A 144,179-nucleotide genomic window follows, 5' to 3' on the forward strand; every position below is an offset into this window, starting at 1 on the left:
AGGCTCAGGTAGAGTATAATCTTATTTTTCCCTAGTTACTTTATGGCATTATATACTGCAGATATGCAAATAGGCCCTGACTATCCACCCAGTCTTAACACTGCTAAAATTCCAATTAGACAGAAGTTAAGGAGGGAAAGATGAGGTTAGGTGGGTATAAAAACACAGCTTTATAAGGGAGGTTCTTTTCAGAATTATCCTTGTACATAATTCTAAAATCTAAAATATTCCAAAATGGTTTACATGAGTGGCTGAAATAGTGACACCTTTACTTTCTGATAATTCAATGCACACATATTTGGTTTCATGCACAAATAATAAATACTTCATTAAATTACCTTTGGGCTATGTGTGTAAGGGGTATATGAAACATAAATGAATTTTATGTTTAGATCTGGGTCTGACCTACAACATATATTATTTATGGATATGAAAATATTCCAAAATTTGAATAAAAAATCAAAAATACACTACTTCTGGTCCCAAGCATTTCGGATACTCAGCCTGTGCAGCATTACCAAATACTCAACAAAAGTTATAAGTCACCTCAATGCTAAAATTTGGGGGATTAAAGGCAAATTTCACCACTTTAACTGCCAGGGCTCAATGAGATGGGATCCTGGGAGTTATAGTTTGTTGGGGGGTATGATAACTCTTTGGTAGAGAAAGCTAAAGACCTTCTAAAACCACAGCTTGCAGTAGTTTGAGACCATTATTAACATTAGCATTATATATTGTTTTTATAGGGCTTTATAGTTTTGTGTTTATGTGTGCATTGTTGTGCTATTTTGTTTTATTAATTGATATGTGATTGTTTTCTATGTATATTATTTATTGTATTTGTTCATTTTACTCTAAGCTGCCTCGAGTCCCTCTGGGGAGAGGGGGTTGGGTAAAAACAGGGGCGGCTCAACCATTACGCAAAGTAAGCATTCGCAGTAGAGTTGATTTTGCCCAGAGGTGCTCTTGAGGCGCTCTTGGGGGAAAATAGACCTTGACATATGAGATTGTTTTGAAATGAAATGAATTGTTTAATTATATTTGGAGAAGGATGCCACAGTTGAATCTATGCTGTAGAATGGATGGGGTTTGACACCACTTGAATTGCCCCTAGTTCAATGCTATGACAACCTGGGAATTGTAGTTTTCTCCTGGGATGTATAGGTCACCTGCAATCAAAGAGCATTCTGAACTCCACCAATGATGGAATTGAACCAAATATGGCATACAGAACTCCCACGACGAACAGAAAATATAGATCAGTGATTGGTTGGGGGGGGGGGGTGGTGCCAAAATACTGTTTGCTTACCGTTGAAAATTACCTAGGGCCGCCTCTGGGTATAAATAAAGCTTATTATTATCATTTGATGCATAACAAGATTAGTCCACATTAAACAAGATCGCTTGCTGGCTATTGTATTGGATCTCACGTCGGACACTTCCCAGGTATCTAGGACTATGTGATGTATCGGCAAATAATGTGTGCAGATCCGAGTAGGATGGCCTTTTGCAGCTGACAGATGGTAATTTTTTCGGTGCCAATTGTTTTTAAGTGCTGGCCAATGTCTTTAGGCACTGCACCCAGTGTGCAGATCACCACTGGGACCACCTTTACTGGCTTGTGCCAGAGTCTTTGCAGATCTTTCTTTAAATCTTCATATTGTGTCCGCTTTTCCAGTTTCTTCTCATCAATTCTGTAGTCACCTGGGATTGCAACATCAATGGTCCATACTTTGTTTTTCCCCCATGATCGTGAGGTCAGGAGTATTGTGCTTCAAAACTGTCAGTCTGAATTTGGAAGTCCCAGAGGAGTTATGGAATCAAACCATATTCATTCTGCCTTTCTCCATTATCCAGCACATACTGGTCTCCCATTCCTCTGCTTGAAATACAATTTCAGAAATGTATTATATATTGAATAGCTGTGTAGGACCATATTCTTTTTTTCTTGTCAGAAGCAACTTGAGAAACTGCAAGTCACTTCTGGTGTGAGAGAATTGGCTCTCTGTAAAGACGTTCCCCAGGGGACGCCCAGATGTTTTATCATCCTTGTGGGAGGCCTCTCTCGTGTCCCCGCATGAGGAGCTGGAGCTGACAGAGGGAGCTCATCTGCCCTCTCCCCGGATTCGAACCTGCGACCTGTCGGTCTTCAGTCCTGCCGGCACAGGGGCACAGGGGTTTAACCCACTGCGCCACCGGGGGCTCCTACAAGGATGGCAACACATCAAAACATCCGGGCGTCCCCTGGGGAACGTCCTCGCAGACGGCCAATTCTCTCATACCAGTTTTTTCAAATTGGACTTCATCTCCCAGAAGCCCCAGCCATGTTGTCAAACAGTGAGGGATTCTGGGATTTGAAGTCCACAAGCAAAACTGGAGGCCCAAAGCTTTGGCGTGAGAAGCAGCTATTCATTGGGTCCAGTGAGTGGAGCGCTCTTGCAACTCAAGGCGCTGCCTGCCTATAAGAGCAAACGAGGAGGAGGGAGCTGGTGCGCATGCGTGCGCTGCGCCTCCCTCCGGCCCCTCCCTCTCCGTGTGGGCGGAGCCAAGGAGCCGAAGGGGCGGGAGCGGAGCAAAGGCATCGCATTGAGCCATGGCTCCTGGCGGGCAGGAAGTCCTCGCTTGGCCGGGCAGCCACTGAACCCGAGTCCGCCTCCGCTCCATTCTGCCTCTCAAGGTCGGAGCAGAAAAAGAAGCAGCACCAGCCAGCGGCAAAGCGGGATCGCCCCCATTGCAGGTCTAGATGGGCTTTTTATTGTCTCTCTGGCTCCTGGGGGTGATGAATGCAGTTGGGCAGCCCTTGAACTGCCATGGCTTATTAGCAGGGAAGCCTGGGAGCTGGGCTTTGGGCAATACCACACATCCCAGGATTCCATAGCATTGAGAGTGGTGTCAAACTGGGTTAATTCCGCAGTGTAGATGGTGAGGTCAGGGATTGGGAGGAGGAGGCCACGTGGGCCAAAAGAAGAATTGAGATTGTATTGTTTTGAAAAGAATTGTTTAATGATATTATACTGTAGAATGGATGGGGTTTGACACCACTTGAACTGCCCCTGGCTCAATGCTGTGGCAACCTGGGAATTGTAGTTTTCTAAGGCACCAGCATTCTTTGGCAGAGAAGGCTCACAATTGGAGTACCATGACTCTATAGCAGGCATGGACCAATTTGAGTCCTCCAGGTGTTTTGGACTTCAACTCCCAGCATTCCTGACAGCCTCAGGCCCCTTCCTTTTACCCCTCAGACGCTTAAGCGGCTGAGGGGTAAAAGGAAAGGGCCCGAGGCTGTCAGGACTGCTGGGAGTTGAAGTCCAAAACACCTGGAGGGCCCAAGTTGGCCCATGCCTGCTCTATAGTATTGAACTATGCCAGCTAAAGTGGAATCAAACCATATTCATTCTACAAGTATGGGCCAAATTGGGCCCTCCAGGTGTTTTGGACTTCAACTCCCACCATTCCTAACAGCTGGGACTTATGCAAGTTGAAGTCCAAAACAACTGGAGGGACCAAGTTTGCCCAGGCCTGGTGTAGATTAACTCTTGGATGCTTCCATGTCTGGCAATAATAATAATAATAATAACTGTCCGACGTGTGATCCAATATAACAGCCAGCAGAGTGATCTTGTCTGCTGTGGACTCATCTTGTTGTGTTTCACATAATAATAATAATAATAATAATAATAATAATAATAATAAACAAAAACAAACAAACAGTAATAATAATAATAATAATAATAATAATAAACAAAAACAAACTTCAATTGTCGTCTGTAAGGGAGGAAAGGTAAATTTGCTTTCCATCTCTCCATTGTTGTTGTTGTTGTTTTTCTATACTCTCGCCTCTATTCATCTCTCAAAGCAGTGGTTCCCAAATTTTGGTCCTCCAGGTGTTTTGGACTTTGACTCCCAGAAATCCCAGCCAGTTTACCTGCTGTTAGGAATTGTGGGAGCTGAAGTCCAAAAACCTGGAGGACCAAAGGTTGAGAACCACTGCCGTAAAGGAAGGAATGGGCCTCTCTATACATCAGTGGTTCCCAATGTTTGGTCCTCCAGGTGGTTTGGACTTCAACTCCCAGAAATCCCAGCCAGCTTTCCAGCTGTTAGGAACTGGGAGCTGAAGTCCAAAACACCTGGAAGACCAAAGGTTGGGAGCCACTGCCTTAAAGGAAGGAATGGAGCTCTCTATCAGTCGTTCCCAACTTTTGGTCCTCCAGGTGTTTTGGACTCCAACTCCCAGAAATCCCAGCCAGTTTACCAGGTGTTAGGAATCGCGGGAGCTGAAGTCCAAAACACATGGAGGACCAAACATGGAGGTCCAAAACCCATGGAGTCCAAAACACGTGGAGGACCAAACATGGAGGATCAAACACTGCCTTAAAGGAAGGAACGGACCTCTCTATACATCAGTGGTTCCCAATGTTTGGTCCTCCAAGTGTTTCGGACTTCAACTTCCAGAAATCCCAGCCAATTTACCAGGTGTTAGGAATTGTGGGAGCTGAAGTCCAAAACACCTGGAGGCCCAAAAGTTGGGAACCACTGCTATACATCATATTTAGGTTGGGCTTTTCTAATATATTCTACAAAGGAAAGCTTTTCTTGAGATAACTGTCCTGATTTGGTGGGGACCGTTTCGATGTGCCATCCTATGTTTTCAGCAGCTGTTAAAATGTCCCGGTTTCTCTCCCTTCTTCTCTGGTCCCTTCCACACAGCCATATAACCCAGAATATCAAGGCAGAAAATCCCACAATAAATGCTTTGAACTAGAATATATGGCAGCATGGACTCAGATAACCCAGTTCAAAGCAGATATTGTGGGGTTTTTCTGCCTTGATGTTCTGGGTTATATGGCTTTGTGGAAGGGTCCTCACTTTTCCTCTTTGTCCTCAGCTTCAGAGCCCCTGGTGGTGCAATGAGTTAAACCCTTGTGCTGGCAGGACTAAAGACCAACAGGTCAGAGGTTTGACTGGGGAGAGCACAGATGAGCTCCCTCTGTCAGCTCCAGCTCCACATGTGGGGACATGTGAGAGGCTTCCCACAAGGGTGGTAAAACATCAAAACATCCGGGCATTCCCTGGGCAATGTCCTTGCAGACAGCCAATTTTCTCACACCAGAAGCGACTTGCAGTTTCTCAAGTCACTCCTGACATGAAAAAAAAAGCTTCAGCTGCTGCAAATGGGATCCAAGGGGTTAAATCAAGTTTTGCACTAAAATAGAACCTCTCACCCTTCTATACTACCAGATTATCAAAGCAGATAACCTACATTATCTGCTTTGAACTGGATTATATGAATCCACACTGCCATATAATCCAGTTCAAAGAAGACGATCTTGATTTTATATATCAGTGTAGGGACCCTTCCACAGCCATATAACCCAGAATATCAAGGCAGACAATCCACAGTATCTGCTTTGAACAGGATTATCTGTGTCCACGCTGTCAGATAATCCAGTTCAATGTGGATTTTGTACAGCTGTGTGGAAGGGTCCTAGAAGGGGCCTACGAGAAGAGATACTCTCGGGTCAAACTGCTTTTTCTTTGCTTCTTTGTTCTTTCTCAGTTCTTCTGCCATCTTGACCAAACTCTGATTTTCCTTGGCTACATGTGTGTTGGTTTATAGCTATTGCATCTTGGAAAGGTGTCTTGTTTGGCCTGTTTGAACAAGGGATATTAATGATTCACTGCTCAGTGAATACAGAGCTCAAGTATAGCAAAGGTGAACCTTATAAAAGTGTTGCAGGGAGCTTTGTAAATGGGATATGAAAAGACTTTTAGAGAATCAGGAAGAGCTTCATGCACTAAACTGTATCTTCAGTGTTTGCAGATGAGAGGATGCGGCTAGGAATATCTATCAATCTATCAATCAGTCTATCTAATCTATATAAAATGTAATGTTCATTTGTGGGATTAACATAACCCAAAAACCACTGGATGAATTGACACAAATTTGGACACAATACACCTGTCAGGCCAACAAGTGACCATCACTCATAAAAACACTGAAAAAGCAGAATAAACTTTAGAACCCCCCCCCCCCAAAAAAACCAAAAACTACATTACAACGCATGTGCAAAGCCACATATATACACATATGCACAAAGACACACACATACACACACAAAACACAAATACACAGACTGGGTCACAGCAACACGTGGAAGGGGTCGGCTAGTGCATGTACGTGTGTGTGTGTATATATATATATATATGTATGAATGATTGGAGTATTTACAAAATGTATATTGCATCAAAGAAAATACTGGTTTCAGTTGGAGCTTTAGGTAATAAAATATAGATTCAGCTATATTCAAAGCAGAATTCAAAACGATCTTAACTGATTAGAGAGATGAACCAAAACTAACAAAATTAAATTCAGCTGAATCAAATGCAAGATAGTCCACTTAGGCAGAAAAAAATGAAGTGCAAAGATACAGAATGGGGGATACCTGGCTCGATAGTAGTACGTGTGAAAAGGATGTTGGGGGTCCTTGTGAACAACAAGTTAAACATGAGCCAACAATGTCATGGGGCAGCTAAAAAAGCCAATGGGATTTTGGCCTGCATAAACAGGAGTATAGTGTCTAGATCCAGGGAAGTCATGCTACCCCTCTATTCTGCCTTACTCAGACCACACTGTGTCTGATTCCGGGCACTACAATTTAAGGGAGATATTGACTCTAAGCTGGAATGTGTCCAGAGGAGGGCGACTAAAAGGATCAAGGGTCAGGAGAACAAGCCCTATTAGGAGCAGCTGAAAGAACTGGGCATGTTTAGCCTGCAGAAGAGAAGACTGAGGAAACATGATGAGGGCTATGTATAAATATGTGAGGGGAAAGTCATAGGGAGGAGGGAGCAAGCTTTCCTTGGAGACTAGGGCGCGGAACAATAGCTTCAAACTATAGGAAAGGGGATTCCACCTGAACGTTAGGAAGAACTTCCTAACTGGTAGAGCGGTTCAGCAGTGGAACTCTCTGCCCCGGAGTGTGGTGGAGGCTCCTTCTTTGGAGGTTTTTAAACAGAGGATGGATGGCCTTCTGTCGGGGGTTCTTTGAATGTGATTTTCCTGCATCTTGGCAGGGGATTGGACTGGATGGTCCACGGGGTTTCTTCCAACTCTATGAAATGTATCTTCTGTATTCATAGGTGAGAGCATGTTGCTAGAAATATATTATTGGAGTGCTAGCAAAATGTATATCAGGTCTCATCTACACTGCCCTATAAAATCCAGATTATCTGCTTTGAAGTGGATTATATGGCAGTGCAGACTCATATAATCCAGTTCAAATTAGATAATGGGGATTATCCACTTTGAAAATCAGGATTATGTGGCAGTGTAGATCCAGCCTCAGTAGTAGAGAAGAAAGTCTTGGTTGCAGTGCATCACGCACAGCTAATGTTAATCATCTTTCTGTGTTTCTGTGTGTTTGGGAGAAGCATAACAAAAATAATTCTTGGTGTCTTGGTTTTTAGGCCAAACATACAAAGAAAAAGGACTAATATTTGAGGCACCTAAATGTGTGTTGGCCAGTGTAATAATTTAATAGTGAATGGAAGCAGCTGTAATGTATTCAGAGTACAAGAAACAGGCTGAGATGCCTGCATTAAGATTCAGCATGGATGCTGGGAGAAAAAAAAAATCCCAATTTCCTTTGAAATGTAGGCAGCTTTTCTTTCTCCCTTTTTCATTTGCTCTCCCAGATGCACGCCACTGGTGTACTTAACTAACCTTGTGTGAAAGCACTTGCCGTCCTCCAGCCAACTTGGCTTAGGTGGGTGCCGTTCCCCTGGCGACTACATAACTTGAGCGAAATCCCTTTGGTGATAACATGCTGCCGTTCAGGGATACTCAACACCTGATACGAATGCCTGGCTGATGAACTTTTATTTATAGCAGAACTTTTGAGCCGGTTGTGTATATTGACGTTGCGATGCTTTAAATTAAAGTGCTTTCGCTGCATGTAATCCATAATTTGCATAAAGTGGGTCCTAAAATAGGAATCTGATTCTATTCTCCCTGACGTCTTGGAAAAGTTTGTGGCTCTCTGTCCACCTTATCACACTGAGAAATTTCCTAGTCATAGGACACTTCAGCCTCTTCTCAAGCATAGGGAGCCACTGAGCTCATCACATGAGTTAAACTACTTCTGGCTGTCATGCATGGCCTCGGTTGTTGAAAAGAGGCAGAAGTGTCCTGAAAAGAGGGAACTCCAGCAATCTGACATCATCACATTGAGAAATATTCCCCTTGTAGGACACTTCAGCCTCTTTTCAAGCATGCAGAGGCAGGGACCTTATCACATGTTCCAAGGTTGAAAAGAGGCTGAAATCTTCTGAAAGGAGGAACCTCAGAACACAGACCAGCAATCACGTTCAGAGATCCTACTTTTTATCGCACTTTACTCCCATGTTTACAACTGAAAAATAGGTGGGATGAGAACCTTCAAAAGTTTTCCATCCTGTTTCATTGGCCAGCCGTCAATAGTCTCTTGTATTCTATGGGGTTTGATGCAGAACAATAGGCTCCCATGGAAAGAAATGGTTTTAACCTGGAGCACTGTCTCTTGTATTCTACGAGGTTCGATGCACAACCATAGGATCCCATGGAAAGAAGTAGTTTTAAACTGGTGCTTTGAGCAAGGCAAGGGATGGCTTGGTTTTTAGATATTGTTGTTTCTCCTGATTTTTTAAAAAAAGTAATACTGACCTTGTGATGAATATAGAAGAGTGTATTGCCAGCTCTTAAGATTCCATATGTGAGTGTGATGGGGAGGCAAAACTTAAAAAGGGACTGCTGACTATATAAGAGGGGTGATTCTCTACTTTTAAAGGGATGGTCACCCATGCTTTCCCCTCTCAATGTGATTAGGTGGTACTTGTCCTGAGTATCCAATGGTCAAGGATGATGTTCTTCCATCATCCTTGACCATTGGATACTCAGATGAAAGATCTGACAATATCTGAAAAACTACATTATCTTTCTCTGAACATTATACATTGACTATTCTTTAGTAATATGCAGACAAATCCTCATTTTGGAAACATGCTCTGTTAGCTCAGGGTTTATCTACACTGTAGAATTCATGTAGCTTCATGCCACTTTAACTGTCATGGCTCAATGCTATGGAGTTCTGGGATTTGCAGTTTGGTGAGGCACTAATACTCTAGTTAGGGCTACTATACATCCCAGGATTCCATGGCTTTGAGCCATGGCAGATAAAGTGGTGTCAAACTGTATTCTTCTGTGTAGCTGAACCCTCAGTGAAATGTATTCCCAGGCAAATCTCATTCATTAGGTTGCAACTTTAGATATGCTTGTTTTCAATGACACATAGTATCGACTTTTAAAAACAGCATGATTTTTGAGCCCCAGAGTTGTTTTGCAGTGGTTATAAACTTAATATTAATGATCCACTGATAAGTTATCCTTAGGGTTTTCAGAAGCTGGAAACAACTTGAAGGCAAACAACAACCATCTGAGCAGTGAGAGGGAAATAGGGTTTTGGAAGCAAGAAAGGGGAGGGGGAAACGATCTGGATGGCAAGGAAGGCGGGGAAAGGTTTTTGAGGATAAGGAAGACAGGGAAGAGGAAGTAAAGCTTTTGGAGGAAAGAACCACTGAGCCCCCCATAATGCTTTGTGGAGTCCCAAGGGCTCCATGGAGCACACTTTGAGAACCGCTGGTATAGACTCGTAAAGGGATTCCACTGTACTTTGTATGTTGATCTGTGAAATAAATATTTTGGTTTTGTTGTTGTTGGTTCCATTGGCCACTGATGGCAGTTCTTTTGCACACTCTTTGGTGTATTCAGATTTTGTAAAACAAAACAAAACAAAAAACAAAAATAAAACAGATGTATTGTTATTTTATCCGTTTACATCACTAATTTCTCCCAGTAATGGGAATCAAGGCACCTGACAATATGTTTAAAGCAGTGTAGATGAAAAACAATAGAATTAAGAAAAGTATAAATATCAGATTGGAAAAAAAAAACAATTTCTGAAGGTGAAGCATTCAGTACGAAAAAGATAAAATGCACCAGAAGACTATATATGAAACTTGAAAATAGAGCGCCACAGCATTAAAAGTGCAATCCTAGTTGATTTGAAAAAGCCTAATGGCAAAAAATTGGAAAGAGATCAAGGAGTTTCAAAGTCCAGACCAGTGGTTCTCAACCTGTGGGTCCCCAGGTGTTTTGGCCTACAGCTTCCAATAACCCCAGCCAGTTTACCTGCTGTTAGGATTTCTGGGAGTTGAAGACCAAAACATCTGGGGGACCTACAGATTGAGACCGACCTGGTCTAGACCTAGCCGTCTCCCTCTTTCCCATCAAAGTCACCTAAGAGGCTAGTGGGACAGAGCAAATGATATTTCTGGATGATCATGGAGTTGTAAGAGGCTCATGAAGGATCTCTTAAATAATCTGGACCCAAGCCATATAGGGCTTTGTAGATCCAAAGTAGCAATTTCAACTGTGACCAGAAATGGACTGGCGGCCAATGGAGCTGTTGTAACAAGGGAGTTGTGTGGTCCCGCACCTTCAATTGACAACCTCTTTGCATATTGACATTTGCAAAGGCAATCCCACACAGAGCTCATTGCAGCATATATACATGTGTTTGTGTCTCAGTTTTGTATATAGTCAGCATCTTCAACTGTTTCAAGACTCATGTACTTTTGTAGTAGGAACACTATATTGCCTCTGTATTATGCATTATAATACAGTTGGAACTATTGCATTTATCAACTGTTTTGAATTATAGTTCACTAGTTTACATTTCTCATGGGCATGGCAATTTGAATACTCTTCATTTGTTTTGCAAAGTGAGTATTTGATAAACCAGTCATTAAAAAGAAAGGGTTCTCATTATCAGTGAACTAAAATAGAATCATGCCTTTTAAATTTTATCATGGTCATATGTCCAGAACATTTTCCCCTATCGTTACAGGCAGTCCCCAAGTTACAAACATCCGATTTACAAACGACTCACAGTTAAGAACAGGGCTGAGACAGCAAGGAAGTGATAGAAATCTACTCCTTGGAAAGGAAATTCACTCTTGGAAGCGTTATTAAGTGGAAAAGGGGTCTCCACTGAAACTTTCTCTCCGATCCTTGTTTCCACAATCCAATTTTTTCAAAATCTAATTATCACAGAGATAGAAAGTGAGGTGAAATCTTCTGAACAGGGGCACAGATAGCAAAGGAAACATCATAGGGCTGTTCATGTATCCCTATGCTATCCAAAGATAAATTATATAGTTTTTGGCTGGAGTTACACTTAAAAATACACCTGTTCTGACTTACAGTTCTGACTTCAGGACAAACCTACATAAACTATCTTGTGTGTAGCTTGGGGATTGCCTGAATAGCATGTAAAATATAAAGGAGTTGCTATTTTCTCTCTCCCTTCAGATGCTAGACCTTTTAGATGGCCATCAATTTTTCTGGAAAGCCAGCATCTAAGATTTCATTTGTTTATAGTTGTTTTGCAAAAAGTATAATCTGCTCCGATCTTTTTTCCTTCCATTTTTTGTTCTGCTAAAGAGTCTTTCAATACTTCAGAATCTGTTTGACCACTACAGCTGGAAAAACAGTAGGTTTCATCTTTGGCCATAGAGGTTGGTGCAGATGGGTCTTCAGCATTGTCTCTTGTGCACAACTTCCGCAGAATTAATATATGCAAATAGGGCAGAATGATACCTTCTACTTCTATCTGAATAGGGTATCTTGCACATTGGCAACAAGTAGCACATTGGTTGAACATGTGAAGTACTGGAAAGGAAGTACTGGCAGTTCCTGAGTTGCAAACATCTGACTTACAAATGACTCATAGTTAAGAACAGAGGTGAGACAACAGGAAATGAGAGAAATCTACCCTTTGGAAGGGAAATTCACTTGTGAAAGTTTTATCATGGGAAAAAGGTGTCTCAGCTGAAGCTTTATCACCAATCCTTTTTACCACAACAAGCTAAAAAATTCAAAATTCAAGTATCACAGGTACAGAAAGTAAGCTGAAATCATCTGAACAGTGGTACAGATAGCAAAACAAACACCACAGTGGTGTTAACCCTTCCATATGCTATCCAAAGCCATGTGTGTGTGTGTATATATGTATGTATGTATGTGTGTGTATATGTGTGTGTGTGTGTATACACACACACACATATACATGGAGTATCTGATCCAACTGACATAGAAATTCAACTTAAGAACAAAACTACAGAACTTATCTTGTTCGTAACTTGGTGACTTCCTGTATCCTGGAACAAGAATGGATGCTTGTTAGTTGCGGTAGTTGTTGTTAACTTTATTATATACTGTCAAGTACTGGGACATACATAGCATAACTAAAGAGAGCAAGTTATTGTATTAATATATGGTCTGATCATTAGTGCATTTTGCTGGAAGTAACTCCCAGTGAGCACACATAAGATTGCTCTTCCAAAAAGGCAGCTAAAGCGAATTAACAGAAGCAAACAAGGAATATTCAATAAAAAGCATTGACTGTGTTGCACTTACTAACTATGTGTCATAGGTATTTCTAGAAAACACTCTGATTCTGGGCACACTCTACCCTCTGTATCCACAGGTTCAGCCATTCATTGTTTGGAAATATTCCCCTCCTTCTGTCTCCACTCTCCAATTCTGAAAAGCAAACCTTACCTTAACCTCTCCTACCACTTGTGAAACACTCAATTGCCTATATTTGTGAGCGTTCAAATTATATATGATAGGTCTTCAGCATCCACTTACGTTGGTATCCATTGGGTGTCTGGGAACCGAACTCAAGCAGGTACCAAGGGCTCTCTGTAGTTGTAGAATTGTTTTGTACCACTGACTTAATTTTCCTTTTTCGCCAGCTCATGGTGTTGAATTTAAATTGCATGTCATGGATGACACTGCTTTATCGCTTGGAGCTATAGATGTTTCTTACTCATCGTCTTCATCAGAGTGTACTGTCTCAAGATGCAAGCACGCCAGTGAAGAATGGGTAAGTAAAATGTGCTGAACTATTCATTTCCTTAGGTAGGGAATTGTAGGAAGTCACAAGTGGAGGAAAATCAAAGTTCATGACACTGCTTATTTTGGGGAGAAAATCAGGAATAAAACATAATGTATCCATGAAAGACTCACTCGGGAATATAGTTTCTCTAGAGCAGTGATTCCCAAACTTTGGTCATCCAGATTCTTTGGACGTTGGCTTTCAGAGTTCCTGGCTGCTGGAGATTCTGTAATTGAAATCTAAAATGCCTTGAGGACCAAAGTTTGGGAACCATTGCTTTTGAGCAGCGTTTCTCAAACTCTGCTCCTCCAGATGTTTAGACTTCAACTCCCACAATTCCTAACAGCTGGTAAACTGGCTGGGATTTCTGGGAGCTGAAGTCCAAAAATGCTTGGAGAAGCAGAGTTTGAAAAAGACTGCTCTAGAGAATTTGTAGCAGTGCTTCTCAATCACTGGGTCCCCAGATATCTTGGCCTTCAACATCCAGGAATCCTAACAGCTGGTAAATTGGCTGGGCTTTCTTGGAGTTGTAGGCCAAAACACTCAGAGACCCACTGGTTGAGAACTACTGATCTATGGATTGAGAGTTTTGAAATGTGAAGGATTCTCTATTCACAATATTTTAAATGTCAAATAGGATTAAATTCAAGTTAATCATACCGCAGTAAAAACCTCCATTATTAATGGAGGAACTTGCAAAATATTTTGGGGCAAAATACACATTTGTCACACTAAGCAGGAGAAGATGAAAGCAGGCATGTAAAATAATGAGTAGATCGATGTACCTGGTTTGAAAGTAAAGATAAACATGAAATGAAGGAGACAATGAGGACAGCAGGGTAGGGAAAATTGGATTATGCAGCATTGAAGGGAGGAAGTAGCTTCAACCTATAATTTGTGAAGATTTGGAGATCTGGTCAGAGATGGGAGAAAAGAGGATTATTTTGTCAGCCATGTTTGGCTCTCTTTGAATATGAGGACAGATTACAACAGACAACTCAAAAGCCTTGGAATGAAAACATCTTTTTGAATGGACAGAATATATTTTCTTCAAAGGTATTTCTTAGAGGTTACAAAGTCCTTCATTAGTTTTCTATTAGTTAGATTGGCTGTTTTATTCATATTACATTTCTCATATATAAGAAATTTTTGCCTTTCTCATAACAGCACATTTTTGTAATAATTATTAATAGAAAAGCCTTGTAGCCTGATTTAAATATACCGTATATACTCGAGTATAAGCCGACCCGAATATAAGCCGAGGCACCTAATTTTACCACAAAAAACTGGGAAAATGTATTGACTCGAGTATAAGTCGAGGGTGAGAAATGCAGCAGCTACTGGTAAGTTTCAAAATAGAAATAGATCCAATAAAATTACATTAATTGGGGCATCAGTAGAGTAAATATTCAAAAATATTTAAATAAAATTGTAATTTAAGATAAAGCTGTCCAACTCTGATTAAACCATTATTCTAACCTTCTTCAATGTAAATGTGCTTACATATCCTTCCAATAATAATAAAGGGAGTAAAATAATAAATGTAATAAAATAATAATAGAGTAAAATAATGGAAATGTAATAACAGTAATAAATGTAATAATAATAAATAGAGTAAAATAATAAATGTTATAATAACAATAAAGAGTAAAATAATAAATGTAATAGTAATAGAGTAAAATAATAAATGCAATAAAAATGATACTAATAACAGAGAAAAATAGTAAATAACATTGAATCGAGTACAAGCCGAGGGGAGATTTTTCAGCCTAAAAAAGGGACTGAAAAACTAGGCTTATAATTTTATGTTTGAAAGTTGAATTTTTTAATGTACAGATGATTAGAATAATAAATGTCTACATTATTACATTGTTTAAGCATGGTATCGGACAATCTTAACTCATTACAGGTCACTAACTATTGAATTTGAAGACTTGTATTTTGCAACCATGGGCATGTTTATATACAGAAGTAGGTCTCACTGAATTCATTGGGGTTTCCTTTCTAGCATATGGATGTTGCAATACAATCATTTTTCTAAACTTGGAAAAAGCTTGGAAATGTGGTGTCTTGAAAGCATGAACACATTCTGTTAGTGAATAGAGTTCAAGGATTTGGTCATTGCGGGTGTTTGAACTTTGGTGTGTTTTCAGGTAGTCGGTTGCAGCATTGTGTCATACTTAATTAGGTAATGCCCTTTGGCATTTTAGAGATTAACATGGCTTTTAGAGATTAACAGTGCAGTTCTGTACATGCCTACTCAGAAGTAAGTCCTATCCGGTTCACACAATTTACTGTATAAGTGTGCAAGTTACGTTTATAGGATGGTTCATGATGCACATGGATTTCTTTTGTAATCATTGGGTTTCATTGTGTGTTGCTTCTCATACAGGGAGTATACAAGAGCTGAGGCAGGGGTGTCAAACTTATTTCCACCTTAGGCCACATCAGCCTTATGGTTGCCTTCAAAGGGCTTGTTGTAATTGTAAGACTGTATATATGTAACTATGTTGCCCTGGCATTGAAGGCCTTTCAAGCCACATAAAATTATGTGGCGGGTTGGATTTGACCCGTGGGCCTTGCAGTTGAAACATGTGAGCTAAGATCTTTAATTGCTAAGTGCTATTTTTTGTTGTTTGTTTCTAGGGAGAATGCAATTCTAGACCAACTGTCTTCCGATCAGCCACTTTAAAATGGAAGGAGACCCTACTGGGCAGAAATCGGCCATTTGTGGGACGTTGTTGCTATGCTTGCACTCCCCAAAGCTGGGTAAATTGATACGTTGATAACAAATTGAAACGTAATTGCCATGTCACATTATTAAAATAAGTTTCTCAGTTTCATCGTTAAGGTAATTCATCTTTTGATGTCTGCACTAACAATTTAATTTTCAGAATCTGCATATTAATATAAGTTAGTGCTTTGTGTGCCTATGCTAGATGTATTGTAGTTCTTAATAGTAATAGTGTGTATACACACAGACATACATACACACACACACACACACATATATATATATACATACACACACACACACACACACACACAGTTATTAACTTCTTTGGCTATCATGAATGTATGATTAGAAATGATAATACATCTTTCTCATATATTTCTCTTTTTTATTTCAGGAAAAACTGTTTAATCCTAGTATCCCTTCTTTGGGCCTTCGAAATGTCATATATATTAATGAAACACACACACGGTAAATCATTTTTTGAGGATACAGTTGTTACTGTGATTTATAATGTAGTGCTGTACGGTGTGAAAAGGGACAGAGGGGATTAAAATACTTTAACCTTTTGATCTTTTGATAAGTAGCCTTTGGCTACCAATCCTAATCTGACCTGGAAGTGGCCTCCCCTTAAAGTTCTAAACCATACCAGCAGAAAGGCTCATGAAGAAGGGGCTAATTCTGGTATGCAACTGGGCAGTTTGAGTTGTAATTGTTGTCTTGTGCCGAGTGTGTTTTTGTTTGTTTGATTTTTAATAAATCTAGCTTTGAGTAAATCCAAAGCTAGAATTATAACTAGAATTAAAACATAAAATAGATTAGCTAAAACGTAAAAACAAATGAAGAACATGGAAAATCCATTGATAATTATTGGGGCGGGGCATTACCCCACCCAGTGAAAAGCTATAGTCTTTCCATTGTTGACAGGGCCATAGCCAGAGGGGGTGGTTTAAGGATTCTAACCCCCCCCCCCCCCAAACCCCTGGTTTCCTCAAGAATTTTAACTGGTTAACCAAGTTATGAGTAAACCAGATTTCTTTTTTAACCTGACACATTTCAGGGCAAGGTTGAACTTTTAACCCTCCTCCCACCCCCCCACCCCCCACACACACACCTCTGGCTACGGCCCTGATAGTTGAATACTGTTTAAATGAAAAGGTAACTGCCACCTGGTAGAAGAACAATGGAGGGGTGAGGAACATTCAATCTATTTTTGTTAGGAAGTTGTAGAGCTAGTCAGCGAGCACCATGAAAGTCATTTTTTGTTTCTGTCAAGGAGAGAGAAGAACTTTGCCTGGGTGGTCCTCTTCTAGCTCCATGATTCTATGCTACTATGGGGTGGACAGGATTATCCTTGTGGTCTCTTTGAGCTCTATGACTCAGATAACAAATAGCCTCCTACTACTTGTGCGACACTCAGTTGCCCCCCAGAAATGAACAGTTAATCAGACAGAGCACAGAGTTACCTATGTCTTCCATATGCCCTCCCAAATATGGAACTAAATTGAGTGAGTTACAGCTGGAGGGGAAAGCAGACACAGCTTTGGCCCACTGTGGCCAGATTGCCCCCCGCTTCCACAGGGAGTGTCAGTGGGGAAGTGAAATGAGCTCCTTGGCTGAAATTCCAGTTGCCACTATTTTTACCTGGGATTCTATTATGTCAAGTAGTATGGCCTCACTTGATTGGAAAAGTTGGGGAGGCACCCTTGAGTTGGTGAAACAGCCTTGGACTACAGAGTTGGTAGGACTTGCTTGCTTCTCAATGCAGAGAAGTTGTTTTAGCGAATGAGAATGACCTTATGAAAGTATGAGCCATACTCATTTGGAAATTACAACAAGCACACAGTACTGAAATGGTCAGTCCCCTAAATTCTAAGGCTCTTATTCCACCTGAACATTAGCAAGAACTTCCTGACCATGAGAGCTGTTCAGCAGTGGAACTCTTTGCCCTAGAGTGTAATGGAGACTTCTCCTTTGGAGGCTTTTAAACAGGGGCTGGATGGCTATTTGTTGGGGTGCTTTGAATGTGATTTTCCTGCTTCTTGGCAGGGGGTTGGACTGGATGGCCCATGAGGTCTCTTACAACTTTATGATTCTCTGATTCTTTAAATAGTAAGCATTATATACATGAATAGCTAGGCAAAGTTTGCAGTCAAGTGCACACTGTTCTACAAACAGTGTGATGGCAATTAGTAATTGGTTCCTGCTAGTTTGCTGTGAAGCTTAGTCCTGTCATGTTACAGCAAGAACTGCAGGTGTTCATCAAGGCAGTGGTGGTTTGATGCATGAAAGAAGTCACATGCAAATAACTCAGTCTTATTCTAGATTAAGGAACATGCATTTTAAAAACTTTTAATTTTGGATCTCATTTCCTGTTCACATTTTTAAGATTTACATTTTGAGACCGTTTTTTAAGCAAGCTCTAATGAGTGATCTCTTCTTTCTATGAACTTATTGTTTGTTTGTTTGTTTGTTTGTTTGGAGTGTTACTATTTCAAGTACATCTATATGTCCAGTTGTTTAAATGAAGGTGATCTATGTTTCATTACTCCATTGTTATTTATTTAGTAGCTCACAGGTGGTTCTTCGAAATACTTGTCCTCTTGACGCACCTCGCCTTATCCCTAGTGGGAAATTAAACCCCATAGCATGTCCCTCCTGTACCTCCAACCAGACAAGTCACTCCAGTTTTCCCATCTTGCCCAATGTCCCCTGTTTTTATTCTTGCATCTGGCCCAGCCCACCTTGATTAACTCTTGTCCTTAATTTTATTTTACTTCACACCCGGTGTTATATCCCACTGTGTTATTTTTCTTTTATTGTTTGTTTGTTGTTGTTTTTATTGCTGTATTTTAATTATTTGCTGTATGTATTTCAATTGTTTATTGTATTCGTTGGGCTTGGCCTCATGTTAGCAGCCCTGAGTCCCTGAGGGGAGATGGTGGTGGGGTATAAATAAAGTTTAATAATAATAATAATAATAATAATAATAATAATAATTCGAATTGACCACTATTTTAATGAGGACTTAGCAACTATGTGCCCCTTCTCTGACGTCGGATTTTATCTCCTTTTTGTTCTAACCAGTCGCAAAGTGTTAGGGGAGTTGCAGTCCAAATCACCTAGAGGACTATGGTTTACATTTCAGACTCTTTATTTCCAAGAGAAATCAGGCTCATATCAGATTGGCATTTCCTTGTGCTTGTTTGTAGTCCAGCTCCAATTAGTACACAATAATTAGTTTCACCACTGGATGATCACACAGTGTTTTTTTCCCTAGATTCCTTTATGCCACTGTCTTCTGACTTTGACCTAATTATCCAATCATCCTCATCCTCTTACATTTTCCAGTTCTGGTGTTTAAGGCACATTCAAAAGTTAAAATGATTCAGTTAAAAGTACATATGGAGAAGAAAAAAGTTAAAATATACCTAAATTCTAAGTAGAATTAAAAACAATTAAATGATGCCCATTAAAAAAAGAAAATACAGTGGTTATAGACATGCACCGGATCAGGGACCATCCAATCAGGGATTTATTGTTATCTTTAACATTTATTGCTATATGTTGTATCATTCATGTTATGTAATAAAATATTCATTTTATTAATACATGTGTTATCACTCTGTGATATAAAGTGTTCAAGGAGAGAATGCCTCTAGACCATGGCCATATAGCCCGAAAAAACCTACAACAACCCAAAGTGTTCAATATTTTAAATACTATTAAAATTTAAATGTAATAAATACAGGTTGAGTCTCACTTACCCAAAATGCTTGGAACCAAAAATCTTTTGGATTTTGGGGGCGGGGGGGGGGGGGGGGGTTGAGTTGTCATTCCCCCAATTTCAGAATACTTTTACTTGCATATATGTACATAATGAGAGATCTTGGAGAGGGGATCAGAGTCTTAACATGAAATTCATTTATGTTTCCTATACACCCTGAAGATAATTTTAAACAATAATTTAGTACACGAAACACAGTTTGTATGTTGAATCACCAGAAAACAAAGATGTCACTACCTCCACCACTGATATGGACAGTTTTGGTTTTTGGAATATCAGATAAGAGTCTCAACTGTTGTAACATTATTCAATAAATTAAATAGTAAAAATTTCTAGTAAGTTTAAATGGAAAGTTATATACAATAATAATTAAAATCAGCACAACTGACACATACAGGCATCTTGGTGCTCTTCCATACAGCCATATAACCCAGAATATCAAGGCAGATAATCCACAATATCTGCTTTGAACTGGATTATCTGAGTCCACGCTATTATATAATCCACTTCAATGTGGATTTTATACAGCTGTGTGGAAGGGTCCTTTGTTGCTTATTGCTATTCAGCTATAAATTGTGTCTATTGTTGAAATAATCTCACGTAAGGAAAGCTATTTTTGGCCCACCTGCAAAAAGTAAGTGTAGAAGTTGGTGCATCGAAACACTTTAGAAGTAATTGGAAATGAAACAGTCAACATAAGAGAAGTGAATTTTTTCCCCCAGAATTCAGATGTGTTTGTGGTAAGCTTCACAAATGACAACTGTTCAAATCCTAAACATGGATCCAGCTCATTTTCATTCAGTTTCTTGAAAAAGGAAATAATTTTTGTTGTTCTAACATATATACACAGCCATTATTTCTAATAGCAATACTAGACAGACAATTATTTAAAATCTAGGTAAATAGCAGTCTTGATAGGTGATGGACGGTTTATTGGCATATATATTCCACTAATCTGCACAGAATTCTGAACATAAAATTTAAGTTGCTTCATAAATTTCAGCCTTGTCTTTAAAAACAACAGCAAAAAAGTGTAATTAGCTTCTTTATCCAGACTCTGTGAGGTTGCTTATTTATAACCAATCTTTCTTGGATGTTTGCATTCCTTGTAAATGTCAGTTTGTGCTTGAAAAAGTATATGCTCAGTGTTGTGTTGGAGACGAGCCAACGAGTACTCTGTTTTTTGCAGCAATAAATTTAGCTAGCTCTTAAAGAGTTTTCTTTTTTCAAGTGTAATGCTATTGTTCATTGAGTTTCATTTTTTTTAAAAGTTTTGCAACCTTTTTAGCAGTAGTTTACAGTGCTAGAAAGTCAGTCTAAGAATGCAGTGTGTTTTCACATTATGATTTTATCATGATAGGACTATAAATGCCCTGTTTTGGCAAGATTTTAGCAGTAGTTTACAGTGCAAGGAAATTCTAAGACTGCAGTGTGATTTCACATTATGATTTTATCATGATAAGACTATAAATGCCCTGATTTGGGATTTTTCTGCAGATAGTAGCACTCCTTGAGCAGATGTCCACTCTGAATACTTCTGCTAATGGAAAGTTGTGTAGGATTGGGTTCAAAATTGAATATCATCCTCAACATAGTTCTGGAAGGACTCTCAGTCATCTGGAGCAGATTTTAAGGAGACTGCAGGCAAATATTGACTCTCCAAAAGGCTGCTACAGGTGGAATGAACCCTTTGTCCTAGGCCCCATCTATCTACACTGCCATATAAAATTCAAATTATCTGCTCGAACTTGATTATATGGCAGTGTAGACCCATGTAATCTAGATCAAAGCAGATAATGTGGATTATCTGCTTTGATAATCTGGATTATATGGCAATGTAGATCCAGCCTTAGTCAGCAGGAATCAGGAATGAACTGCAGAGCATGAGGCTGGGAAAGGAAGACCGTGATAGAAGTTTCTCTTTGCTGTTGTTGTGAATCTTGTTAAGTCATTTCTGACCTATAGCGACCTTAAGGAAATCTATTACATGGTTTTCTTGGCAACATTTGTTCAGAAGTGTCTTGCGATTGCCTTCCTCTGAGCCTGCAAACTTTGGCTCATTGGTTGCTCAATGAGTTTCCATGTTTGAGCAGGAATTTGAATACTGGTCTCCAGGGACATAGTCCAACGTCAAACCACTATACTACATTGACTCCTTTCAGAAATTTCTGTAACTGGAAAAATTGAAGTCCAGTAAACTGCTTCTGAGTAGTCCTTGGTGAAAACAACCCTATGAAATTCATAAGGTTTCCATAAGGTGACAGGTAACGTGAAGGCACAGGACACGAGTAACATAATGAACTATGAAAATCTCCACTGTGTGTGATTTTCAACAGGAGATCTTAAGTTTGGTGCTGTCAGTATGCCTAGTAAGGCCTAGTTTTATTTCTCTGTGTTCAATAAATTATTGAAGTGTCGTGATATGGCTGAAGATTTGTATATATTCATGCTATGTCAGCTCTGAGATATTAGACTTTAAGAAATAGTATACTTTAGGACATTAAGCTCAGCAAACAGGGCACAGCAAGGCATATCCTGGAATCATTACCCTGGGTTCTGTGATATTATCAAATGTTGCATCTATGTTTAATATTTGTTTTAATGCTTATGTCATATAGCCAGATGCCGGATAGTGCAATCATAGTGATACAGCATTCCAGATGCCATGTTTGTGATGAGACCAACTATAACCACGCACCTGCCTTAATGATAGCTTTGTAGGACTAGGGGCCCTTCCACGTAGACCTATATCCCAGAATATCAAGGCAGACAATCCCACAATATCTGCTTTTAACTGGGTTATCTGAGTACACACTCAGATAACATGAAATTTCCTGCCTTGATATTCTGAGATATAGGGCTGTGTGGAAGGGCCCTAAGTGCTGGCACATCAGTGTTAAGAGGTGGTTTTCTACCTGTGTTTTTTCTCCACGATGAACTAATTATTTTGACAAATGTTAATCTGTCTCAGAAACTGAACCTATACTTTGGAGTTCAACAGATGTTGATCCTTGTTAGTTCTGTTGCTCCTTCTTTTGGGACTTTGCTAACTTGTGATAACTTTTTTTAGACTGGTATTTTGACTTGCCAGGCTTACAATCTAAATATTTCTAATGCTTTTTCAGAAATATAATTTATACTTGCTATTTCTCATATTGTATGATATAGACTGATTTTATGAAGAATGTTTTGAATATTGAATAATTGAATAATATGTGTACTGGATTCGTTTATTAATGTTACTGCCAAGATTCAAGGATTAGCCAATTAAGCATCTTTTTGGGTTGTTGTGAGTTTTTTGGCCTCTATGGCCATGTTCCAGTAGCATTCTCCTAATGTTTAACCTGAATCTTTGGCTGGCATATTCAAAGGTTCTGCCTTTTTTTTCCCTTTTGACTCATTAAACTCAAATTGTATGTTAACAACATGCCGAAGTTGTCATCTTTGTGAGATATTCTATGAGATAATTTATCAGTTTGAGAAACAAAAGCTTGTGCTTAGTATACAAGGGAAATAACTTTCATGTTTTCTTGACCATCTTCTGTTCTCATTCTAGACTTATTGAGTGAACTCTCCCAATTATAGATCTCATACAGTTATGATTGGCCAATTTTTTTTTTGAATGAAAGGTTCCAATTTGATTTTTGTTAAATAAATATTGTGTCATATTCCAGGCACAGAGGTTGGCTTGCCAGGCGACTTTGTTATGTCCTTTTTGTGCAAGAAAGAGATGTTCATAAGGGAATGTTTGCAAGTAATGTGACTGAAAACGTTCTGAACAGCAGTAGGTAAGTGACTGAACATCATTTTATTTAATGAAACCAAAATGTTCCTGATTTATGTCCAAGCAAAGAGGTCTTGAATTCTTTCCCCTATACTCAAAAATAGCATGCAACCCCATGGAAGCATCACTTTATGCTTTTGTCTTGATGTGAGATGAATAACATTGAATTAAATATTCTATTTTTTTGTAACATCCAGAGTGCAGGATGCTATTATGGAGGAGGCTTCAGAAATGTCAGCCGTGAGTGGCACAGGTCAGGTGGACCCTAGAAACATCAGTAAAGTCAAGAAGAAAGCTAGAAGGATTCTTCAGGAAATGGTAGCAAATGTCTCTCCTGCTTTGATCAGGTAATGAAATTAGCTATGGTGGTCAATATCTCCTAATTCATCGTAGTTTTTAGTGCTAAACTGAAGTCTCTGTATTCAGACAAAACTGTGAGTTGTGTTGTGTCGTTATTTCAAGGTGAATTCAAATGTATTTGTTCTCTTGATATATACATGTGTGTGTGTGTGTGTATCTGTATGGAGGTGTGATTTTGTAAATAACTATGTAACACTAATATTGTTCCTGGGTTATAAATACCATTTTCTAAATGGTTCTAGCATAAAAACATGCAACACGTTTATTAAACTGCAAAAACTTTGGTTTTGCAAGACATCCTGCAGCACATTTTGCTACAGTTTTTCAATGAATATCTCATAAGAGTCTCAACGAATTCAGTGTAGTTTGTGGCAGCCATATAATTTATTATTTATTTATTTATTTACTTTATTTGTATAGCGCTCTTCTCAGCCCTTAGGTATTGGAACCTTTTACTTTCATGTAAAGTTATCATGGCTCTTCTTTGCAACTAGGATTTCTTAAATGTTTATTTTATGCAGGTTTCTTGGTTCTTTAATAGACTTTGTTTATAATCTGTATTTTCAAGGTAGCTGGTATCTGCACTGCACAGAACATGTATGTACAATTCTTGCATGATGATTCAGCTTTTATTGCCCTTTCAGGTTAACAGGATGGGTGTTATTGAAATTATTTAACAGCTTTTTTTGGAATATCCAGATTCATAAAGGCCAACTGGAGATGGTGAAAGCAGCAACGGAGGTAATAAAATAATGGAGCAATTGTACAAGATTGAACTGTTCTTTATATATAACATACTGCAAATATAGTTATCTTAGTCACCAAGACATTTGTAGCAGGATATTTTGAGCTGTACAAGATTTGAATAGGGAACAATAATAGTTCCACTCACTGACTCATTCCTGTGGGAGAAGATATTTAGTCAGAAGATACTTTCAGACATAAAAGATAATTGAGTAGAATGTTTCCTTTATATGGCTTAGTTAAAAAGTGAAGAGCTGATAATAAGTTTATAATTGCCTATCCACATCTCACTAAGGAGTGAATTTGGGAAGGAATCTCTCTGTGTCTCTTCAATCCCTATGTATAGGGGCGCTTCCATACCGCCCATAATATCTGCTTTGAACTGGGGCCTCTTCCACACAGCTGAATAAAATCAAACATCTGCTTTGACCTGGAATATATGGCAGTGTGGACTCAGTTAACCTAGTTCAAAGCAGATACTATGGGATTTTTTTGCCTTGATATTCTGGGTTCCACCTTGTCTCCTGTCCTATGCTAATAATATAATATAATATAATATAATATAATATAATATAATATAATATAATATATTGTATATACATATAATATTTATAACATAATTAATGCAATATAATACTACTACTACTAATAATATATTAATATATATTTATATTACATGTAGTATAACTACTAATATTACAATATAACAGTATAGTACAATATAGTAATATTTAATACTGATATTGTACTATGCTCATAACATAATAAATTGTATGTGTATATATATATATATCTTGTAAGCCGCTTTGAGTCCCCTTCGGGGCGAGAAGGGTGGCATATAAATGTCATAAATAAATAAATATGGCTGTGTGGAAAGGCCCTGGGTTATCTGAGTCCACATTCAGATGTGGGATTTTCTGCCTTGATATTCTGGGGTTATGTGGAAGGGCCCTCAATTTCCATGATCTTGGCTTACAACACAAAGAACAAGTAGGCCTCTTTGTACCTCCTGAATGAAAAACCATCTAATGTTGATTGAAATCAAATTCCACACTTTAGCCTATGTGTCATCGGACATTACTTTGGGGCCCTTCCAGACACATCCTATAACCCAGGATTTGATCCCAGGTTTTCTGTTTATCCCAGATTATCTGGCAGTGCGGACTCGGTTTAAAGCAGAAAACCTGGGATCAGATCCTGGGATGTAGGGCCTGTCTGGAAGGGCCTTGAGATTTAGAAAAGTCCTGAATGTATATCATCAGCTTTTTGTGCAGACTGATGATAACCCAGTTAAGTGTCAAGCAACACATAACAAAGAAAAAATATGCTCACTGCTGATAGTCAACTGGGTCACTACTGTTACATTACTACTCCCTTCTCCTATCTTCTCATCTCAGCTGAAACCAGATAGCAGAACATTTCAGTAAGGCTGGGGTTTTGGTTTCAGCTCTAGTATCTTTTGGGATTCACTGGACCCTTGCAACAACTTTCTCGAATAAACTAATAATATTAAACAAGTCAGTCTGAGAAGGGGTCAGCGCAGGTCAGATTCATTCATACCTAATCACTCATTTGTGATGTTGCCTTGGTATGTTGTATACTTATCATTGTTGTGAAATATTGATTTGAAGGTCTTGTGTATTGTTTCGCTTGTTCTAGCAAAGATTGCTATACTTATCTACATTATATTTTTGCATATAGCTGTGTTAAGTGAAAATTAAAGGGTTTGCATATAATTAAAATTCTTATGATGCTCATCAACATTATATAAGTGCAGGCAGTCCCCGTGTTATGGATATGTTTATTCTTAAGTTGAATTTGTATGTAAGCCAAAACAGGTACAATACACACACACAGAGAGAATTTTTGATAGCATGGGGAAAAGTTTGCTATCTGTGGCCCTGTTCAGAAGATTTTATCTCACTTTCTGTCCCTGTGACAATTGGATTTTGAAAAAATTGTATTGTTGTGGAAACAAGGATTGGTGATAAAACTTCAGCTGAGACACCTTTCCCAAATGGTCACTTTTTCGGGAGTGAATTTCCCTTTCTAGTGGTAAATTTCTTCTAACTTTGTGTTGTTTCATCACCATTTGTGACTAGGAGTCGGATGTTTGTAACTCGGGGACTGCCTGTAAAATATATTTCATTGCTTGTTCATGAGAGGGGAACTCTTGGCGCTGTCATATTGATATGGCTGCCATAATTTGAAGCTGACTTGAAGGCAAATAACACTAACGGTCTGTTATTTGTACTGTGATTTGTTATCTGAAATATGTTGTTTTTCCTGATTCCCATCCCCAATTGTTAAAAGTTAAAATGTTGGAATGTAAAGAGTATCTTAATTGCCAAAAACTAGTAGAAATGTGAGATCAGGATGGGGAAAAAATGAAAAGTAAAAGGTTGGTTGGAATATACCTAATATCTTATTTTCTTTTTCATGCAGCAAAATTTGCCTCTTATCTTTCTACCAGTTCACAAATCTCATATAGATTACCTCCTTCTCACCTTCATCCTTTTCTGCCATAACATCAAAGCACCCTACATTGCTGCAGGCAATAATCTGAGTATCCCCATTTTCAGGTAATATTCGTATTGGTGTATATTGTTGTTATGTCAATATTAGCCATATTAATGGTGTCATCAGTCCTATAGAAATTAAGAGTCTTGGCTAGTCATGATAGATTACATATGTTTTTATATTGCTTATACATAGACAGCAATAGTTTTATGAGTTCTGTAGTGATAGATGAATGCTAATGGGATTAACAATCCAACCTTGCAATCGCAAACAGAAGTGTTTGTTTCATATAGAGCTTTTAGTCCAGTATAATACACTTGGTATCAGTGGTTAGCTAATCTCTCATTATGCAAATTATAAGCAGCCATACTAGTTACACATCTTTCACCAAGTGATTCTATAATACTTCTTCTTTGTTGCACCCACGGTTCAGGCTGTGGAGTACACATTGCAATGAATCATCTATGCTAGTGTGATGTATTATGCTGTAATTGCTGCACATGAAAGTAGAAATATCAATTAAAATATCTGCTAACTTGTAAAATTATAGAGACTTTAGTTAGCTTAGAGGTTTTGGAGTGTAAATAAATCATAACAGACTGTGAGTATTATGCCATAAATTAAGAAGGTGGAAAGAAATAGTAGATTTGTCTGATGGGATTTATGGTTTGCTAGTGGCCTCCATATTTTTATTGATTTATGAAGATGAAATCTTGATCTCATTCTATATTTAGTGCAGTATTAATAACCATCTGAAAGGATACATATATATTTGTCTTGATGAATCAGTAGACATTGCTAACATAAGACAGTTTTAATTGTGAAGTTGCAGTGATTAAACTTTGATTTGGTTGATTATGATGTATGGTTTTCAGGGAATTGGAAGAAAATAAACAATTGGAACCCAGATTATACTACTTTAAATGTGAAGTATGAATGGGCAATGGACATTTCCAGGTTGATTAACTCTCCTTTAACCCTGCAAACAACCACAGATTCTGCATCCATGGATTCTGCTATTGGACTTGAGTATATATATTAGGGCTGGGCAGTTTCGTTCGTTAATTTCGTAATTCATTATTAATTCGTTATTTTTTTTATAACGATGCGACATTGAACCATTCAGGAGCAACTAAAAATCGAAAGAATTTTTAAATTTATTTCGTAATTGTTTCGTAATTGTTTCAAAATTGTTTCGTTATTATTTCGTTATTATTTCCGTATGTCTGGTGCAAGTTTTATAGTTGTTGTTTGTTTTATCAGTGATAAAAAAAAATTATCACACCAACAGTCAACAACAGAGGGAGAGGGAAGCTTCAGAAATTCCCCCTGTCCCATTTGGAGAGTTTTTTTAGCGTATTGTGCAAACGCGTCTGCCATTAACGAATTGATTCGTTATTGTTTCGAAATTGTTTCGTAATTTCCGAAATTTCGTAAATATCGAACTTTTTTAAAGAAAAATTTCGGAATTCTTTTAAAAAACGAAACGCAAAACCCCCCTAAAAACGAATCAAGTTTAGAAACAAATTTTTCCGTGGTTGCCCAGCCCTTATATATATATATATATATATATATATATGGCAAACCTTGATAAGGAAAACTATTTGACTATGCCATTGTCTATAATGGGAATTGAGCATCCATGGATTTTTGTACCCATGGGAGAGTCTAGAACAAAACCCCTGTGCATATCAAAGGTCTATTGTACTTGCCGCATATATACTCAAGTATAAACCAAGTTTTTCAGCCCTTTTTTAGGCTGAAAAAGCCCCCCTCAGTTTATACTCAAGTCAAAGTTATTTATTATTTTACTCGTTGTTGTTATTGATGTTACATTTATTATTTTACTCTTATTATTACATTTATCATTATCTCTATTTTCTATTACATTTATTATTTTACTGTCTTAATTATTGTTATTATTATTACATTTATTTTACTCTTTATTATTATTAATGGAAAGATATTTAAGCCCATTTACATTAAAGAAGGTTAGAATAATCAGAGTTGGACAGTCTTATCTTCAGTTACAGTTTTATGTAAATATTCAAAAACATTTAACCTACTGTTGCCTCAATTAATGTAATTTTATTGGTATCTGTTTTTATATTTGAAATTGACCAGTAGCTGCTGCATTTCCCACCCTCCACTTATACTTGAATCAATACAGTTTTTTTGTGGTAAAACTAGGTGCCTCAGCTTATACTCAAGTATATACGGTATTTCATTATTTAATTTCTAGTTCATTTTTCTTTTTATTGGGGTCTAAGGCAGCTCCCAACATAGGAATATTTCTAAACAATAAGTCTTCCTTTATGCAACCTCTTTGCTCCATTTTACAGGGTAAACAGAAAGGAAGTTTTGTCCTCTCATGTTACCCCACTTTTGCTTACGGTCTTAATGTGGAAACAATGGAATAGATGTAGAAGCAGTCCCCAAGTTACAAACATCTGACTTGAGAATGGAGTGAGATAACAGGAAGTGAGAGAAATCTACCCTGCTGGAGCGGAAATTCTTTTTTGAAAGAGTTATCATGGCAAAAAGGTGTCTCAACTGGAGCTATATCACCAATCCTTGCTTTCATAACAAGCCAAGTTTTTCAAAATCCAATTATCATAGGGACAGAAAGGGAGGTGAAATCTTTTGAACTGGGGAACAAGCAAGAAAAACTCTGCAGGGCTATTAACCCTTCCCTATGCTATCCAAAGTGAATATATACACTTAAAAGTTTACCTGTTCCAATATATAGACAAATTCAGTTTAAGAACAAGTCTACAGAACCTACCTTGTTCGTAACATGGGGACTGCCTGTACAGTGTTCTTGATTGGTGGCACTTCAAGTCATCAGTTTGGAAGCATCTTCAAAGCTTTTAATCTTACTGCCAATGAATATATTTTAAGGTTGCCAGAGATAGAAGTTAACTTTCATCCACAGAGGAAACAATAAGAGAGTAAAATGGTGCTCTGTGCTATACAATATTCATTCAAAATAAAGTAATGTCATATCATTATAATTTTTTTGAGCTTGTAGTGATGTATTGTATATATTTTTCCATAGCACATTGATTCGCAAACTTGGAGGATTTTTTATTCGGAGAAGGCTGGATGAAAGGCCTGATGGACGCAAAGACAATTTGTACAGAGCCTTGCTGTATGTGGTATGTGTTGCTTATCTACACAATGAAGACAGGGCATCTTTTCAGGCTCTGGTGGGGAGTTTAAACTGAATTCAAAGACTAAATTGCAAAAAAAGCAATCCAGAGCCTTGGAGCTTCTCCAAATAATTTCCTTTCCACTGACAGTAAAACAAAAAACGGGGAGAGGGATCAACCTATGCTATTGACTCCCTGACTTTTACCTTATTGATAGGAATTCATCAAGTCTTTGGCAGAGATGCTGAGTTTAAAGTTCTCAGCAATCAATAATGAGATTACTTTTATCTATTGAAATATGCATTTTTCTCCTTAAAAAAGAAAATGTGTTATCTATGCTCCAGTATAGGTCTGCAGGAAAAATAGAGAACAGGAAAATAATTTATAGAAATGTGATGATTTGTTGTGTTGCTGTTTACCACATGCATCCCAAACAGAAATTTGTATACCTTAATTATATAATGAGACTGTTTCTCATATTTTGAATACAGTTAATTTGCGCTGCTGCCCTCAGCAAATGTCAAGGACACCTATGATCTTTTCGTATTAGTTGCCCTTCTGTGCAGCTGCATGTAATCCTCATAAAACTAATGGGATCAAGTGCATGTGGACTAGAATTACCTTACAGAGACCTTGGCTTACTGCCACTGGTGTTGCTAGAAACCGTGTGGGCTCCTTTTTGTGTCAGCTCAAATAAATTGGATTTTAAAGGCTGCGTACCTTGTATTCCTCTGCAACAAGATAGCTTTAATATCAAGTTTTAATGCTGTGATTTATGTCCCCAATAATCTGTAATATCACAGATGTCTGAATTAGAAGAAATGTACAGAACTGAATGTGTATCATAACCCTAAAAATGCTTGTGTCCTTGCTGTATGAGGAGATACTAGAAGAAGGAAGCGGAAAATAACAGCTTCCCCAAACCCACACATCTACTGTCTCTAGCAGGCATGGGCAAACTTTTGCCCTCCAGGTGTTTTGGACTTTAATTTCCACAATTCCTAACAACCTACCTGGAGGTTTGAAGTTTGCTCATGTCTGGTCTATACATACATACGCATTATATAAAAAAACAAAGTGCTTAGATACTGAATCAGCTGCCTTATCTAATACTGAGCCCTTTATCACTATATAGCACAATGAGAAGGATTCAAAGAGTGATAGGAAGAAAAATACTGTATATACTAAAGCATAAGCTGAGTTTTTCAGGCCTTTTTTAGACTGAAAAAGCCCCCCTCGGCTTATACTCAAGTCAAAGTTATTTATTATTTTACTCTGTTATTATTATTTTTAATACATTTATTATTTTACTCTATTTATTATAACATTTATTATTTTTCACTATTATTATTATTACATTTATTACTTTAATCTATTATTACTATTATGTTTACATTATTTTAATCTATTATCATTTTTATTACATTTATTATTTTACTCTATTATTATTACATTTATTATTTTACTACTGTTACTACATTTCCATTATTTTACTCTTCATTATTATTGGAAGGATACGTAAGCACTTTGACATCGAAGAAGGTTCGAATAATGGTTTAAATTACAGTTTTATTTAAATATTCAAAAAAATTAACCTATAAATGCCTCAGTTAATGTTATTTTATTGGTATCTATTTTTATTTTGAAATTTACCAGTGGCATTTCCCACCCTCGGCTTATACCTGAGTCAATACATTTTCTAAGTTTTTGTAGTAAAATTAGGTGCCTCGGCTTATATTTGGGTCAGCTTATATTCGAGTATATATGGTAATCCTTTCATTTGCACCTGTAATGTTTGTGCCAACAGAAGCCTTGTGTTCTAAGTTTGGTGGATTTCTTAGGTTCATGTCAAGAATCTCAGCCTCCCTCCCCCAAACTAAGTACCTGAAACTGTGTAGATAATAGTAAATGGTGTCTGATTTTAGTTTCATCCCTTCTTCTTTTACAGCATGTTCAAGAATTGCTCCGACAGCAACAGTTCTTAGAGATATTCCTGGAGGGCACACGGTCTCGGAGCGGGAAGACATCCTGCGCAAGGGCGGGACTCTTATCAGTGGTGGTGGATGCTCTCTGTGTAAATGCTACACCTGACATATTAATTATACCCGTGGGAATATCCTATGATAGAATCATTGAAGGACACTACAATAGCGAACAGTTGGTAAGAGAGTCTGAAATGTTACTGTTGGTGAGATCTTTTTAAAAAATCGAATGATAACTATTCTTTTGAGACAGGATTATCAACATTGCATTTGTAGCATTTGTAACAAAATGATGTCATAAGATAAAATTAAAATTGACATTTCAATAATTATTTTATTCAGAAAGCATTTAAAATGTTTCATTTGGAGAAAACACCTCTAGATTTGGAAGGTGGTGAATTTTGTTTTTGGGTATGCACTAAAGTAGTTTGAATTTATCTAATATTTAATTAAATCAGTATATATTTTTTAACATTTTTCATATTTTGCAGGGAAAGCCCAAGAAAGATGAAAGCTTGTGGAGTATAGCCAGAGGAGTCTTCCGAATGCTGCGGAAGAATTATGGATGTGTTAGAGTTGATTTTGCACAACCATTTTCTTTAAAGGTGAGTTAATATAAAATGGCATAATTTCGTATTCTAGAGCTACACCTATGATGGAGAGAAATACGTGCTATTTGTGACTTATGTGAAGGACAAGGAGGAGGAAGAGAGGAAAAGAAGGCTGTTTCCTGTCTACAGCATGACAAATTTCTATTGGTTAAGAAAAGGAGTTTGGTACCTCCCTTTTCTGAAGGAAAGATGCTAGATTCTCTTTGGTGAGAGAGGTGCTTGGACATGCTGAAGTAGTAGTAGTGTTCAAGAAAAATAATTGTCACAACATATGCAGATGGGCTGTGGTTTTTATAGTCTACTAGCTAATTCTGTTGAATTCTGTATTAGTCACTCCCAAGTGATTGGTAGCAGTTGCCAGAAGAACCATGTTTCAGAAGAACAATGTGAGAATTGAGTAGGAAGTTTTAAGTGGCTAGCATCACTTTTGCTGCCCAGTTTGTATTAAGCACATGTGGGTGGCAAGAAAGGAACTGAAGATGATCTTGTTCCCTAATCATGATTTGATGCTTCGGGATATCCCATTTCAGATTTTGTTCACTGAAAAAAAGAAAAATACTATTATGGTCCACTATTATTACTGTGGGTTTAGTTTTTTTGTTGATTTAGTGATGTTTGTTCTCTTTCTTTCATTCTGTCTGCATGTGTTAAACATTTAGTTCTTCCTGGACTAGTTTTTAATTTATTTCTTTTTGGTTCATTTTTGCATATTGGGTTATTTGTTGATACGTTCCCTGTAGGAATATCTAGGTCTTCCACCATGACAATATGATTGGTTTTTGCCAGAAGTTGACCGTCGGGTTTCAATGGAAGACCTAGAGATTCATATAGGTTAAAAAAGTGTCATTTTTATTCACAGTTTTCATATTCACATGGGATCCATTGGCTCTCACCCCCGTGAAAGTGGAGGGTTTACTGTATGTCCACAGACCTAACACCATTCTAGGAATCCTGGTGACTTCTGACTTAGATAGCAGTATGGTTGCAAGCATACGCCTGGTTTTAATTACGGTCCGAGAGTAGGCAAGGGACAGACCAAAAAGGTCATCTAGTTCTACCTCCTTTCATGCAGGAAAACACAGCTGGAGGATTCCTGAGAGGTGTCATCTTTCTATTTCTAAAGAGAGTTCACCACTTTCTGAGGCAGAAGTTCTTCCTAATATTTAGATGGAAACTTTTTCTTGTAATTTGACTCCATTGGTTCATGGTTTAATCTCTGAAGCAACAGAAAACAAACTCGTTCCATCTTCTATATGACATCCTTTCAAATATTTATAGAGATGGCCATCATGTTACCTTCTAATCTTCCCTTCTCTAAACTAAACATACCCTAAGGGGGTAGTTTCCAAAGTTTTCTCCACTTTCCTCTGGACACATCCCCACTAGTCTGTATCACTTGCCTGAGCTATGATATTCAGTACTGAGCACTGTATTTCAATTGGTCAAAGCACAGTGGAATAGTACTATCACCTTCCTTGATCTCTACACTGTGCTCCTTTTGATGCACCCTAGAATTGCATTGGCTTTTTGGCCACAACGTATTGTTATCTTAAGTCTCTCTTGCGACCTCATGAGAACTCGGCTGATATACAGTTGTCAAAATAGGCGTCACCCATTCTATATGTGTGCACGTCATTTTTCTTGCCTAACCTAACATGTGTCCCTCTTCAAATTATTTTTATTCATTTTTGCCAGCCCGTCAATCTGCTAACATCATGCTGAATTCTAATTCTGTGCTCTTGGAACATTAAAGAGGTTATCTAAGGGATTTCCTATTAGGCATTGATCTTACTTCATTTCCTTCTTTGTTTTGTGAGTGTCCTGCTCAGAATGCATTCAGAATGTATTGAGTTTAAAGGTAAAGGTTTTCCCCTGACATTAAGTCCAGTAATGTCTGACTCTGGGGTGTGGTGCTCATCTCCATGTCAAAGCTGAAGAGCCGGCGTTGTCCATAGACACCTCCAAGGTCATATGGCCAGCATGACTGCATGCTGGTACCTTCCCGCTGGAAAAGTATCTATTGATCTCACATTTGCATGTTTTCGAACTGCTAGGTTGGCAGAAGCTGGGGCTGACAGCGGATTCGAACCTGCGACCTTTCGGTCAGCAAGCTCAGGAGTTCAGCGCTTTAACCCACTGCGCCACCGGAGGCTCCTATTGTGTTTACAGGGGCCTAATAATAGTTAACTCGCTGCCATATTGTTTGTTTGCCTTTATAAGTGAAAACATTGCGAAGCTAGCCTCCTACTTTTGCTGAAGCATGAGAGAAACTCTTAAGAATGATTTTTTTATGATCTTGGAAAAAAAAAAGGTTGCAACCTAGTAATATCTCAGCTATTTGAGAAATGTAGGACATTTCTAATCAACATGGTTTCATTCTAACTGTGTTACTGGAAAGTGATAAGAAGTTTTGTATGCATAATTTAACCAGCCAGCAGAACATAATCGCCCTTTGAAAATTGAAAAAAGAGATTTGCAATTAAAACCATATATGCTTCTTCATCAGGCTAGAGCGCTAGAATTTTTCTTCTTTGTAAATCAGTAAGTAAGATAATTTTACTGAAACACAAAGGGAGGATAGTCTATAAAAATAGTACCTAGTGACTATCTTTTTCTCTAAACAAAAGAAATTGTAAAATATATAGAACTGGTATTCTGACTGCCATTTTTAAATGTTTCAGAATATTACCCCTCCAACCATTATTTTAAAACTATATATTCTGGATAGTTCTTAATGAATAAGACTTAAGATTCATTCTGCACAAAATATATTCAGCTGTAACAAATATTCAGCTCCACTTAGCCAGTTTATAATAGTTCATTGCCCTTCTGGATAATGAAGGTAACTTGTATACCCACTGAAATATAGACTTATTTAACCTGATCTTGGACATTTTACCCCTGTTCCAGATCTCCTTTTTCCTTCTCAGGCTTACACACCTATCGTTTCCCCAACTAATCTGTCATTCAAAAAATGTTACCCTATAATAGGGCAGGCTACTGCTTTAATTTAATTACAGTACAATTTGTTACCAAGACTAGAGGTGAGGATGTCTCTCTTATTCAGTCTGCACTAGTCAATGGCAAAATTTAACAGCAAAGCTTTTTCCTGACAAAAACTCCCATAATCTCCAAACAGACAATAGTAACAAAGTTCACTGTTCAGAATCACTCATTACTTTTTCTTGCATGGTACAGGAAAGTAGAAGCCTAGACTAGACATTGTTTAACTCTTTTCAAGTTAATATTTCAAATACCTAACCTTTGTAGAAATGCCCAGATTAGATAAAATTCTGGAGAATTGTAAAAAATAAGGTTCTATTCTTTTAAAGAAAAAAGTTCTTTAGAACGAAGCACAAAATACAATAGAAAACAATTCAGCAATAATGCTGGGAGCTTACTAGTTGTTGTTGTGTTAGAAAAACGGTAATCTGCAGTTGGGAAGTATTATCAAAACCAATTAGAGTGTCACAAAAAAGCGTGCAAGTTTTTACATTCCCCAGGATTTCTTATCAGGCAGGATGGTGCTAAGAACAAGTAATATGGGAAAGAAGGAAGACTAGAAACTGGTGGGAAACTCATCAAAAATGAAACTAGATATTTAAGCCATAATACTTAGAGCCAAGGTTGGCGAATAGATAAAGGTCACATAAAGCCCAGTGTGGTCAATAAACAGGGAATAGAGAAGTTGTAGTCCAAACCATCTGCAGGATAATACACAACCTAGAATAAGAATGCCTTTTATTATTATTATTTCCCATATTTGTATCCCGTCACTTCTCAACCCCCAAAGGGGGACTCAGGATGGCTTAAAATGTGCCCCGTTACGAGGCCACTACATGACAATTACAATAATAAAATCACAATTGGACACAAATTATAGTTAATTCATAAGCAATCATTAAAACAGTAAAACAGTCTTGTCAGCTTTTAAAATCCTTTTCCATTTCTGAACCCTCCATTCTAGTCTTCTATAACTTGAAGTCTAATAATAATAATAATAATAATAATAATAATAGCTTTATCTTTATACCCCGCCAACCATCTTCCCTAGGGGACTCGGGGCGGCTTACAAGGGACAAGCCCAAAAATTACAAATAAAAACAAAAACACGTAAAATCAATCAAATAAAATAATAAAGCGAACACAGTGATAACATCAAAACAATATGGCTGAAAAAAGGAACATAGCTGAGATTCAGGCTCAATGAGTGCAATCAATCTTGAAAGGCGCACAAGGAAAGTGCCAAAATTAAATAAACAGGGGCTGGGGAATACTGTTATCAAAAGTGTCGAGGTAGCCGATAAGAGAGCCGAAATAAGTTGCAGAACTTAAAGTAGGGACAGGATCGTTACTGGCGGACTGCTTAATCAAAGGCACAATGGAACATCCAGGTCTTTAATTCCTTCCGAAAGATATTTAGATATTTAGGGATGTAACTCCCAGCATGAGTGACAATCAGTCAAACCTGGAAAGTAGATGTCTGTTACTTCCAGCATGGTGCAGTGGTTTGAGCAATGAACTTCGACTCTAGAGACCAGTGATCAATTCCCTGCTTGGCCATGGAAATCATTGGGTGATCTTGGGTGAGATATATGCTCTCAACCCCAGAAAACCCAGAGATAGGTTCACCTTATGGTTGCTATAAGTCAGAAATGACTCGATGGCATACAGCAACATCAAGTGTCTACAACATCTGAAGGGAATTGGATTAAAGGGGTTGCTCTGCCTGTTCTGTAATGGTTTTTCTCAGTTCTCAGGTCCCCAGATGGTGCTTGGACTACAAATTCTTAGGCAGAATGATTAAATAACAACTGCAAACTCATAGTTAGGCAAAATGGAACCTTATCTTAGGAAAGAGTGGTGTATGCTAGTATAAGACCTCTCCTTTTAGCTGTATACGGATATGTAGTTCTTCAAAGAATATGCTGTAAGTTTTATTGCATGTTCATTGTTCTATGGCAGCTAGTGATTTTTGTATATTTCATATATTTACAGGAATATTTAGATGGCCAAAGCCAGAAACCTATGCCTGTCCCTCCTCCATTGGAGCAAACACTCTTACCAGCTATTCTACCTTCAAAGTAAGACCAAATTGCATTTGTAAAATCAATGAGAATATCTTAACTCTTATACTAAATCTATTAATATTTTATTACAACTCTTCAGAAGCTTTGTTACAGACCACAATGAACCTAAAATGGTCATATTTAATTTAAGCAAATACAATCACACAAGGTCTACAGACCACTTTTATATTATGCTTATTATGTTTTCTTTATTAGAGCATTCTATAGTATGTTTTTAATGGATTTACCTGGTTTAAAACAAGAACATATTATAGTTTTAAAGCCATTTTCATATAGCTGTGAAAATATTACTGAAACAAAAGACTATATACAAACAGTTAAGTTGAGTCCTATCTTGGGAATGAGGCAGGATATAAATAAAATTAATGAATGAATGAAGAAAAAGCTTAATTATACTTCAAAGTCTGTTCCAGGTAGGCAGATGCACTATAAATACATCCTAGGATGAAGATATTTTGTAGGTGGTACAATTTAACTAAGCTCAAACTGTTGCAATGAATGTTTTTTAAGGAGAAACTGAATCGGTCATTAATCTTCAGTGATACATATATTGTTACCTTATAAACAGAACATTTGATTGATAACCATCTACTCAATATGTAGTAAATACTGTATTGCACAATTAAGAGAAAGAAAAGTTTGTGACATATTGGTGAAGTAATAGAAATATGACATAATCAGTTTGATACAAGCTCATTTTCCATATACACGTGTTTGTAAGTCAACCTCATGTATAAGAAGTAGTTTGAGGGCCAGATGTGACAATGGATAGGTTGAGGGTCATTCCACAGAGAGGGGAAAGCACATGCTGCCACATTGGGGGGCGGGGGGGGGGGGGGGCGGAGGGAGTCAGTAATATTTGGTTGTACTTGTGGTCCGCACTTCATTCTGTGAAGGTGTTGGACCACCTGCTTATGTCTATTATAAAATCCAAGTTGTCTTTTGGGTGAAATCTTAGCTCTTCTGGGGAATGATATAGCTACTGATATGGGAGCCCCAAAACTCCCTCAGCCAAAATGCAATGGCTTTATAATGTCATAGGCAAATTGCTATCTCAGTGTGTCCAGAGTCTGATTTGATGGGCATTGTTGATGTTTTCAAGTAGAAAGAGTAAATAGTGATGCTCTGTTTTTCTAAAATATTATGCTATGCCATATATTTTAGAGGATCTCGGAGTAGATATGCGTGGTTCTCATATTGCTTCTTCTTGAGGCAACTTTAAAGGGTAATCTTCAGCACTGAAACTATTGGAAATTGTTGTCTACTGCCACTACTCAAGGGTTGTTTTTTTCTGGTGCTGCTTCAATGGGATATAATCTTTCTTAGAATTGTAAAATTGTTTACATAAACTCTTATTTTTCTTCAGGCCTAATTTTGTAGTACAAGAAGGTAGAGAAGTTGCACTTCCTGATTCCCAGGATACATCCTGTGAACCATTGAGAAGACATTTGATATCTAACTTGGCACAGCACATAATGTACAGTAAGTAGCTGCTATAGTACAGATCTTTCTTAGCATACTATCTGCTACCCTGATCTTCATATATAACAGAACTTTTTTCTTCCGTATTTCTTTTTTTCTTCTGAAATACACACACATGTGCACACACAGGGTGTACATTTTATCTTTTTCTTTTTTATCACAGTGGTAATTTGCACCACAAGGGCCATCCAGTTCAATTTTCTGCCACAAAAGAAGGGGACAACCTCCTAGTTTCTGGTGTAAAGATTCCACATTTATTTCTTGAGAATATATCTAGCAAAGCTTTTTCAGGTTTAACATTATCAAATGACTCATAATGTTCCCATTTCCCTTCATGACCTTGAACTAAAATCAATGTATTGCAGGAGACACTGTTCTAGAGCTGTGTCTTATTTTGCCTTCTGACCTAGTTGTGGTAAACTTCCCTTTGTAAATTACTTTTATTGTCCTTTCCCTTTAAACTACTGAGACAGATTTTATGGGCTTCCTTCATGAAGCTAACATCCAGTTAGCCTCTGGTAAAAAAAAAGGGCTTTATTACCAAATAACATTTAAATCTTGTGTGGTGAATTTTGAAATTGCCATAATTTTTACAGTTTTTATTATACTTCCTTTTGATCCTATGCTATAGTTGCAAATTGCTCAACATAATCAGACAAGTGGATTGTCTTGTTACTTATTGCTTAATATATTATTAAAGAAAATTATAAATTGCCCTTTTTTTAACCCCAGTCCAGGGGCATCTCACAGTAGTTTGTTCATGCATAACCCAGATTATATTCACTGCTGATGCAAAGGCACCTGATGTGACCCATCTGGAACATCATAGTGATGCTACCTTTTCAGCCATCAGCGGACACACATATACAACCTTTTTTTACCATCTATTTTGAACCTTTACTACAATTACACAAACTCAGTAGGAGGATGTGTGCCTGGATTTTGTTTAACCTGTAACGGTAGCCCAGACAGTTTGGAAGTTTAGTTTTTATTTGCTTCTTTCTTAACAGTGTGTTTGGGGAATAAAAGTCTTAATCTAGAAACTTTCATCAAACTCTATCATGCAAGTTAGTTAAGTTTACAAAGATGACAAGATGTTGGATTTGCTACCATGCTTATAAATGGGCAAAGTGAGATGGGGACTAATGATTTAACTGTATTGTCGAAGGCTTTCATGGCTGGAATCACTGGGTTGTTGTAGGTTTTTCGGGCTATATGGCCATGTTCTAGAAGCATTTTCTCCTGATGTTTCGCCTGCATCTATGGCACGCATCCTCAAAGGTTGTGAGGTCTGACTTTTGCCATAGTCGTCCAATCCCTTGGTACTCTACGGTTCGCTTCCCGTAGACTTGCTGTTTCCCAGTTTTTTAAAAAAAAATAATTTAAAATACAAGTACTGAGGGAACACTGTATACACAGATCTATAAACCCCACCAAGGCAGCTTCCTCCAGGGCTTCTTCCTCTGGGGCCGGAGAGGGCTGCCAGGGCTTCTTCCCGGTCACTCTTCCTTGGACGACCAGGTGAGAGCCCTATGCCAGTGGGGAAGCAGGGAGGGAAGGTTGAAGAGTGGCTTCAGCAAGGGGAGGGGGGAGGAAGGAAGGAAGGAAGGGAGGGAGGGAGGGAGGGAGGTGGAAAGAGGAGGGGAAGAGAGAGGAGGGGGAGAGAGGAGTGGGCAGAGCTATACTGTACATATACCATACAGTGTCCCTACATTGCGATTTTGATGGGAGACCATCATTGAAAACCAGGTGCAGTAGGCTATATTCCAGAGGAAGGAATTGACACAACTTAAGCATGTTCCATGCCAAAGGAAACCCAATAAAATTAAGTTACCAGACCAACGAAACACACACACATTGTTTCTGGGTTATTCATGCTTACAAAATATTACACTGGCTCACACATATTTTGGTGTCTTAAATGTTAGCCCTGATTCAATTCTAGTTGCCATCTGCTTGTCTGTAAAAAGCCCAGGTTCTCCATAGCAGGTTTTTAAAAGTTGGTTAGTTTCAATTCTTGTATTAAGACAATGGTTCTTCACCAGTTGGTCACGGACTACCAGTGGGCCCTGAGGACAAAAATCTGGTCCATGAGCTTCCTCCTTCTTTGTCTTCTTTATTCTTCTTCTTCTTTATTTTATTTTATTTCTGCTCCTTTCATGCTGCCTGCCACTCTTTCCCTGTTGCTGACCATTGCATCTGTTCTTTATCAGAAACTAGAGCTGATGTGCTCTATCCAATGCAAGTTTCTGAATCGGCACCCCAAACTGAATCTGTCATTGACCAAATACTTATTCGTAACCCCTTTGGAACTAATGTTGGAGAGTGGTCCCTGGTCAAGTTGTCCTTGGTCAAGTGGTCTCTGGTCAAAGTGGTCCCTGGTCAAAAAAAAAGGTTGGGAGCCACTGTATTAAGACAATAAAAATCTTATGAAAACAAAAAGGAGATTGTAGAAAATTGTGAGAAAAATCAGATTTCAGTCAATTTTTTTTGAAATCATAGTTTTTATCATGACCAGCTAGGATGCAGTTGCTACCATTAGATGACAGGTGAAAGCAGACATGAACTTTCTGAGCATGCTGATGGGATGGAAGGAAAACAGAAGTGCTTGGAATCAGAATCCTAAACCTGGAAGGGCTATCTAGTTTCACCCCTAACATGCAAGAATGCCCTATTGTTCTCATTCAGCATAAGTTGTAGACTGAAACTTCTGCAGAGCCATAGGTACATCATCCTGACACACAGGGACTTCAAAATGATGAAAAACATCAACTCACGTCCATCTATATGTTGCTGCCTATTGTTCAATCCAGTGCAATATACTGTTGAAATACTATATTTACTCGAGTCTAACGCTCATCTTTATTGGCTAGATTACATTGCTGAAATTGAGGCGTGCATTAGATTTGATGGCTTCCCACCAGGCTTTCTGTGGCCATCACCATTCTCCCATTACATTAGACAACAAATCATTTTTTGTAATGCAGACACATTACATTTGATGGCATTATACTCGAGTAAATACAGTATTAAGCCCTCTCAGTCTAAGCCCTAAAATATAACTATTCTTGGTTTACAAGTTGCTAACGTTTTGTTCCTGTTGCCTTGTAAGCATTTCAATTGCATGACAGAGCACCAGCCTAGCTTTTATTTTATTTTGTTTGCTTTTAGCTGCTAACAAGTCATGTGCTGTGATGTCAACACACATTGTTGCGTGTTTGCTGCTCTACCGACACAGGCAGGTAAGGCCGCTCAGCTTTTGCATTCACAAAGTAATACATTTTTATTAGAGCTTGCAGTTTGCCAGTGATGCTGAGAAGGTGTTCTGTGCTTATGTGATCTTATTGTGTCTTCATCATTTCTTGAACTGGATACCCAAATATCACATTCAAACTAACTAGTGAACTAAGTGGTCCAGTTTTGTGGCTAAACAAAGAAATTTGTTCAAAGTTATGAATTGACAGTAAAGTTTGTCTTAGTAGTTAATATATGCCACAACATATATGTATAAATTCATTGATGAAAAGAATTTACATTATTTTAGTCTGGAATATGCATTACCATGCAAATGTTAATGTTTTGTATTACACTGGTATATATATATATATATATATATATATATATATATATATACATACACACACACACACACACACACACACATACATATACATACACATACACATACATATACATACATAGACAGACAGACAGACAGACAGAAAAAAAGGATTGCCTTTGGCCCAGTTATATTAAACTTTTAGATTGTTAAAACATATTCCGTAAATTTGACTATTTATGTGGCATGCATGATCATCCTCATTTTGGGATTAAGAATTATTTTTAAAAATATGGATTGTGTGTGTGTGTAAAATCTAGCTTCCTGTGTAAATTGTGCCATTTGCCGTGGAATTAAGCTTCTCAGGTGGTAATCTAAGCTGCTTGTTCTGCTGTGTTGCACGATCCAATATTCCCGTTTATCTGTTCTTCCAACCATTCCCTTTGAGAAACTGTGAGGGAGTATGTAGTGCATGTTCAGGTACAAATAAACAAGTAACCGCATAAACCCAAACAGAGAAACAATACATATAATTGAGAAATGCTGTTTGTCTCTTTCCAGTTACACAGAAGGTCAGCTTGCCAGCTTTTCTGAGCAGTTTATTGATAACAGCATTATAAGGTCTGAATTTTTGGAGTTGAAACATGTACATGCTCATCCTGTTGAGGCAGTTAACGGATGAATAAGAGATGTTCAGGGACATGGTAGGACAAACGTAACACTTGCCAACACACATTTTGGTGCCTGAAATGTTAACCCTATTTCTGGGAATATTTGACCTGCTAACTCCAAAAATGGCAATAGTATTCCCCTATCAATTCTAGTTTTTGAGATACATAACATATGGCATCTACCAGTCATTATTTGCTCATCGATAGAAAACCATGATAACCATATCTAAAAAACGAGTGAATGCAGTCTACCCAATGCAGTTTTCCAAATCAGTGTCCAAAATAACCCCAGGAACAGTTCTAAAAACCAAGACATCAAGATTTTTTTTGTTAGGCTGTGTAATCTGTTGGTGAGACACAACTGCAGTCTGTCTATTGGCATAGGTAAATTCTATTGATTCAACAAATCTGTCAGAGATTAACATAGTAGAATCCAGGTCCATGTGTCAAGATATTAGATTGTCAAGAGTGAGGACAATTATCAATACAATAATCCTTACGGAGCTCTTACCTGAAGGTCTTTCTCCTGTTTGGAGAAATAGTTCTCAGCAATCTTTGTTATGACCTCTTACACTGTGGTAACTTGGATGGATGGCACTAAAACACAAAGTGTTCATTGGCACTACAGATCTGTGATCAACAGCAGACAAGCAGCATGCTGGTGCTTGCTGCTCAATTGTACCCAATTTCAGATTGATTTGATCATTTGTTTCTAAGGATATGGCACCTGCCCTTCTCTGATTTGTTCCCTGCTCACTACTAGAGAAAAACCAAGAAGAAAACTGAGTTTTGGGTTGGAAAGGGAAAAAAATAGAGAAGGGAAACTGGGATGTCAGGTGGCACAAGTAAAGTGCAAAGCAATGGCCTGTGATCTGGCCACTTTTGTTGTTGAACAGTGTGCACTAGTGCAGGGCTCTTAGCTGATGCCTGGGCTCTTGTGTTATATAATTTCACTCAATTTTATGAAAAAATAATAAATTACCCTTAGAAGATGTGTGCTAGAATTGAGTTCAGATTATACATAGAATCCTGGGATGGGTCTACTTATATCCATTTGGGACTTTACTGTATGAAGTTTTGTTGCATTAAGCTAGTACAATGTCACCAATTTTTTCAAGAATGTTCAAAATTTCTGTACTATTTAATAGTTTCATTATGAGGTAAGCAACATACATAAAATATAGTAATCCCTTTACACCTGTTGGACTCAATGATGAAAGCAGATAATTAGATTTTCACTTTCCATTGAAAAAATTAAAAACGTTTACTATCCTAGATCTTATGATTTTTGCTCCAGGGAACTGATCTTTCCAAACTGGTAGAAGATTTTTTCTCGATGAAGGAAGAAGTCTTGGCTCGCGACTATGACCTGGGGTTTTCAGGAAATTCTGAAGATGTTGTCATGCATGCCATCCATTTGTTGGGAAACTGTGTAACTATCACAAACACCGGTCGGAATAATGATTTCTTCATCGCTCCTAGCACATCGGTCCCTATAGTTTTTGAACTCAATTTCTACAGCAATGGGGTACTACATGTCTTCTTCAAAGAGGCAATAATTGGTATGTTCTAAATCTTGAACTTGATCAAAGACGAGTTATAGACCACCTTTATTGGTCATTATCAATTTACATCTGTCATTGAGTGTGGCCAAAATGATTATTTGCCTGAACATAAGTTGAAATGCTAAATAGTATTTTTATCATAAGCACATAATTCTAATTATTGAATTCATTGCATATTAATTTCACTGTGCAATAATGTTTTGATATTTTTGACACAGCATTGTATATTCATTCAATTAGACTAAATTTGGAAGTTTTATTAAGGCATTTGAAGGCAACTGTTTTTGTTTTCCTTCAGCTTGCAGTCTCCATGCCATCCAGAGTAAAAGGCATAAGAATGGCATCAATGGAATCCCAGCCAACACAATTAGTCAGGAGCAACTAGTCCGTAAAGCTGCTAGTCTGTGTTGTTTACTTTCTAATGAAGGCACCTTTTCCTTGGTATGTGTTCAGGTGTACGTGTGTCATATGTCAAATGTTTCAGTGCTACTGCTACCATGAGTCTTTTATATTATGTTAAGATTTTGAAAAGCAAAGTGCAATTGATGTTTGTAATCATCAAAATCTACAGATAGAATTGAGGACAATCGAAGAGAGAGAAATTCTGTATATATGTTACATAGAAGAATGGGAAGCAAGCAAAATTATGGGGAAAAAAGGAAATTGGGAGACATTTTAAAGTGTGATGAAAGATCTATAGAAACAAATCAGAATATTTTAAAGAAAGCAAAGATAGTGTAGCCAAAAAGGCAATATAAATACTATGAGACTGATTACTTGTCGGTAGTATGTTGATGCTGTTTAAGACAGAAGAGGCATTGTGAAATAAATTTCCATATTTCTATTTCTATACAGAGTGTTTGATAAATAGGGAGCAAATTTCTTCATCGGAGAAAGTAAGAAAGAAAGTATCATATTTCACCACCTAACAGTCGATTTTTTTTGTCTCATTTTTGTTGGAGAAAAGGAGTGTGACCCAAAGGGGGGATAAAGTTCATTATTGTTTGCATGTAGCTAGCATGGGAAGACTCCACAGTTTCTTCATCATATAACTTACTGTAGAAATGACAGCAACCCAGCTCCCCTTGCAGCTATATGGCTCTTCACTGGGCTGAGTCTGAAAGCTGGTATCTTACTGGACCAACTCTGAAAGCACTGTGTTGAAGAGAGTGACAATACCAGCTTTTGCAATCAGCCCAGTGAAGAGCATAGTTGCAAGGAAAGAGGGGGGAAAAACAATTTTGGGACCCCAAAGAGAGTTCGATTTCTACATGGTGATGACTATTATGTGGTGAAATTCAGTTATTTACACACAATCTTCAGTGTAGATAATGTTGTTGTTGTTCATTCGTTCAGTCGTCTCCGATTCTTCGTGACCTCATGGACCAGCCCACGCCAGAGCTCCCTGTTGGCCTTCAACACTCCCAGCTCCTTCAAGGTCAGTCCAGTCACTTCAAGGATGCCATCCATCCATCTTGCTCTTGGTCGGCCCCTCTTCCTTTTTCCTTCTACGTTCCCCAGCATAATTATCTTCTCTAGCTTTCCTGTCTCCTCATTAGTAAAGTATCTCATTTTTACATTTGAGGAGGTGAATAGCCATGAGTATTAAAGGCAATCTGAACTCATGAGGGAATACTTCTAATAAAAATAATAATGTAGCTCTACCTACCTCATCGCTGTTCATTTATCCCATGTGTTACTGAGAGCAATCTTCTGAAGTAGGTTGCCTTTTGTGTTCATGGAGATTTTCTGCAGTGTTCAGACCTTGATTTTCCTGGGATTGTGTGACACATAGGAAGAATTCATGAATAGAAGGAGGTTATGCTTTTGATGTTAACCCCCAGCATGATGAGGGTGATGAAAACAGAGAGGAAGGATTATTGTCTTCCATGCTATCAAGCCATTTTTGGGTGACTTACTGGTTTACACAAGACTATAGTTGATGATACCATAGGATAGATTTGCACATCATTATAAAGGTTTTTATGTTGTGTCAGGTTCATGCTGCATCCTTGAGTAAAACTGAAAATAGATACTGTGAAAATAGATTACAGAAACACCTAGTGCTAGCAGTGCAATACCTCTGGATCTGAATTTTCCTCTCTGTCAGATTAAATGAGATTTTCCGTTTGTCAAAGGGGGTTATATTGTTGTGTTCCTCCAACCTTCCAGAACACTGAATGTTTGGAAAAGGTCTTGATAGAATAGTTGAATCATCTGTCAAATGAAATATTTTCTACAAATGCAAAATCATCATTGGGTACTATGACCCATAATAATTTGTGACACTGTGCTTGTACACAGATATAAGTAAATGTTTCTATGCTTCTTTCCCAAAAGTTCATTCTTAGCCTTGTTAAGCTGTATGGCACCTTAACAACTATGCTTTTTACTCATTCTCCAGTTGCCCTTTGGTTTTCACTTTTAAGTACAAACAAGTGAAATCTTTGGGTTGGCTTGGATTTTATGAAATGTGTAACTATAAAAGAAGGGAAGCTTATCAAGGAACTTTGCAAATACAATCAGTCCTCTGTATCCATGGATTCTGCATCCATGGATCCAAACATCAACAGCTTGAAAATATCCCAACAAACTAAAATGTGAAAGACAAAGTTTCTTTTTGGCATTTTATATAAGTAACACTATTTTATTATACCATTTTGCATTATTGTGTATTATAGGACTTCATCCATGGATTTTAGTGTCTGTGTGGGCTCTCGGAAATAAATCCCAGCATATAACAAAAGCCTGATTGTACGTTCATAGATATGACCCACTCATTTTTACCAGCCTTCTCATAGGCATTTAATAATTATTTGGGGTACACAAAAAAATTGAATTGAAAGAATGAACACTTTTACTTGTTGAAGTTATGTTTTTTAATTACTCCTATCTGCAGGCCTATAAATTTCTTTATAAAAGATGGTAGTTACAGGAGGGCTTATTAGAATCCTGAAGAACATTATGGTAGAAGGTGTGACATAAGTAACTAAGTTGACTTGTTCTTCTATTCAGCCCTGCCAGCTGTTATGTCAGGTGTGCCATGAGACAATTGAACAGTTCATACAATATGGAATTCTGTTGATAGCCGAGGTAAGATGCAATTCCTATGTTTTTGTTGCTTAAGTAACTAAGAGCCTGTTGTGCCTCATAACTATCAGTTGCCAGGTTTAAGCTTTGCAGACACTCTTCTAAGAATTCCAGCAAAGTTGATATTAAAGCTGTAACCCGCAAAGAAGGGCATAAAAATATTTTCAAGTCAAAACCACATTGGTATATTTAAAAGTATAAAATCACTTTGTCATTTCTCATTTTTACATGTACCTATCACAGTGGATCTCAACCTGTGGGTCTCCAGATGTTTTGGCCTTCAACTCCCAGAAATCCTAGCAGCTGGTAAATTGGCTGGGATTTCTGGGAGTGGTAGGCCAAAACACCTGGGGACCCTCAGATTGAGAACCACTGACCTATCGTATGTTACTAGTTCATATTTGCTTTCAGTTTGAAGAATGAACAAGGAAACTATGGTCCTGAACTTGCAAGACCTTAGGACAGGGGTCCCCAAAGTACGGCCCGGGGGCCGGATCCGGCCCGCCGGGGGTATTTATCCGGCCCCTGGTAGGGGCGGCTAAACCAATAGCAGCCTGGCTGCTGCTCCTCTCCCGCTCGGGGGCTGGGAAGGAAGAGGGAGGCGGAGGCGCGGACGGTGTGAGTGCTGGGTCTGAATGGAGGGAGCGAGATGGCAGGCAAGCAGATCAGGGCCTTCCTGCCCCCCTTCCAGCCCCCGGATGCTCCATCTCCGCCTGTAGAGCTCCAGGGTGTATGAGGCGTGGTGCACCATGGCTAGGCTGCAGGGCTGGCAGGCAGCGGGAGGCGCGCCTGTCTCTTTTCTCCATGCTCCTAGCCTTCGGCTACTCTCCTCTTGCTGCTCCTGTTGCCCCCGGACGGGAAACCAGCAGCAGGCCAGTAGCAGGGCAGCAAGAGGAGAGCAGCTGAAGGCTAGGAGTGTGGAGAAGAGAGACAGGCGCGCCTCCCGCTGCCTGCCAGCCCTGCCTCGAACACCCTGGAGTTCTACAGACGGAGATGGGGCATCCGGGGGCTGGGGCTGGGGGCAGGAAGGCCCCGATCTGCCTGCCTGCCTGCCTGCCTGCCTTCCATCCTTCCTTCCCTCCTTTTGCCTTTCTTTCCCCTTTCCTTCCTTCCCTATATCCGTCTTTCCTTCCATCCTTCCTTCCTTCTGCCTTAATCCCTTCCCTCCCTCCCCCTTTCCTGGCTTTTCCACTTCTTCCTTCTTTCCTTCGGCACTTGGCCGCTCCCTCCCTCCATTCAGACTAAGCTCCGCCTCCTCATCCTCGCCCTCTGCAGCCACCCCTAGCAGCAGCAGGAAGGCCAAGGGGACACACCAAGGCCAGTATGCCATTTGCAGCATATCAGGATTTTGTGCCAAATTTGGTAAAGACCCATCATTGTTTGAGTTCACAGTGCTTTCTGAATGTAGGTAAGCCACAACTCCAAAACTAAAGTCCAATGCCCTTCAGTTTACTTCAGGAGACTGTTGTTGTTGTTGTTGTTATTGCTCCTGCAATAATTCTATCTTCCTGCCTGGCAGAAGGAAGGGGCTGGACTAAGTGACCTTTGGGGGTCCCTTCCAATTGTAGGAGTCTAATAATAATAATAATAATAATAATAATAATAATAATAATATACTAATGCTATCTTCCTGCCTGGCAGAAAGAAGGGGCTGGACTAAGTGACCTTTGGGGGTCCCAAAGGGGCTTCTAATTGTAGGAGTCTAATAATAATAATAATAATAATAATAATAATAATAATAATAATAATATACTAATGCTATCTTCCTGCCTGGCAGAAAGAAGGGGCTAGACTAGATGACCTTTGGCTGTTTGGAAGGGCCCTTTCAGACAGGCCCTATATCCCAGGATCTGATCCTAGGTTTTCTGTTTATCCCAGATTATCTGGCAGTGCAGACTCATATAATCCAGTTTAAAGCAGAAAACCTGGGATCAGATCCTGGGATATAGGGCGTCTGGAAGGGCCCACAGTCTCCTTGTGGAGACAAAAAGTGATGTATAAATAAACGTAATATTAAATTGTAGAACAGAAATCTGTTCCTGGTTTGAAAGTGTTATTTTCTGTTTAATTGTGCTGCCCTTACTTTGAAAGTAGTAGTTCTCATCCAGAAACTGTGTGGCTGCCACAAACTATTGGCCAAAAAGTTTGGCCAATAGGCTGATCAATAAACATATTCATGGGTTCCTGCTGTTATAGTAAACCTGTTACCCATGCTACGACATGCTTGAAGTCAAAATTTCATTTATTTGTAATTAGAAATAAATGTAACACAATATATAAAACAAATGTTTCACAATATTCCCGTGTAAACTATAGTCCGGCCCTCCAACAGTCTGAGGGACAGTGAACTGGCCCCCGGTTCAAAAAGTTTGAGGACCCCTGCCTTAGGAGGTCTGTTGATGACTGAGACTCTTGGAGTTTTGTCATCGAAAGGCCTGCCATAAGTTGAAACTGACTTGACAGCAAATAATGACAAATAAATGATTTCAGATCTAAAATGAGCTTACAGTACAAAATAACCTCATCAATATATATTTTGAATACTTTGGGTGAGACTCTCACCATCTAGCGTTTTCTAAAATGATAAACGATGGTTGCTTTAAAAAACATCAAGCTGAGAAATATTTGCCAACCAATGATCCTATTTTTAGACTATTACGTTGCCAGCCTTTTCATTTATGCCCATCGGTAAACTAATTTGTGAAATTAAGATCAGTCCATAACAAGCTTAACTTTGCAACTTGGGTACAGTTACAGACACATACTATTAAATTATGAAAGATTTCATGTGAGCAGGCATTTATAGGATTGTGCTTAAACTGTATTTTTCAAAGTTTGGTGTTAAAATCATACCAAAGCAATTGTCTGCACGTTTTGCTTCAAGCGTAGGAAAATCTCATTGTTTCTGTCCCTTTCTTGAGGTCAAACATGCATGTTCTATCTCTTCCTCAAGTGAAATTTGACATTCTGAGACGGTTTGGAAAAGTATTGATTTTTTTCTGTTTGGAAATGATTTGTTAAGTTGTAAATTATGAAGGTGTTTATTTTATGTATTTGAGCTAAATGCAAGTTTTAAAAATTGCTGCATAATGCTAAGGATTAAATGACATACTGGCTAGTATCCAGTGGGAAAACAAAAAGAGATAGGTGGGAGAGTGAAATAGAGAGTTCTTCTTTCAGTCCAAAATCCTTCTTGGAACAAGGTGAGACCTTGTGCCTGGCAGATAAAGAAATAAGGAGAATTCAGTGACAATTTCCACCTCTTTCTCCCAGCACATTTGCTGCGGGTTGTAATCTTCCAGTTGCATTAGGCAAAGTTTGGACTCATTCCAAATCATTTTAGCATGACCAGATAACACTGTGTAACACGATTTTTGTTCTTGGGTATGAATGTCATTTCCTAATTGGTTCTATCATAAAAACCTGGAAAAAGATTAATTCTTGTGGGACATCTTGCAGTACATTTTGCTATAGTTAGTTTTTCATTGAATATCTCAGAGTCTCAACCAGTTCAACATAATTCGTGGTAGCCACAAAAATGAAGTTCCTGGAGTATAACAACTACACCACACAATTAAACAGGAAATAACACTTTCAAATAACACTTTGAACCCAGGAATAGATTTTTTTTTCAAATTTTGTTACATAGTGTAATGTAACATTTTGTTCCCTTTTTGCAAGACAGGAAATATGTGCAGGCATTGTAGTGCATTTTTAACACAGGGGATATGTTTTTTTTTTATTTGCATGTAACAAAATCATACACAGTTTCTGAAATTCTTCTGTCTAATTTTACCTAAGAAAGCCTTTGTAGAGTGGAGATCTACACTGTTTGACCATAATGTTGGCCAATAAAGCTAATTTTCAATAGCTAGTGAGAAATACAAAAGCATGATATTCCTCCTGGTTATGTTTCCTAGCTGCATGCTTCCCCTAATAATGGGAGTCATGCATATCTGTAATGTCTATTAAAATATTTAATGATAAAATAATGCTGCTGTTTGTATGATTATTTTGATTTGCATTTCTATATTAAGCAGGATGAACAGGAGGATATTAATCCTAACCTTACAGAACAGCACTGGGAGAAGAAGATCCCAGGTCCATTGTCTTGGAGGAGTGATGAGGAAGATGAAGACAGTGACTTTGGTGAAGAACAGCGGGATTGCTACTTGAAGGTACTGCATAAAACTAAAGGAGCACCAGCCAACTTTAGCTCATGTTTGGTCAAGGGTGACTATGTAGGAACTCACTCTAGAAATTATATCCACCATCTCCCTGAAACTGCAGAACTCAGGTTGTACCTAAATGACATTCATACAATGTTATGTGTTGGACCTAACTGGCAAACCCAGCTCTTTTTGTCTATTTCTGCTTTTGCTTTGTGTTTGCTTCTGCCTCAGCTATATCTCTTGCCACCTAGCCCAATTTAATGGTCTTGACATTTGTGTTTAAATATATACATTGAGCCTTCATAAAAACAGTGGATCACTCCTGTTTCTTGCTCCTCATGGTGGTTTCTTTCAAGGGTATTCAATTTTGTCATTTTACCCAGATTTCCAGCTCAATGCTGTGGTAATTTGATAGTTAAGCATGCCGTCTCCATTTGGGATTGTTTGGATTTTGCTTACATTTTTCACTCCTAGATATTCTATTTCTACAGAATAAGGGACTTCTCAAGTTATCTTTTCAAGCGGTTGGCTGTATTAGTATTAGTTGTTGTAGAGGACAAGGCAGTTGGTGTGGCAGGAGGGACCGCTCTTTTTCTATCCCACTGCTGCCCCCAGTAAATATTATGTATTGCACCACACCCGAATGAACTGGGAAATATATGACGATGGGTAGGGTAATTAGATCAGTGTGGATAGCTTAACAGTGGGTGAGCAGGGTTTTTATTTAATTAATTAATTAATTTAGTATGTGTATTTGAGTGAGTGAGGCTTGTAATGCTGATGTGAGGCTTGGCTTTTAAAATGTTTGCCTGGGGCACTTTTAAAATATGTAAACCAATATCGTAAACTGAATGCTTTCTTCCAGTTCTTCAGCCATCTCCCTCTGAGTTAAATTTTCTCTTCAATAACTACAATAACACAAGTCTTTATTATAATAAACTGAACAAGGAAATATTTATTCAAGGATTCTCAGGCATATAAGGCTTAGTTGGTTACACAGTAGTTCTCAAACGTTGTTACAACTGGCTTCTGTTATCACAAACACTTGAAACAGTTTCCAATATAACTCCCAGAATGGCAAGCAGGCCAGTTGTGGGCAGGGGGTAATGTCTCAGTAATGCGAGGGGACCCGAGAAAGCAGGATATAAAATAGATGGGTACTGTGGGAACTGGGACCACTATCAATATGTGGGGTGCAGGTATACAACCTTTGTGTATCTGAACTGGATTAAGGATAAGATTCACCTCATATATGGTTGTGTTGCATCATATTTCTGTTACTTCTGTTACTTTATTTTCCTTTGTAGTGACTAATTTTTTTTTGTTCCTTTATTACTTACGTAGGTCAGCCAGTCACAGGAGCACCAGCAATACATTACCTTCCTCCAGAAGCTGCTAGGACCTTTACTGGAGGCATACAGTGCGGCAGCCATATTTATCCATAATTTCAGTGGTCCTGTCAGAGAATCTGAGTACCTTCAAAAATTACACAAATATTTAATAATGAGAACAGAGAAGAATGTTGCTGTCTATGGTATGTGTAACAGCTTCTTTCTATGGAACAGTTTGTGTTACTGGTATTGTTCAAAGCAGTGTTTTTTTTATTCATCCTGAGATAATACTTTTCTTGTCACCTTCTCCACATTTACAGCCGAAAGTGCCACCTATTACCTTGCAAAAAATGCAGTGAAAGTATTCAAGGACATGGGTGTAAGTATTTCTTCCTTTCATAACCCCTTGCTGTTGTTTATAATTCTTGTGTGTCCTCAAATCATTTTAAGCTACCAGGGAAGATTTTCTTGGCAAGATTTGTTCAGAGGGGGGTTGCCTTTCTCTTTCTCTGAGGTTAAGAGGTTATGACTCACACAAGATCACCTGGTGGGGATTTTCATGGTCAAGCAGGGATTCAAGCCCGTTTCCAGAGTTGTAATTCAATGTTCCAACCACTACACAATATTGACTCTCCTCACAATGCCTTATGTATTTCTAAATATGTATGTCTCTGTTATTGCAGTTAACTTCTGCAAATCACCAACCAAGTCCTTGTTGAAAAGTGTACTTCTTCACCAGCATAAATAATAATAACAACAACAACAACAACAAACACTTTATCTATATTCTATCTTTCTCCCCGTGGGGACTCAGAGTGGATTACAGCATATAAACGACACAGGCAAACATTCAATGCCTTGTTACAATGAAATATAATGAGACACAAATACAGAGGCAAAGGCTTCTCCTTTCATTTCCAGCTCTGGAGGTGGGCTCATCTCTGGCTCTGGGGCTCTTCTCCATTTCCCAGAGAAGGAGCCTGCATTGTTCATAGATACCTCCTGATCGTGAGGCTGGCCTGACTGCTTGAAGCGTCTTTTTCCCTTTTCCCGCCAAAGCAGTACCTATTGAGCTACTTACATTTGCATGTTTTCAAACTGCTAGGTTGGCAGGAAGTAGAGTTAACAGCGGGAAATCACCCCATCCTGTGGATTCGAACTGCCAGCCTTCAGGTCAGAAATTCAGCAGCACAAGGGTTTAACCCATTGTGTCACTGCGGTCCCACTAGGGTGGTGATGTGCTGCTTCTTCCCCAGGTATACCAAGGCAGCCATATAAAACCCAAGCACACCCTTGTGGTCAATATCTCATGGGTATCAGAGCAGAGCTGCACCTGAGTTTCACTGGCTGCCCTTCCTCATCTTTTTCAAAGGTATTACACAAAGAGGTACTAGGAGACCTTGCTTCCAAATCACATTTATAATGTGAGGTGATTTTTGTAATGGCTATAAATCATACATAATTGTTTGTTACAGTTCTTTTTGAGCCAGTGTTATAATTAGGTACTTAGGTATAATTAGGTAATTTCACTGAGGAGGGAGTTCCATAGATGAGGGGCCACCACTGAGAAGGCTCTGTCTCTCGTCCCCACCAGTTGCACTTTTCAGGTGGGTGGGAGGTGGGACCGAGAGCAGAGCCTCCCATGACAATCTTAGCCTCCGATGTGGATCATAGAGGGAGATACGTTTGGACAGGTAAGCTGGGCCGGAACCTTTGATGGCTTTATAAGGCTATAGCCAACACTTTGAATTCTTCTCGGTAGCAGACTGGCAGCCGGTAGGGCTGACACAGCAGGGGAGTTGCATGAGATCCATTTTAGAGCCTTACATTAACCTCCAGATAATGGGCGATGTTTTTGTTGTTGTTTTTTTGTTGTGTCAGGAGTGACTTTAGAAACTGCAAGTTGCTTCTGGTGTGAGAGAATTGGCCGTCTGCAAGGACGTTGCCCAGGGGATGCCCGGATGATTTGATGTTTTTATCATCCTTGTGGGAGGCTTCTCTCATGTCCCCGTATTAGGAGCTGGAGCTGGTAGAGGGAGCTCATCCTTCTCTCCCCGGATTCGAACCTGCAACCTGTCCGTCTTCAGTCCTGCTAGCACAGGGGTTTAACCCAATGCGCCACCGGGGGCTCCATGGGTGATGATGGAAGATGTTGTTAAACACACCCTTTCCTTTGTCCTTCTAGGTGTTTAAGGAGACAAAAGAGAAGAGAGAGAGTGTGTTGGAACTAAGCAACACTTTTCTACCTCATGGCAACAGGCAAAAACTACTAGAATATATACTGGGTTTTGTTATACTGTAGAACAGACTTCTCATCATCTGCCACCAAGAACTTGGGAGACTTTGGAGAATGTGACAGAGAGCTTCAGGGCTTTTTTGCTGCTTCCTTAGTGTTTATAGTGCCATTTTGATAAGGCCTTATCTGACCCAAACCACTGGAAGACAAGTGCCTTCTTAAATATGCATGTCTGGAACTTTACGACTCCATAACCAGTTAAACACTTACAACATACTGGATGCAAGCTATTAAGCCATGTTTGTGCAAAGCAAAATAGAAAAATACCCTATTTTCCACATGAATCACGTGTTACATATTTGCACTGCAAAGTGTTATGTTTATGTCAAGACTATTGACTGTGAGAAATGCACAAACACCATTACCAGCAATCTGCAGTTTTGAGTAACATGAAATAATTCCCTCTCATATGCAAACTCTCCAAAAGCCTTGTCAGCAAGAGCAACTCATTCTTGCAGATTAATGTGTTTAGGAGAATTGATTGTAATTGATGGAAGGGGCATTTCATTCTTTTTCCTCATAGATTATTGTGGGGAGATGCTAAATAAAAATAATAGAGCAACAGCCAGGTTTTCATTAGGGATCAATTGAACATCTCCCAGTGACTCATACCTATGTATTGTGTTTTTAATGGCAGAATAAATTTATTAAAATCTATTGGTTTTTGTCCCCGGTAGGAATGGAGAATAAATACAGTAGTTATTATATTAAAAATTTGGCCCCTTGGTTTTTTACATCCAAAACACTAAGATCCTTTCATTGATGGGCCTTTAAGCCAGAAGGATAATATTGGTTTGCTCCTTTCCAGTATTATGAATATAGTTTTAAGCACTATAAACTTTAGAGATAATGTTGAAATATTGTGTAGGTGAATCTAATCTTGATTCCTTTTGGATGGAAAGTGTTAGGACTAGAATTGTGCCAGTAAAATGGCTCAAGCAAATGTGTAACTCTGGCTTAGGTGTCTATAATTAACGATAAGGTTCAAGGATAATACTGCAAATATTCATTCTTAAAAGTTAATACACACAGTATCAACACTGGGTGGCTGTGAGTTTTCCGGGATGTATGACTATGTTCCAGAAGCATTCTCTCCTGATGTTTCGCCCACATCTATGGCAGGCATCCTCAGAGGTTGTGAGTGTTGGAAACTAGGCAAGTGAGGTCTATATATCTGTGGAATGTCCAGGGTGGGAGAAAGAACTTGGGTCTGCTTGAGGCAGGTGTGAATGTTGCACATCCCACAGATACCTAAACCTCACTTGCTTAGTTTCCAACAGACCTCTCGACCTCTGAGAATGCATACCATAGATGTGGGAGAAACATCAGGAGAGAATGCTTCTGGAACATGGCTATACATCCCAGAAAACTCACAGCAACCCAGTGATTCAAGCCATGAAAGCCTTCAACAACAATATCAACATTATTTGAAGCAAGAAATACATGATTTGTTCTTGAGATACCTTCTCACCTTATTGAATGAAGAATTGTGGCTGCTGCTCCAACATTAATAGAACCCTCTTAGCCCTATTGTCTTGTGATTGAGTTTGGGAAATTGTTTGGTCGTGAAAATCTACTTGAGCTATCATTTATTTGGGGGAGAAAATTGAGTGGTGACAGCATTGCACATTCACTACTGCACAGATATTCTGTGCAGCTTGTGTGTTTACTCTACGTTTGTGAAAGTCTTGCCTTTTACACCTATATTTGTGGGTTAAAGCAATTAATGAATTGCAATATTTTGTCAGTATTCCCACATCACTGCCTGAGATGAGCTGCTGTGCATGATTTCCATCACTAAATAGGTGCTTTAAAACATTTTAAGTTGAATTTTTGAACCAAAGTGACATCATATCATGACAGCATCAGATAGCAAAAAATGAATCAATTTGCTAGTTCCTTTATTGTTTCCAGCAGCCGAAATGATCTCCATTTGTTCTAATAAAGCCTACTAGCTACTTAAAGCAATTGCATCTCATCCTTGCGAACGTGCACAATTTGTTAAACTGAATGTATTCTCTGAATAGCAATTTCTAAATATTACTGATGGCTTCTATTTAAGGTCAGATAAATAGGTGCTTGTAAATAAGTGACTTCTTTTTGTTTTACCACACTTTAATAGATGTTCAGTGTATGCTAGAATTAAGTTTGTGTAATTATTTTCCCTAAAAAAAGAAACAAGCAATATATTGCAGGTAATGCTTGACTAACTTTAATGAAAATGGTCTAATTTAAAAGAAAAATGTGTAGAAATAACCTTGTTCTCTAGGAAGCTAGTTGTCACTAATGAGGATAACGTATTACCTTATTAAACTATTCTTGGTGTATTGCAGTGTGTATCTTGAGTTGATGATACAGTGCAGTGTATTCTGCTTGCTGAATGTGAAGGGATGCTTTTGAACGTAGACCATACATGGCAGAGAGACATTGCATGTGCTGAAATGCCAAGCTGTGAATGTTGTGCGGGTATAGGGAAGGGTATATTTTACACAGCATGGATATGGATCTACACATAGTTGCACATGTGCTGGTTTGGCTTTTCCATGGAAGTAAAGCACAGAGTTCTTTACTACTAAGCAACTAAATATAATTCTGCCTTTTCTTGTTTTATTTTTAAGTTCCTATCTTACTAATGTAAGATAAGATTTTAATTTTTCACTTTTACATGCTATGTCTCCTTATCGTTCTCTCTTTAATGTTAAACTTAAATATCTAACATTTCTTTACTTGTACTTACAAGAGTACAGCTCTACATGTTAATATAAAGGGCAACATTCCACTTACATGTCTCAATTCTGTTGGATGACTAGTGTGTATAAATTTTATCCTCTATCAGAGGAATGCATTAAAAGAGAACCCTGTGAATGATTTCCTAAGGACATGCACCTGTCCTTTTGTATGACATCTCTATTTGACTACTTTATATTTAAGCGTCGCATTACGCTTTTTAATAAATTGGCCTGCCTGTACGTTTGAAAAAGAAGCATGCAATTTGCAACAATGATGAAGGGCTGGAAAAAATTGCAAAATTCTGTAGCTGTTCTATATTTCTACTTACGAAGCAGGCATGGTCATGAAAATGTTAATATACAGCTTTTCCCATTTTAACATCTTATATATCTCTTGTAAGAAGCACAACACTGGACAATAATTTTATTTTAATAAACAACTTGGAATTTCTTTGGAATGTGATTGATTCTTTTTGTGTGTCAGGAGCAACTTGAGAAACTGCAAGTCGCTACTGGTGTGAGAGAATTGACCATCTGCAAGGATGTTGCCCAGGGGACTCCCAGATGTTCGATGTTTTACCATCCTTGTGGGAGGGTTCTCTCATGTCCCCTGGTGCTGACAGAGGGATCTCAACTTCTTCTCCCCGGATTCGTACTGGTGACCTGTTGGTCATCAGTCCTGCCGGCACAAGGGTTTGAACCATTGTGCCACTGGGAGCTCTTTAATTATAATAGTCTGTTCACAATCTGGTATTCACTTAGCAATACAGCTATGCTTTGACCTTAGGTGTCATTTGTTCCTCAAATAGAGAACAGAAGAAATTTAACTTTCCCATCTAGTGTAAAGCTGCCACATCTGGAAAATATCCATTAATAAACAAATTACGCAATACATGGTCAAAGGTTCATAAACTAAGGGGATGAAGTAAGCACATTTATACAGTACAGTAGAAACAATCAGCCGATAAAAGCATTTAGAGTAATACTATTTTTATTTTTCTACCCCGTCACCATCTCCCTGAAGGGATTCAGGGCAGCTTACATATAGGACAAAATGTCCGCAAGACGTAAAACAAAACAATCCATTAAAACAAAAAGTACCATTAAAATAAGAACATTATAAAATACAACAAACAGATAAAAGCAATTAAATATAAGAGTAGCATTGAAGTTCCATCAAACTATGTTCTACAAAAAACCAATGACCATACATTTCTAAAACAGGCGTGACCAGGCTGCAAAAGGGCTGAGCATGGGATAGTGCAAAATTGTGTACCATAGGGCCAGGGAATTGAATACAGTGCAAAAAACAGAATACTGTGTCATGACCTAGGGACTGGGCATTTATAAACTTAAGATCCTCAAATGCTTGGAATATCCAGGTTTTCAAATCCCTGCAGAAGGAGGACAGTGTGGGGGCTTGCCTTATCTCTCTATGGAAAGTGTTCCAGAGTTGAGGGATCACCACCAAGAAGGCCTTCTCTCTCGTCCCCACCAACCATGCTTCTGATGGTGGCGGAAATCTCTATCATGTGATAGTCCTCTGAATTGTTCAGTTCCTAGACCAGAGAAATAAGATGGATCAGGGTGTTTCAGGTACCATCGTATGTACTCTTTGAGTCATTTATTGATGAGAAAAGTACATCCATGTCTCCAAAGTCATACCTAAACTTTGGATTGGCTGAAGTTGGTATTTTTAGTCACTGTTGACAGTTGTGCAGCCTACGGGACAGTGGGGCAACCCTAAGTCTTCTGAAGTCCAAATTACAATAAGAATGTACAAAGAAACCAAATCACGTCTCGAGTTTAGAGCAATCTAATACATTATTTTACAAGCATATATAGAAGATCTGAAACAAATCAAAATGGTAACTTTTAGTACAATTTTGGTACTGGGGAAATCTACAACTTGAAAATGGGGCAGGTTCAGCCTTCCATAATAGTCCATCCTGTTCTGTGTAAAAGTGTGGTCCTGTTGACGTGTGGAAATTTCTTCACACAATAGCTTCACACAAAGGTTGAGCAAGGTGTTGTAATAGATTTCTCCATCTTGATAGCTTTGGGTGTGACTTTTTCTTGTATATGTTGTTCCAAGAGTAACTGCGTTAGATAACCATCTCAATTTATGGTTATTTTCCTGCTTTGTAGCTGTTTCCCATAGAAAAGCCTCAATGTAATTACAAGTTTAACCATTGATATTATGGTTAGTAAGCATGTAAACATTGCCTGACCTTCTGTATTGCTCACTAAGTATCTTACAACATGGAGATCTATGACAATTTGGAGACTGACTAATATATTATGACATAACCCTCCATGGCCCAATAAAAGCTTATGGCATAGTAAGCTTGTTGATTTGTCTGTGACTGTTTGTTGCAAAAGATCAACAGGCATAGTACTGTGGAAACTGTTAAGAAAGGATCAGATTTAGCCATATGGAGTAGAAATACATCAACCTCATAAAGAAACCCAGATATAGAGAAATAGCAGATTTTTAAACTACAGGTAAATGGGAAAACGTAATTCCTAAGGCTGCATTGGATGAAATTAAAGGTTGTCCATAAAATGTATTTTGGCAAAATCCTGTTTAATAAAAAGATAGTGCCTTCTAGCTATTTGAAAAATAATGTTAGAAAATGTGAACCTTCAATAATCCTTTGACACACACATTCAGTTTTCAGTCTTTATCTCTGGGTGATGCCCATGTTAGAATAACACAAAAATATCAAAAACTTTGGCAAGCATTCCCAGCGATATCTTTGAGATTTAGGTTTCAAATCTGCCAAGTAAATTGACTAGTGCTTGTAAGAAATCAACTACTCCTCCCAAAATATGATCCACCTTAAAAGGGAAGAAATATTGGGAAAGGGTGCAACATTTTCCTATTTCTGTGGTTTGGTTTTGTTGGTCAAGTTGTGTATTCAGAAATCTGTTGATGTCTGGACTTAGTCTATCAGGCAGTGACATTTTTCTCAATTTCAGAACCCTGAGGCTGAAGAAGAAACAAAATCGTCTTTCGTCAAACTTAATTTTTACAGCGTTTGTACAGCTAAATGTATTTGCCATTCACCTTCTAAAATATGCTTATTTTCAAGATGTCACATTAAGCACCTTTTAGTCTTTTAGTCTATATGTAATTCAATTCTGCTCATAATATTTTATGAAACTGGCTTGAACTCAGTTCCTCATTTGCGGATAAACTTTTTAAAATTACTGTTACAATGAAAGTTTAATTTTGAGGAACATTAATAAGGATATGATATGGATACTTCTGTTCAAACTGTGGGAACTGAATTCCAAAGGCTATTACCATGTTTTGGAGCATTTAATTTAGTGGTCATCTTGTGCCAGGATTGAAGGCTAAACTAAAGAGGGTTTTTTTGTTGTTGCTTGATATATGTTTTATACATGCCCTTGGTTCTCAAAGAATGAAAGAGATTTTCATAAAGGCACAGCAATACAACAGTTAACAATGATGGGCAAGAAGGAGAGGTGGCCGGTAATTGCCATTGATTCCTGATGTTGAACAGGCATGCCACAACTGGCTTTTGTCGGAGCAAACTGTGAGAGGCAGTTGACATAATAAGCTTCCCCATTCTGTAATAAACTTGAGTTAACAACTTAAGAGCAATGACAAAGTATGAAAAATTAATTTGTTAAGAATTGCTGCAGCGAGACATAGTATTAATAGTATTAATCTATGCTTTTCTGATACGACTAAAATTCAGTGATGTATTTTTGTTGGTTGTTCTTCTGTATCTCAAGTATATAGCAGGATAACAACAACCAAATAGGATTGATTGATTGATTAAGATATATATCCTGCCCTTCCTAAGTAGTTAAAATGTATTTTAATATTGTAACATTTAATGGTTTTAATTCAACAAATTGTTTAATTGTGTTTTTTTATATTTCAGTTCATTTACATTGTTTTATTTTTATTGATAGGCTAGAGTCCATATACTAGGCGAAGGGTAGGATTAAACATAAAGTAAACCAATAAAGGCAGATCTTTTTTCCTTTGCATAATTGTTACCCCATCTTTTTAAAAGCGAAAAGATGCGACTATTCTGCGATGAAAGATGATATATTGGCTAATTCCGTATCTCCTCATATCAACAGTCACAGCAAGTTAATCTCGCACACTTTGCGTTCTTTCCTGCATTGTTGACTATGGTTTAATCTACAAAGGAGGTACCTTTGGTGGGCAGACAGGGACTGCAAAGAGCTGAAAAATGACCCATAGTTTGCATGAGATTAAAATACAAATATAACGCAAAATAAAAAAATACATCTTGGAAACTATAAAGATTTATAGCACAGTCAGGAGGTAATAATGCTTGGTAGCAGTAGAAAAAGATGATTACATTCTAGATGAATAGACTTAATCACGGAAGTCACAACCCTGAGTCTGCAAGAGCTGAGCAAAGCACTTGATGACTTGGATGATTTGAGGTCTCTCATTCATATTGTGATCATAAATCGAAATAGATTTGATGGCAGTTAACAACAGTTGCCTGGGATGGCAGTTAATAACAGATAGTTTTCAGCATGAAAATAGAGAGCAAGAAAAAATCACTTTCCCTTTTCTATACTGGAGTCACAATTTTGAATTAGATCACTGTAGTGGGATGAGTGTGCATATGTGATTAAGAGTCTAACACACAAGAAAACCTTAAAAGTACAAAGTCTTCCATGGAATTAGTTCAGCATATGCAAGACACTAAAAGTAATTTATGCTGGAACATAATAGTCTGAATCCTGTTAGTTGTAACTAGAATAGACCTGCTGAAACAATGTTGATAAACTTTCAATAATTGATCCAATATGTCTACTCTAATTGGGACTAATCAATATGATTAAGACTGCTATTACCACTAATCAAATGATGAGATGCTCTTGGTGCGCCAAAAAAAACACAAAGTGGCATATGAGGGGGAATGTGTTTCAATAATGGATGGCTTCAACAACTCTCGGAGATTTGGATAATGCTTGAGTGAGGCATAATAAAGACATTTCTGCATAAACTAAATAAGCCTGACTTTCAACACTCAGGACTTTATCTCATACACTAGAGGAAACTCTTTTTAACTAGGCAACCCGTGTTTTACGAAGGCTCAATGAGGACTTGATGCATAATGGACAAATACCCACCCCGTCACACCAGGATCTCTCTGTATCTAATAAAATAATGCATATGTGACTATTCACACAACTGATGGATGACTCCTCTGAACCTGTTTGTTGTTGCCCGACGTCACTGTCTTCACTTGTGCAACCATACAACTTTTTGACCTTCCTTCAAATGAAAAAAATGTAAAAACATATTTTTGGTCCTGCAAAAGTGTGCAGTCTCATTTTTTAAAAAAATACAACAACAATATAATGGATTAATTGGTGAAGAAATAGGGCTGAAGGTGTTAGAAAACGCATGGGAAAGAGACCTAGGCCTCTGATAGATTTTGATTGGAAAAGGGTCCTGAAGTGGAGAGTGGCTAAGAACCTATCAATAAGATTAAAAGAAAATGTATACAAAGTTATGTGGAGATGGTATACCACGCCAGTTAAACAACATCAGATGGATGGCAAGCAAAGTAACCTCTGCTGGAGATGTGGCAAACACAAAGGGACATATTTTCTTTTATGGTGGAAATGCCCCCAAGTGAAGAATTTTTGGAAGGATATATTTTCAGAAATAAACAACATTATAGGATCAAATATCACGCCGGATGCTAGGTTAGCATTATTAATGGACACCACGAAGCTGAATTTAGAAATAAGTAAGAAAGAATTGGTGACTATTTTGCTCACAACGGGAAGAATCACAATTGCAAAGAATTGGAAAATAATAACTAATCTAACACTGGAAGCATGGTATAGGAAAGTATGGAATGTAGCTTTAAATGACAAACTAACAATGGAAATGAGGGTATTCAGGGGAGAAATTAATAGATCAGATTTTGAGGCATACTGGTCGGTCTTTATTAAATATGTCTTAGCGAAAATGGAAAACAACAGAATTTGGTTGGTCAGGAATTTTGGAGATGACATTTGATTAAAGGTTGATTTATAAATACATGATGAAGGAAATGATACTTGTTCAGGCCTTGGTGGGGCTATGTGTTTGTAAAATGTTCACTGTTTTGTGTTTTGTCTATTATGTAAGTTGTTATTGTATGTAAATAAAATCTTATTTTTTTAAAAAAAATACAACAACAACAACAAAAGAGAAACATAGGAAATGTAGAGAAATGAACCATGTATGGTCTTTAAACCAGTTCTTTCGATGAGAAATCCACAATCTGTTAATCCACTTCTTTTAATGCGAAACCCAATTATCTGGTAAAGCAGTTCTTTCAATGGGAAATCCATGCTCTGCTAAACCAGTTCTAGCCATGCAAACACAATGTTCTGTTAATCCACTTCTTTTAATGGGAAACTCGGAATCTGTTAGATCACTTCAAGCCAGGTAAACCTTATGATCTACTCATCCACTTCTTTCAATGGAAAACCTGCAATCTGTTAATAGAGGGAGGGCTGCCAATGACCCGTAGATTGGTATATCATCAAACCTAAAATATGACAACCTCTGGTGCACATGGAGAAAAAAGTACAAGTGAAGATGATTGGAATTCTGTCTTACACAAGCTGCTGTCTGCAGATCCCTTGAGTAGAGCTTCCTACAGGTTATCCTTGAGCAGAAACTTCTGTCATGTGATGCAACCCATAGGAACCAGTATGAAGAGGGCATCAGAGACAGGATATTTTACTGTGTGAAAAGTCCTCAGTAATGGAAACTGCCCAGAAAGAAGACAACCTTGGACTTGACTTATCAGGTGATGTCTTGTAATCATGATGCAACTGTCAAATTCATTATTTATCATTATGAATGTGTTAAGAAAAGTATGAGATAGATTATACTTCAAAGGCAAGAAGTAGAATAAGGAGTAGTGAAAAGGAAGTTGATAAAAGAAGTTAACTGTCAAAAATTTTTCAATATGCTTAGAAGTGATTGGAAACCACAACACCAGAAGCTCAGCAAAATAGATGAAATGAGAAAATGCAGCAAATTCAAGAAGATTAAAATTATTGATAATAAGCATCATCAAAATATTCAGTGAGGCAAAAAAGCTGTCTTCAGTCTTAGCAGATGTGAAAAACAAAAAAGGTTCATAAAATCAGAAAAAACATGTAAGTGAATCAGAGCGAGTAAAATGTAATGAGGGTATTACTAAAAACATTAATCAAGAAAATATAGTTTCTTCAGTAGGTCAGAAACAGGAAACCACCCAGAGAAGCAGTTGGATTATTGTAAAATTCTGTTAAATTAATATGGGAGAGGCAGAGAAGCTGAATGAATTATTTACACACCTCTTTACTGTGAATGATGCAGGATGCATACTTAAACTTAATAAAACTTCCAAAGGGAAATTGTAGCATTATTTGCTTGCAGGAAAAACAACAGTTTGTTAATTAATATTGTAGCATAAGCTTTGGAAGACAATAGTTCGTCATATGCATAAAGTATTTTTCATAATTTTCATTAATTTACAATAACAACAAATTTAAAGCAACAGAGCACATTGAGTTTAATGGTACATTAAGAAATTAATGCATTAATTGCTTAATAATAAATTAATGGAGTGTTTTCATACTGTGGGGAGAATGCCTAAATAGTCAGTATCAGGAACAACAGAAACTTACGTATATTTTTTTACTCATGGATTAATTCACTTGGATGTGGGACCATGACTGTTTAATTTAATTGCTTATGTCATTTTAATGCCTGAGTTATTTGGTTATTTCTACTAGAAAAGCACTAAACTAGTCATGAAAATTTCCATTCGTTCATCTCTCCAGGGCATATAGTTGTATTCTATAGTGTTAAAGATGAAACACAACCTTCATATTAATGCTACAGCAAAATGTTTAATTATAACCTCTTAAAATTAATAAATGATGCATCCCCGAGGAGGGTATATGATGATAGTTTGCCCCTAGAGCTTAGTGAAAGTGGGCTTTTGTTCTTTCTATACTTGTCATCAAAAATCAAACACCATATGTGATTTCCGCCAGTTTAGAAAAAGTAATTATATTACCAGCTAGAAGCTGTCTCAAAGCTTTCCTTCAAACACTCAGCAAGGTTTTGTTAATTGCCTTTCATAAAATCATGCACAATAATATAAACAAGGGGACCTCTCCAGTTGGTATCTTATATAGCCATTTTGTACCTTCCTGTAGTTAAATATTGTTGTTAGCCAGTTCCCTACAAGAGTTCTCACCCCAATTATGTCTTAATTTTGTAATTTAAATGGATATAAAGCAGAGTGAAAATAATCACAGAGTTAGAATGAGAAAACCAATTTACTACCTTTATGATATGACTTCTGCTCCATGGAGTTTACAGAGAGCTTTGCTTCCTAAGTTATTTGTTAAAAATGACTTATAGCATGAAATACTGTAACTATTATTTAGCAGATCAAATATAAAATTCTGTTGGGCTTTTCTACTTCCATAGCTTAGTAACACTGACCTTCTAGGTGCTCAAATCCCTGGCTGAGGACCATAGTTGAAGATCAGAAACATCTGTTGACCCAGGGTTAGGTGCCATTGTTCTGGAAGCAAAGGATACACTGTAATTTTCCTTTTTTTTAACAAGCTTACATCAACCTTATCCAATAACTTTTAAAAAACTTTTACATGTTGATAAGAAATAATGAATTTAATTAGTTAGTACTTGTATATTGCATAAATCTACATGTTACGTTGTCAAATCCATGTATGCAAAGAAAATATTAAAGTAATGGGAATAGATGAACTTACAGGCAGAGTGGCTACTTACATGTTAGTAGAACAGTGAAAGTAATCTTGTATTTAGTCAAAATGTAAATGAGCTCTTGAAGAAACTGAACTCGAACCCTAAACAGGTTCAGCAGCTTAGATACTGACTTCAATGTCCACACTAATACGCAGTGGAGCTCTAGTGCTCCATTGACACGGCAGTCATCAGCCTCCACTGGTGATAAAAAAACATTGAAGAAAGTATTTCTCCCTCCTTCCCTCTCCACTCCCCTCCCCACTCTCATTAAATTGAGTTGGTTCACATTTCTATTTTTTAACAAAATGGGAAAGGATCTGATTGTTACCCCAAGATTACTGTCCCCCTGCAAAATTGCATTGTGTATTAATGCACTTCCATTGGGAGCAACTGGCAAATTGCAAAAAATCCAATAGGAGGGACACAGCTTCAGAATCTGAAGAAAAGTGTTAGAATGATCAATTCCTGCTTCCTCAGTCCAACCCAGTGAAACCTGAACAAGAGAGTCCTGACACCACAGAGTTGATCAGACCTGATACTCATGGGTTTCTTGTTCATTAATATCTAGAATCGATGAGACCTCCATGCCCACAACAACCATGCCCACAGTCTGACCCTAGTACCAGAACAGAACATGAACACTAGCTGTGTGCTTTACACAAGCTTTTAAATAAGTGACAAAGCATAAGTCTGAAGATCAGGGAGTTTTCTCTTAAGGCTTCCTATTTGGTGATAAGCAATGGAGCCTGGAGGGAGTGATCCTGTGCCAGTAATATAAAAGGCCTCAATTCAGTTCCTTCTCCTGTTGGAGAAACACTGAAACTATTATTGACATCTCTTCTATGGGCTTTTGCCATCAGCATGAAAAAAATAGAAATGAAAGAAGGAGGGAATGTTTTTTTATGTTGAACCCCAATTAGCAGGTTTTAGAAAATAAGCTGAGCGAATAAGCAGAGTTTTCTTACTTCTTGTAGGGCGGTTTAACTTTTTGATGTGGAAATATATAGAATCTGCTGGGCATATCTGCTAGAAGGGGTGGAGAAAGAACTTTGTTCCAGTTCATTTTTTAAAAAAAGGTCTTTAAAAATTACATGTGTCTTTGTGTTTGGAATGGAAAGAACCTGATTTTTACATTTCCAAATATGGACAAAATCAAAATGGACATTCATCCATTTGGTCCAGGACTTCGAGACCTTTAAACCTAAGTTTAAATCCACATTTGGTTGCTACCTGTTTTTCCTGAGAGGTGCCTTATGTTTAACATATATGTTTGGTAGGAAGAATATGATTCATTTCAAGCTGGGAACAAACTGGATTCAAGTTTTGTTAGTAGCTGGAAGATTTGCAAATGGCATGCTCAGGGCAGAAAGAGCTTGAGGTTTTAAAAGTCTGAAGGCACACAAATCAAAGGTTTGCCCACCCCTACCAGTATGCCTCAGGAAAATACAACAGTAAGAAATTGCTTAGGACTTTACAAGAGCATGCATGGAAGAATTTCACAAGATTGTTTGAAATAAAACCTTATTTTATGACAGAAGTATAAAACTCTGTGCCAGTTCAAACATTATTGCAGCACTTTGGATGTCACTGAAAGATTGCTTCTATATGGTTAAGGCCCCAAGCTGACCAAAATGCCATCTCAATTGAATTCTTATTTGATTTAGCTCTGTCTACATTTTGGGAAGCAGAACGTTTGTGAGTGCTATTATTGTGGATGATGTATTTTGTTTCTATCTCATCCTTCTCCCTTGGAATATCTCCACAACTAGTTTGTGAAGTGAGGTAGTTTAGCTTTGGTAGGCTTCATGGTTATGTAGATATTTGAACTAGGTTTTGTGGATTTTAGTCAACACTCTAACCACTATGCTATCCTATATAGCTGATCCACACAAGACACTGAAATTTTATTGTACTGTATGGTGTTCCAGACACATGAAAGCAATTCCTAATGACTTTGGGTGCATTTACACTTCATATTTAGTGCAGTTCAAACCATTTATAATGCCATGGCTCAATACTATGAAATAATGGGAGTTCTAATTTTACAGTATTTTTCTATTTTTGCCAAAGAATGGTGTTTCCTCACCCAACTACAAAGCCATGGATTCCATAGTGTAGAGCAGAGGTCCTCAAACTTTTTAAGCTGAGAGCCTGTTCATGGCCACTCAGACAGTTGGGGGCCCAGACTATAGTTTGAAAAAAATGAATGAATTCTTATGCACACTGCACATATCTTATTTGTAGTGCAAAAAAAAAAAACATGAAAGAATAATTCAATATTTAAAATGAAGAACAATTTTAACCAACATGTGGCATTTCAATGGGAAGTGTGTGCCTGCTTTTGGCTGATGAGATAGTCAAGTTAATTATAATTGTTGTTATTCTGTGCTTTCAAGTTGTTTCAAACTTAGGGCGACCCTAAGTCTAAAGTTTAGGGTGAGGGCTGGGTAAACGACCTTACAGGGACGTATCTGGCCCACAAACCTTAATCTAGAGCAGTGGTTCCCAACCTGTGGTCTATGGACCACCAATGGTCCGCAAAAATGAAAATATGGTCCACGATCTCGCCATTACTGTTATGCGGCAATGAGAGTGACTGTTCTCGCAAAACCCTCTTATAGTGCCGAGGCAACAGGGATGTCAGGACGGGAGAGCCTGACTACCCACGAAAGATTATAACTACCACATCAGCTCTAGATTATTAAATATGGGTTTCTGTGGACGAGCAGATGGCGACTACTGGATGGCATATGTTCTGTATTGGAAATTAGAACTGATGTGGTCTAGCCAATACAATTTTCTGAATCAGCACTGCAAATAACCAAATCGAATCTAAAGTTGACAAAAATGGATTTTGTAACCCTTTTGAATCTAATGTTGGAGGGTGATCCCTGGACAAAGTGGTCCCTGTTCAAGTGGTGTCTGGTCAAAAAAAGGTTGGGAACCATTGGTATAGAGCCATGGCAGTTAAAGTGCACCAATTCTACACCACAAATTTGAATTGTCCCCTGGAGAGAATCTGAATTTGTTCAATTCAGTTGAAATGATGGATTAAATTTATGCTGACTCAAAATGGACCATTTATTTAATTTTATATCCTCTTTCCTCCCAAATAGAACCCATAGTTAAGAATTAAGTACAAATTTGTGATTAATATTTCAGAGCCTAGGAGAAAAGTAAGCAGAGGAGTTCAAGTAATTTGTCCATCATATTTAGAAATTTAAAAGATTAGACACAGCAATGCACTGCAACGTATTCTCTCTCTCTCTCTTTCTCTCTCTCTCTCTCTCTCTCTCTCTCTCTCACTTCTGCACCTTTTTACTTTATTAAAGAATCTGGCTGAAATTTTGTAGTAGATTTCATGATTAAATCCGAGTCTTAAAGATCATAAGGTACTGAAATAATAATAATAAAACTTTATTTTTAGACCACCTTATCTCCCCAGGGAGACTCAGGGCGGTTTACACATACAGAAGCAAACATTCAATGCCCGACATATACCAGAACATTACAGCAATAGAACATAATACAAAATAATAACAGCATTATACTAATCAAATAAAATTAAACATCAAAATAAAGACAGATAAAAAGTATGATGCCTACCCTTCTGTGTTCCGATGATGAGCACATATGGGACAACTATCATTTTAAAAGAAGTGTTAGAAGAATACATACACTTTCTTTAAAAATAATAAAGTTTGAACAAGACAGTCAAACAAATCTTATGATGGTTTTATTTAGCCTTAAAAAAATAAAAAGGTAAAGGTTTCCCCTTGACATTAAGGGGGAGGGTGCTCATCTCCATTTCTAAGCTGAAGAGCCAGCGTTGTCAGTAGACACCTCCAAGGCCATATGGCCAGCATGACTGCAGTGACATTACCTTCCTGCCAAGGCAGTACCTATTGATCTACTCACATTTCAATGTTTTCAAACTGCTAGGTTGGCAGAAGCTGGGGCTCATAGCAGGAGCTCACCCCGCTCCCCGGATTTGAGCCATCAGCCTTTCGGTCAGCAAGTTCAGCAGCTCTGAGATTTAACCTGCTGAACCTCTTTCTTTAAAAATAATAAATTCTGAACAAATCTTATGATGGTTTTATTTAGCCTTAAGACATTAGTCACTGAAAAAAGCATAAAAAGCTAAAATTCTGCCCTTTCAGAGAATAATTCCCTTCCCCAACATTATCATACCCAGTATATTTAGTAGTATATTCAAACATGACTGCATGTCAAATAAATGCTCCTCAGATCTAATCACATTATTTGGTTGGGTTCAACATTATCTCTGTTCTAGAAATGAATCTTTTAATAGTGAGTGACAGATTGTTTACCACATATCTGTAAATACTATTTTCTCCTCAAAGGAGCTACCAATCATTTTTTAACTTCCTAAGACAATTGGATGGAATCAAGGCTTATATGTTTCAGAAGAATAAGGGCAGGACATTTTGCACAAAAGTATCAGGTGCGGGCAAAGTGAGCTCTTCTAAGTGCCACTGGATCTACCCAAAATAGTTACAAGAAATGTTGGGAACTGCAGAGCAAAACTTGCAGAAGTGTACATGTTTGCTACATCATTTTTACTGTGTACACATGTGTGTAGAGTTGTTATTTAAAAAATCTAGAAGGGGAAGAAAGTTAAGAAAGAAGAGAAATGTCAAAAAGACGGGCAGAGTTAGTATGGGGGTGTTCCATTCTGGAAGAAATAATTTGTTTTTCTCCAGCTCATTTTAGGTTTGAGGGCAATTTGCATTGAAATGTCATATATTCTACAAGTACCCTTGGACCTGCAAATTATAGAAGGTTATATGGAAGGGTTATGATTAATGTTATGATTAATGTTTCATGAGTTACATTCTGAATTGTGAGTTAAAATTGCTTAATGTCATCCAATGCTCCCTTTCAATCTGAAATATGCTGTTACTTACCAATTATGTCCTACAGACTATATTTATTCTGGCACAGATCTGATGCAGATAAAAAGAGGTGATACAAAGTGCCATAATACTGTCTGTGTCCATTAACTAGAATTTAACCACTTTTATAATATACTATGGGTTCAATGTTAACTATGTCCAGAAGGTGGCATTGCAAGCACACAAATGACTAAGGCAGGAGGCGCACAAGATAAGATAAAAGCTACACACCTGTTCCCCAACCCAGGCTGTTCTTATCTCATATATGATCTTTTCATGCTCCCCTTTGTCTGTTATTTTCTTAAATTGATCCGGACAGGACAGTAACCAGCAATTACAATGAGAATAGCACATAGGCTGGCACCAACTTCTTGAATTATTAACATTTCTTAAATGGACAGGCCCCCATCACCTTTGCCCAGATTTACTGAGCAAGTCTGGAGAAAATAATCTTGAAAGCAGGAATCAGAACACTACCCACAAGAGAATAATCTTATAAACATTTCCCATCTTCCTCCTAAAATCAATGTTTCAGGATTTTGAGATTTGTTCTCTGTTCCAAATTCTGTTCCAAATTATTGTGGGACAGTCCCTGAACAAAACTGCATCTGTTTCTTCTGTTACAGAGAACTGGGGCATAGAGAAATCAGAACTATGCTACAGAGTAGTAAAAACTAGATGGCCAAAAATCTCACTATGGCTTCTGAGTACAATAGACCTATTGACTCCACTGGATTTATAGATGTATTAACTCACCATTCAACAATTAGTTTTGTTGGTTTAGTCTAGCTGGGGCAAATCAACATGGTTCCAGCTGGTATGTTGGGCCAAAGAAATAATAAGATGCCGCCGTAAAGATATTGCTTAGACCTCAAAGGAAACCTAAACTAAAACTAAAAGGTGTTCTTCTGTGTTCCATACAGGTTTGCTAGATCTTGGGGCCTGACTGCTCTTCTCTAAGTCCTAAGGTAAAGAATTTCAGGGTGAAAGTACTTCCATTTGTACATAATTTGTTATACTTGTTATTTCTAATTTGAATTGCATATTCTGTGCAGCTGCAACTGATTTTAAAAATATTGGTCTTAATGACATCAGCTGGGGCTGCTCCTTGTAACATCTTCTTTGTAGTATGACTTGGGCCCATTATTCATAACACCAAAATGTGTGTGTGTGTGATCAGGTTCTGTTGAGTTACAGCAGTGTTTCTCAATCTCTGCTCCTCCAGATGTTTTGGATTTTAGCTTCCACAATTCCTAACAGCTGGTAAACTGTCAGGGATTTCTGGGAACTGAAGTCCAAAGGAGCAGAGTTTGAGAAACACTGCCTTACAGAATTCATTGCATCCTCATGTTCCTTGGATTTTTATGTTTGTCTCCATGTCCTCTTCTAGGTGCAACACAATATAGACGGTTGCATTTTTCTCAGACTATTTGGACTAATGATGATGGAGAAGGAGGAATATCTTTTAGCTGGACATGCATTTCCACAGCACTTAGTGTTCCTGAGAAAAAAATTCATTGTGCCCTTTATGACTAGGTTTTGGGGACTTCAGGGGAAGGCTCTTCTCTCAATGTGGTCATCTTACCTAGCTTGTTTGGGTAGCTGGGTACTACCAGCTATGACAGATGGCAAGGTGAAAAAGGACCTTACCATCTGTCATAGCTAGTAGTGCCCATGTTATTGCCACAGCAAATACTTCTGGGTTTACTCTAAATTTTGGCAGAGTTATCTAAAGTATGGGAACTATTTTAGAAATAGTTCTAAGCACCTTGGACAGCTTGTGTAAACTTCAGATTCACATTTAAGACTCTTTTGCTCCACCATAACCCATCCCAAACATCAAGAGCACAATTCTATCTCTGGGCACTTCCAGACAGTGCCAAAATCTGTGCCAAAGCGGATTTAAATAAGCCACTTTGTCATGGATTTGCTTCCCCCCCCCCAAAAAAAACCCCCCTGCTCTTTCCCAGTTGGGGGGTTGTGACTACATGCCATCCAGATTAAAATCAGGATGACTTGCAGCCACCTGAAGGCCACCCCCCATTTACTGGCAGCCATAATGTTCCTCCTTGTGTCCTCCTGGTGCAAGGAAATGATGTGCCAGGAGAGAGGGGGTTAAGGAGGAAAATCCCCCTTCCTGATCCTTCATTTCCTCATGTCATGAGGGTGTGAGGAAGAAAGTTATGATGGTCAGGTATGTCTTACGTAATTTTATGGGTAAATAGGGGGTAGGGAGAAGGGCGTGGAGAGGAAGGGGGTTGGTGCCATCCTGCTCCCCTGGACTTTTAGAACCCTGAAGAAGCAATGTGGCTGTGAGAACTTATCCCCGAGTAGTCCCAGGACCACCAGGAAGTGAGTCCTCACAGACCCAATACCCCATCAAGCCTGGGCCTTTCAGAAAGGCCCAGATCTAATGGGGTATCTCGTTAATTTGGAACAAACCAGGGAAACCAGGAAAACCCTGGTTTGTTCCAAATTAATTCAGTTCTGCCGGAGTCATCATTTGAACGCCTCTGGATATGAGCCTGTCTAGATGGGCCCTCAGTGACTTCTCCAAGACTGTAAGAAGTTCGATTGATCCCCTGCCTTTTTTCTTTTGTAAGCAAGTCCAGATCTTTATATTTAAGTAGACTTTGGGATATTCTCTGTTTGCTAAGGAAGAAACTTTTAATGGGTGGTGCTTTATATTTTTAAAATGATTTGTTTTCAAATAGCTTTTAATTCCAGTAGTTTAGTTGTATTTCACTATTTAATTTTTATGTTAATATTGACATATCTTTATTTTTAAAAAAATCTGTTTCTTTTTAATGCTAGTGTGAGCTACCTTGGGTTATGATTTATTTGTAATAAAATAAAATGCTGTCTGGGGATGCATTTGTTTAGCACCAAAATTCTACTTGTGGGCTGGGCTTGTTAAACCGAACTCTCTGGCTGTGTCTTAGTCTTTCCCAACCAATTATAACTAGGCACACATGCCGCTGCTTTTGATGCATCAAATGGAGAGAGGATAGAGATGAATGTAAGGTTCAGATTAGTGGGTGGTAGTAAGGTACTGGTGTGTGACTGCTAATTAGATAGCAGCTTCCTCTCATGGTGCTTCTTTAAATGTGAGGAGAGAGAAAAAATATGCCTGAGGTACAATGAAAATGTACATTTCTTTCTGAGGTGACAATGGAGAGAAATGTTCGGGGGAATAAATATAATTTTTTTTAATTTATACCTTTCTCCCAATTTAAGACCCAAACCAGTTAACCTTGATTTTGACATTTTATATAAGGCATGCAATTTGACTCTGTGATTGTATATAATGGGACTTGATATCCACAGGGGTTGTGAAACCAAAGTCCAGGAGACACCAAAGACCCACTGTATCTTTAGCTGCCTTGGGTTATGCCTTTGAGGAGGAGGAGAAAAGTGAGGAAATTAGGAAAATATAGTCCTGTGTCCTAAATAGTTTTATGTGTCTGTGATTTTCAGAGATAGCATAAGGCTGGCATCCAAAGCAATTTTTGTTGTTACTGAAGTTGCATAACCTCTCACATTAATGATTTTCACATGTATAATCCACAGAGGTGGCCCTAGGTAATTTTAAACGGTAAGCAAACAGTATTTTGGCGTGCCCCCCCCCCCCACCAACCAATCACTGATATATATTTTCTGTTCGTCGTGGGAGTTCTGTGTGCTATATTTGGTTCAATTCCATCATTGGTGGAGTTCAGAATGCTCTTTGATTGTAGGTGAACTATACATCCCAGTAACTACAACTCGCATATGTCAAGGTCTATTTTCCCCCAAGAGCGCCTCAAGAGCGCCCCTGGACAAAATCAACTATATTGCAAATGCTTACTTTCTGTAATGGGTTGAGCTGCCCCTGATAATCCACCACAGCTCCATCTATGAGGTTATTTCACTCTACTATTATTTAAAGTGGATTCAGGCAAAGGTCTATATTCTTCTGTCAGCAGTTTGAGGTGCAGCATGTTGACTGAGATGGGACTTTAATCTGAGCACCTGGTTTTTTATTGTGTTATGTTTGGTTGGAGGAATCTGCAGTGTAGGCTATGCATCCCAATGTAATTTGGTCCTAACAAAAGAAAGTGTTGGTAACGAGTATTCCTAACATTATAGTGTTCTCATTACATAAGGAGCAATAGTGAAAGCAGCTGTGTGGGTGCAACAAATGCTCCATCGTAGTAAGATAAATACTGACTATGATTCTCAGTGAAATAAATAGGGATTTCTTATGCTAGAGATGTAAAGAGCTTGTCACAGTATTTCTTTTTTGCCCCAAACTTGCCATAAATATTCAGAAATTTTCAATATCCTTAGAAGTGCATCTTTTAATTTCCCAGATGGTTAGAAGTCCTTGAATGCTATCAAGAATAGACTGCTGTCACAAACCTCTGAGATCAATTGATTTCCATGTAGCTGTTCCAGGTGTTGAGCACTTGAGCTGAATATTGTAGCCTCTGATTTGGCACTTTTGTCTCCTTGTGCTAGGGACTAGGGCTGTGCCATTTTTATTAGTCATGTAAGTCGTTAAATTCGTACTTATTACACAATATCCAGCATATGGGCATGGCCTGCGTCAAAAACTTAAGAATCAAAACTTACCCAGTACTACTTTGTTTTAATCTCAGAAACCTCTCAAAGTCAGTTTCATTTTCAGTGCAAGGAAACAAAGCAAAGCCAAAAAGGTTGCTTTTCCTCTTTAAATCAATGGTCTCTCGCCATTATGAAAGGGAAGCAGCAGGGAGTAAGCAGAGTTTGCTGGGAAAGAGAGAGAAAGCACAGAATTCTGGGAAATGTAGTTGGGAATCAAGGAGGCCTATGCCAGAGAATTCAAAAGGCCCTACTCTAAATTACATTTCCCAGAATTCTGTTCAGCATCAGAAAGCCCCAATCAGGTTAGGGGAGGGATTTGTCCCTCTGTAGCAGCAGCCAGCCAGCCAGAATTCCAATAAATTGTTGAATCTGCAAAGAGGAGGACTGACTGATACTTGTAGTATCTCTGTGCTGGGTCAGGAAAAAAATCCCTAAGTGGAAGTTCTATATGAGAGGAATTCAATGAGATAGCTTTTGTGGCTTTAAAAATGTTTTGATCAAAACTTTAAAAAATCCTTAAAATCAGTAGATGTATGAATATTTCTGAAACTTGGGGGAAATGATCCACTGTTATCTTGTGTCATTGTATAGAAAATTCAAGTAAATAGCTCTTGTAGTTTTTCAATGTTGTTTATAAAAACTTTGAAAATTATCTGGAAATCTGTGGATAAGTGAAACATTCTGAAACTTGACAAGCTAGCAGTGGTAACTGTGCTCTACCATTGTAGCAAGTTTCACCCTGATAGCTGTAAAAATGAGGGAGAAAAGAGCCCCTGAAATTTTCCCACTTGCACAATTACTATAACAAGAAAACAACAACTAAATTTCATTACTCTTGTTATAGTAATGAAATTCTCACTAACTATACTTTAGAAACACTTTGAAATGAAACGCCGGCACCCTCTAATTTTGTAATGCCTTTTGAAACTTTTTTTGATTGCACAGCTGTACTAGAGATTGATCCCACCCAAATATTAGGCTGACTCTTGAACAGGATGAGGTATAAGATGATTTCCTGTTCAAACTAAGCACAAGTGTTGGCTTACCCTATGATTCTTGTTCCCCAGTCACCCAAGAATGTTGGCAGAGGAATGAGGAAGATCCCTATATTGTTTTCCAGATTTTATAAATTTGGTTGTGTGTCTTCAAGTTGTGTCCAAGTTATGGTGAACCTAAGGTGGTTCTACACAGGGGTGTGTTTTTTTTTTTTGCAAGAATTATTCAGATGGGTTTTATCTTTGTAGAATTCCAAACTCCAATAAGTGTTCTGCTCTAGAGGACAAAGTAATGCTGCCAGAAAATGTGTGTCATTGGGAGAAGTTATAAGATAGCATCTCTGTACGTACAGAAGAATAAAAATATAAAAAAGTTATTTTCACAGTGTAAGGCATATTTTAAATCTTTTATAAGAAAGCATTGCTTTCTCATAAATGCTGTGGCACATATAAAAAGGAATAGCATTTTTTTCTGCCAAGGTTTATGTAAGATTCATGGATATTAAATCTGCATATCTTCTTCTCCTGGAATATTGCTATTGGACCTGACTACATATCCCAAAGGCAATTGGATTGCATCTGTTTTTGGAAGTTAGGCAGGTTCAACCCTAGTTAGTACTTGGATGAGAGACTGCTAATGAATACCAATGAATACCAAGTGCTGCAGGCTACATTTCAGAGAAAGGAATTGAGTATTTCTTGCCTAAGACAACAGTATGAAGTTCATAGGCACAATGCTAGTTAACAGGTAACTTGAAGGTTGTAATAGTTTTAATTTATAGCTTATATGTTATTGTTTGAGTATTTGCTTTGATTCTTCACATCTATGTTCAGCATTGAATTTTGCCATTCTTATTTTGAAAACCACTTCTCACCTAGGGGTGAGAAAGGCAATAAATAAATAAACAAATAAGGTACATAGAAACCTATATCCAGAAATCCTTTATATTGAAACACAGATTTATTGTAAATCTGAAGCAAGTCTGAAAAGTATTTCACATGATTCTTCAACTCCTTGGTGGCCAATTTCTGAAAGGGTCAGAATGGAAGATTCACTCAATATGTTTGAAATAGATTTATGATGATTTTGAATAGAAAACTCATGTGCAGAAAGCTGACAGGGCTTTACAAAATGACCAGTGAGATATAAGAGACAGCCATTGGTATGTTAGGATTGGTGGGTAGAGAAGAGACCATGAGAACCTCAGAAGTACACTTTTAAAAAATGTAGATAATATACAGTTGCTTCTCTTGGATGCATACCTGGACATGTCAGGTAGCTTAAGAACAATACTCTTAAACTGGAATCCTAGTAGAATAGTTCAAGGCAGAAAGCTCAAAATGAGGACACCAGACATTCTTGAAGAAAAGTAAATAGGCACTACAGGAACAGAATGGGGGGGGGGGGAAGCAACTTATTCAAAAGATGGTGCTGGATAAAAGTTTTACAGATACTACAGATTACCAAAAGATGGACCAAGAAATGGATTCGAAAGCACATCAAGCCTGAACTAAAAGCCAAAATGACTAAACTGAATTGGTGCAAATGAAATCATTTTTCTGGGGAATGTCATCCGGATGGCCCACTTCAAAGTACAGGAACTCCCATTTTAAAGGGGCTGTCTGGATGTGCCCAAAGTCTGTTAAAGCATCACAATTTGCTTCTGATTTCCTTGCTTCTAAATCTCTCTCTGTTCCTCTTTCTCTCTCCTTGATTGTTGAGTTGCCTTTTACATCATTTGTTTGGTTTATCTGAAATATTGGAGAGCTGCAGGCTGCAGTACCAAGACCAGTTGCTAAGTAGTATTGACTGTGGTCAACTGAAAAGCCTGCCCTGCAGCATTCTCAGGCTTAGTGACGTAAATGAAAGCTAGGTCAATGAGGATGACACCTTTGAAATCAATTATCTTGGTCTCTGGGAAGCAGTCAAAGCTACAGTTTGTATAAGCAAAGAAAATTATGTGCTACAGATCTCAGACAGCATGCTCAAACCTACCGGCTTTCCATTTAATGAGATAAAGTGGCACGGCTCAGCTGAATATGGGAGCAGCTCATTTTAGAAAAAAGAAAATATAAACAGAAATAATAACACAGCAAGCCAGTGGCAGACAAGGATAGCCCATAGGCATGCATATTCTTGTCCTTGCTAGGTTTCCCTTCCAGTAAAAGAGTTATTGTGGTTATGTCTCTCCCACAAAATCTTCTGTAAAGGGCAACTGTCTAGTTTAGTGGCCCCTGGTTATGCTGAAATACAACTTCCATAATCACAACCAAATTATAGTGCAAACAAATCTGGAGGGTACCAGGCCATAGAAGTCTGGTTTAAGGTGAGCTCGATATCATTCGGCCTTCCAGATGTTTAGGACTTCAATCCCAGAACCTCAACAGATATTATCAAGGTTAAGGGGTTGTAGCTAAAAATATTTGGGAAGCCAAAGCCTTCCCTACTCTAACTTAAAACTGACAGGTAAAATCAGTGTGTCAGACAAATGTATTGGTTACCTTGACATTTATTCAAATTGGAGTTTATTTCCTAGCTTTTATGGTACAGAAGCCACTCATAACTTGTTAGATTGCAATTCCCATAGCCCTCCAGAATTTATCGAACTACGGCTTCCATAATCCCTGGTCAGAAACTATATATATATATATATATATATATATATATATATATATGCCTAACAACTTTCTTGTAGTCTTAACATCTGAAAGTCCACAAATTACCCACCTCTGCTTTATGGAATACAGGTACATGGTCCATTTTGGCACTCTTCATACATTGCTTCTTGTCAGTGAAGCAAGGACAATAACCTTCATTCTGTCTCGTTAGTTTTTTTTAATTTGCTGTGATTTCTGTCAAGATCAAAGGATCTTAGAAAACAGTCCTTTTTCTTGAGGAAGGAAGGAAGGGTTACTTTCTCCCTCTGATGGCCATGCTTCTGGCAGCAATTATGCCACTAGTTTTTGTCTTTGATCCAAGAAGATCCACATATTATTTTTCATACTTCTCTTGGTCCTGACACCATTATTTCACTATGAATTGATGTATGGCTCTTTACTGAGTGGAGGATGAAGACTCCTATTTCAGTGGGGAAATGAATCTATTCTGGCTTTAGTCTGAACTTTAAAGAAACTCTCATAGGTTCTGAACTGTATTTGGGGAATGGAGCTTATACTGTTTTTTTTTTTTAATTTGCATTGTTTTATTTTTATTGTTAGCCACCTTGAGTCTCTATATCAGGTGAAAGATCCATGTTAAAATTGCATTTCTATAAAATACATATTAAAGTACACAAAACAGACATCAAACAAAGGACATGAGTTTAAGACATAGTTAAAACTATCTGGGTAGGCATGCCGGATGAGATGTGTCTTTTGATATATTTTTTAAAATTTCAACAATTGATCTAGCTGTTGGAGCTCTACCGGCAGGCCATTCCAGAGTCTTGGGGTGACCAATGAAAAGGTCCTCTGGCTGGTGGTTGCCAGTCGGGTTCTGGGAGGCTGATGAGATGGTTGTTGTGTGCTTTCAAGTCGTTTCAGACTTAGGTTGACCCTGAGTGAGGGCTGGGTAAATGACCTTGGAGAGCTGAATCCGACCCCCAGGTCTTAATTTGGGGACCCCTGCTCTAGTGTGTTGGGAAAAGTCTGCTTTATTAAGCATCCATTGTCATATTAGTTTACTTCTGCAACCAACTAACTGTGTTTACTAGACTTACCATAGTAAAAAGGCCAAATCTAACATTGGCCCTGCTTATAATTCAAAACATTGGCAGCATCTTCACATTGTGCAGTTTCATGGGAGTTTAGTCCCTGCTATACTCAGCCATCTGCATATTGCTTATCTGACAAGAACTCCTGCAGCAAATGAGAAGCAATTGCGATAATATCAGTGGGAGACACAGCAAATAGGAAATTGAATTTGGCAAAAGCAAGCAAGAGCCTGGACGCTTCCCTTGAAGTTTAATGGCAACAATGTACAAAACAAGGACGAGGTGGAGAGAACAGATAGAAAAGAGAGTGACTTTGGTTTCATATTGAAATATGATTTGAGATTATGCATGTATGAGATAATCTGAATTTGGGCTTCCTTTTCTCAAAATGATGCAAAGCAATTATGCTCACAGAGTTTCAGTAGGACTGAAGTGACATACGAGCAGCAGAAGCTGCTTAATGCTTTCCCTCCTACACACACAAATATAACTGCCATCTCTTTTCCCCAGTCCTGTTGAAACTCTTTCATTTCCCTGCATCTTCTTCCTTGTTTGGCAAGCATCCCTGAGAGAGACTGGCTTGTTCACAGATGTCGTTCACAGATGTCTGTCAGCAGCCACTGAGTGGAGCCATGGGGGTGTCATTTTATACACAGCTCTTTAAATTATGTGTACCTGGAAAATTCTCTTGCAGATTCTGTTTCAACACCTTGGTGTTTTCATTATGTATATCTTTGGCCTAAATTTTGGCAAAGTTTTCCATTTTGAAACATTGTTAGTATTTTCCAAGGGGAGTATAGCTTCAGGTGATGCTCTGATATTTTCAGGTCTGCAATGAGATCAACAATGGTTTCAAGATCCTCTGCATTCGGTCCAAATGGGATATTATGCTGTAGACTCTCAGTTAACAGGAACTGTCAAGCAAATAAGTCAACGAGATACTACTGCATTCACAAAGCAGTTTTTTTATAATACAGTAAAACTGTGTTACATTAAGTTAAGTTTGTCCTTTATTTGTCTCTATTGACCTTATCACATTGACTTTGAGATTCGCCACACATTGTGGCAAATTAGTGGAGCCCAGCGCGGGGCTTGGAAAACCCATTACCCCATGCCTTGAATCACCTAATTTACCCAGAAGCCCATCTCACAGGGGGAAACATCCGCCACCTGGCTTCCCCCCATTGTTTCAAAGGCAACACAGGAAGCCTCCTGTGTTGTTGTGGTGGTGGCATATGCCATTTGCTCTCCCCTTTCACCACACAGCCTGGCTGCAAGTAGATGTGTTCCCTGGTAAAAGGGGAGAGCAATTGGTGTACAACAGGCAAATTGCCCCATCTAATGTTGTATTTGCTTTTAATTACTGTATTTCAATATTTACCTCAGTCAAGAATTTATGATATGGTATAGCATGTGTTAAGAGTCCCTGGTGGCACAGCAGGTTAAACCACTGAGCTGCTGAACTTGCTGACCGAAAAGTCAGTGGTTGGAATCCAGGGAGCAGGGTGAGCTCCTGCTGTTAGCCCCAGTTTCTGCCAACGTAGCAGTTTGAAAACATGCAAATGTGAGTAAATCAATAGGTACTGGCCACATGACTTTGGACGCATCTAAGCTCTTCAGTTTAGAAATTGAGATGAGCACCACCCCGCAGCGTCTGACATGACTAGATGTAAAGTCAAGGGGAAACCTTGACCTTTTAGAGTATGTGATATAATATTAATGAAGGCTATTTTAATAGTAGCTCTCAAGCAACTAGAAACTACATTTTTCCAGCATCTACCAATCCCCATGGGTGCCAGTTAACTTAGAGTCTACTGTATACACTTATCTGAAGGCCATGCAAAATAACCTCAAGCATAGCAGATGCCCCTTGTGTTAACTAGAACATGTGGACTATTTGTCATCTGGATGTGATGAATTTAGAGAGACAGTATTTCTCTTTTTGTTTTGAATCACCTACGACTCCCAATTTTTTCCACTCCAGTGTTTCTTTTTGCAATGTCTTTGTTAAAGATCTCAGTGGTTACTACTAGGATTTGGTGAGAGGAAGACTTTTCTAAAAGAAGAACCTCACAAAAAAACTTGATTAAAAAGAAAATGAGTGAGATGAGAGAAGGAATAAAGAAGGAAACAAATTATGTGTGAGAGAAATGTATGGAGAAAGGCAGAAAACAGAAAAGAGAGAAAGGAAGACATCTGGGAAGAAAGCAGAGAAAAGGAAAAAGAAAGAGGTAAGAAGATGAGAAAGAAAAAAGAAAGTGTCACTAAGGAGTATGCTAGGTGCTAGTGGGAGTGAAATGCTAGTGCCAAGAACTGTGTGTGTTGGAAGTCTGCTAGAGGCTACTTTTCTCAATATCTTCTCAACCTTGATGTTGCACTGGCCAAGCTCTTAATTTAGGACAATCCATGAGAAACTATTAAAGGCACATATATTTTGTTTGATGGAGTAATGAATAGGCTGATCCTGACAAATTGGTGTGAATGTAACTGAAAGAGCAGCCTTTCCTCAGTTGTTGCAGAACATTTTGTCTATTCTTCCACAAAACACATTGTTTTAAGCCTTTTAGCAGATAGGAGGAAAGAGGAGAGTGACAGAGACACTTTTTTTGCGGATGGCTGTTTCACACCCTCTGCTCTGCTCATTAGCACTACGCAGCAGGAGGTCGACGGCTTGTGGGAAGCTTGGCCTCACATTTGACAAACCTGCCTCGGAGAAAAGTACAGGGATGTGACACGGAGGCATTACCATCCATCTTGCATTGGGAGGCTGCCTCAGGCTGATGGTTGAATTATACAATATGTTTTTTAAAATAATCTACATTAGTCATCACTGTTCTCTGGATTATTTCCTCTTTTCTTCAATACATTTCTTTTTCCCATTCTTTATAAGCAATGATATTTAGACAATATATTTTTCTTATATACTTGTATCATAGGCTAAAAATACTGCTGCATACATTTCCATGCATGGTGATTTTGACACAGTTTTTGTTGCAATTGTTATCTGCTTTTCATTTGACTTTGATTTCTGGAAGCCCTATGAACAAGGGATCTCCAAGAGCCCTGGGGGTAACAAAGCATGTGATAGGTTTGCTGAGGTTTTGCAAACTCAGAGTCATGGCTTCCTTGATGGGGGAAAAAAGAGGAAGATTGGCATTTTCATATAAAGGCGAGACATTGTGAAACACACACAAAACCCTGATAAGATGATATCTGCTTCATAACTGCAACTGGCAGCTCCTATTACGGAGCAAATCAAGATGCAGTTTGAGTAGAATGTCAGGTGACAGGAGTCCCAGACAAGTTTTTTAATGTGGGAGAGTGAATTTGCAGTGGCAGCCAGAAATACATTCCTTTGTATCCATGAATTCTACATCCACAGTTTCCACCATCCACAGTTTGAAAATATATTATTAAAAAAATCAAAAATCAAATCTTGATTTCACATTATATAAAGGAAATAATTTTACTACACAAATGTATATAATGGGGTTGGTTGGTTCCAGCTCAAATTGGATTTGAGCTAGAACCAAACCCAGGAGAAACCAAGGACCCACAATATTAGGCATCACAAGGGAACCAATTCAGACAGCATATCTGGGATGATGTGAGAGGATACTGAAGTGTCAGTTGTCCATTTTGTAATTATTGTGTTTTACTGCATGCCAGGAATTGGGAAGAAGTGCCTGTGAGATTTTCTGCTTCATTTGCCAAAATAATTTGGCTTTGGGTATATCTGACTTGGGTGACTGAGTGGCATCATTTGCTGTTGTATCTAAAGCAGAAAAAAAACATATTGGGTTGGACCTATAAGAACATAGGTTTGAAAGTGAAGAAATTACACCTGCAAATACACTATCCCTTTGAATACACTAATAATTATCAGGTTTGAAGATGGTGGCAAAAACAGTTCTATGCCTGCAAATAAAAACTGTGACTGATTTTTATGGCTGTGGTCAGTAAACATTATACTAGATGATGGCTTTGAGAATCTACCAGTGTTAATGGTAACATCAAAAGAAGAGTCTTCACAATTCTTACAATATTTACAGAGTTGATATTGAAATTATGCCATGCAGTTCCCATCAGAAATGCCTTTTAAACCACAGCAGTGATATATAAGTTGGCACAGAAATTACATCAGAGAAAATGGGCAACTCACAGGCACATATTATCTCTAAATTCACCCCAAGTCCCCTGGAATTATGTATTGTTTATTGACTTTCTCTGGAGGATTTATTACTTTAAGACACAGTGGCATAGTAAGAATGTCTTCATAGTTGAAGGCTTGAAGAGAACAGTTGGCCTATTACTGATTTATGGTGCCTCCAATTTAATGCAAAGATTTTAAAGATCAAGCTGGTTAGAATACTGCACTGCAATAGAAGTATTCTTTCAATTTTTTCCCAATTGCACAGACCCCAGATGTTATTAATCTTTTTGCCTGCATCACTCCATGCCCCCCAAAAGAATGACATGCTTAATGGAATGGAAAAAGTTCATTAACCTTCTTTTAGAATCAATCAATCACTCATTATACATTATACTAGTAACATTTCTTCTGAATCTTCTTGATTCTTTTTGGGAGACAGAGGCATCTTAGTGATGCCGCTCTATGGATATGACAACAACAATAACAATAATATTAATAATTTTATTTCCTACCCGCCTCTCCTCATGGCTCGAGGAGGTTTACAACGTAGTTAAAACACATAAACATTGTAAAAATTCCATAAATACACATATTAAATGTATTTCTATAAAATATACATATTAAAACATATTTCTATAAAATGCATATTAAAATACACAGAAAAGAGATTAAAACACAGTACACAAGTTTAAAATTCATGATTAAAATTGGCTAAGTAGGCCTCCTGGACTAGATAGAACTTAAGATGGGTTTCAAATTCCAACAGTCATTTAGCTGTCAGACCTCTTCCGGCAGGTTGTTCTACAATTTTGGGGCGGCCAATGAAAAGGTCCCCTGGGTGACAGTCACCAGTCAAGTTCTGGCAGGGTGAAGTAGACATCCCCCAGAGTACATAAGTGTGTGGGGCAGATTGTATGGGAGAAGGAGATTCTGTAGGTAGCTTGATGCTTTTAAAATACTGGGCACATTATCATTCCGTTTCTCTCTGACAATCTTTTTTTCCTTGGCATTGGATAGAGCCTAGAATTTTTAATCTTTCTGCCAGCCTTAACAATTTTTCATATGAATGGCATCTTTGCTGAAATGTAAATGCTTCATTAACATTCTTCTAGAACCAATCAATCAATATGATTTCTTCTGACTCTTCTTTTTATAAAACTGAGCTATTTGGATGGATGCCACTGTATAAAAATACTCTTTTTTCTAGTAGACACATTATCATTTCAGTCCAATTTTCAGTAGTACTTATAATGATTAGAGAATGTCTTCTTTGTCATTAGAATCAAGTATTGTATTTATTTCCAATTAGTTTATATATTTATTAGTCATATTAATATATTTCATGTCTGTGTCAAAAATCTGTCAGAGCACATCTTAAAAGCAAGAAATGTACATTATAATTAAGGCAAAATATATATTTCCTTAACTGTTGGAAGAAGAAAAGTGCTCACTGAGAAGTGAGGAATCTGAATATCCAACTATAATCTCTTGCTCTTCATTATATGCCTATTTCTAAGGGAGAGCAGTACAACAAAAATGTGAAGTTTGTCTCATCTACATTGAATAATGAGCTTTTCTGGTGAGTTGTCACATGTTGGATTGCACAGTTTCTGGTGTTACCTCCCAAACAGATCTTAATTGGATAAAGGTGATTTCAATTTGGCATTAATTATAATTCAATTTGTGATATATACCATTGTAGCCATCACTTATATTAGTAGATATACTTTGGGGTGGGGAGGCATTGCAGAAGAGACAATCAGTGATGGATGTACACGTGGCTGCTACATTTGCCTAACAGTCTGTTATAGGAGTGGTTTACACTGGAATAAAAAGAAAATGGGGATAGGAGGAGCAAGCTGCTAGCTCCATTCTATCTGTTTCTTGGATCCATAGATGTTTGAGGGGAGGAAGGTCATGGAATGGACAGCCTATTCCTCCATTGCTGTTAGTACTTCCTTTCACCCACTTCCTTTCTTTACCATGGCCTTTTACCTTTCCCCCCCCTTTGGCATCATCTTTGCTTTCACCTCCACCTCAACCATATGGTTCTCACTTTTAGATCCTAAAAATAGTCCAATGGAAAAAAACAAATTTTGTAAATTCAAAGCTAGTATAGTTAATTATTCAGAATATATACTGTAATTAATAATGAAGGTTATATAACCAATTATTAACATTTAAATTTTTCAACAAGCAGCATTTTTAACAGCATGACTCCCATAACCACAAAACCGATGTGTAGTTTCACTTATTCACAGTTTAATTTATTCACTTAATTTATTCACTTAGGGTCTTTTGTATAGGCTATACCATATACTTGGTATCTCAATTATTTGTGTGTTATATCCGTGGTTTCATTCATTCCTCCATGTGAAGTTTGAAAACATATCCCCTGCAGACATAGGGATCATTATATATGGAACTTTTGTATACTTTAGTAAACTTTCTCCTTTGGCATATTTAGTTGTATGCAATTTTTATTCAGGGCTGCAGCAGTTGATTTTGCAAACCAGAAAAGACCTAAAGACAGCACCTCTTGCACAGGAAAGTCTTCTTCATTGGGAAAATCCAGCACTGATTCCATGCTATTTGCAGTATTAGAAGTGTTTTAACACTGATTTCATGTTACATGAAGCAGTTTCGTATGTATTCATATATTTTATGAAAGTAGGAGCTTCATAGCATTGTTTCAAGGGCACTATTTTGAGTGTCTGTCATCTTTGTATCTGTTCAACTGCAGCTGGAACATAATTAAGCTTACTTTGTTCTTATAGTAATAGGTCAATCATGCCTTGCCTACTAGAAGAAGGTTTCTGGAAAGAAGGGATTATGCTGTTTGTCAAATGTTTTCAAGTTCATGTATTACAATGTGTATGAAAGCCCCCGCCCCAACTCCAATTACAGCTTTGCCTAATTGGAACATTTTCAAACTGAGTGAATTCACTTTCTGGCCTGCTTTGTGATGTGTAATATCCTAGAATCCAATCAAAACTATTAAAGGGGTACTTTTCTATTTTTATTGTTATTATTTAGTCTATTTCTGTTTCATTTACAACATATAACAAAATCTCAAAGGTGTGTTGAGAACTCCCACCCTCCTAAAAATTACAGATTCTTTAGAGGGACTTGCCTATAGATCTCTGCATATTAATGACATGCCATTTGCCTTTTTGTATTGAAAGTATTGTTCTCCATTGCAGTTCAATTCTTTGCCAGGCAGAATAGCAGCAATCCGATTTGAATAAAGTACTTGGATTAAATATTTTAGGTCCAGATCCACCTCTCCACATTAACACAGTGGTGTTGCATTCTTTCATCCCTTTGCCTGCTTACCATTGTGTAACCCACATAACAGACCGACAAGAGGGAGGAAAGGTGATCAAGGTTTTGACATGGAGGAAGAATTGAGCAGTAGCTCTAGGGGTGGAAAATACGAAGTTATGGGACGAATGCAGAATTGGCAATTAAATAAGCTACAATTCAGTCATAATCACTTCACTTCATTAAAGTCCGTTGCTCACAAGGGACAGATGAGAACTGAAACATGATTGTATTTTCTGCTGCAAAGAGAATTTTCCATGGTTTAGTGAAGACTTGCATACCAATTGGCAACCACTCAGCATTCACTAAGATTTGCAATTTTAATCTTATCTGATCATTCTATGGAAATTAATGCAGAAGACTGAATGGAGAAATGAATGGTTGCTCTGATTTAGGATTTTATCACACAAGGCTGGCAAAGCAGAATAGCAATAAGATAAGCACGTTTACTGCTGATAACTATCGCACAATGTCATGTGCATCCAGCTACCAGTTTGACTTCCTTCTGTGACTTTAGTTGGCTTTTTAACTGATGGGTAGAACTCATCAGTGCCTCCCAATTCTGCTACTGTCCCATTACTTGCCTCAGTGTGATATGTCCCTTCTGCTTCTGTGCTGATACGCTGTACTGATATGCTGGCTGTCACATGACATCAATGGGCATGGTTCTCCTCTCCATCCACCTCTGTTATTTCCAAACTTGCTGTTTTGGTTTTTTCCCCCCTTTTTCTTTTCTGATTTTTAAAATTATTGCTGTAATTGCAAAACTGCTTTCAAATAAAACACACACACACACACATATACATACATACACACACACACACACATAAACAACTTATAACAATATATATATATAAACACAAGGCCAAGGGCAGGAAGGTTGGATTATGGAGGATGTGCAGAAAACTTGGTGGACCACTGATCTCCAAAACATTGCAGTTGCACTAACGTAGAAAGGTGAAATAGTGAACATGCTAAAATTGGTGTGCATCAATTCCCTACAGTAATGCAATTGGAGCAAGGCAGCGGGTTGGTGTGTCCCTAATGGTGGCTTTCTTTTAAAATCTTCTTGGTCTTCACAGACCTTGCTATTTGTGGTAATATATACATTTGTCATTAGGTTTGTTTTATATGTTTGCATATGTGATATATAATAATGATCCAGTGGGCATAGTGGTTTGAGCATTGGACTATGACTCTGGAGACCAGGATTTGAATCCCAGCCTGACCATGGAAATTTACTGGATGGCTGCAATAAAGACGGAGAAGGACGAGTGTGGTTCAAGAGGGATACAAGGGTCCTCGCACACACAAGACAGTGGGATGTGACCACTGTATATTATATATTTTTCTTTGCTGCCACCAATTATTTACTATTAAGGTTTCTTTTGCTGCCACCATTTATTGGTCCATAGGCCACCTCCTTCACTAGAATGCTCAAGAAGACACACAAACTCTTCAAGTGAAATAAAACAAGAATATGCTGTTTATTTTGTCCTTGCACAGTAAAGATGCATAGTGGTTTCAATAAACTGTCAGGTTTTACTTTTACAGAGAATGGTTTTATATCTTGAGTTTCTTAAAAACAATGTTCCACACATAGGAATACAAACAGGTTGTTTAAACCCTTTTGAACCCTCTTTCCACGCTAGCACTCTAAAACTACAGAGGCTCACTAGTATGTCTTCTCTTTCTTCCTGAAAGCTTTAATTACTTTCCCCAAAGAGGTATCTTTCTAATTAACAGTTCCCAAACTCTTCCTAACTAACTCGTCCAACTCCAAACTCCAACTGAACTCAAAACTATGGCTGCCTTAGGTCCTTCTTCTCCTCTGGCTCTGCCCATCTCCAGTTGCTAAGCAATTCCCTCCAATTTCATCAGCCAATCAGATTGCACTTCCACCTATGATCTCTCCTCCCCCTTGCTCTCCTTAGTTTTTTTCAAGCCAGCCCTATTACTGCCTTTACCCTTGTAAGGTAGGCTAACCAGTTACAGTGACCTTGGATAAGTCACACACTCTCATCCACAAAAGAAGGCAAAGGCAAACTCCTTATGAACAAATCTTATTGAGAAAATCCTGTAATAGGTTGTCTTTAGGCTTGCAATAAGGTGGAAACAACTTAAAGTCACACAACAACAGTAAATGATATCAGATAAGTGAATTCATTCTGTCACTTGCCTGTCACTTAGAAGACCTGTCAGTACAGCTTTACTTCTGCTGGGTTTTAGGAATTGTACTTTTGGTTGTAAGTTTTATTTCTTTTGTGCTAAGTTTTATATCCTCGTAAAACATATGTTAAACCTTACAAATATGCATTTTTCATATCTCTGCTTTGCTTGTTGACAGAGATTTTGAATTCACATTCTGCTAGTACTAATGATGGTAAGTAAAGGTTTTTCCCTGACTAAGTCCAGTTGTGTCCGACTCTGGAGGTTGGTGCTCATCTCCATTTCTAAGCCAAAGAGCCAGCATTATCTGTAGACACCTCCAAGGACATGTGGCTGGCATGACTGCATGGAGTTCCATTACTTTCCCACCAGAGCGGTACCTATTGAATTGATCTATTCACATTTGCATGTTTTTGAGCTGCCAGGTTGGCAGAGCTCACCCCACTCCCTGGATTCAAACCAGGGAGCAGGTTCAGCAGCCAATATTTTGAGGCATTTTGAGGCATTGTTGATGTTTCTGGCCATTTTCTCCTGTGGTTACTAGTGCCTGAGTTCCTTTCCCTAGTATTTTGGTGTTTCCAATAAGACAGCCAACTGGTTGTGACAATACAGGTACATTGACACACAGGGCATATGAGCAGGACATTCATCTATTTAATGGGGAAAAACCAAAAACAATACATAGAAGGGAAGGTAATGGGAGGACTGAATTGCTTGCCACTGCTAAGGAGCTTTGGTTTCCATGAGACAAACTGTATTGGTGCTGCCTTCAACATCAGATATATTATAGTAAGGATATAATGGGTCTGGAACTGTCAGCGTTGTGACTGTATGTACCCTACGTGTCTCACATAGGAGGTGATTTAGATACCTTGTTATAAGCTACTCTCGGCATGGTAGTCTCAGCACATCCATAATAGATACCGCAATGCTGTAAACAGATATGCCACATTTACAAACAACTGTGAAGGACCTAGCAAATCCAGTGTGTTTTCTCCATTCTAACAAAACAAAACAACACACCCCCAACTCTCCTTGAATTAAATTCATTTAAAAAGTTAACAAAAAGATAATTTCGATAATAAGGAAAAGCATGCTCCCTGATCCAGTGAAGCATGTCATGGTTTTAAAAATCATTATTTTTAATAGCTTGAAATTGATTTTTAATGCAGACAGAATAGGATCATAAAAAAGGTGACTTACAGAAATTAGCAGCTAAGTCTTTGAACAAAATAAACAGGTTGCAGGCTGTGTATTTATAACAGTTACCATTTCAATATCATCATAAATTTGGAAAAGAAAGCTATGAGAAGTACATGGAAGAAAGGATACTACTACTACTACTCCATTGTATATCACGGAACTTGGGTATCCATGGATTTTGGTATCAAATGAGGGTTTTGTAACTAAATTCCAACTGATACCAAGAGCCCAATTTTGATGACTTCTGGGGAATGCTGATTCCCCTCCATTTAGGCATTCTCATCTCTGTAGAAAGATAGCAGAGAATTTTTTACACGATATGCCATTATAGTCTGCTGTGCTTGCTGGGAAGGGGAAATAAAGATCTCCAGCCTGCTCCCAGGACTCCTTGTGAGTAGCCAGCAGCCCAGGCCTCCTCCAGTGGGGTGTGACTCAGCAATCTGCAAGGAGGCCTCTACATCTATAAAGCTCTACATCTGCGGCCGCCATCTTGCGTCTCGCTTTTCCATTGCCGCCGCCGTCCCTTCACCGCTGCCGCTGCGACCGGACCACCGCTGGGGCCAGGGCCGAGCCAGGGCGTCCCGCTTCTCCATCGCCGCCGCTGTCCCCTCACCGCCGCCGGTACGACCGGACCACTGCTGGGCCACGGAGAGCGTCGCGGCCGCTGAGGCCGCCATCTTGGCGCCCCGCCTTCACCATCGCTGCTGCTGCTGCGACCGGTCCACCGCTGGGGCCGTTGGGCCAAGCCAGGGCACGGAGAACGCTGCGGCTGTTGCGGCCACCATCTTGGCGCCTCGCCTCACCATCGCCGCCTTTCCATCGCTACCGCTGCAGCTGCTGGGCCGCCGCTGGGCCATCGCTGCCGCCTTCCATCGCGGCCACCACCATTTGGCCCGCCGCCTTGTCATTGCTGCTAGATTTCACCTTTGCCACCACTGCTGGATCTTCTAGAGTTTCATCTTTTCAGCATTGACTAATATTGTGTAGAACCTTTGTATGTGCCCTAATATTGTGTAGACCTCTTGTGCTGGCCTCAGTAGTGTGTAGACCTTTGGTGCTAGCCTTAATAGACCTTTAAGCCAGCCCCTATATTGATACATACTGAATGAGAGTTTGATTGACCATCTGTGCTGCCCACCGCTGAGTTGTCACCTCCGGAAGCCCCATCCGCTTGTATACCAACCGTCTAAAGATTCCACCGGGGATCATATCAATAGTTAACTAATTTGCCATCACTTTCATCCCCATTGGAGGGTAATATATACTACCAACTTAGTATATTCCTGGTTGTCATTTGTACCAATATGGTGAGAACATAATAGAGCACTTTAGGCGCCTGCCGCCTGCTGCTAGATTGCACCAGCACTTTCGCCCCTTCCCCATCCCTCCGTGCCGCACTTTAATTATTGTCGAATAGAGCACTTTAGACCTAGCACTTTATGATTGTGCCCGAGAGCACGTAGTGTCTGCTGTTGATTAAATACTACTATAGACAGGGCTGCATTTAAAAACTTGCACTTTAAGATCTAGCCCATTGGTGTGGCTGGAACACCACCACCATCTGTATTGCTGCTATCCATGTGGTTCCCCATCCCCATCTATGTACTGTCCCTGTTACTTCTGTGTAGCGGAGGGGGCAAAAAAGGAGGTGGGTTGGAGCCTGCGAACGAAAATGGGATAGGGAGGGAGGGGGAGAGAGGATGTTGGCAAGAACCAAAAAATCTAACAACGAGCAAAGTAGAAAGCAATTTCTTGACTATGGATGGCGGCATGGAGGGGGGGAGGTCTTCCACTAGCCGAGGGGCCCCCATAGAGGTCGTGGTGGGAAGGAGGAGATGCGGAAAAAGGAGACCTCAAATTCGGCCTAATTCGGAACGCTTATCCATATTAACAACTCCCAATCGGTCTCCTAAGGTAAATTGGTGTAACCAGGTGAGCGGACCCTCCGGCTTGAAGGTGGTGTTGTTGAACGCCAGATCTGTCAACGGAAAAACGACCTGGATCCAGGATTTAATCCTGGAGGAGCGGGCAGATCTGGCGTGCATCACGGAGACCTGGTTGGATGAAGCTGGGGGCGTAAATCTCTCCCAGCTTTGCCCTCCAGGTTTCTCCGTGCAACACCAACCAAGAGCCGGAGGATGGGGAGGCGGGGTCGCAGTGGTCTATAGAGATTCCATCCATCTGACCAGGAGCCCCATCCCGCAGACCACAAATTTTGAATGCGTCCACCTGAGGGTGGGTGACCGGGACAGAATAGGGATTCTGCTAGTGTACCGTCCACCTCGCTGCACTACAGTCTCCCTACCTGAGCTAGCGGGGGTGGTCTCGAGCCTGGCGGTGGAGTCCCAACAGCTCCTTGTGCTGGGGGACTTCAACATCCATGCCGAGGCAACCTTCACAGGAGCGGCTCAGGACTTCATGTCCGCCATGGCAACCATGGGGCTGTCCCAACGGATAACTGGCCCCACCCACTGTGCTGGACACACATTGGACTTGGTCTTCTGCCAGGGATGGGAGCAGGGTGGCGGTGTGGAGGAGCTGTCTATCTCTCCGTTGCCATGGACCGACCACTTCTTGATCAGATTTAGGCTCACTGCGCCCCCTAACCTCTGCAGAGGTGGAGGACCCATTAAGAAGGTCCGCCCCAGGAGGCTTATGGATCCGAATGGATTCCTGACGGCTCTTGGGGATTTTCCCGCCACCTCGGTAGGTGACCATGTCGAGGCCTTGGTCGCTCTCTGGAATGGGGAGATGACCAGGGCAATTGACAGGATCGCTCCGGAACGTCCCCTCTCGAGTAACCGAGCTAAACCAGCCCCTTGGTTCACTGAGGAGCTGGCAGCGATGAAGCGAAGGAAGAGGGTACTAGAGAGCGTGTGGCGCTCGGACCCAAGCGAGCCAAATCGAACACGGTTTGTGTCCTTTCTAAGGGCATATGCCGCGGCAATAAAAGCCGCAAAGAAAACTTTCTTTGCGGCTACTATTGCGTCTGCAAAGAACCGTCCGGCGGAGCTGTTTCGGATTGTCAGAGGTCTTTTAACTCCCCCTACCTCAGGTGGGAGCCCTGACAATTCGGTCACGCGCTGTGAAGCATTTGCTCGGTTCTTTGCAGACAAAGTCGCTTTGATCCGCTCTGAGCTGGACGCCACATTAAGTGCAGTCTCTGTGGATGTGACACAAGCACCTGCTTGTCCTATTTTGTTGGATTCTTTTCAGTTTGTGAAGCCCGAGGATGTGGACAAGATACTTGGAGGAATGAGGCCCACCACGTCCATCCTAGACCCCTGCCCATCCTGGCTTCTGAAGGAGGCCAGAGGGGGATTGGCCGAGTGGGTAACGGTGGTGGTGAATGCCTCCCTTCGGGAAGGCAAGATTCCAGCGAGCCTAAAACAGGCTATTATAAAGCCGCTGTTGAAGAAGCCATCACTGGACCCCACCAAATTCGAAAACTTTCGGCCTGTTTCCAATCTTCCCTACTTGGGCAAAGTCATGGAAAGCGTGGTGGCCTCACAACTCCAGGTATTCTTGAGAGACACGGATTATCTGGATCCGGCACAGTCTGGTTTCAGACCGGGACATGGTACCGAGACGGTCTTGGTCGCCTTAGTCGATGATCTGCGCCGGGAGCTAGACAGGGGGAGTGTGTCCCTGTTGGTGCTCCTGGACCTCTCAGCGGCCTTCGATACCGTCGACCACGGTATTCTTCTGGGGCGCCTTGCAGAGATGGGTCTCGGGGGCACTGCTTTGCAGTGGCTCCGGTCATTTCTGGAGGGCCGTACCCAGAAGGTGTTATTGGGGGACTCCTGTTCAACACCACAGCCTTTGACCTGTGGGGTTCCTCAGGGCTCCATCCTGTCCCCCATGCTGTTTAACATCTACATGAAGCCGCTGGGTGAGATCATCCGGAGTTTCGGGGTGCGGTGTCATCTGTACGCAGATGATGTCCAACTCTGTCACTCCTTCCCACCTGCTACTAAGGAGGCCGTCGAAGTCCTGAACCGGTGCCTGGCCGCTGTAATGGTCTGGATGAGGGCGAACAAACTGAAATTAAATCCAGACAAGACAGAGGTACTCCTGGTCAGTCGCAAGGCCGAACAGGGTATAGGGTTACAGCCTGTGCTGGACGGGGTCGCACTCCCCTTGAAGGCTCAGGTTCGCAGCTTGGGTGTGACCCTGGACTCGTCGCTGAGCCTGGATCCCCAGGTTTCAGCGGTGACCAGGGGAGCATTTGCACAGCTCAGGCTCGTGCGCCAGCTGCGCCCGTATCTTGGGAAGTCTGACTTGGCCACGGTGGTACACGCTTTGGTCACATCCCGCCTCGACTACTGCAACGCTCTCTACGTGGGGCTGCCCTTGAAAACGGCCCGGAAGCTCCAGCTAGTCCAGCGCGCGGCAGCCATGTTGTTAACAGGAGCAGGGCGTAGGGAGCACACAACGCCCCTGCTGTCCCAGCTCCACTGGCTGCCGATTTGCTACCGGGCCCAATTTAAGGTGCTGGTACTATCCTACAAAGCCCTAAACGGTTCCGGCCCAAAATACCTTGCAGACCGCATCTTGGCCTACGAGCCCACGAGGACCTTGAGATCATCCGGGGAGGCCCTTCTCTCGATCCCGTCTGCCTCACAGGCACGCCTGGCGGGGACGAGAGAGCGGGCCTTCTCGGTGGTGGCCCCCCGGCTGTGGAACGCCCTCCCTGCTGAAGTTAGACAGGCGCCCTCCCTTATGGCCTTTCGTAAGAGCCTGAAAACATGGCTCTTCGAGTTGGCCTTTAACTGAGTGCTATATCTTGGCAATGATGACCGGAATGGACCACGACTATGAGACTGACTATGACCCATGATATGACGAAGCGGATTTTTAGTATAAGTATATGTCAAGTAGTAGTAGCATGTTATGTATTGTTCTGATTACTGTAAATTGTCTTTTCTATGTTGTTGTTCACCGCCACGAGTCGCCCCCTGGGCTGAGAGTGGCGGTAAATAAGTGCAAGTAATAAATAAATAAATAAATAATAGTGCCTTAATTTCACTTTACCTGTCATGACAATTTCCTATGGAATCCCTGGATTTGTATTTCAAATTATCTGCCAGAGAGCAGTACTGTCTCCCCAAACTAAAAATTCTCAGGTTGAACAGAATACAGCTGTGGCAGTTCAAGTGTTGCAATTGTGTAGGACCTCAAGATTTTTAAGCCCAGTGAATGTAAGGTGCATGGGGTCAGTATAATCATAAGGGACTTGGGGAGACAGGCAAGGGATGTGAATCACAAATGCATGCTACTCTACATTATCATAGCAGCCTTGGAATGTTGGGATTTGTTATTTGGCAACATATGGAAAAATTCATAACATTTGGGATCAAAACATTTTTCTATTTTTTTTCATAAGTGGGGGATGACTCTTGGGATGTCCCGTGTCTTTGAAATGACTGGCATTGGGAAGACAAATGTGCTCCCTGGGCAGGCTGCTTCTCACCCTGTTAAAAAGCAATACCATTGTGTGTGTTTTTTGTTGAAATCACATGTGTCTGTTATGCCCATTGAAATCACCATCTTTCTTCCAGTTCAGCCTTTCTCAGCGCTCAAAGGCAACTACTTAATTGCAAAACCACCCACACAGCTTTCACAAGCAAAATTATACTACTTTGCCTAGGTATCATTTTACTTAATGGTAAGACTCTTTTTCAGAAAATTTTCCTAATGGACAGAAATTATGAATTGTTGCATAAAGGTTCTGACCTTGGTCTCGCTTCTGATGGAAGACCATCTCCAACTTAAAGTAAGGTATTTTCAATAGAAATTATTCTTAATGTAGATTCAGGAAGCTTTAAATGACATTCTATGAGAGAATTATGGTACCATATGAGAATTATGGTGCACTGTGTATTAAGTAGGAAGGGATTTTAAAGTAGGTTTAGAAGCATTTATTTATTTACTGTATCTGTATACTGCCTTTCTCAGCCCATAGACGACTCAATGGGCATAACATGTTCTCAAAGGGATTAACATTTCATCTACATTCCAACCCCCTGCTTCTTGGCAGGGGGTTGGACTGGATGGCCCATGAGGTCTCTTCCCACTCTGTGATTCTATGATTCTAGGAGCAACATCCAACCAGACAAGGGGCAAATTGCAACAGAACATTTTGTGGACTTGCAATATATGTTCCTATGAAGGAGAAGGCTTCTACTATAGAAAGTTTCGTTGAATGGGCTTTCTATTATGAGTAAAGTTTAATGTTGTAACAGGAAATTATAAGGAAATACAATAACAACATCCAATTGAAAATATGGATAAAATTACAAAATGGTTGTTACATGATATTAAAGCTGAAGATATCAACTGCAGTTTGGCCAGTAATATAGCAAGTAGAGCTCTTTCTGATTTTAAGAAATAAAAAGGCAAAATTCTCACTCAATAAATAACATACAGAAGTGCACCTTCCAATAAGAATTTATTGGAAGGAGCACTTGGTGGGGACGAGGGAGAGGGCCTTCTCAGTAGTGGCTCTCTGACTCTGGAATGCCCTTCCTAAGGAGATTAGACAGGCATCCACTCTCAAAGCATTTTGTGGGGGGTGGGGGGCCTGAAAACCTGGTTATTTAAACAGGTTTTTGACAGTGATTAGCCAGCTTCTAGGATAGGGATTTATGGTAGCAAGCCCCTTTTAGTTCATAGAAACCTCTGTGTTTTAATCTAATGCTCATTTTAAATTAAATTTTGTTATTTGATTGTATTCTATTCTATATTTTATATCTATTGATGTGTTATTAATTGTCTATTCAATTTACTGTATTTCTTGTATTGTACTTATTGTATTATTTATGTTGTAAGCTGCCCCGAGTCCCCTGGGGAAGATGATGATGATGATGATGATGATTATTATTATTATTATTATTCCGACAATGAAAATCTTAGCGTAATCCAGTTCAAGAATCTCCCCTTTAAGTTATATACAACAAGGACAGTGCAGGGTATCATATTTAATATTTTCCACCTGACCCAGTCCATAGAGAGAAAGAACTTGTTCTACAGCAGTGGTTCTCAACCTTTGGGTTCCCAGATGTTTTGGCCTTCAACTCCCAGCAAGCCCGTAGCCAGGATTTCGTTTCGGGGGAGGGGGGGCTGATTTTTTTTCAGGGGGGGTTTTGGTGGGGGGCTGAATTTCAGGGGGGTGAGTCTGAGTGAAAGAGGGTCTAGCCTAGCAAACCTTTTGTATCATTACCCCAATACCCCCATGCATATGGGATATATTGAATATGGTGATCAGATCATGATATGAATAAACATTACAGTTTAAATAATGCACCAGTAAGGCCTTTTCGTGAACCACCATGAGAATTTCGGGGGGGGGGGGGGGGGCTGAAGCCCCTCAAGCCCCCCCCCCTGGCTACATGCCTGATTCCCAAAAATCCTAACAGCTGGTAAACTGGGTGGGATTTCTGGGAGTTGTAGTCCAAAACACCTGGGGACCCACAGGTTGGGAACCACTGTTCTACAGGGACTTGATAAAATCTGCCCCTGAGTTATATAGCAAATGTACTTTCGAAAGAGTGTTAGCATGGCTTAATGGTTTGAAAAATAGACTAGATACTAGAATTTGAATCTCTACTCAGATATGGAAACCTACTGGGGGATCTTGGACATATCATACTCCCTCAGCCTCAGAGGGAGGCAAACTACCTCTGAGCAATTCATGTTAAGAAAACATCATGATAGGGTCATCTTAGGGTTACCACAATTTAAAAATGACTTGAAGTCAACCAATAACATTGCTTTGGAAACATGAGCTTGTAAATGCATTCCTTAACACTAGTTAAATCAGTATGTTAATTAGAAATACATTTGTTATTTTTTAAAATGAGACCATGTGTATGCATGTGCTTTTGAGTCACTTGTCAACCTATGATGACACCATACATTTTATAGGGTTTTCTCAGGCAAGAAATATGCAAAGGTGGCTTTGTGAATTTCTTTCTTGGAAATGTAGCCTAAAGTATCTGTTATTTTTGACTGTCCAGTACTAAACGGGGCTGACTCTGCATGGTTTCCATGATCGCATGAGATCTGGTGCCTTGAAGGTGTTTACACCTATCCTAATCCTTCCTGGCTTTCAAAAAAAAAGGTTAATGTTGCTTCTCACCATGTTCTCAGTCACAGTAAGTTTTAAAAAATTAATCCCCCTTGCTTTGTTTTCTCCCTTACATTGTTGATGGAGAGTTGATATGCAATGCTTCTAAGATCAAACAGGGTCTGGTACCTTTAGGGTATTTCAGCAGGATACCACACAGAAAATGTTGAGTGCTGAACCAGGCAGACATCTTAATTGGCACCCTGAGGAAATAGCCAATCACAAACCCGTTTAATAACTCAGAGTTTAAAGACTTATAGTGAAGACAGGTAATACATTTTAAAGCATGCTAGCTCAATTATCCTCTTTTTTGATGTAGAAACAACTAAATGGTCTTCAGGGACGCCACTGAGTTATAATATTTCAACAATTTCAGGTGAACACAGATTGAAGGCAACCTAATTTCCAAACCTAAATGCTTAGCAGGAGTACCTTGGAGGATTGTCCCAAAGAAGTAATTTTTGACAATTTCTAGCAGGGCAAACATTTTCTTGTTCCATTCTAAAATTCATCTTTGGGAAATCTAGGATTTGAATCCCCCTTGGACATGAAAACCCACTAAGGCAGTAGTTCTCAACTTGTGGGTGCCAGAAATCCTAACAGGCGGTAAACTGGCTGGGGTTTCTGTGAGTTGTAGGCCAAAACACCCGGGGACCCACAGGTTGAGAACCATTGCACTAAGGGAACTTGGGAAAGCCACACTTTCTAAGCCTCAAAGGAAGTCAATGGCAAACATCTTCTGAACAAATCTTGCCAAGAAAATGCAATGATAGGTTTACCTTAGGATTGCCGTCGGTCAGAAACAATTTGGAAGCGAACAACAAAATAACTTTTTCCTAGAAATACAGGAACAATTCATTGCCCACCCTTAGCAAAAAAACAAAAACAAAAAACAAAACAGTGATAGGGTTTCTCATCTTGGAGTTTGAAGAGATGCTATCACGTCACAGAACAACCACACGTTAATTTCCTGACAACTTTCCTTTATATATCTTTTGATGAAAAAAGTAAACAGAAATAATATGCATTTTTTTTTGTATTACAGATATTGTTCCTTAATTGTTTACTGGAGAATCATTCCTTCGAGCAGTCAACTAGGTACAGTGCCCTGCGGCTTGATTCTCTTTCCTATATGCAGAGCATTAATAATGTGCTTCTGTTTTATTGCAAGAGAAATGAGACACAAGAAGCAATTGGTGCCTTACTGGAAAGCAGTCCTGCTGCCCCTGTTTGTGGTGGGATGTTGAGATACAGATGCATTATAGCTTCAGCAATGTACTTCATTCCAAGATAGCTTTATCGTCTCACAATGGAAGAAAATTATTCCAGCTCAGGGGGCACAAACTAAGGATAAGTTGAGGAAGGAAAAAATGGTATAATAATAATTATAAAGAAATACAGTATGTATAAGTGGATAAAAGGTGTGTGATAGAGTTATATGTAGCATACGTTGTAATGGAAATTTAAAAATAATGATAAGAAATTTTAAAAATAAAAATAAAAAGCTTTTTTATTTTCTGCCATCACTAACAATAGAAGTGCTTTAGCATCCAGTGATGCTTTCACCTTGGTTAGGGGCAGTGCCTACGCCAAGAGCCATATGATATCATGTGATAACATTGGCCTCTGTTGCCCAGAAGAGGTGAAAGTGTCCTAGAACACTGATCTCACCCCGTCTGATGAAGTCAAAAAAGATCCTGGAGTCTTAGTGGACAACAAGTTAAACATGAGCCAACAATGTGATGTAGTAGGCTTAAAAAGCCAATGGAATGTTTGACTGCATCAAAAGGAGTATAGTGTCTAGATCAAGGGAAATCATAGTGCCTCTCTATTCTGCTTTAGTCAAATCTCACCTGAAATGCTGTGTCCAATTATGTACACCACAATTCAAGAGAGAGATCGACAAGCTGGAAGGTGTCCAGAGGAGCGCAACTAAAATGATCAAAGGTCTGGAGACCATGCCTTATGAAGAATGGCTTAAAGAGCTGGGCAAGTTTAGCCTGCAGGAGAGAAGGTTAAGAGGAGACATGAGCACCATGTTTAAATGTTTGAAAGGCTGTTACAAGGAAGAGGGAGCAGACTGTTTTCTGCTGCCCTAGATACTAGGACTCAATGGAGCAAGGAGTTCAAATTACAAGAAAGCAGATTCTACTTGAACATTAGGAAGAACTTCCTGACTGTAAGGACTGTTCAACAGTGGAACTCACTGCTTCAAAATGTGACAAAAGCTCCTTCTTTGGAGGCTTTTAAACCAAGGCTGGATGGCCATCTGTCAAGGGTATTTTGATTGTGCTTTTCCTGCAAAGCAGGGGGATGGATTAGATGGTTTCTTCCAACTCTATGATTCTATATGTCTTTTTATGTCACGTAAATGTGACATTAAAATGTTATCCAGTGAGTAATAAGGGAAGTCAAAGCTTGAGGGAGTTAATATTTTGTGTTCATGTAATTGTCAGTCATGAAAAATTTAGTCTCTGCAATGAAAAACTGAGAAATCCATCTTGATCCAATTGCTCTGTGGGCATACAGAAACTTCTGTAATAATCTCCATCAATTGACCATTCTGCTGAAAGTCTGCCAATGGTGATCTAAAGTCCAACTAAGAGCTACAATTGAAAATAATTTTCAGGGGTCAAGGTGATCATGAGAAATAAAAGAACTAGATTGGTAGTTGAGTAATAAAATGGAAGAAATAAATCCACTGTTGTGTGGCTGAAAGTAAACCTAAGGACTGTAGATATGTCATTGTCTTATACCTGATTTATTTACTTGACTTATATACTTCTGTTCATGTTCTCAACAAATGGGACAGATGTTCTTCCACTCCGCATGACATACAATATGGGTTTGGCTTCGACACCTTAATTTGCTCTGGGCAGGTGATAAAACATGAAGGAAAATTATGCTATTGATCTTATTCCTTCCAAGCAAAGACCTTGGCAAAAATGAGTATCCTGTAGAGATATTCTTCTTACAAAACATAGTGCCATGTTCTGGATAGCGATGGATGACTATCAGTCATGCTGCTCTTGTTTTTCTAACTTTTGATGAGAATTGCGAATAATTTTGAGAGTTATTTCAAAAGCTGTCAGCAGCCAACGCAAACAAAATGCTTGAAGTACATGCAGAGATCTAAGGCAATAAGCCATCAACACATGTAGGATGATAATACTCTGTTCACAGGCTGAATCTACAGTTAATGCATCAGAGCATCAGCTTGCATTTTTGAAATAGACTGATGCCCCTGGGCATTGTTTAGAGGGAAATTTGCAGATGTCAAAAGAGTGGCAGTTTGAAGTCTATTTATGAGAACTAAATTCTCTAATATTGTGCGAGGTATATTCATAAACAAGATTTTGGCCTTTTTCAGGAAGTGAGCACCATAAAATCTATGCATATTTAGCATACTGCTGGAATACATAGTTTAAGTAGGCATGATCAGAGCCTTGATATGTTCCTGAACTTACAGTGACAGACATTACCAAGTGAAATTATATGGGAACGTCCAGTGGAAAAATATTGGAGAACCTAGTGCATTTCTGGAGAGAACATATTTTGTCAAATTTGATGAATAAAACTATCAGTACTGGTTTCATAGGTACAGAAAATATGTTTCCTGAATTAAAAAGATTAACTAGACTGTTATTTCTGGAAATTAGTAATTTTTCCAGCAAAGGCCAGGACCTCAGATGGAATCTTATCTATCACAATCAATTTTAGTGTCATCTTCAAAGACAGCTAATCCAGTCATTTTTTTTTCTTTTAAGGTCAAACAGCTTATCCTTTTAGGATCTCACCACACGGATGCTTCCCCTTTGTCCTCTCTGTTTTCACATCCTGGTGAAATGGAGTCCCACAGAGGCATCCAGAAAGATCGGGGGGGGGGGGGGGGGAGAGGGGGAGCAAGGGAAAGCAAAAAGCAGTGTGGAAAGGTTGTGGGATAGCTGGCCAGGAGATAATGGGGTAAGATGTTTTCCCCACTCTTCCTGACACTTTCCCTTGCTTACCCCTGTTTCCCTCCTCCCCAACTGATGAAGTCCTAAATGAAAAGATCCATGTTTGATTAGAAGTAGATTCGAAGTCTGCTTTAGCAGAAATCACAAGTGGTCACACTGAATTTCTTGGGTCTCTCTGAGACTAGTTTTACCAAAGTAGTGTAAAAGGCAATATACAACACTAATGGCCAAAAAGTTTACTATGGCATTTAAAGATACCTTCACACATATATAGGGAAGTCATTGTGCCTTTGTATTCTGCTTTGGTTAGACCTCACCTGGAATATTGTGTCCAATTCTGGGCACCACATGTTAAAAGAGATATTGACAAGCTGGAAGGTGTCCAGAAGAGAGTGACTAAAATGATCAAAGGTCTGGAGACCATGCCCTTTGTGTAGTGTCTTAAAGAATTGGGTATGTTTAGCTTGCAGAAGAGACGATTGAGAAGAGACATGATAGCTGTGCATAAATATGTGAAAGGGTGTCAAAAGGAAGAGGGGGCAGGTTGTTTTCTGCTGCCCTCGAAACTAAGACTCTGAGCAATGGGTTCAAATTACAGAAAAGGAAATTCCACTTGAACATTAGGAAGAACTTCCTCGAATTCTCTGCCTTGGAGGTAGATGCTCCTTCCTTGGAAATCATTAAACAGAAACTGGTTGGCCATCTGTCTGGGATGCTTTGATTGTGCTTTTCCTGCATGGCAGGGGGTTGGACTAGATGGCCCATGTGGTCTCTTTCAACTCTACGATTCTATGATATAGCCTAAGCCTGACTAACTATAGGAAAGTTTCAAGAAGAGAAGCAGTTCAGTAGAGCTTGAGGGGCCTCTGTGGTGGCCCCTCGGCTGTGGAACGCCCTTCCCATGGACATTAGATCAGCCCCTTCGTTAATGGTGTTTCGAAGAAAACTAAAAACCTGGCTGTTTGAACAGGCGTTCAGATAAATAGTGCAATTGAACGATGAATATAGGAAACGGAATTATGGATGACGAATTGGATCACGATTTTAGTTATGAGACGTTAATGTGTTGTTATTGATGTGTCATTATTTTGTATATTATGCTGTTAATGGTTTTAAATATTGTATGTTGTACGATTGACTTTTTGCTCTTGTTGTGAACCGCGTTGAGTCGCCTACGGGCTGAGAAACTGCAGTATACAAGCAAAGTAAATACATAAATAAATAAATAAGGATGAAACAAAGATCACCATCTTGAGGGACAAACCAAAGAGGGATGATTTTTAATGTCCTATGAAACACATGTGAAGGGCCCTCTGGTCACATGGGGTGACTGCTTAAATACTTCCCCACAACAGAGGACTGGACAAATGGGAAATGTTTTGGAGACATCATGTATTGGGTAAAGGCATGCAAGAAAGCTTTACTGTTCGAAACCCCATTGCTCTAATATCAAATGCATGAAGAAATCTAAAGAAAATGCTTCTTGAGAAGCATTTTTGACACTTCAGAGTGTCTAGCCCTGACTTTATTATTTTGAATTTTAAGTTTTATAAAAAGAAATATCTAAGTGCCTCCACTCATCAGGATAAATTTATAATTCTTACTTTGCTGCTGTGATATACCTTCAAATAATTTCCGAGTTATAGTATTCCTTTGGTAAGTCTTGGCCATGGAAACCCTCTGGGTGATCTTGGGCCAATCATATTTTCTCAGGCTTTTCTACAAAGCCATATAAAATCCAGAATATTGTATTTGAACTGGATTATATGGCAGTGTAGACTCATAGTCCAGTTCAAAGCAGATAATGTGGATTATCTGATTTGATAATCTGTGTTATATGGCAGTGTAGAAGGGGCCATAGTCTCAAAAGGTAAAGGTAAACTTCAAATCGGTTCTAAGGTGTATCTTGGCCATGGAGACCCACTGGGTAACCTTGGGCAAATGACATTCTCTCAACCTCAAAAGGAAGGTAAAGGCAAATTTCCTCTAAACAAATCTTGCCAAGAAAAACCTGTCTTGGAGTCACCAGAAATCAGAACCAACTTGAAAGCATGCAAGAACAAAGATGAAACTATCATGGGTTGTTTTTGGCAAGATTTATTCAGAGGGACCTCAGTCTTAGGCCCCTTCTACACTACCACATTAGAACTAGATTAGTGTAGATCCATCTCAAGAGAATGTCACCCATTATGTTTCCATGGCTGAGAGGGGATTAAAACTCTCATTTCTGAATTGTAATACAACACTGAGACCACTACACCATGTTGGCTCTCACTATCACCACCATTACCAATACCCATAGTACTGTACTCCTTTCAGACCCTATTCTGTTTTACAGGTTGGCACTCTAATGGCGTGTCTCCAGATTCATTTTCTTCTACTCTTGGTGTGAACTAATGTGTGTCTTGGATGGGGTGAAATTCAAGAAGTGGTTAGGTCTCTCAAATTTTATCTGAAGCTAGTAGTATAACTCCATTTAAAAACAGACCTTTCTGATATGCGCCTTCCCAAAAAAACTTCAACAATAACAAATACATAGAGCCAATTATCTCATTCACAAACTGCAAATGAAGTCACAAAACATACAGCATGCAGGAATCAAACATAGATAATTTGGATAATATTTCTAATCTGCTTTATGAAGATAATATGAAAATCTAATCTATTTTAGAGTAAATAGAGGGCACTAATGATATTTAATCTCCAGTATATTATAATATTTTTGGTTGATTGAACACAAATAAATGCTAAATTTTGAGACTCCAATACAGAATAACTGGTAGGCAGAACTAGTGTCTGGAACAAGCTATAATTAAAATCAATAATTAATTAAATTAGGAGTTTTCTAATGAAAATGAGCATCCTAGTTAAATGTATTTTAACTAAAGCAATTGGGGTTCCATCATGAAATTACATCTAAAATTAAGATATTAGTTAAGTTCTTAATTGTGTGAGAGTTAGTACTAAAGGACTAACAAATATTACACTTCAAAGCATGTTCTGCACACATAGTTTAAATCTTTTGCATTTTTGCAAAACTACTTTTGTTACTTTTTTAGAGTTGGAGAACTACAGTGACCCCTTAATATCTGCTGGGGTTTGTTTCCATAATCCCCCGTGAACACCACAAGTCCAATTATATACAACGGTGTATTAAAATGATACCCCTAATATAAAATGTCAAAATCAAAACTTACTTTTTTATTTTTGTGGGGGAGAATATGGAGTGCTGATTGTACAATACTGCGGTCACAAGGTTCAAACCCCTCACTCAAGATTAGTTTCAGAGTAATAAGTTATGTGAAAGGCTAAAAGCCCTTCAACGTTCTCCATTTTTAAAAAATAAAGGATCCATATAAATTAACCTAGATATTGATTGTATTTCAGAAAGTTATTCAAACATTTGAAAGCCAGACAGAAAGTAACAGTATCTTAAGAACATGCTTTCAGATTTTTTTTGCTCTAATTTGTCAAATAATATTAATATTAATAATAATAATAATAATAATGTTTTGTCTGCCTCTCATCATGGCTGCAGACAAGGTACAACATGACTAAAACACTTTGCCATAAAACACATGTATTAAAATGCACACACACACACACATATACTATGAAAAAAATCTTGAAAATCAGCATTATATATACTATATGGTTCTAAAAAAAACCCCATCTGTCCTCAATTATAACAGTGGCAGATGGAACTTCAGTGTCAGCAGTATACCCATTCTAGGTTTTAATCTGGACTGTAATGGAGCAATCCATGGTCTGAAATGCTATACCCCAAATAATTAAGCAACTTGTCTTAAATTGTATTACCATTGTTTTCAAATTAAGTTTTAAACATGTAATCACCTTGAGTTATTTGCATAATTTTATGGAGAGTGTAGACAACATTTACCTCTCTGTTTCATAAAACATCACTTCCCCCATTTTTCTATTGAGGAAAAATGCAACATAAGATGTCAATGTGGACACATTGTAACTCTCAACTCTTCCAAAATATGTGATCAACAGAATACTTTCACCTGAGAAGTGTAACACCTCACTGTGTCTGTGTATTGAATATACCATTAAGCTAAAATTATGTTTACAATTAAGAATGTTTCTTGCAAAATGTTTATGCCAAAGAATGAAAATTTTGCTATATGTGTATACTAACAACCTCATCAGATGGACCACCGGAATTACCACACATTACGGTGAATCCAGAAGTGCCCATGGGGGGGGGGGGGAGGAGGCATGGTCTTATGCCCCGCATTGTCTGACTCACATGAGTTGTCATCTCATGGGGGGAAGCGCTGGCCACCTGGGTCCCCCACATTAACTTTTATGATGGGGTCCCACTGGAAGTTGCTCTACATCATGTGATGTGAGCCGGCAGGCTCCGTCATAAAAGTATAAGCAAACCAACACATGTTGCCAAAAAATACCTTATGTGATGATGTCATTAGAATCTTCAGACTGGTATATGAACTATTACTTATGGATTTGCTTTTGCATAGTACAGCTGTTCTTTTCATAGATTAAAGGGGGATTTGAAGCTTCTCTTTAAGAACCTAGAGATAGGATGTGTTGCTTTTACCCTTAAGCTTTCTATCATGTCCACCCAAACAATAAATCAGAACTAAAAGTCATGTATTTCATTCTTAGAATACTGTATTATTTCACATGAAATGTTATACTGTTAGTTGCTTTCTGGAAGGACACAAAGTCCAAAGAGAGATGCTTTAGTCAAGGCTGTTCATCGGTTTCTGGTGAATAGCCACACAATTGCTCATTTAGCTTATTTAAAAAGGCAATCTTATGTGCATATTTCTGAGACTATTCATTGTTACAAATGCTTATCTCTTTTGTAAAGATATCCTTTACAGCTCAGTCCAAAGACAAGAGTGTGGGGAGAGTTCTACATTACCTAACAAAATGTATTGATAGTGCTAATGTGAAGCTTCTATTATTGTAGTTATTCCACTCTCTATCTTTTTGTAATAAACGAGGACAATTTTAATTTAAAACAATGGGAAACTATGAAAATTGTCTTTTAAAATAAATTAAGGATTCTGACAGTGACAACGTATTTAATAATTTGATAGATTAAAATAGTTAAGAAGCCATACAGATTTCGACAAGACATGGTCTCCTATATCAGATAACTATTCTTAACTTTGTTTTGTTGACCAGTTGGATGAGCAACAATTTCCACAAAGAAGCCAATTAATTTGGATTGGTTACCTATGATGCCTAAAACTGTAGTTTTCTATGAATTACGACACTGCTATATTTTTCCCTATGGATAGAGTTAAGGGTAAAAATGTTGGATAGGTGGAGAAACCCAGGTTTATATCTACTCCCAGGCTCATAGCTCAAAGAGTAACCTAAAGCGCATCACTGCCTCTCAGATTCATTACTGAACAGCTTATTGTTTAAATAAATACACCAGAATCTCTCTTATCCAACCTTTGCTCATCCAGTGTTCTGTATTATCCAATGCAGTGTGCCTCCCATCCAGATCCACAGCTGCAATGTTTTGGTACTAAATTTGTAAATACAGTAATTACTACATAATGTTACCATGTATTGAACTACTTTTTCTGTCAGTTTGTTGTAAAACATAATGTTTTGGTGCTTAATTTGTAAAATCATAATGTAATTTGATGTTTAATAGGTTTTTCCTTAATTCCTCCTTATTATCCAACATTTTCACTTATCCAACATTCTGCCGGCCCATTTATGTTGGATAATTGAGACTCTACTGTAGGTTAATAGAATCCTTGGAGACAGGATATTAATCAAATAAATACAGGATAGTTTCAAGGGGCAGAAGTTGAACTGGGAAAATAATATTGGGGAGGAAAAAAATACCAAACACATGCTGCAGTGTCATGTTCTTGAATGATTTGGCTGCTGTTACCACAAGCATCAGTCAAACATAGGAGGACACTATCACACATTTTCTGCACTATGTCTCAATTTTGGTATCAAATGAGCAGCCATCAGCACATTCTGAGACAGTTAATTGTATAAGTTAATTTGGTGCCAAGTAATGTGATATTTATCTTTGACTTGGGTAGAACTATTCACCAATTATGGGGAATGTGTGGCAATCAGACCTATACCCATTTTTCCAAATGTGGCTGCTTCAAGAATCATATGTAAATGTTATGAAAATTGCTCTCTTTTCTAAATCCCTGTCCAAACCATTAGTACTTATTTTCCTTCTTACTGTCACTCAGTTGCAGCCAGGCCCGTAGCCAGGATTTTGATTCGGGGGGTGGGGCAGAGTTTGATTCGGGGGGGGGGGGGGTGAATCTGAGTGTAAGAGCTCTACCCTAGTTAACCTTTTGTATCGTTACCCCAATACCCCCATGCATATGAGATATATTGATCTGATCACCATGATCAGATCATGATATGAATAAACATAACAGTTTAAATAATGTACCAGTAAGGCCTTTTCGCAGACCATCATGAGAATTTCGGGGGGAGGGGCTGAAGCCTCCAAAGCCCCCCTCCCCCCAGCTACGTGCCTCGTTGCAGCAATAGTTCTCAACATACTGACAGAAAAATGAGTCTGATTGAGGTCAGAGGGGATTCTTCATTGGTGAGTACAGAATCACAGCAGTCACTGATTGACTATGAATGAGAGCCAGCATTGTGTAATGGTTTAAACAGTGGACTATGAGCCTGGAGAACAGAGCTTGAAGATCTTCTCAGCCATTGAAACTCACTTGGTGGGCAAGCCAAAGGTAAACCTTCTATAAACAAATCTTGCCAAGAAAATCCCGTTATGGTGTCACCACCATAGGGTCATCATAAGTTGGAAACCATTTGAAGGCACACAAAAACAAGAACAATACCACAATCTTCTTGGTATGATCTGTAAGTTACTCCAAGAGACAATGGGAGAAATATGCTTGCATTAAAATAAAATAAATAGCCAGCTAAGAGCAAGCCTTGGAAGTTACTTTCTGGGGCTCCACCTTTAGACCTCAGGTGGTGACTCTGAGATCTATAGTACAAAGAAAAACCTGTTTGAGAGCCTGTGTTTAAGTGTCCAGGTAGAGGATTGTGCTATTTTCTCTCAATGCAGGATCTCAGCCGCTAAGTCCTCAAGAACCTGCCCATGTAGAAATAATGTGTTAAATATGACAAATTATCTGATGGCATAGGGTTGTTTAACATTGCTGAAGCATGCCCCATTAGCACTAGAACATTTTAATGTCAATGATAATGATGACTTATCTAGTATAATAATTTAGTGTGTTCAAGTGTATCACCTGCATTGTTTCATTGTACATTTCAATTGCCATATGTTGTAGTTAAGGATTAATATTCCCTGAAGTGGAAGACGGAGACAGTGATTACTTGAATCGCCTAAGAAAGATTTTCCACACCATATTTCTGTTCAATGGCAGTTTATTTGTTTCCATGTTGTTGTGCTAACTCTCAAATGCTTGACTGTTTTTCTGTCTGGTCACGTTTTAAATGTTATGGCCTGTATAATAAAATTTGACAAATCTGTTCTGTAATCAGTGAAAAGAACATTACAAACATGTAAACAGCCTGTGCAAAAAATTGACAGTCTTGGCACATGAATCAGTTGATGTAAACAAAATATAAGTATAATCCCTTTGAATACTGACCTTTCGGCTTTTCAGAAAAATATGTAAATATTTCATCAGAGGAGAGGTACAATATAATCAGCATGCAAACTGCAATTTTCCCTCTGGTAACAGAATTATTGCACATTGGCCTTTTTGCCTTCCTTTTTTCATATGGTTCATGAACATTAACTACAATTATTTATGAAAAGTCTCTTCCTGTAATGATATATTTTTGAGAGCCAACACAACATGCTGTAAGAGCTGAACAGGACCCCTGCTAACAGGCAAGGTCCATGGGCATTTTATGTGGTTGTTTAGTGAGTGAATTTTGAGGGGCAGGAACAGAAGCAATGGTTTGCAGGCATGACAGGATGACTCAAGAGGTGTGCTGTCTCCCTTGGACAAAACTCTATGATGTATCAGAGAGGCTGATAAGGCTCATCAAGTCCACTCCCTGTTACTATTTTCTTTTGGTCCACATGACGTAATGACACTGCAAGATATTGCTTTCAAAATATCACAAGGGACTATAAGGCTCAGCTTAGGAAGCTGAAGAACCCTGATGCACAGATTGTCACTTGATCTTTTTACCCAGCTGAAGGATACAATCCAGGAAGGGTGAGAAGAATAGCAAGTGAACAACTGGTCCCTCAGATGGTGCCACCAGGAAAGATCTGTCTTCTTGCACTCTGGTTCATGAAGATTGACTTGTAGAAAGTGATGGCTTATGCTTCACAGTAGATGACAGGTATGTTTTTCGCTAAGGGACTCACAAACCTGATCATGAGGAATTTAAACTGGAGTTTTTGGAGGAAGGAGACAGTATCCTTGAGTACAAGGGTTCATCAAGTGCTAGAGATAATAACCCCAATATTATAGAAATATTGTAGAAACAACTGGGCAAGACATACAAGAACCCAAGATGGGAAAACCTGGAAAAAACCTGTAAAAATTGAAAAAAGAAGTTTTTTGCCTTATAAAACAACTGCAAAGTAATAGTGTAGTAGTTACATTATTAACTTGGAATTCATTTTAGGTTACATTGTGAAAGACCATGCGGATCCAGAACAGGTCTTCACAGTTACTTACGGACCCACCGCCAATACTCTACCCTTGGAAGACAATCATACTATGCCATGGGTGATTACCTGTGATGACCCATACAATGAGGAGTGGTAGGAGGTTTTTGTCATGATGTTCTGATTAGTCAAGAGCTGCCTCAATCTATGTTTTTTCATAAACTTCATCCAATCATACAGAAGAAGGGCACAAGTAGAACCAACCCTGTGGAAAATAAAGTCATGTTCACTGTTTGGATATTCACTAGATAAAGGTAAAGGCTTTCCCCTGACATTAAGTCCAGTCGTGTCCAACTTTGGGAGTTGGTGCTCATCTCCATTTCTAAGCTGAAGAGCCAGCATTGTCCATAGACACCTTCAAGGTCATATGGCCAGCATGACTGCATGGAGTGCCGTTACTTTCCTGCAGTACCTATTGATCTACTCACATTTTCATGTTTTCAAACTGCTAGGTTGGCAGAAGCTGGGGTTAACAGTGGGAGCTCATGCCGCTCCCTGCCTTCGAACCTGTGACCTTTCGTAAGTTCAGCAGCTCAGTGGTTTAACCCACTGTGCCTAAATATTGTGTTTATTGTCTTTCAGCCTGCCAGTTTTGCATTGGTTGCTCAGCAGCTGCAGAGGTTTAAAATGGTACCTGGCTATGAAATTGCACCATTTCCCCAGTCTATGCTGAAGAGGTGTTTTTTTTGTAATGGCAGCATTTTCATAGATTTACTATGTAATTAATTCAAGCAAGTTAAAGTGTTTATCCTATTTTCCCTTCCAAAAAGAGGGATCAATCAAAGTGGCTTACAAAATGTGCTCATATATCTATTTTATCGAAAAATACATAGTTAATCCTCTGGTGCTTGTATGCCAATCAGGATGGCTAAGAGCAATTAAAAGCAGTAATAAATGCTATAAAATTCTAAAATAGTAGCAGTATAATGGAAACAGAGAGATGCCACAGATTGTCTAATATATACAACCCTAGGTAAAACATATAAAGTAAGTGCCTGCCTAAACCAAAATATACTTCACCAAGTTTGTAAACAAAATAAATAAAATGAGGGCAATAACTAATTCAAGACATATTAACAGGCTACAAGCAGTAGGCAAAACACAAATAAATAAGTAGTGACACTTGATAAATAAAATAAGAAATAACAAGAATCAAATGCTTGTTTCCAGTTGTTAGTGGACAGAGTAGCAGTGTTCAAGACTTCATTTCTGTGCAACGGATTTAGAGGATTTGGTGAATTTGATTGACGAAACCATGAAACTGAGCCTGGTGTAGTGCAGCCAAAGCCTTAGCTGGTACAGATAACAGCAGCCATATCTTTTTGGCTAATGAGGGCTAATGGGCACCAATGGCCATTCTACCTGAGGCGGTGGCATGTGAGCAGGGCAACATCACAAATCAGGAAAGCTGTGGGTCCTCCTTTGTTTTCTTCCCTGGAAGCCACCTCCATTCCTTCCCAAACACCCTCCCCCTGGGCCCGCTTGAGGCAAATGGAACTTTCTTTCCCAGCAGCACTTTGTGTGGCACAAGCATTGAAGGAGTCTTGTGCTCCCTCCTCGCAGAGCTTGATGAGAGTTGATGTTTTCTCTCTGTGTGTTTCTCACTTTCTTTCTCAGTCAATCAGAGACCTGGTTGACTGTATCCATTCTCCTCCCTGATTGTGACATGAGCTTTGGACTTCAATTCCTAGAACCCCTTCTTGTGGCTTTTTAAAAAAATGTTATGGTAAAAACTTTTAAAAAATACCAAAACATTAGTTGATTGGTGAAGCATTCTGATACTTGGCAGGCTTGCAGGAGTAAATGTGGCCTACAAGTGAGGTGAGTTTTGAGCTGTTAGGTGTAAAAATGACAGAGAAATGAGCCTCTAATATTTCCTCATTGGCACCAACTTACTGAAACTTTCTGGCATGAAAACAGAACCACCACCCCGCCCACAAAATTCCCGAAGTTCCCTAACTATGGAATGGGGGTGGGGCAGCCAAAAATCGGGCACCAAAAGTGGGACAGGTTTTTGCCGAATTGCATGCCCCAAATAAATAGTATATCAATATAACAAAGTGAGATAATATGATATCAGTATGATCTGCTATTGGAAATCTGAGATTTGCAGAATTTCTAGAAAATTCCTCAAAAGAATTCATGTACTCCAGCATTACAGTTCTTTAGGAGAGAATGTTAAGTACTTCACCAAACTACAAATCCTAGTAATCATGATAATTAAACTGTTATCAGACTGTTTTGATGGTGCAGATATGTTCATAAAGAAAGGTTTATACTAGTAGCAAGGCTTTCCCCATATGGCCTGATGTCTCTAACAAAAACCTGTTGAAACTTACCACCGACTGGACTTCAGATGATAACAATGCAAAAAGGTTACAACAGCTGATCAAAGAGTATGGATGGTCTCCTGAATAATGGTGCATCACGTAGTTGTAGTCTGAACCATGTTTGTCTAGGTACCATTCAAACTTAGAATGGTCCATTTCATATATCAAAATTACTGTATACAGATATCTAGAATATGAAGTACTGCAGCTGAGTCATGATCTACTTTATTAAAACATCCAGTGGAATCTTGTTTTCAGAGTGTCCCAACTTAAGAGTGTTTTGAATTAAGAGCTGCTGCTCAGTCTGTATTTTGTTTTGACATACGAGCAGCATTTTGAATTAAGAGCTAACACCAGAGGGAACACTAGTGCAAGAATACAGGGCTTTGGGGCTTCAAGGTAGTAGCCTCCATGCCTTGTACCTCTGTGCTTCTTGCCTCGTGGCTTGCGTACTTGTCCGTTTTGGAGGATTGCTGTCTACTTTGTTCTTGTTTGCTTGGAATAACTTTGGGTTGATTGATTTTAAGTGGTTTTATTCTTGATATGAGAGGGAGGGATAGAGAGCAAGAGAGAGGGGAGGGTGGAAGGAGAACTGAATAAAGAAAAGTATTCTTCTGCCTCTTCACTTTGTGCTGCATTGCCATAACTTTATGTGCCTACTATTGTGCCACAACTTTGTGCTTCTACTATTTAAAAGCTGATCTTTATTATTTATTGTTCTATGTGAATATGCATTTATACATTATTTATTATTTTTATAGTACATTTTCTTATTTAAATACAAGCAACCAAAATGTGTGTGTGGGGGGGGGGGGGGGAGGAGGGTTGGGCAGCTGGAATGGATTAATAGCATTTCAATGCATTTCAATGGGAAATTCATCTTGAGATAAGAGTGATTTGAGTTTCGAGCTCAGTCATGGAACAAATTACACTCTTAACTCAAGGCATTACTGTAATTTTGAATCTTTGCAACAGTGTCTCGAAAAGCATTTTCATATTATATGGATAAGTTATGTATGTGTACATTCTTTCCATGTCGAATGTGTAAGAGGGAGCACATGTAGAATAGAGTGTAACAAATTCCTAGCACACGTTGTTCTTCATTTATTCAAGGCATTGAAGTTAAACACCTCCTACATATACCAACCCTGATCCCAAATTATTGTAGTTCTGATGTAAACTACACAACACATTATGGCTGTGTAAAGTATGATGCAACTTTAGGGTTCAGAAGTACTAATTAAAAAGGAAAATAATAATAATAATAATAATAATAATAATAATAATAATCCTTACAACATATGTACCAAAGAATAACAGTAATAGTACCAGTAGTACAATACTAGAATCCAAGGAAACAGTGCAGTTGATGGATCAATTCCAAATGAACAGAATATAGACCAATGTATTGTCGAAGGCTTTCATGGCCAGAATCACTGGGGTGTTGTGTAGTTTCCAGGTTGTATGGCTGTGTTCTATTAGCATTTTCTCCTGAAGATGCCAGTCACAGATGCAGGCGACACACCAGGAGAAAAATCCTACTAGACCATGGCCATATAGTCTGAAAATACCCCAGTATAGGCCAATTATTTTAAAATGTAATATCAATGCATTTAATGCAATTAGGAGAAGTTACAATTATAACCATTGAGAAGATAGCTTTGGTTCATTTTGTACCAGCTATTCATTCCTTCTTTTAATCCTTCTATTCAACCTCCGACAAGTGAGTTTCTTACTAAACCATTTTTTCCTTCATTTGCAGAAAAGTGTGAAATAGTTTCTCCTAACCAATTATCATGCCCGTGAATAAAAAAGGACTCAAGAGCAGTCAGGGTTGTAACAATTTACATCTCATATAAAGCTTCCACCTAGTTAACATGTCCAAACACAAAACTGTCAAATTATTCATGAAACTTCTGTACACTTTACATGTTATAATGGATTTGGTTCGATTGCTTCGCAAGGTGGCAGCATAAGTATCATTATCTGTGCATTAGCTGTGAAGTACATATTTGGCTATGAAGATGTATCTTCTGCAATTAAATGCAAAGGCAGAAACTTTTTGCCTGGAGAAGAGTATGGTGTTATATACATTATGTGTTGTTGTGTTTCCAACGGTCCAAAAGTCAACTTCAATTTATAGCAACCCTGTGAATGAGAGAGCTTCAAGTCACCTTATCATTAATAGTCGTGCTCAGGTCTAGCAGAACCAGCTCTGTGCCTTCCTTGATTGAGTTTATCCAACTGTAATGTGATCCTTCTACTGCCTTCTAATGCCTTCTACCTTAGCAAGCATTGTTGTCTTCTAGAGAATAATATCTTCTCATGATATGTCCAAACCCAACAATCTCAGTTTAGTTATTTTGTTTCCTAGAGAGAGTTCAGGCTTCATTTGCTTTAGGACTTAATTATTTTAGCAGTACACGGTATCCATAGATTCGCCACCAGCACTACATTCCAAATGAGTTGACTTTCTTCTTATCAGCTTTTCTCACTATCCATATTTCACAACTATATGAAGAAAATAGAAATATGATGGCATGGCCAATTCTAACTTTAGTATTCAATGAGATATCTTTATTCTTCAGCTCTTGTCTAGTCCCTGCCCCCATAGCTACCAGTCCAAGACTTAGTTCATTCTGATTAGTGACTGAGCCAAGGAATAGGAAATCTTGTACTATTTCAATGTCTCAATTGGAGCCCCTAGTGGCACAATGCGTTAAACCGTTGTGCCGGCTGAACTGCCCATCAAGAGATTGGCAGTTTGAATCCGGGAGAGCTCCCGTCTGTCGGCTCCAGCTTCCCATGCAGGAACATGATAGAAACCTCCCACAGGATGGTAAAACATCTGGATGTCCCCTGGGCAGTGTTCATGCAGGCAGATGACCAATTCTCTCACACCAGATGTGACTTGAGGTTTCTCAAGTTGCTCCTGACAAGAAAAAAAATGTGTTGATTGTCTACTGTGATCATTACTTTCATTTTTCTAAAATGCAACCACAAATCTGTATATCCAAATATTCCTTGACCTTTTACAGTAATTTTTCCAAGTCTTTGCTTTTTTCTTCTAGTAAAATTGTGTCTTTTCTATATTTGAAATTGCTGATGTTCAATCCTCTCATTTTCATGTCTCCTTATTCCAGTACTGCTTTATGAATATGTTCAGCAAGTGACAGGATAAAAAATACAACCTTATCTGATTGATTTGCCTATGGAAAACCATTCCATTTATTTGTATTCTGATCTAATTGTCTTTAGTACAGGTTACATGTGAGGACAAATATTGTGGCATTTCTGCCCCCTTCTACACTGTCATATAACTCAGGTAAGAAAAACAAATAATTCACATTATCTACTTTGAACTGGATTATTTATTTCTACACTGCCATATAATCCAGTTCAAAGCAGATAATCTGGATTTTATATGGCAATGTAGAAGGGGTCTCTGTTTCTTTAAGAGCAATCTATCATTTTTCATGATCTACAAGGACAAGGTGTTGCTAAGTTGTAAAGCACAGATTGATGTTCTTTTGATTTGCTTTGAAGTGGTCCAATATCTAACTTATGTTTGCAATATAATTCTTAGTGCTTATTTCCTGAATCTAGCTTGGACATCTAGCATTTCTTGCTCTATGTAGGGCAAAAGTTTTTGTTACATAATTTTGAACATTGGCTTGCTTATATGAAAAATTAATGATTGTTCTATGGTTACTGTAAATCTTGGTATTTCATTTTTTGAGACCAAACATTTACAATAAAATTGTTGTTTGATTTTTTTCATATTTCTGGAAATTTTAGTTAGAACTAGACTAGAGTCTGTTTTTGTAGCTTGAATCAACTCTATTGGTTCCTGGTGATTCATTTCTCCCAGTGCAGCTTCTATTTTTATTTTCTAATATTATAGGTTCATCTTCAAATAGTTCTTCATGAAAGGAACACAATCCTTTCATTTCTTTTATGTACTTCTTCAATGCATTCTTTCAAACTTTTTATTTGTATTTGGTTAAGTAATGTGTTCACTTGCTGGTTGTGTAGTTCCTTGTTTTTCCTTTTTGTTGTCATCTTCTATTTCTTGTCTTGATTATTATAATAGTTTTCTTTGTTCCTGTACATAAGTCACTGAGCAGTTGCATTTAGGGCTCTGTACCCATTTCTCTCAGCTCTTACTTTTGCTTCTTGACTGTCCTTAACTGCTTCAAAAAATTCACACAGCATATTTTGGGGTTTCTTTTTCTTTTCAACTGTAGATAATGTGTCCTTGATTTTAGTTAAGAGTTTTTCTGGCCCTAGGCTTAATAGTACAAATCTCTTTTTAAACACTATCTTTACATTCTAAAGAAAAAAAATCATCAGGTTGTATTTTGGATTATTCTTCACAATAATAACAAATGCAATAAATCCAGCAGTGAATAAAATACTAAGATCAATAAAATCATTAATTAATGAAAAGTGAACGACAGACAGGTGAAGTCAGGGAGAGACTGGTATAGGATTGAGCTTGCTAGAATTAGCCTATTTTTTGAGATGATATAATTTTAATTAATTTTAATTCTGAAGGGAATGAATGGTAAAATATTTACAGTGGTTGTTGTATGACTTTTCTATTTTATTTTAAGGTTTTAGTTAGGGATTTCATAGAATCATAGAATCATAGAATCAAAGAGTTGGAAGAGACCTCATGGACCATCCAGTCCAACCCCCTGCCAAGAAGCAGGAATATTGCATTCAAATCACCCCTGACAGATGGCCATCCAGCCTCTGTTTAAAAGCTTCCAAAGAAGGAGCCTCCACCATGCTCCAGGGCAGAGAGTTCCACTGCTGAACAGTTTTTTGAGGTTTTTTAAACAATAACACTTGATATGTAATATTCTATAGGCAACTCTTGTACTGGTGCTTTGTGAATACAAGAACTTTGGCCAATTCTATACCTGCTGGGTTCAGCATGAACTGCATTGTCTATTTGCTGTGTCAATTTTTATTTCCAATTGCAAATTGTTTAAAACCATATGAGCGTATGTTGATTTATAATTAGTCCAAGGAATTAATACAACATTGACAATTAATTCCAAACATGGATCACACATCACATTTAACTATATGTTCTTACTATTATGATGTACTGATACTGATATTGTTATTGGACACAAGATTTCATTTCTAAGGATTATTTCAAACAGGCCAGAAATCCACACCAAAGCAGGTTTTAAAAAGTTCCCATGCCCATCAAAAAACCTGGGCTTTTCTCTGTGTGTGTGTGTTTGTGTGCGTGGAGGCATCTACATGCATCTCAATAACAATCAGGATGGCATGCAGCCACCCCAAAGCCCCCCAAAATAACTTTAACAAAAGTAAAGTTAAACTTACCTGGCTGGAATAGCAAAGTCTCTACTTGTCTGTGAAAAGCAGGGAGGTTGCCAGTCTCGCCTTTCCCCCAAGAAAACCCTCTCCTAAGTTCCCACCAGATCAGGGTGGTGGGATAGAGAAAGATTGGCATTGCCACTAGGGATGATGTCATATTAGTGTTCTACAGTGGAGGCATCTGCTTTGTTATCTTGTGTATGGGCTGGTGAATAAAGGAGAAGAGACTTCAAATAACCTGTATCATAGCTGCCTGTCATAAACCATTACACCTGTTGGAAAGTAACTCTAGGTCACGTCTTCTCTCATCTCTCAGTGCTAGGAGGTTATACTGGGCACATATCTTATCTTATTTACATTTTAATATGCCCCCCCCCCAGTTTTCAGGTACCACACATACACATATTCTAGTACCTCTAGCATTCTTTCTTATCTATTGTATTATATGTGCCATATTACATAAATTATGCCGTTACACACTAGACTTCATAGGGTTATTCCCAAACTGCAAAGTTGGCAATTAAGTATGCCTGGTTTGTCATGGAGACTTTCCTGCGTGAATAAGCACATCTTTAGATGTTACATTTCAGAATCTTAAATATTTCAGATGAGTCCACTATTTTTAATTTTTTGATCCAACACGTGTCCCAAACTCATGTTGGAAGCTGAATTCTGCAAACATGCTTGAGAGCTAGAGAAAGGAGGTTGAAGATGTCCAAACCAGCAGCATAAGGAAATTTTCCTGATGTACCTTTATGGCCCATCAGTGACTGTTCAGCTTGTACAAAGTGGTTTTTCTACTTGTATCATTGAGCAAATGAAATACTTGATAGTGTTCAAAATACTAATAGTACTACTACTGCTTTTATTTCTTACCTGCTTCTCCTCATAGCTTGAAGCATCTCAAAGCATAGTTAAAACATATCCTCATAAAAACATTCAGTAAAGTGAATATATTGAATTAAAAGATATTTCTGTAAAATGCACATATTAAAATACATGGAAAAACATATTTAAATGGGATTTACACAAATGTATACATTAGTGTGAGCTATCTTTAACTTTAATTAGGATCATTGAGTAAGCCAGTAACTAATAATAGTATTTTGTAATAGTGGTTAGTAATAAAACCAGCAATTCCTTTTCTGAACAGGAAACAAAAAATCAAAGAAAACTAATAACACCCAATAGATGTGATGTGGAAAAAGGATGAAATGCCAGGGGTTTTTTTTTGTTTTTAAAAAAGAGATTATTTTATTCGTGGGGGGAAACACATTTTGTCCTAGAATGTGAATACCCTTTCACACTGCCCTATATCCCAGAATATCAAGGCAGAAAATCCCACATCATCTGAGTGTGGACTCAGATAACCCAGTTCAAAGCAGATATTGTGGGATTTTCTGCCTTGATATTCTGTGATACAGGGCTGTGTGGAAGAGCGATGTCTCTTCCAACACAATGATTCTATGCAATATTTTAATTTTATTTTTAATTTATCAGGGGATTTGAAAGAAAAGGGTCAATAGGTAGGTAACATTATTTATTGCAATTATTATTTGCTATTTTTTACAAAATCACATACATGTGCATATATCCTACATAACACTATATATAAATTGTCTCAGTTTTAAAAATGCATAGTAACCCAAATCTGTATGTTAAAGAAACTTTAAAATGAGATAGAAAAGACTGACACAAAACTGTTTTGCATATATATTAAAGGTAAATATATATGCTAAATATATAACTGTACAGGAATGCAGAACAGCTTTTTGATGCACTATGTACACTGCCATATACCGCAGTTTCTGAACAACAACAACAACAACAACAACAGGTAAGAATGGTACAAAAGTATAAAACAAGTCACATAAAATTATAACAACAATCTCCTGGCAACACATGTAGCATAAAATCAAAACAATACAATTTTTAGACGCGGAAAAAACCTTTGACAAAGTTAACTGGAATTTCATAATGCAATTGTTAAAAGAAATGGACATGGGTTATCAGTTTATTAATGCCATCAAAGCAATCTATGCTCAACAGTTCAGCAAGAATTATAATAAATGGACAATTATCAATAGAATTTAAAATAAATAAGGGGATCAGACAGGGATGCCCTTTATCCCTGTTGATTTTCATTATGACTTTAGAAAGTTTATTAGAAAACATGAGAAACTACCAAGATTTAAAAAGTTTGAGTGTGAAACAGAACAAATATAAGACGTGCGTTCGCGGACGACATGGTTCACATATTAGGAACATGTAGGGAAAAAGAGTAAAGTAATACCACGGGATGCAATCTGGAAGTGATAAGGAAAAATGTATAAGTATATGTTCATCATGATGCTGGTTTGTTTGTTTTTCTCCTTTTTTTCTTTCTCCTTCTCTCCCTTCTTTACTCTTCATTCCTCTCTGTTTCTATACTCCCACTTTTCTTTTTATGATGTTCACACACTCTCAATGTATAAAAATCAGCATCTTAGGTATGTATAAAATATTTTAATTATTTGTGTGTCCATTAAGTTTTTGTTTAATGTCATTTATGTTATTCACTAATAAAAAATCATTTCTTAAAAAAAACAATTTTAAAGCAACAGTAGGTAAAAATAACCTCCGTCAATTTACAGGTACCAAGTGTCAGCTTCATATGGGCCCATTCAGCCTACTCAAGGTCAAAGGCCTGTCTGAACATCCATGAATGCAGATTATCTGATGTAAACTAGATTATAGGGCAGTGTAGACTCATATAATCCAGTTTAAAGTAGGCAATCTGCATTCAGAAACTGGGTGGTATGGTCAGTTTAGATGGGACCTCATTGGTGATAATTCAAGAAAGCAGTAAGCTAAAAGTCATAGGCTAGATGAGGTCTAAGAAGTGGGGCTAGATGAGGTCTAAGAAGTGAGGAAAGAAAACCTCAGGGCAAGCTAACAGAATCATACCTAGAGAAAAAATATGTTTCAAGTCTAAAACTCCCTAAATCCTCTATCAGTACAACCAGCTATAGTCAAAAAGCAGGTTTTTCAGAGATCATATTGTTTAAAATTCTTGGATGTATAAAAATATAATCAAGCTCTGGAAAAAATACAGATCACTTCAGGCACCATAATATCCAGACTAGCTGGATAATTCTTTGGACAGTAGTGTCTTTCACAAACTCTGGTCTTCCGTGTGTTTTGGATTTCAGTTCCCATAATCCCTGATCACAGGAAAATGAATTTGAGGTTTCTGGGAGTTTAATTCCAAAACATCTGGAGAACTACAGGTTGGGAATCATTGTTCTAGAGCACTGCTTCTGAAACTGTAGGTCTTGACCCCAAATGAGCTCCCCTTAGTTCAGTGTTGGAGGTCACAAAAATGTTTCTAAATGCCATCTTATGGCTGTTTTAGACACTACATGAATTTGTTGTGCATGGATTCTGCAGAAAATTCTTCAGCTGTACTTTATAAAAAGAGAAAATCAGTGTGTTTTGCAAGCCTTGTAAATGCCGATGTATTAGTAAATGTTTGATTTTATATCTATTTTATATACCTAGGGTCAGGCAACAAATTATCAGGCACAATGATAGTGGAAAAAGTTTAAGAAGACCTGCTTTAGAATATTTTAAATTTGCTTTCAACTAAAAGAGCCCTTTACATGGCTTTCTTTTAGAATGTGGTCACATTAAAATAGTTTGCCCTTATTTTCCCTTCAACAATCCCAGATTTTAGCTACTGCTTTTTTAACCACAAGTCCAGCAGGTATTTAATTTCCTCCAAATAGTCATTATAATCGTTTTTCATGTTAAAAAATAAATAACATCTCTAATTATCCTCAAATAAATGCTTTATATATTTTAATGGGCAATTTACAGGTTTGTTACCTCTGTTCATGAATAGGTCATATGATAACAAGCAATAGTTTTCACAAAGGAAATCAAGATGAGGAAAATCAGGCTAATCAATGGGTTCATCTTTTGAGGGCTTAACCTGAAAAGAAATTGGTCAAAAGGTTAATGTGTATATAATTATCTGCAAACTGAAATCTTCAAATTAAATACAGTCTCCCATCTCAAGGGTACATTTTTATTTTTCCCATTCAGCAGGTTCATTCATGAATGTCTCATTAGGAATATATAAAAAGTTTCCTTCTAATCAACATATTCATTATAAAGAAGCCTCTGGTCTCCGTTTTAATTTGCAAAATGTCCATTCTTGTTAACAGCAAAATCTCTTTTCTTCAGTTCTTCTTTGAATTCTATTAGTACATGTTATGTTTCTTAATTATGGTCTGTGTTAGAAGCATTCAGATTTGACTCATAACTAATAGATGAAAAGGAATTTATGAAGAGGGCCAGGCATAGATCTGACAAACCAATTCTGGATGGAATAATGCAGGGAAATTATTATGTAGTATAGTTAAGAACAATTTTTATAAAAAAGTTGCCCATCTTTGGTCAAAATGGGGTTGTTCATGAAAAAGCAAATTTAGGACACTAAAATACATTTCTGATTCAATCTATTGTTTCAATAGGTCTCATAACCCAGCCAAAATCATGAAGACTAATTGTTCCTTCCTTTGACCAATCTGATGAATAGATTTTTAAAAAAAATAAAAGATGGAAATCTTTGCTAAAGGAAACCATGCATAATTTTAGCAATTTTCCTCCTGCTATAAGAGAATTGTCAAAAAATATTTATGTGCACATTTATTCTGTACATATTTATTTACACATTTATTCTGCACAAATTTCAAATATGGCTTTTATTTTTTGCTCTAGCAAGCATTTTCTAAAGTGTATAGCCAGCCTTAGTAGAATGGAATTCTAGTATTACTTTTTAAAATTTTAATTTTTAGATGTTGAACATTTTAAATACATTTAAATACTCAATTGTAAACACTGGAACCTTCATAATGAGGACTCTAAAAACACTATCTCTGAATGTCAATGGTCTTAACGCATCAAACAAAAGGAAGTATTTCTATAGCCTTGGGCAACCATTAGAGAGGGTTTCTTTCATGTCCTCACCAATTATAGCTGTGAATCCAGAATGTCCTCCTCTGAGAATCTTAAAGCTCAGGTTTATATCAGAAGATAGTCTTTCAGACAGGCTGTACCTAAATCATATAGGGTTATGGGCCACAACCGAAACACAGTGAATTGTGTCAGGAAGAAGGCAGACATGTGAACATGCTTCAACAGGGCAATTCTAGTTTTCCAAGAATTGGGAAGCCCCGAGCCAACAGGGCTGTGGATTTTGATGAGACAAAAATAGCGAAAGAGAAAATGTGCCAAGAGGAAGGTAAGTCAAGCAAACTCTTGTCATGACCATCTTCCATTTGGAAATCTATGTCCTCATTGTGAAAGACCATGTGGATCCAGAGTAGGTCTCCACAGTTGGATCCACTGCCAAGACTCAACCCTTGGAAAAAAAATCATATTCAACCACGAGTGATCACCTATAGTAATCAGGCCAGTTGCACACAGGGGAAAAGTCTGGACTAACCTGGGTTTAAAAAACCTGAATCAGGCCAAACTTCTGTCACCGCACCTGCAGAAAACATGTGCTTTCCTGGGGGAAGGTGTCCAAGAAAGCACCCGGACAGCAAGAAAATAATTACTGCCCCCCCTTCCCTGGGTTTATCTACTTGCCAGAAGAGGGCCAGCAGCAGAGTAATGGTGGTCGAGTAAATATTTTTTAATTTTTAATTCTTTTTAAGGGGGTTTGTGGAGGGGGTGGGGTGTCTCAGATTTTCTGGGTTCCTCAGGTAATCTCTGATGCTCTGAAGAATTAGTGGACAACACTGGCTGGGCACACACATTGGAAAGACACAAAGCAAAGTAAAACTAAATGAAAAATGGTTTTGGAGACCCAAACAGAGGCAGGGAATCTGATGCACTACAGTATCATTGGACTATAAATCCCATAATCTCAGACCTTTGACTATGCTGATTGGAAGTTGAAGTCCAACAATATTGGACAGCCCCACTTGTGCACTATACTCAGTCTGTAGCATTAGGCTCCGAACTGCTTGTGTAGGTATTGAGCTCAGTTCTGAGCTCAGATTCCAACCAAGTCCAATGAACAGTTCTCTGACAATTAAAGAATTATCTTGATGAGGGAAACCATAAGTTCCTCCTCTCAGGAGAATTTCTTCTGGTATACTGCCCTGCGGATCATTCTTTTCTGACTGACCTCCTACACACAGCTCCACCACAAGTGTAATCTTTGTTAATAATTAATAAAATACACTTTTTATTTGTTTTTTTGTGAGTGATAATAGTTTTCAGCAACTATGCCATTAAACTATAATTGCAGTTGAAACTTTATTTCCAGATTGTTTATCATTTAGAGAGCAAAACAAGTGCTAATAGCTGGGAATACATTTCAGCTTGTGTATCTGCATATGCAATTTTGCTGTTTTAAATATGGTGAATGGAAGAATACTAGCATATACGAGAAAACCATATGACTGCCTCTAAATTAGAGAGTTAAAAATAGTGTTAACAGAAAAGTAATTTGAAAATTTTATCAACAGCTGTGCATTGTTATTTCCTTAGCAATAATGAATGAGGATTTGGATTCAACGTGATTTGGATTCAATGTTATTCTGCCCAGCTATTTGTAAAGGAAGACTATTCTTGATAGGGTTGCCAAACAGTAAAAGGTTTACAACCATTCTTCAGTTTAGGCCAGCTGACAGGGTGAGGGTGGGGGTGGGGGGTAGGGAATAAAGCAAGAGAACTGAGATAGGAATTTGTGGAGGATGGCTATTAGTTTTATATTTATTTTTCTAGGAGTTCAAAAATATAAGAAAGTTGGTACATGGACATTCTGCAAAAATCACAGTACAGAATGTCCTTGTACTTAACCTTTGGATTCATTTCATTAAAACTATGAGCGGGGAAAGGAAATTTGCAAAATTCTCAGGATGCATTTACACTGCAGAATGAATGTAGTTTGACACCATTTTGACTGCTGTAGAATCCTGGAATTTGTAGTTTGGTGGGGCACTAGCACTCTTTGTCAAAGAAGGCTTTTTAAAACAACACCTCTCATAATCCTATATGAGCCCATGTGAGCCTTGATCTCTTTTGAATCTGGCTATCCAGCAAAGCAGGAAGGTACACTTCTTCTGGTTAAATGACCCAATGTGACAGAACCGTTTTAAATGAAAGTGAGCCATTTTTGAGAAGCTTCCTTCCTTCTGTCCTACTTGATGCATGGCTTATTTGGCCACTATGTGTCAGCCAATGCCTCCACCTCGAATGCTATAGTTGTGCTAAGTTGTTAGTACAACATATTAAACATAATGAGGCTCACACTGTTTCTTGGGAGCACAATTAGCAAACCACTTTGTTGCAAACTTTAACAGATGTAGCCTTCATTAGTCTGAGTCTCTTGGGGAGCAAAGTGATAATTTATCTCCAGAATGTGGAAATGACAGAGAGATTTGGCTTAGACATTATTACCAGGGTACAGCTTTTATTTGCTTTAATAAAGAATGCTGTAGAATTTCCACCTTTTCTTTTTGCATATTACTCTGTCTTTGACAGTTATATAGGTGGAGGCAAAATTTGAGTCTGCTGTGGAGGAAGAGGCCAGAAACCAGAGCAGTTCCATCCATCTCTTCTGCTGCCTGACTGGTCTTCTTGTGAGTCGACTGCAGCCCCAGGCCCAGTCTATCTGGGTGTGACTCAGTGTGCTTCCAGACAGCGGCAAAATACATTACAAAGAAATGGGTTTTTAAAATGCAGGACCTCAAAAGAAGGCCAAACACAGTCCTGTCAGTTCTGCTGCATAGTCTCCCACCATCCTCACAGCTGTTTATTGAAGCAGATTAAGATGGAGGGGAAATGGAGGACATCCATCAAAAGTGGGTTTTTTTTTAAAAAAAATTCACTCCAAAGATATGCATATGAGGTTATAATGGTTTGGGCCCAGGTTATCTATAGGAGCCCTCGGTGGCACAATGGATTAAACCCTTGTGCCAGCAGGACTGTTGACTGGCAGGTCAGTGGTTCAAATCAAGTGCGAGCGGGTTCAGTTTCCTCTGTCAGCTCCAGTTCCCCATGCAGGGATATGAGAGAAGCCTACCACAAGGATGGTAAAACATCAAATATCCGGGTATCCCCTTGGCAACATCCTTGCAGATGGCCAATTCTCTCACACCAGAAATGACTTGCAGTTTCTCAAGTTGCTCTTGACACAGAAAAAAATGCCTACAGGATCACAGTCTCCTGTACAATCTGCCCCAAACATTTAGGTCCTCTTGGGAGTGGCTACTTAACCCTGCCAGAATCTGGCTGGTGACCGTCACCCAGAGGACCTTTTCATCGACTGCCCCAAGACCATCTGGAAGAGTTCTGACAGCTAAATGAGTTGTTGTAATTTAAAACACATTTGAAGACCTATGTCTTCCAGCAGGCTTACTCAGCCTGCTGGATTTTAAATTTGTGTCTTGTGTTTTATCTTTGTTCTCTGTATTTAATAGGTGTTTTGTAGAAATATATTTTAATAGTATTTTATAGAATGTTTTAGATTATCATGACTTTTAGCGCTCTTGTAACTCACTTCAAGCCATGCGGAGAGGCTGGTAAGAAATAAAAGTATTATTGTTATTATTAATATTATTAGGTTGTTGCTCTTGTTATTGCTGTTATTTTTCCAGTGTGGAGATAGTATTGTTGGACTACCATTTCCATTTTTCTCACCACTGAGAAAGCTGTTTAGGGCTGCTGTAGCTTACAGTCCAATGACAATGATAGGATTGAATAATAATAATAATAATAATAATAATAATAATAATACTTGCATTTTATAGTAGTGTGCAACATAGTCATACATAGATAAAAGATATCTATGTATATATATATATATATAGAGAGAGAGAGAGAGAGACCATTAAACAAAGAATAATACACTCGCTTGCATTAAAAGACACATGAATACATTTTCCTTTCTTAAATTGTACTCAGAAATCACATAAAACTGTAGGCCTAGAATCTTGTTTTCCTCCCCTGGACTGTATCAAAGATCTAAGCTTATATCCACAGGCCATGCATTTGAAACATGTGGCTTAGGGTATAAGCTAACACTCTTCTTCTATTGTTCACATATTTCACAGTGGAAAATCCTAAAACAGAATATCTATATACAGCAGGCCCGTAGCCAGGATTTTGTTTCGGGGGGAGCTGACTTTGATTCGGGGGGGGGGGGGGGGCTGAGTCTGAGTGAAAGAAGGTCTACCTTAGCGAACCTTTTGTATTGTTATCCCAATAGCCCCATGCATATGGGATATATTGAGCATAGTGATCAGATCATCATATGAATAAACATAACAGTTTAAATAATGTACCAGTAAGGCCTTCTCGTGGACTACCATGAGAATTTCGGGGGGGGGGCTCAAGCCCCCCCCCCCCCCCGGCTACATGCCTGATATACAGGATACAGAGATGAAACTGAATTTGGGTATGGAGACTGTCTACTCAGTTTCATTAATCTCTCAACAACAAATTTGTTAGGTATTAAAGGAAAAGATTACATTACTGAAGTCCTAGGAAGACTCACTATTGATACATTGCATTAAGATGAGAATCATGCTAATGTATGAATACCCCTGCAGCATGGTAGCACTTTAAGATGTACTTGCCATCATTCTCCCTTCTGTGAAATCTCAATTAAGATAGTGGAGTCTCTTGGGGCTTGGACTGGGAAATTCTGCCTGCCTTAATATATACATTTTATGCCCATGGCTAATGTTGTTCATCTATTAGAATTGTGGGCACAATCTAAATATCTTCTGAAGCATCCTCACCTCTATGCACCACTTTTAAAATTATAGTGCAGCTTCAAACACTTTAAAGAGAAATATTTTAAAGGGCATTTCTCTGGTGGGCTGAATGGGGTCATGAACCACAAATGAGATAACATTCCCTCAGCTAACCTACTGAGATGAAGAGTATCCAATTGACACCTAACCCTCTGAAATATTAATAAAATCAAGATTTTCAAGAAAACAATGCTTGAGTGGATCAGCAACATATTCTACTGACCTATGCACTGCACAAGCATAGTACAGCAAGAGCAATGGAACTGTCTTCTCTTTCCATTTCTCCTGGACAAAACGTTTTTAAAATAATAGTTCACAGTGTTTCTAGATGGATACATGGTCTTTGCTTTTGGACACCCAATGAAAAGCAATGTAATCATACTGTTTCAAATTGGTGATCTTTTTAAAATCCCCACTCTGACCTTTAGGGTCATTTCATCTTCTTTTCATTGTGAAAGAAAATATGTTGGGGTTGTTTTTTTTTTTTGCATTAGACAACTCCTAAGTTAGTGAATGTGTTTTTGTAGTAAGGTTGATCACCTTTAACAGATCATTAAAAAAACCTGGACAGGATCCATTTGCTTGACATTAGAATCACCCATCGGTTAGGTGAGCAGTACTTCATCTGCCCAAACAGAGGATGAGATGGGCATCTGTGAAATGCTAGGGAGCCACGTCAGCACCTACCAACACCTCGGAGGCTTTCATGTGTCATCGTCATTGTCATCATCATCGTCATCATCATCATGCCAACCCTAGAAGAAACAGTCAGTAATATGCCCTCAAATGACAGCAAACACCATGTAGGGCTGTGGATGTATAGTGCCTCCTATATCTCTAGTCCATTTTGAAAGACTAGAAATTAAGTAGATTTAAATTGAGTAGTTTAATTCTACAAAACCACTAAGGGATGCTGACAAGCCAAGAGAGCATCAAGAAAAATGCCACATTTGATTGTCACTAGATCATGGGTTTTATAGTCTCAGATTGACACAAACACACATACATGTACACATAAAATTAAACATCCCCTTTCTTCTATCTGTCTGCAATATTTTTTCTTCTCTCACCTCTGTGCCTGTTTCTCTTTTCTGTTCTGTAAACATCCTTTATTTCATCTTTTTCTGTAAACATTTATGTGTGTTCCTGAAAACAATTTCTGCTGATTTTTCTTCCCCTTTCTTCTTTTAACCCATTCTAACTTATTTCTGTTGAAATTCACTTTCCATTTTTGTATTCCCAACAGGCCTATGAAATACAATTTCACCATGTATTTGGGTTCTCCTGTGCCTTTTTAAATAACAAAACGTGAATAGAAATCACTTCCTGTTTCAAAAAAATCTAATGAACCTAATTTAGTCCGGTTTCAACAACCATGATGTAAATCTATTTATTTATTTATCACATTTGTATGCCACCTTTCTCAGCCCCAGAGCAACTCAGGGTGGTTCACAATTGGCAGCAATTTGATGCCTCAACAATTATAACAAATAAAACAATCATAAAACAGTGTTTAAAACATTTAGCATAAAATATAAGAATATTAAAAAACCGTACAAAGCCTCCATGTCCTCCATGTCCCCTCCAGGGCATGTGCGAGCCAAAAATATTGTGAAAAACTACATTCCCCCAGATCTTTACTCTTTCAGGGGCAGGCTTCCAAACATGATGAAAAATCTCTCTATTTTCCCTTGGAAACATTTTGGGCACAGTTTCTGTTAATGCAGGACTCCCAAATAAAGACCTGCAGCACATGGGCTGACCTACTTCTGCTATGAAGCCACCCCTGGCAATGACTATCTTAATCTCCTAGCCAAATAGGAAGAGGATTCTAGTTGCGTGGAAAGTATTGTATGGAAGATTCTAATTGTGTGGAAGCAAAGATGGCTTCCTACAACTTCTTATCATGGTGCTCTCAACTCAACACATAGCTATCACTGTTGTAACTCATTCAGATCACATGCAAAGAGGTTTGCAGTATGCAAAATCTAATGTTCTGTTCATGGTCTGTGAGTCAGCTATAGTGAGCAGCCATTCAAAGGAGAGCTGCCATGTGCAGCAGACCTAATTATGAGATGACTCAAGAAGAAAAAATGCTAGGAGGTTGTAGCTGGGATCCTGGGCCATGCACTGGGAACCGTTTCTTCCCTACAGCAGACAAATTGGAAATGTCATGCAATTGATATAGAAAAAATGTCATTTTTCCACACAAAACTGTACTTTAATTAAAACCTTGAAACATTTCAAATGAAATGTGAAAGATGCAGCCAAGGGAAAAAAAGATTAAGTATGCTCCAACTCCTCTAAAATGAGATCAAATGGATGTATTTATTGATATGTTTTTTAGTTCCATTCACCAGGATCTATTTTCTATACTTATTTGACATATGTTTTGCAAATTATGGGACTTTTCCAAGTCTCCATATAAACCCTTCATGTGTCTTAATGGTGCTATTTTGCTTAAATGAGGATTCACAGCTGAAAAGTGCAATGCCATTGGCATCTGTGGTCCGAGCTGGAAAAGCTTCCCAGAAATAAGCAATACATATCTGCATGTTGGAATCTTTATAATGAGCTTCATTCAAATAGTAACTGTGTGTTTTAGGATCATCATGCAAAGACTGGAGAGCAAGGCCTACAGTGTGAAACAGGGCCAGGCAACTCTTCCCTAAAATGAAACCAAACTGATAGGTTTTTTGATATGTTTTTCATTTTCATCCACCAAGATCTATTTTTCTAAGTTTCTATCAGACTTGGATTTTTTTTGCTAATTGGGGATCAAATATAATTGATAGTAGAAGACAGGAACTTTGCTTACCTTGCTTAAGAAAGTAGACATTTGAGAAAATTTAAAGAAGGGATGCGTTGTATTTGTTTGATTGGTGGGCTTGGACTCTGACAGACCAGACTTGAAATTCCTGTTTGGCCAAGGAAACTCACTGATCAATATTGGACAAGTCACAGCCTCAGAGGGAGGCAGTGGTACAAATCCAGAAGAAATCTCCCCAAGGAAATCTTTAAGGCTGACATAATTGGAAATAACTTGAAGGCATACAACACAAACAAATGAAGATAAAATATGCTGAAGCTTCTTTGTTTTGTATTAGAGTCTTGAAAAACATGTACTTTTTCACTTAGCAGTGCTGTCGGGCAGTGTTCTTTCCACAACCTGCTATCAAATCTCACTTCCTTAGAGATGTTAGAAACTGAATTGGACCTTTTACATTCAAAATATGTGCTGAAATGTTGTGCTCACCCTGCCATAGTTGCAGTGTTTCTTGCTCAAATCTTTAAAGTACATGTCAAAAAAACATGTCTGCTCAAGTCTGCTCAAGTTTTAAGAGATTTCTTAGTCTTCTCAAGTTTTAAGAGAGTTTAAAGAGATTTGCAGGAAGATTTTCTTAGTTCCATCATAATCACTTGCACATTAATTGAGGGCCTAGGAGAGAGCCTTATCAGTGGCTGTTCTCAGATTGTGGACATCACTGCAGAGGGAGGTTTGGTTGGCCTCCTGCCTCCTTTTCTTTCACCAGTAAATTGGAACCTTCTTATTCAGGCAATCCTTTGGTTTAAACCAGAGGTCCCCAACCTTTTTTTTGACAAGGGGCCACTTGTCTAGGAACAACTTTGAACAGGGACCACTTTGACTAGGGACTACTCTCCAACATTAATACCAACAAGGTTAAAGTAGCTGCCTTGGGAGATGGTGATCAGGCATTTGGACAATGTGGCCCATCCAGTAGAGTTGATAGTGGAGGAGCATTGCTTCAATATTCTTTGCTTCTTCCAGCACGCTGATATTTGTCCACCTGTCTTTGCAAGAGATTTGCAAGATTTTTCAGAGGCAACGCTGATGGAATCGTTCCAGGAGTTGAGTGTGACGTCTGTAGACAGTCCACTCCATAGACTGCCTTGGAGCTTTCATAGGAAGAAAGGTTGAAAATAAATTAGATAGATAGATGAATATATAGATTTCCATAATCAATTTCCACAAATTTTGGTCCATATTTGGGTTGCAAAGATATGGTGGACCTAGTTAGCATCCATCTAACTTTTGTTGCTACCTTTATACATCTGTCCCTGAGTCCAATCTCTTTTTTCTGTTCTTCTTCAATGTTTCCGTTTTGAGGGGTTTGTGTCTTGAAGGCAGTAAGTTTTCCTTGCCAAAAGTACAAGATTGGCCTCCGTTATATGGAATCCAGAAATGATTATTTGAAAAGCACTTTGTCAACCAGCCAGATAGCATTAGTAATACAAAATGTGGGTTTAGGGCATAACAGAGAATTGTGCGAGAAAGTTGGGCTTTTAGACAAAACGCTGACACGAGAAACAAGCCTCAGGTGTCAAAGAGACCCAAGAGCATCCATCCATCCACATAACCATGCTTTATACCTACACATCATAAATGTGGCTACATATTAGTTTTGTATCACAGATTGTCTAGAGCCTACAAAGTTTGATTAGAAGACAAGCATAACAGCAGGACATCAACTAGATCAATGGTTCTCAATCTGTAGGTCCCCAGGTGTTTTGGCCTACAACTCCCAGAAATTCCAACCAGTTTACCAGCTGCTGGGATTTCTGGGAGTTGTAGGCCAAAACATCTGGGGACCCACAGGTTGAGAACCACTGAACTAGATAAATATGGTACTGACTTCCACCTTCTAATCTTCTTGAAATACTGAAAAATGTGCTGCCTCCTCTCTCTTCCTCTCACACTTTCTCTATTCCCTGAAATTGCTTTGATCAATTACCACATAATTTGCCTTTCATCTTATTTTCTCAATAAAGCAGAGTTTTTTTTTGGGGGGGAAACCCTGATTTTATCTCTATTTTTCCCTTGGATACTTATCAGAGAACCTATGTTGCCAAGGCTCTGTTCCTAAAGTTATACATAATATGTGTTTCATTAAGCAAGCTGTTGGAGGGCATAATCACCTAGATTAACAACAGCCTGTCCTTTGACAGAGAAGAGCCAAAAGGATCTTATTAAAAAAATCCATATTGTGCTAAGACCAACAAAAAGGCACAAACCTCTGTACAAGCTTTTGAAGCCACAGGTTTCTCCGGGTTCTGTTTAGCTGTGCAAAGAACTTTTTGCACATTTTAATGGGCTTAATGAAGACCTTATAGTAATATGAATTTTGGAAACTCCATGGCTAATCAGTAGCTCCATTATGAGAAACATGGCTATTTCTGTTGGAAATTGCAACCTTCTTCAAACCTTCTCTAGTAATGTTTATCTATGATCCTGTTGCTTACTGCTTCCTGTATGTGTGTTCTGTTATGCAGCTTTCTTTACTCTATGGTTCCTGAGAAGTTATAAAAGGGGTTGCAGACCACATGATCACTACAGACCACAGACTACTCCAGACCTCAGAGCACACACTTGCTTGCTGTTTTGCTGTAAGAGGTGTCCTGGCCGGATGGCACAGAGAATGATCTCAAACATATCTGAAACTGGACTGATAAGTTTTGTATCTGCGTATGCTGAACACATGAAGGCTGTGAGTAAACCAAATATATATTTTTTTTTACCAAAGTCTACTTTGCTTTTGTCTCTTCAGTGCATAATATGAAACAAGTTGTTTATGGGAGAGTATGTTTTTTGGGCACTGAAAAAACACTTCTGAAGCACTGCTGTTTTTTATCCACTGGCAAAATCTCTTTTCAGAGATAACAGGTTATTCAGTCCAACAACTGAAACCATTGAAAAGGTGTTTTCCAAAAGGTTATGAATTCAATTTTCCAAAATTTTCTGCATTTCAACAATCTTATTGGAGATCGCAGTACCTGTAATAGCAAATATTTGCACTCAGAAGGGATTTTTAAACTTCAAATGGGAAGTTAATTTTCATTTATAAAAAAATTAAGAAAAGATGATAACACAAATCAATGCAAGTTTTCTTAAGAAGTCTGACTGCAGTGAATTTACTTCATATCGAGTATGTAGAAGACTTTAGCTCAGGAATGTACTTATGTGCATATTTTTGCATTTCTAGGCACGGTACTGCTTCTATAGAGCATAACACAGGATAAATTTTTAAAAACTAATAATTTATTAGGGCCAGCTGAACAACCAAAATGCAGGTAAAAAGAAACCCTCAGAATTTAGGGTAGACAAATTCTTAATGGATAGAAATGGCTTTGTGCCCCATATACATAAATCGATATGGTTGAATCATACTCAAAAGAAATATGACCTAAATACTTGCAATTTAATTTCAATTATTATTGTAATTAGCTTTGTTGCTCTTGTTTTACTAGAACTGGCCTTAGACTTTTTCAGATTTCTCTTTCTGAATTAATGTGAACCACAAAGAAAAGTTATTTTGATGAAGTCCCAGCATACAATGGAAATAGAGTTGCTTGTGTCTTTATGATTTAATTTCCATAGCTGACAACCATTCATATTCCACATTGTCTACATCAATCATGGATGGAAAAACATTCAGCTTATAACAGCTGGCACAATCAGTGTCTCTTACATTACTGAAATGTGTTGCTTTAGCAGAAATAAGTGCAATTAACATTAACATACTTTCTTTTGTGTAATATTCATTTGGCCATCCAGTATCGAAGTTCCTAGTTTTTGAACTTAGTTTGAAAAAGCACATTAAAACAAATATTCTCCACTAAAGTAAACTAAATGATGAACCAAATTATTTTCTAGGCAAAACAAGAATGTTATTCTATGCACAATGTTAGCATCACAATTGCAGTCAATCAATATTGTTTGTATAAACTGTGCACCTCCATTTGTATTGTTTACCAGTATTATCCCAACTTCACTTTGTGGGTGAAATAAAATCACCCACAATAACCCTACTGAAAGAACATCCTCTAAGGTGTAGTCCTGATGGGACTCCAAAGAGACATAGGGGCATATTGTCTGAGCCAAGCTGTATTACATGTACAAAATTCCTGCCAGCACAGAGATAAAGAATGACTTTTTAATGTAAATGCTGACATAAAAGAAATGTCTATGTATTTGTCCAAGCCCTTCTCTGTACCAGTAGGCCATTGAAATGGATTTGTTTTTAGATTATGCTTTATGATAGTTTCATTAGTGACAATTAAAAACAATATGGCTGCATGCTGAAGAATCATGTTGGATATTTCCAGAATAGTCATAAAATTAAGTATCAATTGAGTTTGGTTTAAAGGACAGGAAGGCTTTTGTAGGTGGATTTGAACTGCCCCAAAACTATAAGCAAAAAGGACAAAAGTTGCATGAGGAGAGGGAATAGAAGTATCCCTCTAAATTTAGTTGTAATTGCTAAACCTGGAGTAGTTGTTTCTGTGGCTATACTGGCTAGAGTAACCTTTTTCCCCCTATTCCCTTCTGTCTGCTACTTCTGTCAGCTGGTTGAGGGGAACTATATCTTCTCCCTCCATCCTCCATTCAAGAAATACTGCTGGGATAGCATGTCCAGGGAGTCCTCATAACATACTTTTCCAAGAGTACTTAAGCATTCTCAAGTGGGAAAATTATACTTGCTAGGGATCACATCTACATGAGCCCTTATAATGTTTAATGTGCAATGAATGTAGAAATGAAAGAAGTATTAACCACTGCAATAGGAAGATAAGTGGTTGTAGGGAAGTGAGAGGCAGAAAAAAATGCAGCAAAGACCAGATCTGATGAGGGACCGTCTTTGTAAGCTTGAAAGGGACCACAGCTCGGTAGAGGGAAGAAAGGCAGCATCTTGGCACTTGATTGATGAGGTGTTGAGATGTGAGGGACTGAGCCTGTAAGCTATATAAGCCAGTTTGATCTGTATCTCTCTCTCTTCTCTATTTTCAGAAGAGTGCAGGCTTATGCTATTTGCCTTTTGGAAAGAGGTAAGAATTTTTCAGGACCGATTCTGGGAGGACATAGGGGAGACTGACATTCAATGTGGCAAGTAAACGGGGAAATTGGAATGGTATTGATGGTAAGCAACCATGAGGATCTATTTTGTTAAAAGGGATGCCTCCAGGTGAATTAGAGGTTTATCACTAGGGCCAACCTGGGGCATGATTGCCATAATTTTTCTCCCAAGGTTCAGTTTTTAATTTGGGTGGTGACTACTAGTTCATTTCTTTGTAAACTTCAAAGCATGATATTTCTATGGAAGGCCCTTGACTGTGGCTGTGATGTTATCTCTATCTCTTTTTTCTTTATTGCATGTCCATTTCTCTCCCCCACCATCCTTTATTACACATAAATAGTTATAAAATTAGTACAATGCAGTTGAATAGTGTCCTTGTGGAAATTGATGAATAGTTATAGCTAGTAGAGAGCTAGCTCTTATCTTCATTTGACAAAATTGGTTGATGTTAGTTTCAAATCAGATCCAAAATCTACCTATGTTTAAAACTTTGAAAGGCAGAGTTGGGAAAGATCAATACATCTGTTTTGATTTCCCCCCTACATCTTCATATTTCATTTAAAAGCACCCCTGGGCAGCTAAAAAATGTTGGCTAGAAAGGAGAACAATGCATAATTCCATACACCATTACATGGCACAGCTTATGCATTGCAAGAAAAATCCTGCCGAGTAGTTGGCTTGCTTTTATCATTGTCTCCATCCCTTCTCTTCAGAATAGAAAGCTTTTATGGATGAGTATGGGATCTGAATGAAAATGCTACCAACTGTGTCAGGTGATTATTTTTAATCTTATTATTCTCTTGTAGAATTTATAATGGCGCTAACTATTCTCAGCACAAAGTACATTCTAGCAATTTAGAGCAATCATTGACTCTTCCTAGTCAATAGATCTACAGAACTTTTTTTTCACCTTAACTGTGATTTCTCTTCTCAAGGAGGGCAGAGGAGAAATTTATCCACCAGCTAATCTTTAGTCACAATGCTTTGGACAAAGCTTTCAAAGACACTCAGAATATGATTGCAGGGGAGTTTCTTCTAAAATTCAGTCCAGTTGTTCATCATCAAAACAGAATGTAAAAAAGTTTCCAGAAGAATGAAATGCAACCACAGGAAAAGAAAAAAAAATCAGTATTGTGAGAGTGAAGCCTACATTAGTACCAGGACCAATCCTTTTGTGGTCAGGGATTGTGCAAATATATGGAGAAAAAGAGTTTTCAATTCCTAATTTGAATCAGATTATATGTGCTGCCAAATTGCCATGCCTTACATTGTCTGACTTACCCCTGGCCCCATCCCACAAGGGGAAGTGTCCATTACATGGCTTCCCGCTGTTGATCCCAAATGTAAATGTACACTGTGAGATGGGAGCTGGCAGGGTCCATTGCAAAACTGAAGAGGAACCGACATATGCCACCAATTTTTACCCCGTTTGATGAGGTCATTAGTCTCTTTTCCCTTGGAACTAGTTCAAGATTATGTGGGCAGCCTGTCTTTGCATTTCTCCTTATACCCCTTTCAGTCACCTCAAGATACATACGTTATAAAGGCTTGCCTTGGGAAAAATAAAGAAATGTATTAATGTTCTTTACTGTTAATACTTCTGTCTTTCTCCAGAGTGATGTTTTGGCAAGTGGGAGTTTAGAAAGATTGTCAGAGAAAAGGAGAATGATTTAACTTTGACTAATCACTATGTACAGTGGAACAGAAAAAGCAGAGAAAGTTAAGATAGAAAATTGTCTGGGTTAGAGTTAAAAATTGGTGCATGTCTGTACTTACTACTATAACTTCCTGTTTGTTTTACCACACTTACTCTCTTCCTGCATCTCTCTGATCTGCAGCCATTGGTCTCTTCCCTTTTTGCTTCCCCATCAGACCATTTATGTACAAATTCTAGTAAGTAAAGTTACTTTAATATGTTTAATAAAGATGACCTCATCCATTTCTTGGTACTCTGGGAGGAGAATGGGATTAGTTGTTGCTCATCTGCTTGGCCGATTTGATTACTCTGCTTGACAGATACAGTGTTATCTCACATTTCCCAACAGTTTACACTGATGGCAAATCTCCTATCCTGCACTCTGATACTAAGTCTCAGGTCAAACCTCCAGAATTCCTCACACCAAACCCAAACCCAAAACCAGAGGTCCTAGAGAATTCACTCTTAAAATGGAATCCACCAAAAGGCTAGTGCTAAGGACAACAGCTTTCTCTGAGTCTCCAGATGATTTGTTTAAAGTACATGATACCTCACTGTTGACAATGAGAGTTAGAACAGATGAGATTATAGTCAAAACATCTGGTGTACCAGGTATAAAGGATAGGTGTTGGCATGGTTGTGAACAAAGAGGGGTGTTTAATCATATGATATGGGAATGTGATCAGGTGCAAGAATACTGGAAAATGATTGAAGGAGAAATCAATAGAATGTTAAATTTACAAATAGTAATAGTTAATAGAAATGTACTACATGCACGAATAACAGGAGTGAAGAATATACAAAAGGGAAAAATTGGCTGACAAATTAATAGCGTGTGCACAAATTGTTTTAGTGAGGGGTTGGAAAGATAAAACAACATGGAAACTGACTAATTGGTATAACTATATAGTTAATATGTTAAATGTGGAAATAACAAATTGCAAATGGAATAATATAGATAAAATTGAAAAGGTTACAATTACTAAGAGGATGTGGGAACTTGTTAGGAATTCCTTAGAAAATGTGCTAAGATGTCGAGTAGAAAAATTAAGACTGAGACTGATATTTCAAATGTAACTTCTGTAGTTTGATGTATAAATTGCATGTACAAGGAGGGTAGGGGAGAGTGGGAAAAAAACCAATAAAACAATTTAAAAAGTCTGATGTCTTCTAGCTTGAAGAATGTTCAGCTCTCTCCAGGCTGTTACCAGTGTTTGTTGAACAACTGGAAAAATACTGGTGAGATAACAGAAGTAGCAGGACAAAGAGGTACCCCCTGAAAGTGGACCCTGAGAGCAATTTGGTCTAGTGAGTTTGCTAAACGTTCTGCTATCAACAGAGTTTTGGGCACATTCAGGTTTTAAAGCAGAAGCTGAGCGGCCAGTTTTCAGGGGTGGTTTGATTGTGTTTTCTTGTATGGCAGGGTATTGAACTGAATGGCTTTTGAGCTGATTCAATAACTCTGGGCCCTTCCACACAGTCCTATATGCCAGAATATCAAGGCAGAAAATCCCACATTATTTGAGTGTGGACTCAGATAACCCAGTTCAAAGCAGAAATTGTGGGATTTTCTGCCTTGATATTCTGGGATATAGGACTGTGTGGAAGGGCCCTCTATAAGCACTTGTTCTCAACAATATTATCTCTGTGCTCTCTCCAAGGTGCTGAAATTCTTCTCACTATCCATAGTGCTGTTGCACTAGGACACTGGGAAACCAGGGTTGAAATCTCTGCTCAGCCAGGAGCAAATGCACTTTGAACTAATTCTGTCAGGGAAACCATGTGATGGGTTTCCCTTAGGGTCACCATAAATTGGAAATAACTTCAAGGCACAGAATAACAATAAATGCCACTAACCTTGTTGCGTTTGATCTGCAGATCTGTCCCTTCCCCACTGCTTTTTCTTCATAACTATATACTGTTTCTTAGAGTTGATTTTTCCATACTGGTAGTATTATTTTCCCCAGATTTTTTAGTGGACTATTGGTTTGAATGCTTGAAAAATTCATTCAATATGTGATTTTTGTTCAAGTATAGACTTGTATCTGAAACTCGATATATACACCTCTGAAGTCAGATTTACTCATGGAAAATGCCTGATCAAAGTATGCTTGGTGCAGATATGTGTTTTTCTGTCCAAACAAAGGATTGAATGGATTGGAAGTTAACTATGGAGTATAACCCTGCCATTTCAACATATATGTAATAAGTCTGATAAATGTGTTACCCAGCTTATTGAAATTATCCTGCCTAGTATATTTTCATTCAACTGGTTAACTATCAGAGGTTAATTATACAAAATATTGAGCTAATGAGAAGAAAAATCATATAGCACTCTTAAGATAGTAATTCTATAATGATAAACCAAGTAATTGACAATTTTCTGCCCTTCAGTGATACTTAAAAGCTGCTACTTTTGGCAAGTCATTTCACTTTGCATAACCACCCTGCTATGCTGTCTTAAATAAAAGATAAAAGGTTGTTCAAAGCAAGGATTAGGTACAGGCCAAACTTAAAAGGCAAATTGATATTCTGACAGGTTTTTAGCTGTACAAGGTACTCGTTGTACAGTTTTAAAGAGAAACTAGTAAATCATATGTTCTTTAGACAGACAGGCATAACTGCTGCTGTGTAACCTTTCCACAATACATTCCTTATTGAAGTTACTTCTTGTAAGGACTCTAGAGTAAAAGAAAGGGGACTATTACAAATAAAGTGCATAAAATATCAATTTAATCATCAAGATCATGTCAATCAGCCCTTTTGCAGGTCTCCATGCAATCCAGATTTCACTTGATCAATGACTGAAGTGACTATGGTCATCCATACTAACCTTTGTTCATGGCTTGGTAATTTCCCTCCTTGAGGTATTCACTCGAGCCAGATTTGATCAGCTTGAGACAATGGTTAGATACGGGAGATTTAACAGCATCCCTTATAATGAACGGAGTTGTATCTGCAGGGCACCTGAAATTGAGGATATAGCACACATATTGTTTGATTGCAAATTGTATCAAAAGGTGAAAGACTTCCACCTTGGTCCATATATCAAACGGACAATGTATTGGGATTCTCACATCAGAACAACATATTTTATTTGTGGCCAAGACCCAAAAATAACGTATAAAACAGCTCTGTACTTAAGCAAAACAATATGTCTGAGAACCACATATGTAGGGCTGATTGGGGTAAATTGTAGGGGTGATAATGAAATATGATGTATATACTCAGCTTGATCAGTTTATCAGTTTTATCATGTCTTATCATATGTATTTACTGTATTATTATAAGTGTCTTATTTTAACTTTCTACGTGGAGTGTGATCAGGTCTTGTCAGGCCTTGTTGTTCTGTTTCTTATTGTGATATGGTCTAAGGGCTAATCAATAAAATGACTACTACTACTACTGTAGTATTATATTGAGTGCTCTTGGAATGGGCTACTAATGCACAACCATCAGTAAAATGTGGCACTTTCATTTCACTCATTTCTGTGAAGAATTACTGTTTTCTGAGCTTAAAACACTATATGAAACTAGCTCTAGAAGTTATTGTAGTGTACCGATTTGAGTGTTTGAAAATACCTCTGTGGACCAAGGTTGCAATCCCCACTGGAACCATGTAAATCTGCTTGGGCAAGTTATTCTCCCTCAGGCTCAGATGAAGGTCAAAACAACCCCGCTCTGAACAAATATTTATTTATTTACAACATTTATATGCTGCCCTTCTCACCCTGAAGGGGACTCAGAGCGGCTTACAAGATATATACACAAACAATATATTAT

General features: G+C 38.4%; 1 protein-coding gene across 2 annotated transcripts; it reads left to right on the plus strand.

The window, feature by feature from the left end:
* Positions 1 to 2,539: 2,539 nt before the first annotated feature.
* On the plus strand, positions 2,540 to 59,108 carry GPAM (glycerol-3-phosphate acyltransferase, mitochondrial). 2 transcript variants are annotated; one of them, XM_060768404.2, is made up of 21 exons: positions 2,540 to 2,737; positions 12,856 to 12,986; positions 15,645 to 15,767; positions 16,130 to 16,203; positions 23,194 to 23,307; positions 23,501 to 23,650; positions 24,308 to 24,404; positions 26,853 to 26,989; positions 29,986 to 30,085; positions 32,028 to 32,240; positions 32,553 to 32,666; positions 37,671 to 37,756; positions 39,129 to 39,244; positions 42,416 to 42,486; positions 44,772 to 45,036; positions 45,338 to 45,480; positions 48,055 to 48,132; positions 52,167 to 52,307; positions 53,646 to 53,835; positions 53,953 to 54,011; positions 55,818 to 59,108. In XM_060768404.2, exons 2-21 carry the CDS (start codon positions 12,885 to 12,887, stop codon positions 55,932 to 55,934), a joined length of 2,490 nt encoding a protein of 829 aa, XP_060624387.1. In that variant the 5' UTR covers positions 2,540 to 2,737; positions 12,856 to 12,884; the 3' UTR covers positions 55,935 to 59,108. The 2 variants fall into 2 exon arrangements, with proteins under 2 accessions (XP_060624387.1, XP_060624388.1); XM_060768405.2 differs by having other exon boundaries at positions 52,170 to 52,307.
* Positions 59,109 to 144,179: the final 85,071 nt, after the last annotated feature.

The sequence above is a fragment of the Anolis sagrei genome, chromosome 3, assembly GCF_037176765.1.
Source record: "Anolis sagrei isolate rAnoSag1 chromosome 3, rAnoSag1.mat, whole genome shotgun sequence".
NCBI lineage: Eukaryota > Metazoa > Chordata > Lepidosauria > Squamata > Dactyloidae > Anolis > Anolis sagrei.

Coding starts and splice junctions, on each gene's coding strand:
- GPAM (XM_060768404.2), top strand. CDS start 12,885: ATGGATGACACTGCTTTATCGCTTGGAGCTATAGATGTTTCTTACTCA. Junction 23,651..24,307: donor GTCTCTCCTGCTTTGATCAG/GTAATGAAATTA, acceptor TTGCCCTTTCAG/GTTAACAGGATGGGTGTTAT. Junction 48,133..52,166: donor GAATTCTGTTGATAGCCGAG/GTAAGATGCAAT, acceptor TTCTATATTAAG/CAGGATGAACAGGAGGATAT.